Here is a 144,179-nt window from a genome sequence, read left to right as displayed (position 1 = left end):
TGGTATATATGATTCAGTTCAGTTGTTATAGATGAGATAAAAAGTATTTATTCAACATTGAATTGGGTTTTTTAATCTGTTTTAATTTTGAATCTACTCTGCTTCGCAACGTGTTATACTTGCGGAGAAGAAGCAGAAAGAACACTTGCAGAAAAATACATTATTTAGTTGTGGTATATATGATTCAGTTCAGTTGCTATAGATGAGATAAAAAGTATTTATTCAACATTTAATTGGGTTTTTTAATCTGTTTAATTTTTGACTCTACTCTGCTTCGCAATTTGTTATACTTGCGAAGAAGAAGCAGAAAGAACACTTGCAGAAAAATCACTTTATTTAGTTGTGGTATATATGATTCTGTTCAGTTGTTATAGATGAGATAAAATGTATTTATTGAACACTGAAGTGGATTTTTTAATATGTTTTATTTTTGACTCTACACTGCTTCACAAGGTGTTATACTTGAGGAGAAGAAGCAGAAAGAAACTCCAGTCGAACCTTTCGTATATTGTTATTTTTCTTATTTGTTTTACGAGTTTATATTTAATAACGCTCTATATTAACTGCATGACAATTCAAATGCATTCGCAGCAATCCACGTAGGCACGAGGCATCGACACGAGCGAGGCAATTTAAACTTTCGCGTGCATTTTTTTCGAATGAGTTTAACATACAAATATGTTTTTCCGTTATTTATGCTCTGCGCCCGCTCAGTTGCCAGGATTTTGATGAAAATGTAACTGGGAACGTTTTTGGCAATAAACTCAGCGATTAACCTTTCCATAAAACGGAGTAACGTCCACTCGGGGATGTTTTATACACTCGAAACTAACTTTTTTTTTTTCGCCGCAGTGACCCGGAGATGATGAAGCTTTGTGAGTGGACAGTAGTTTACTGGTTAATATATTAAAACTTTTTACAATAATTACTTTGATTTTATAAAAAATGTGTAAATATATATATATATATATACTAATAAAAATAAATTAAATCTATACTGAAGTTGTACAGCATGTAAAATGGAACTTATTAAATGTAGAATCCCCGAGTTCCCCGTCGGAATAGAACTCCAAAAACTGTTATGAGTATTATATATATAAGTGTGCATGTGTGCGTGTATGTGCATGCGTGGAGGTGTGTGTGTGAAAAATTAAAAAAAATACATAATTTTTGGAACAACTTTTAACACGTCTGTATTCAACGAGCTCCTGTGTCGATCTCGAAAAAAATCAAGAACCATTCATCCTGTCAAAATTTAAAAAGTAACAGTTGTTGTTAATTATATAATAAATAAATTAAGGACAAATGTTGACCAAGACAATACGAGCAGATATCTTTTATAAATATTTTAAAACTATATTATAGTATATTGCTACAGGATCTCTACAGATATGTGAAAGAGAGACCCTGGCTGGTAGACGCGGCGTCGGTAGCGCCCATTAGGTAGATGGACGACATAGTAAAGCTTGCGGGAGGTCCCTGCATGCAGGCAACGCAGGTCATCGTGGCGACCTTTGGGGAAGACCCTGCAGTGGGCGTCCATCGGCTGAAAAGATAAAGAAAAGAATGCTAGAAGAATTCGACATTGTCAATACAAACAATCAAATCAAGCTCCGTTACAATAACACTAAGCAACTTAAAATCAATTTACAATATTTCAAAATTCACCGTGGGCCTTCACAAATATTCGAAACCATTTTTGGTTTACGTCCCGCTTTAGGTTAAAATAAAAAAAAAATTGCCACATCAGCCTAAAACGTTGATGACGATCTAGAGTTATACTTGCCCCATTTTAGTCTTTGTAAAAAATTTTACGCGCCTCTCTTATAACATAATTTTTTTTAATTAAAGAGAAACAGCAAAAACGTTTCGAGTCACTTAAAACAATCGAATTGCCCTGCTGTGGGGCGTTGACCCCACGTTAGTAAAAACTGTTCTGAATGCATTATTGACAGAAATTTACACACAAGTTTTATAATATATTGGGAAACAACACTGAATCTCTTCAAATTGACTACACAACAAACATATTAAATTCAAAGGTAGTAAAGTATATTATATGTTACCTTTATCATTATAATAGTAAAAAAATTAAAATGAGTAGTGGTAGCACCGCGGTAGAGGACTGGAACACGCGATCGTAGGTGACGAGTTCGATTCCCAGGATTTAATCTTATAGCACACACGCGCATTAATTATATGGTATTGTTACTACTCACAAATAAGTTTCCAAGGGATGAACAGCAGCGACTTTTGCGTACCATAATATCACACTGCGATTACCAACTAGCTTGCCATGTTTAATGATTATAGTATATCCTCTCATAGATATCTTTGATAAAAAGAAGAGAAAAAGATAAAACGATTAAAGAGAGAAGTAAAGTAAAAATAATAATTGTACTTTTTGGTAATCGAATTACATTTCAAGGTTTCTATTTGGACAAACGTCTAATATCAACAAATCTCTTAAAACCAAAGAAAGCTTATCAGTAGACGCTTATTTCGGTCACTGGAAAACTGAGGTGTTGCCTGCAAAACCAACGTTGCTTGATTGCAGTTACAAATCGACATATTCATACATTTTACATCAACAAAACAGGGGACGAAGTCTTTATAATATTATATATTTATTGTATCGTTGCACATACAGATACATAGACTATGCCAATAATAAATACACACGCATTTCTTGGTTATTCCAAACGGAATGGTATCCATGCACGTGTGTTATGTTTCGTTTTATTTTTATGTGTGTGTGCGCACGATTGTGCTACATTTAATAAATAACTATATAGCATAGTAATAATCTACACAAGTTTAACCCTTTTGGTTTAATATAAAATCAATATGTTATATAGACGGACGTAAAAAAATTTAAAATTTTTTGAACGGGCATAGCACAAAAAAGTTTGGCAAACACTGTTAGATATACGAGTATAAAAGGTTTAAAGGTGTGAATGTAAACCTCAATAGCTGTCAATTATTATATAGGGATAATAAATAATGTATGATATAGTAGTACAGTTTTCAAAATAAAAATTAAAAGTTATTGACAATAGAAAAATTCATACATTTCAGAGTGATCAACATTTGATTTGAAATAGGTGTATCGGGCGAAAGGTTTTTGGATAGTGGCGCCCCACTAGTAGGACTGACGATATAGTTAAGATAGGTACGGGTAGTCATCGCGACGATATTTGGGGGAGGCCTAAGCCTTGCAGTGGGCGTCCTTCAGCTGAAAAGAAAGAGAAAGAGAAAAAACTTTCCAGTTATGACATTACTTAACTTAAACTATGATAGTTCCAAATGCTTCTACGTACTGAATTTTTAATTTAAATTTTTACCTCTTCACCACTCTATGTTGATGGTTTAGAATGATCATATATTCCTTAAAACCTTCTTTTTCTATATGGCCTCCGTCTTTTGGACCTCTCCTACTTACCGTCTTGGGTAAACAGGGACTATCTTTACAGTTATGTGTGTGTATATATATATATATATATAGTAATGAAAATGATGAAAATGACGTGAATAAATTACATTTGTTCATTCATTCATTAATGTCATTTTTTTCTTCTTCACAAATTTTTTCCCAGTCCTTTTATCCATCACCTCACTTTTGTCGCCTTCACACCAGAATACTAGAGATCTTTAAAGGTCTTCACCTATATTAAATTATTCTTTAAAGTACAAAACAGATACGAGTAGCTTGTCTGGACTTATTGCTCTGTGATAATATAATCATAATAAAAAGTCTTTTTTATGGTTTCATCAGCACTAAACGACGCAGCGAGAAGCCTTATTCGTATGACCTAGATCTAAATTTATTTTAACCGAAATTATAAAATGTGTACGAACGAAATATTTTCGAATTCAAGTCGAGTGTCACATATAATTTCTCAATAATCGAGCGATTGACGACGGAATATGAAATGAATGTATCTAAAAATTTTTCATGTACATTACAATAGTATTGTCTCCGTTTTTCTTAGAGGACGCTCTGAACTGATTCGTCACACCCTTTCGATTATCTACGGTTCACTATAAATTTAACCGTATTGTTTATAAAATACAGTTCAAAATTATACACTAATACTTGTAATCTATTACGTTACGGTTTAAATTCCACCTTGACTTATTGAAATAAAGTTTAAAATCACACGATAGTATATCGAAATTATGTTTTAAAGTAACTTTGACCCTGACGCGTCGTAATAGAGTTTAAAATGAAACGAAACTATCAAAAGTCCTCGGAATATCAAACAAAATTAGATCATAAACCAAAGTGATAAAGTTTAAAATTAAATCAAGGTATTTGAAGTCTAGAATATTTAGACGAGACGCGACGGCGCTTTCAGCCGAAGGAAATTTCAGCGCTTGGGTTAAAATATACTCCTTTATATATATCCCCCTCGTCACACATACTAATAGCTGATAAGAAGTAAATGCGCAAGGCTTCTTTCTATAGCATTTATTATTTACATGCTTATTATAATAATGCGTCTTGATAATAACAGTTTATTATTTATTTATTATTATTACACGTATCAAGCAGTGGTAGCCTTGCTGTAAAGGACTAAAACTTTAGAATTTAGTTCGCGGATTCAATTCCTGTGATACAATTTTAAATAATTCAAACTTTGTATATTATTTATATAGGATTGCCATTAGTCATAAATAAGCGTGGCAATTATGGTATATCTCTGGTATATGCCTTACGGTGGATGTCTACAGCCTGAAAGGACACGTGTTGGCGACATAATCAAGATTACGTGAAAAGAAGAAAGAAAGAGAAGTGTGAAAGATGAGAGACAGTGAGAGAAAATAGAAAAGTTTACAAAAAATTCATTGTTAAATATATTAGGGATATATCCCTGTCCCAAAAATAAGATCAAGATGTTTTGAGTATACAAGGGGCCATAAGAAGAAAAAGTATGCTGGAAGTCTCTGTACAAGACGAACCATCGCTTCACTAGTGAGCAATAAGGAAAGCTACTAGACCTTCCAAGACTTCTTTAGGAAGGTTCTATAGGAAGGAAGGTTCTACGATCATATAAACATCGAGATCGATATAATTGAAAGAGAAAGAGAAACTGAAAACAGAAAGAAAACTTAAATAAACTGTGATAACTTTAAAAGTTGACTAAAAATAAGCTGTGATATCGATAATTATAAACTAAGGCAAGTAAATCTAAAAAGTCAAAATAAAAGAAAATGTAGGATCCTGCATAGAAGTAGATGAATGTAAGGCGATGTATGAAAGGAATGCAATATACTGTGAAGGGAAAAAGAGACACGAATGGAAGATATTAAAAAGAATGAGAGAGAAGGGTGACAGTTATAATATTCAGTGAAAAATTATTATTAAGGTAGGGAATAATGAGAGATCCCTAAAAACCGCGACATTGAAAGAAAAAGCATCGCTACAAAAAAGTTGCTTTAGGAGAGACACGCTGGATCTTTTCTAAGTTATAGTTGATGATGATTCAGAGTAAAAATACAGCTATCATCATCACAGTGCCCACAGCTGGACATAGCCTTCCCCGATAGATTTACTGTACTAGTTGAATAGTGATCATCTACCTACCTTGGCTGACAATTGCGACCGGAAATTTAGTCAAAAATTTTGCCAAAACTAATTTAATTGTCCCAATAATTGAACGTTATCGTATATTACAAACAGATGGATAATTTACTAATTAAATAGATATTTCCAACACGTATCTGTTAGTTATTCCGACACCTGTCGCAGAGGAGTTGAAAACTTTTAAACCTGCTCCAGTATCTCTGCCAACTGAAAACTAACAATGCAGGTTACTTGCATTTTTGATTTGAGTTGTGCATATATTTGTTATTCATGAATACTTTCTATTAAATTTACTTAAATATGTAGGTGTGTGTATATTTAAGTACACACACACACACATATATACAATAGATGCACAAAGTGTGAATTATATACCATTGTCTCTCTTCATTGCACATTTTAATTTTTTTATTATTAATATAATAAAGATACGGTGCATTTATAACCATTAGGTTTTGTATTCTTCTTGAATATGTCGATTTGAGACTTGAAATTGTTTTCTAGTAAACTAAAAAAGTCGTTTATTTCTTTATCCGACCATAAATTTTATCTATTTTCATTACCTCCTTTATTACTGCTAAACATATTAATGCAGTCAAGCCAATGTTTCCAAAATTGAATTTATTTCATCAACTTTCTCCCGTCAATGTCCGAGCGTGAAGGATACGAGAAAGAAAATTTAAGTCAACCACTGCCTAGTTCACATGGAAAATTTTGTGGAAAATAGATTAAGTTAGCTATATATCACAGTACTAATAGTTAAACTGATCTATTTTATAAAGTTGTGTTAAGTCGCCGTGAATTTCAAGAATTCTTGAAACATTTAGTAGCTAAATGGGGCGACTCTGTTTTCGATGGAAAAATTCAAGCGAATTAATTTTTCTGGTTTGTTTACATTTTATATTAAAATGTTATTATTTTTATTTATTTATTTAACAATTGTTATACAATTCATATAACAGTAGCGAGTTTAATGCTGAAGGCATTCTCTACCAGTAAACCGCTAGGCGGTTTAGTAATATATAAATGAGGGTAGTAAAATATACTCATGTCTTGAAAGACAAACAAAAAGGTAAAATCAAATTGAGAACAAAAATAATCAATAAGACATAAAACACCTTATATAAATATATAAATGGCTACTACTTACCAAAATTATACATTTATACCATAATATACTTTACTACCTTTAAATTTAATGTTTTTTTAAATAGTAGATTTAAAAAAATATCAGTGATATATGATTTTTTTAATTTATTATAAAACTTGTGTGTAAATTTCTGACAATATTACATTTAGAACAGTGTTTCCCAACGTGGGGTCCACGCCCCACAGGGAGGCAATATGATTGTTTTTTGTGACTCGACACACTTTTTGCTCCTTCACTTTAATATAAAAATTATTTATGTTACAGAGGGAGGCGTAAGAATTTTACAAAGGTTTAGTGACACTGATTTAGAATATTTGTAAAGGCGATCAGAAAAAATCGTATAAGTTTATTGTGGTTTCAGATCGGGGTGATTTGATTGTTTTTATTGGCTATATTGAGTTCTTCTGATATTCTTGTTTTCTTCTTTTTAGCCGATGGACGCCCACTGTTGGGCATAGGCCTTCCCCAAAGACCATTACGACGATCAGTCCTTCGCTGCCTGCATCCAGCGACTTCCTGCAACCTTAAGTATGATGTCGGTCCAACCAGTGGAGCGCCTACTTATATATATATATATATATATATATATATATATATATATATATATATATATATATATATATATATATATATATATAGGCCTCTCCCAAAGATATATATGGATATATCATAATCGCCACGCTTAGCAGGCGGGTTGGAGCATTGCATGGTGTGATCTCAGTTGATACCTAGAAGACGATGCTTCCCATCTTCTGGAAACTTGTTTGTAAGGTTTGGCAATTCTACATAATTAATGCACAAAGTGTGAATTATATAAGGCTGTATCCCGGAAATGGAACTGATAACCTGCGATCGCAAGTTTCAGTCCTCTACTGTTCAGCTACCACTGCTCGTTTAATTTTTTTTATAGCTAGTATAGTAAAGGTATGTTGTTTTTTAAACAATAACATACACCAATACCTCCCTTTGCATCGTTTCGTTTTGCGTTTTTTTTCGAAGTTGCGTCGCTGCTTAATTAGTACTAATTTTCACTGTGCGTCGTTAGATTTTCGAGGTTGCGTTCTTTTGGGTTCGAGTCTTTATTTTTTGTAAAAAGTTTTTTTTTTTTTTTTCAAAAGATAGCAACACTTTTGTTTCTAATTGCGCCATGCCATCAAAACTCGGGGATTCCCTTTCTAACTAAAAATCAACGCAATTTGAATACAGTTTAATTTTCACTTTGTTTTGTTAATTTTAGAGTTTAGTTTCAATTATGTAGCGTTTTGTAATGTAGTGTGTTGTGCTTTTTTTAAAAAAGAATAATAAATTTATATAAATTTTTACGTATTGTTTCTGGTTACAAAAAAGGTAAATATTATTCCAATTTATTTATTGGCAGAGTTATATTAATTTTGTTTTCTAAATGTTTACTTTGTTCAATTTTGTTTTTAAAAAGTTGTATTTTCGTGACCCTGGAACCTGTCTTCGATCTTTACATGGTTTGTTATAGGAAATCTTAATTCACTTTGCGGCGTTTCAATTTGCGTCGTTGTTTTTGGAACGTAACCACGACGCAAAGTGAGGTATTGGTGTCGCTTTCTTAAGTTAAATTCACACGACTACATTTTAACAAGTTTTTATTTCTAATCAACTATATATTCACCTTCGTTATAAACAATCATCTAGTATGCTAATAAACGCAGCAGCGGTAACAAATCAATCGATTTTACTGTAAATTATTTTGACAGATGTGACATTACTTTCCGATCCCCAATATCACTAATAGATTATTTCTATGAACAAAATATCTCCGATTTCCTAACATAATACGCGGCACCCAAATAATATAACACAGTAATAATAATAACCTACACCAGTGATTCCCAAAGTAGTCTATATCGACCCCTAGAGGTCTATGACAACCTGCAAGGGGTCTACGTCAGCGAAAAAAAAATTGGGGGTCCATGAAATGAAAATGGGGGTCCACGATAGTGGATCTCAACACATACACTGATAGCACCTATTTACTCACATCATACTATCTTATAATATCAGAAGATTTACATTATTTATAAAAGTACTTATAAAGTAAAAAATTATTATATATGTTTATAAAATTGTGTAAGTTGTAGGATGTTAGTATTCGCCTTGCGGTCGCAATACATTTTGAACTTGTAAAAACCTGAGAGTCGCAGTCTCGTGTTTATTTAATGTTACGTATATTTTACATAACAGATACAAAATTTTATTATGAGTAGTTTTAATTTAAATTCAATCAATAAATGTATAAATTAACATGTGTTTTTATTTTAAGTTTTTAACACTAAACTTCACTACAGTTAGAAATTTACAGGAAATCAATATCAAGTAAGTAGGGGTCTACCCAAAACGGAAAAACATGGCAAGGGGTCTACGACACAAAAAGTTTGGGGAACTCTGACCTCGACAGTCTTCAGATATCTTTCTCTCTCTTAACTCTTCCGTCCTTATCTAACTCGTTAGTGGGGGATTCACTTGTGTTTTTTATTTCTGCATATTTACGCCTCTGATTGATTGTAGGAATGACAATAAGACTGTCTAAGCACCGCTAGATGGCGCTAATATCAATAAACATGCGACTACGCTTTTGTCTTTACGTATTTAGGTTATGTCAGTATTTCATAAGATTAAGTCAAGTGTTTTTTAGGATGTCGTAAGATTATATGTAAAGAATTGATTTATAATATTCTATAGTTGTTAGTATTGGGTTACCAGGAGTATTATTTGTTTTTTTTAGAACTTCTGCCTTCCGATTGGACCTTAAATTTAGATGCATGGTCTTCGACCTGGGCTTCCATTGCTCGACCAACTATGTACCGTCAAAATTTTCATTGTAGAAATATTCACTCATGAACTCTGATTCGTACGTTTAAAGACTGGTAATAAAAAAATATATGAAAAATTATATTTTTAATTCCGTATCAATATATTTAAATATCTAATAGATTCAGGCGTTACCTTGTGGAAATCCATACTAACTAAGAAAGGGACTAATATATAGCTACTTCCGCTATGCAGCAGTAGCCGTGCAATGAAGTGCACCGCCCACCAGCCCGCTGATAAATGCGCGTACGGCAAACAATGCGAAACACAACTACCACCGTTAATTCACTCAACACGTGTTTCACCTCTCCACGGGGCATCCCCAGGAGATGTTACACCGACCAGTGCCAAACACCGAGTCTCACCGAGACTGGCTGATGGGCGGTGCACTTCATTGCACGACTACTGCTGAATAGCGAAAGTAGCTATATATTAGTCCCTTTCTTAATCAATATATTAACTTTAATTTTTTTAGTAGTATTGTTAAAAAGTATTTGTTTGTATGATTAGTGTGTATGAATCTCTCTTTCTAAGATCTCCTCTTTTTTCTTCTATATGACTCTGTCTAAAAAAAGGTATATGATATAAATTATTAAAATTAATCAATATAGTTTAACGAACATAAGCTCGTTGCTTCAGCCCATATAAAAACCGTAAGACAAAGGTACCCCTAAAGACACCAATTGCGCCTTCAATTGTATTCCACAGAGGCGCTTTTAATTTAATATTTAGTGGTCTGTAGCATGATATGTGGTTAACTTGCGAAAGAAACTGAAAGAACACAGCTAAGAGACCCGTTTATAATATAATATATTTACATAAACCCAAACAACTTACTTAACATAAGTTTATATATAAACTAAAACTGATTAATACAAACTAACTACACTATATTACGAGGTACCGTATCTGAGAGAGGGTGCGCGTGGACATATGACCATACTTAAATCTACTCGGGCCTGCGCTGGTTGGAGAGATCGTCATCTGATTATTTCGGCAGATGTCTCAAGGCGTCCCACGTCCCATACCTCAAGAGCTGGAGTTAGAATGTACTCAACAGACATACTTTTTCTATCTTCAATCATGGTGTTAATTAATGTCACAATAGTACGACTCAGGGAAGAATGAAACATACTTAAAGAAGGAGATACAAAACCTAATAAATATCTGTTAAGGCTCGAGCTTGATGCGGACAAACAAGACAGATCATTGTTGCAATATTTATTGTATTTGATGTAATTGACATTATGGTGCTAGCCGATTAAGGCTTTGTGCAGCTTTATTGAAGTTGAACTCATGAAAGCAGAGGTCCCTGAGTTAAAAAATTTACTCTGTAAGTATCTATTTATAATCGGAACAGTATACATAAAATACGCAAAAGAACAATCATGTAGAGAAGTTTCTGTTTGTAATATTTAATATTCTAAGGAACAGATTCTTATTATACAAAATTCTTCACAGACAGTTAACAAGTTAATTGTATTAATTCCATAAACGAACTAGAATTTCTAAAGTATATATCGAGAAAGGGCTTTTGGAGATATGAACATACAAGTTCATCGATCACGGTTGCACCATCAGTGATTATATCCTTGTAGGTGTATAACATAGTGAAACGAGTATTTTGTAGATTTTCAAAGCGAGGACTACTCGGTGGTCGAGAGAGACACGGGTCTCTCCTGGCTAAGCAAGCGTCTCTCACTTTGGGCTTCATTAATGATCACACAGTCGTTCAATGATTCACGAAAGAGAATAGCTTCTTTCACCTTCTTCTTTAAATCTTGAGTTCTCTGTGACATTCGAATCAGGAATAATTATATATAGCCGGTAAGAATTAAGAAAAAAGATTTAACAAAAAAAAATAAGGTAAATGTTAGAACTAAAGAAGTGAAATAATAGAATTAGTAAATGCATATAAAAGAATGGGAGAGAATGAAAAGAGAACGGATGTCTTACATTAAGTCTTACTTAATTAAAATAAGAAAGATTCATCAGATACCTGCTCACACATGATAGAGGAGTACGTGATACCTCAAAAAAGGGGTCATATTACAAAATAAAATCATAAATATAGATATTTATGAAGTCCACAGACAGACATGGACCTCTTTCAACATCTTCTCACACCACTTATCAATGTTCCGCATGTTCAATATATAATTTTAGTAATAAATAATTTTAAATTGTTGTTAAAATCAAATTAAAACATTTCATCGTAAACTTGACGCAGTGAATATGATTGTCCGCTCTAAGACGCATTAAAAACGATCTCCGAGTTGACCATTGTGAAACTATTCCCGGACAATGTACGACACGCACTAGGGATGTCCCTTATAATTTTTCAGACGGCGCAATGTCTACCCATTAATATAGATTCGCTGGATGTGGCTCTCTTTCCATCCCCACATACTTAAACTAAAAAAAAATTAAAATTGTCCGTGTTATTTTTTAGCTTCACGTCACGTCGTATGCCCACCGAATAGCACGCCCCATTGCTAGGTGACCTTGTGCCGTTTTATGATGCCCGTGCATAATTATGATATTAAATTTAATATTCATATAAAACAATGATAAGATATAAAGCTAAGTAAATCGATATAGTAAATAGAAAACAAAGAACTAGAAGTAATGTCAAAATATGACGGGAAACCTGCGGGGCGAAGTAGTCTCGCTGAGCGAAGTGTTGCGGCGGCCAACGAACATTGTACGCTTTGCGTATCTAGGTCACAATCAACTCTAACGCACTCTGCGATTCCTAGCCTCATCAACACAACCACCCCGCCGAGTCAATCTCCATCCGTTTTCGCAATACACGGTTACTCTTTCACTTTCTATTCTAATATTTATTCAAAGCCTTTTCCTATGACTCATCTTATTATTACTAAATCTTTTTTTAAAAGGCTTCTCAATGACAACGTAACAATTCCCGCCACATGTGTGTATACACACAAACACACACACACCTTTATTTATATATACGTATGTATATATATTTATATATATATATGTATATATATATATGTTTATATATATATATATATATATATATATATATATATATATATATATATATTTCACACAATGTAAAACTTTAGTATAAATTTCGTCACATTTTCAATTTTGACTTTTTTGAGCAGTGAAAGCTCGGAACTGGAACTAAGGTGGGAGATTGAATCAGAAATGAGAAGATTTGATGAAGAACCTAGATCACCGACGAAGCTCGAAGAATTGTTCGTCTGAAGTGGCAGTGAACGGAGCACAGCAGCCATGGAACCGATGGTCGTTGGGGCCGAAGAGTTCTACAGTGGCAACCACGAGCCGGCAGACGCGACGAAGTAGGTCATCTACAAGATCGGCTTCTTAGCCAAGGTCGTGGCAAGTCACTCGATGTCGTGGTGATCATAGACGAAGGTCTAAGCCTTAAAGTGAGCGTCTATCAGCTGATATATTGATGACAACATCCCAACAAAAAAAAATTTGATTTTTTTTAATATAAACCTCTTCCGATAATTTTTTACATCCGCGTTGCAACTGGATTGCGGCCAATGAATACGCAAGTTGGGCCACAACTTTGATAAGTTGCATATAGTGCAGTGGTTTCATAGTCGCGGCCGGCACAAAAGAAACTCGGTAAAAAAGTCATTGATCTGACCTCCCGTGCATTGATGTTCTTGCATTATTGTAGCTTCGAACAGTTAAGTTAAGACTACAGTAAACTATATCCCTTTGTTTTACGCGGTGGGAATAACTGAGTCCTCATTAGAAAAAGAACGACTCTTTTTGAGGCAAAAATTATGACAATACGTCATTATCCTCATTATTTCAGCTGAACATAAGTCTCCCTCCAAGATTTGTAACATGACCAGTTCAAAACGGTCTACATCCAGCATCTTTCTTACCTTACCAAGCCTGTCTACCTTCAGGAAACTGGTAGAGTAACAGATTAACCATTCCACATATGATTAACAAGACTCTATCGTAACAATACGAGCATCAGACTTTGTAGCAGAAATGAATTGCCAGCAAGTATTTCATCGGGTCTAGGACATTCACTGCTAGATATATGTCTTCTCCCCAGATTTCTCATAAAACTAGTTGAAAGCCGCCGGTATCCAGCCTCTTCCGACAACATTACCAAGTCTGTCCACATCAAGGACACTGATAGCCTGATATAACAACAGCTCACGTATGATTAATATATTACCAGCAAGTGTTCACTTCCAACTGCTTGATATATGCCTTCCTCACAAATTTCCAGTAAAATTTTTGAAAGCTGCCGCCATCCCATCTTTTCCGACGACTAAGTTTTTTTCATCGCAACCACATTGGTAAACAAAGAGATTAATAGCTTTACATATGATTATTATTTAACCAGCTAGCATTCACATCCAAAACTGGATATACACCTACCCCACAGATTTTCAATAAGAATGGTTTTATGTCTCTTTTGACGATCTTACCAAGTCTGCCCATCTCAAGGACACTGGTAGACCGACTGGCTAACATCTTCACGTATGATGCAAGTATTCGCGCGCACTTCTAGATATAGATCTCCCCCCAGTTTTTTAAATAAATGGTTGTAAGCTGCCAGCATCCATCGTTTTGACTTTAACTTTAGCTTTAACCTTTACTTTGTGAATGGACATTCTATGCTGCACTCTCCGTTACTTCGTCTCCACTCCAGCATTTGTTCTATTACCTGCTGCTGCTACTTCAACCCGTTAACCCTGTGGGAAATGATGATTACTTGTTCTTCTACCGATCTAATTATCTCTGATTCAAACTCGTAGATAAATCTCGGGCTTAGTGATCACTATAGCTCGCTGTGTGGCTGTATGTTTGCAAGAATGCCCATGGTGATAGACAACGTTTTAATGTATATAAAAATAGTGACGAATAAAATCATATAACGTCAACCTTCGTCAACATCTGTAACAAGAGCGCATAAATTTTCATATGCACACCGCTTAATTTATGTCATATTGTTATTCACAAACAGATTATTCAAATTTATATTTAAATTATATACATTTATATATGACCAGGGATCTGCAATAAAGGAACATGAGTCAACGACATGGGTCATCCTACACGGGTAAAATTCCTCTTCGTGCAAACATCATAAGTAAAAGTAATACGATCGGAGAGCGTGCAATTTTTAGCTCGCGGACCTCCAATTCCGCGGACCTTTGATGAAACTGCACAAAGCCTAAACATCAGCATAACGTCAATCACATCAAATGAAATATAAACACTACCTTCTACCTTAGACTCCATGTTGTCGTTACCTACAAGATTTGATGAATCTAGGACGAATCCCACAGTTCCAAGGGATCTCTAAAGATTACTGCATAAAATAAGAACTATATTGCATTGTTTCTGTAGAAGTACTTACTGCTAACCAGGAGGCTTTAATAGCTTCATCTATACTAAGTTCACGGAATTTCCGTGAAGTTAGCAAAAAATCTTGGTCACTCGTAGTCCAGTTCCACGACGACGTTGGTACGTAGGTAGGCTGTACTCGTGTAGAGATATAATTGTTGTGTTTGCGGCTTTGGACGGAAGCGTGGACCACTCAGCAATCCCAGGGATGATCCGGATTTTTCCACGGATTGCCCACGCTGTTCATGATTTAGAAAGTTTGAGACTGCTCTCCAATACGAATGGTGCGGTGTTGTGAGTGATGTGTATTATGTACATACAGTGGCTGATGTAATGGGAGAAGCGCTTGCATTGTTCTGAGTGTCTGCAGTTTTGTGAGAAACCTGTGATGTGAGTGACTAGGAATTCTTTATGACGCCTCTTGGTTTTAAAGAAGATGTGGGGAAAATAGCTTGATGCAATCTCAATGAGAGGATTTAGGAGGGAGGAGGCTGACTCAAAGTAAGTTTCTGAGCAAGCCTAAAAGAATTCTTGGACCCTTGAGAATTTGACGTCGCTGTAAAGGTTGAGATTTCGCTGGGACCACTCCGTAAAGATAGCGATCCGTGTTGATATAACATGTAAGATTCATTTTATATTCTATCTATAGTACATATGGAAATTATGAAACCATATTACGATTATTTCAAAATAACTAACCGGTATATTAAGTATCGTTTATTTGTTGTAATTACAAATATAGACTAATCAATAGATTTTCACATAAAGTAAAATTTCCGAGACGCCATATTGAACAGTTCTTATTTACAAAAATCAGTCTATACTCTCACAGATATATGCCATTTAATTCTGCGACAGTGTAACTAAATGATAAATATTCTCAAAGCATGCACCATTTATAGCCAAATATAGATCATATGATTACAAATCTTCCCTTTTTTCTAAACAATCGATAGCCCATTTGGCTTAAAAATATCAAGCCTCGGCCAAATACTTTGATAACGGTTAAAAAAAATGTTAACCAAGGTTACATAGATCGAGAAAACTATCTCAGATGCCCTATTTTGTTGTTTTATAAAACCAGACACGCTTTTAGGATTGTAGATGAACATCGTCTGAGATATTTACCAATTCCATGCATTTTTAACTTAATTAAAATTGTGTGTGAAGTAAACAGAATGTTCCAGATCGAATACTCGCACATGTAAATCATATACAGCAATGCGTATAAACAGTTGCGGTATTTTTTCCAGAGCCGGTAGATCTTGGAGGTACTATGGACACGAAGTCCGATGTAGAAGTGTGTTTATTCTTTTTCTATTGTTTCGATGAAGTTATTGCTGCTAGCTATGGCTTTCACTGCTTCGACGGATATGAGTTCACGGAGCTGTAGAGTCCGTGAACAATATGAAAAACTAAAGCATTCATGTTTGAGAATCTACATTTGACACTCCGATGAAGGTTGAGGCAGGTAAGACGAGGATTACCTGGTCGTGTCAGTGTTCATTTTGGTCCCCGCTATTGAGGGCCTCTTTTACCCCTATCTTTAAGGACAGGGTCGTTTATCTTCTTTATTGATCTTTTTGCGCTCATTTTTTTTTTCTACTTCTTTCATTTCGCAATTTTCTCAGTCTTTCTCTTCCGTTCTATTCGCCCTACATATATCCCCAACTACTACATTCTAGGTATCTTTGTTTACAATTATCTTTAAGTCTTTTATAAAACTTTACATCCTATTATTTAAATGTGAAGTGAGGATTAGAGGGCAGCGTGGACTACTCTGCAATCTGAGAAAGGATACTGATCCTACCTCGGATCGCCCACGCTGTTCGCGACGATGCGATCGGACAGCCGACGCAGTTTGTGTATTGTACGGTGGAGTATATTCATCAAGCTTAGCCCATATTTTTACCAATTTATAACTAAGCTTTAGATACATTAGATTATTAGATACATTTTAACATACTACCGCAGTTACAATGGCATAGGTCTAGTGCCTCAACTCCTTACTTGCGGTGGATCACCCCGAATCCGTCGCCAAGGCAATGTTAAAGGGGTTGGAGAAAGGCATGATAATGGGGAGCTCAGATGTTCTCTCTCTCTCTCTCTCTCTCCGCAGGCTCCTGCATAGCCATCGCCCTTTGAGATCGTCTCAGGAATACGACATGTACGTTCCATATTTAACATCAACTTGACTTAACTGTTACGCGGCCCAAAAGCGCTGCATTATTGTGTCTTGAAAACCGCGACGCAGCGCTTTCGCGCTGTAAGTTTCATTGCGTGTTTGTTGCTCTGTATGTGTGAACTTAGTCTGGCCTCACACATACTTTATAACTTTTTATTTTTTACCACATAACTGCTTGAAACCATCGTACGAAAAAAAAATTAATATTGATTGACATTTGTCTAAGTGAGAGTGTTTTTTTACAACATCACGTCAAAACATGCCCCGCAGTTTTCGTGCGATCTTGCAAGAATTGTTTAGCAATCAAATGAAAATATATAGGGAAGACTTACTATACCACACACTTAATAAAATAACAACTAAATTCGCTGGCATAATATCTTAGACCAACACCTTTGCTTTTATTATATGCAGATTTTAAAAACCGAAACAAATTTTGCAAGCACCCGTGCGCCGGCACATTGTCAATGCTTCGTTGTTAATATTAGTTTTGTATTTAATTCATACGCTATCATATTAAATCTTTTGTCAAGTTTAAATAATTCTCTTCATTCTTCTGTGCGCCTTTCTTTACTATTATTTCCGTTAAGTTGCGTTGTAAATAAATAGTGATTTGCTTTGCAAGTAATTTAGATATTTCATTTTATTAGTACATGTGCAATATAGATACCTTTTGCAGGAAAATTGCAGAACAAGCAATCAGTAGAAATAAAAGTTAAAAATAAGGAAAAGTCTTAACAATAAAATAGCAAAAAGCAAAATAAAAATAAAAAGTGTTTAGAAGAAAATGTTTAAAATAAAATAAAGAAATGTAAAACTGATTAATGAGTGATATCGTGATATAAAAGAGAATTGCAGAAGACTAGTGGAAAGAAATATGGAGTATGAAAGATTATAAGAAGAATGCAAGAGCGCATTTATAATTAAATGAAATAAAACTACCTTGTTCTTCCCAAAGATAGGAGTACGAGTTGCCACCAATAGCGGGGGCCATAAAACATATGGACAACTTTATAGAAATTAAATATGTAAATAATAATATTGAAAAAAAGAGAAATAAAAGAATTGATATGTATAAGAAGAATATAATTGATAGGTATAAGATGCAAAATTAATTAAAAAAACTGTGATATATATATATGATATACTACACTATACTATATATATATGATATACTACACTATACTATATATATATGATATACTACACTATACTATATATATATATATTGTACCAATAAACTAAACTGCAGTAATTGAGGTACATCCTCAATTACTGCAGTTTATAGGATATTAGAGTGGAAGAGAAAAATAGACGGTATTGTGGAATGTGGAATAAAATGATAGAGATTGTGGAGAGCGGAAGAAGAGTATGAAAATATTAAAAGGAAGTGAAAAGTTTAATAAAGAAAGTAAATCCCTATTCTCGATAAAATAGGGGGTAGAACAAAAAAAAATATATAACTTCCGGCACGATTATCTCCAACAATAGACGTCTTGCAGCTGAAATAACAAAGGTCTTGAAATAAAACACAATCATACACTAAGATTATTTATTATAACTTAATTTAACATTTATTTGTTATTGCTTTATTATTTATTAGTTAATTTATTGTACTTATCACTAATTTATAGTCACATTGAAGGTTTCGTTCCTGTGATATGGACATGATTTATATGAAATTGTCGAACTAATTAATATACCGCTTGCTCGATGCTTTTACAAATAAGTATTTCTTTTAATTAATAGTAACTAAACATACATAAATTTATTTATATTATGTGTATTGCAAGATATTTAATATACATATAGACGACATAATATATATACGTACACATAACTCAAAACTTTCGCTTTCAAACATACAAATAAGTATACATTATTTCAATTGTATAAGGTGACGCAGAAGTAATGTCATAATGTGAAAGTGCCTCAATATTTACAAATGGCGCCATATATCACTGCGATTAGACGTTTATAATATAGATATATAAATAATTAGTTATATATAAGCGATGGAGTATATCTTTCTATTAATATATAAATATATTAATGTTAGATTTGAAAGCCAATTGAAAAAATTAAAGCACGTACACATTATGATATATTAGTTTTCAGCCACCTTTCACATAAATATACAAGGTTAATTTTAAAGTGTGAAAGCTTCCAAACACCCTATATAGTTAAAGCAAAATTTTTTCAAACATAACTTAGACACGAGATCATTACTAAATCATATTTTTAATCACACTATCTAAACTTTGATACATATTTGTTTGCCCGGCATTTGATATGGCACGTCGAACAAAAGAGGTAGTACAACAATCAACTAGGTTTCATTCGTGTAGTGTGTTATATTTCTCAGATATCGAATATCTCGTTTGCTGCTTGCCAAATCAAATGCCGTGTAATATAAAAGACTTGTAATTATATACATCGAACATGATACTGTTTAAATATATTGTTAATTTAACAATCACACATATCCAATGATGTTACATATTTCAGAATTAAACCGATGGATTTTCAACTCTGTCAAAATATGAAAACCTAATAAGGGTATGTAAGACAAAGTTTGGTATTGCGACATCTGAGCTCAATCTGCAAAAAATTTCTATTTCTGTTTAGTTCGACAGGACACATACTAAAACATATACATATATATGTTATATAATTATCAACTAGATATAACAACATCGGTGGAAACTATATATGTATACATATATACATGTAACGAGAGATCAAATATACGGATGCATATTAAAGATTATAGGAATCCGGAATCAGGAATGATTATAAAGAAATCTTGTTGGCACATTGTCTGGTAAATTCAGATTGCAATGGGTAGGTGATATAACACGAAGAACAGATTACAGAATTTTATTAATTATAAGATAAATATTGTTGATAAAATGACTATTAAATTTATTATTACGGTTATGTGTTGGCTACTATGGAAAGAGCTTTCAACGATTGATAAGTTAAATTTCATCTTTTTATCGACTATAGCCAAAGCATTTGCACTCTGTCTCGCATGTTAAGTGATGTCAAAGTCTACGATAGTATGCTTGCCTAGAATAAATTTTACTCTTGACTTAAAGCCTTCCAAGTTAAATATCTGGAAACAACATCTATAGTTTGTACCATACATCAGCTGTTCGCACTGTGAAGTTGTATCAAAACGAATACTGTAATGATAGATTTGCACCCGTATGGATATCGTGACTCTGAACTGAAAGAAGATGGTGGAATTATTTGGTGTGACTCCAACGGCAATTCCAAAATAAAGTCTATGGTGGTGTTCTACCAATAAACTGGTAGCTTTTCGCCGATGATCAAAGCTCTGAAGGTTCTTCAGGGGTCTTCTTGACTCATCTCTGTATGATGTCTAAAGGTTCGAGATGGTATTTCACCGAATAATTATATATATATATATATATATATATATATATATATATATATATATATATATATATATATATATATATAGGCATACCTGCAAAGTTGCAATATTTTAGTTTGAAAAAAATATTAAATTTTGAGCCTTTATTAAGCCAAGCCGTCTCCATATTTAGCTCACCGTTGTTTCGACTAATATACATCAGTAATCTGATCTCTGATTGTAAAAGCATCTATAACCGCGGTATTAGAACTATGCATGAATTACCAATGTATATTTTTGTAATGTAGCTTTAAACAGAATTCATGTTGTGATATAACAAATAGGTTCTATGTGTATGATCACGGTATGTTAATTATAATATTTGATTGTACATCGATAATTAATGCCGACATTTAGGTGCACAGATAACGGTGTGATACATAACTAAGTCGAGACGCCTATAAGTGGATACATTTCGTTTATAATCTAAAATACATTGATTTTGATACCTTACAAATAATTAATGTATAGTTTCATCTGAATCAGCTACAATACCTAAGTTATTTGTGACGCACTTATTATAATTCTTACTTAGCGGATTCACTTACACGGATTATAATACTATTACACAAAAGTCAACAAGAAGAATATAGTTCTATTAATTGTCTTTAGCGATTAAAATATCTTTAATTCCAATAACAATATCACAATTTAATAACTAGATAATAATTGATAGAATTATTTAACAACCAACAACCAGACGCGTCCGATGATATATCGTCAATGATAATAGAAAAAACTGGTAATTCGTATGGTAATATCGTGTGCGTTGTGTTTACAGCGAAAGCGATAAGCGATCATACATCTAAAAGTGATACCGCAATTTTGTCAAGAATAACTACAAAAATCATATATATATTACCGGTAACACGCAACTAAATATACATAACATAGGAATAACAATAAATTATACAACGTGTTTAAGAAAAAAATTAAGAATTAAAAAATATTTGTCTTTATACTAAAATATACATCTCAGAATATCGCCGTGAAATAAAGATGGTTAGAATTGATATGAAATTTACGATAAATAAAGAAAAAAACGTTTGCATTTAAATTCAATAACTAAATATTATGTTAACATTACTCAAAATATTTAAATATATATGATATGAAGGTGATTAGACAATGAAATAATAAAATTTCTGAGGTGTATAAACAAATATTTTATGGTCTTACTGAAAAATACATCCCAAAGTAGCACTTTATGATATAGAGTCGTTTAAACAAGAAATATTATGTTAACAATAAATAAAAAAAATTCCTTAATACCTCTCAGAATAGCACTGTATGATATAAAAGCGCTTGACATAAAATAAAATTAATTTATCGATAAATAGAAAGATAGCAAATGGTATTTTTAAATTATATGAAAATGTTTTTCTGAAGAAGAAAACAAAATTATTTTCAGTTTAATAATACATCTCAGAATAGGACTGTATGACACGAAAATGATTAGACAAGAAATATAATTGGTTTTATGGATAAATAATAAAATAGCAAATGGTTTTAATTATATGAAAATACTTTTCTGAAGATGAAACCAATAAAATAATACTTCTCAGAATAGCACTGTATAATACAAAAAATATAAGACAAGTAATAAAATTATATGACGATAAATAACAGAACAACAAATGGTTTTAATTATACGAAAATTAATTTTTTGGGAAAATAATTTTTTTCGTCTTCTACCCAATAATACATCTTAGAATAGCATTGTATAATACGAAAGTGATTAGACAAAAAATAAAATTAGTTTTACAATAGAAAACAAAATAATAGATGATTTTAATTATATGAAATAATTTTCCTGAAGAAGAAAACGATATAATTTATCTTTTTCCTAATAATATATCTCAAAATAGCACTGCATGATACGAAAGGAATTATATAAGAAATAAAATTGGTTTTCGATAAATAATAAAAATGCATAAGACAAAAGTAAAAATATTTTTATGTTCATATTTTACAAAACATCTCAGAATTTATGATATGGAAGTGAAAAGACAAGAAATAAAATAAGATTTTGTATAAGTAATAAAAAGCAAATGGGTTTAATAACAATATGTTTGTTACATCGAAATGAAAAAGAAAGGTACAGCAAGAAATATGTTAATCAAAATATATCAAATTACCAATTCACATCAAATCCTAATTCACCATCGCCTATGCATTTGTACGATATACATTTCACTTAAAATTACTTTAATGTAATGCAATACTTAATGATTATAATATAACAATAGATATTTTACTTATAAATAGGTTTCGTTAGCCCAAGAGACGGTATGAGCTGCAAACAAATGGTAGTGGGTTTTGGTTGGTGCTCTATTATAAAAATCATTTGACCCATAAACATAACCGAAGTGGTTAGGTTGAAATATTTTTAATTTTTTTCCACATCCAACTTAAACAGAAAAAGCTGTAATTGTAAAAATATAAGTAAGAAAAGGACCAATATTTAGCCACTTCCGCACATGCAGTGGTAGTCGTGCAACAAATGCACCGCCCGCCAGCCCGCTGATAAATGCGTATGCGGCAAACAATGCGAATCACACAACCGCCACCGCCAAATTACTCACACACAGAGTCAGTCAGTCTCTGTGTTTGGCACTAATCGGTGTAACATAACTCCTGAAGATGCCCCGTGGAGGGGTGAAATACGTATTGAGTAATTTGGCGGTGGCGGTTGTGTGATTCGATGACTACCACTGCATGTGCGGAAGTGGCTAAATATTGGTCCTTTCTTACAAAGTCACCGAAGTTAAGAATGAGAAAAGACCGGGCATTTTGTCAAAAATCAGTATACCATGGATCTAAGATCACTAATTTGATTGAAATACATCATGAAGGTAAGCAGAAACTGCATCCTCACTGTCTAAACCAGTAAGAAATGGAGATAGATGAAGAAGACCCTGAATCTAAGTATAGTTAAAGAAGGCTAAAAGAACAAGGGATTTATGATTATAATAATAACAAAATTTATCATCTAACTTTTATATTTTCAAGAAATCCTTTCGACCTGATTTATCTCCAAAAATTTCACATCATGCGTCGATCGATAAAATTTCAGTTGGCCAAATGACTTTTTTCCTTTGAGCAACAAGGATTAAATTCACACTATTTGTGTAAGGTGATAGCTGAATAAGCGACCTTGTAAAATCAAAAATCCACACACTTAGACTACCAATACAGGTTATAATAAATAGTTTTTTTTTATTATGAAATTTTCTCCACACAACACCGGAATATATAGAATTATCTAGTATTATATTATCAGACGCTACACACATACAAAGATATAAGTTACGTATATCAACTAGAAGAAGATAGCATGATAATCACTTAAAGCTATAGTATTTCTTTCTCGTTTAGTACCATCCCAATTATTAGAGGATGATCACGAAGCCCGTAGAGCGCAGCAATCTATGAAGACTTAAAAGTAGTCAACAGTTTAAAAGACCGCTATGAAATACATCTATAAACAACAAATAATTTTAATATCTAAAGGGTAAAACTATAACGAAACATCGGACTATAAACTTGTAAAAGGTATATCAAAAACTGTGACGTCACAGGCCCGCCGTACAAGACCGAAGTGAGATCCAGCTGAACACTCTCCCAAGTCAAATCACGAATCCTAAACCATCACCTAGACGCGAGATGAATACAAACGGAAACAAGCAATAAAACTTTATAACCGCAATGATAGCTAAAGATGATTAAAACCAAATATTTCTTTCAATAAACCAATGATAAACATGTTGGTTGGCAAATATAAAACAGTACCAAACTATTTGCAATTAAATTTCGTCCGCTACAATCATCCTTGATCTACTCCAGATTCAACCCCCCCCCCCCTCACACACACACACACATAAATATACCAAATATACCAAAGAATTTAGGTTTTTTTTGCCATATCATAACCAATCGGATAATTTCGAAAAACTATTGTATGGTGGATGACCATGTGAGCGATCTTCTAATAGATCTGTTGAAATATCAAACAGTAGTAGTTGAGTCAAATCAATTATTGGACTCAACTACTACTGTACTGAAAGCAGAGGATAAGATAGTATGGAAAGAGAATTCATCGATTCATTAAAGAACTTTCAATACGGACATGAACTTAAGAAGTTAATAAACAACTGAAAAGAAGAATTTATAATCATTGAAATATTTGTAAATGTTAAAGGGTGAAAACGAAAAAAAAAATATTATCTTATCTTCTATACACGGTGTAATCATAGAAATGTCTTTTATAAATCATTATGTTAATTATTCGATCAATTTAGATATTTATAATCTAAATCAAGTAATATTATAACTAAATTAAACAATTTAAATACAATAAAAGGAATAGATAAAACTAAAAAACATTTGGACAACGCTCCTAAGTAACGTAGCAACAACTTTGCCACAATATTGTCTATGTCCCTGTACATTGCGTGATACTAATAGATCGGAGACGGATTTCGTTGATCTAACTGCGTAGTGTACGTATAGCAGGGGCTAAAGATCGTTCAGACCCAATACCTACACGCGGACGGTATAATCTATAAGCGATAAATTATATTGAATAGGTTAGCGATCTAAGCAATGGAAAACTATTTTTAATTATAAATCAATCAAAATTTGATATCAAAGAGGAAATTTAATTTATTCAAGCAATGAGAAGTATTCTAGATGTTTCCTCAATGCCTTGATATAACAATCTAAAAGATGAGACAATGATGTGTTTAGTATGATCGATCCCGTACACCATTATCACAATTATCATACCAATATATCCTTTACGACCGTATTCACCAGTTGTTCCACAATAAAAACGTCACATAAGACAGTTAAGTACATCAAGCGATAGGTATATAAGAAATTTTTAAAATACACCACATTTAAATCAATTCTGGAACGTATATTTTCAATGTTACCAACCTTGAGAAACTGTACGATCGAAATGTCAAATGCAGACAGCGCCTCTATCGGCGTCTCTTAGAATTACAACATTGCCAACGCCATCTTGTGTCAAGTACAGACACTTGGAGAGTAAACATTATAATTGTGTAACAACACGGTTTTCATGAAAATATACGTTAGAATCGAGTTTATAGAAATCTGACGAAGCGAAGAATGAGATGTGAGTTAACAGTATTTACTCTATCGATAAATATTCAATCCAGAAATGCTTGAAGTATTCCTGACACATTCCAGGATCGTCGTATAGTAAATCCACCATTAACTCCAAAATCGACCTTAAATATACACGATTAAGTAAATAGTTATGTTTATATAGATCACATCGATAGCATATAAACTAATTTAAGACAGACATCGAATTTGCTTATACATTAAATTTAAACACTAACTAATAAATATATCTTAATCAGTTAATAATCAAATACTGTAATATTGTCTATATTATTTCAATTCACCGAATGCAAGTTACACTAGCAAAATACGAGACGAGATATATGAAAAATAACTATAGCATACTTGATCTATTCAATCATCCGATATGTGAGGCAGTAATGTTTCTAGGCCACATAATATACACGCTGTTGAACTTGAAAATATTAATACGAATTATAAACAAGATGTGACAATATCCAAAACAGTATACCTTTCAATAGAAAGATTAGAAACAGGACTGGCCAGGCAGACGAGCGAACTTTTTTTTTTCACATCTGAACGATTATTTATAAAATAAAAAAGTTAAATTAAATGAATAATGCGACGGAAAAGACGAAAGTGACATAAGGTGTGAACGGAACGAAGAATGAAAAGGAATGAGATAATGTGTGAGGAATAAAAAAAGAAAGAATAATTGACTTTACAATGGAAGAAAGATGAGAATGTAAACAATAATCATGTGAAGTAATTATTATTGATATAATATCCCTGTTTATTAAAGACGAGAAAAATAAAGAGGTCCCTGAAAACGGATCCATTACAAAGAAACCCTATATTCTCTACATCCAATGAGTCAGATCTATACGAAATATTTAGTCGAAAACTGTTATCGTATCGAGAAGTTGCCTTGTTCCATGTTGCCTCCTTGGAGTTCAGATATGATGCTATTGGAATTGTTTCTGAGGGTATCTCAACTGGCAGCGTTTACATCAACAACAAAAAACATTACAGAAACAATGATTGCTACCTCACGGGAAATTTAGATTTCTAGAACTTTCAGTCTAGATTCTAAGAGTGTGGTCCAGATGGCACACACCTCATTGACGTTATGTTTGTTTACTGTATTTTTACTTAATAGGCCATACCGTAGATAAAACAAGTAACGATAATACAGTTAATACCAATATGAGCGATATTGTAACAGAACATAGGATTAATAATGAAGCAAATAATGACAGATAATTTTCTGATGATATTTAAAGTAAAGGTAAGATAATCAAATATATACAACTTACCGGAAGATAAGGCGCAGAAAATAAATACGATGGAGATGTAAATACAAACAGAAGAGAAGAAACGCTAGTGCCTAAATAATCTGATAAGAAGATTCGTATGAATATTTTCACGGCCAACATCACAAGCAACGATACACTTGAATATTATTGCTTTAGTACTCCTTGCATCGAGGATATAGTAATCAAATCTAAAGATAAACATTTGTTATAAATTTTCGTCAACAATTGAATAGCTTCATCAAAATACGTCAGGTCAATTTACAACAATAACGATATATACAAATTCTCTCTATAAAATGTAATGAAGTAATCAAATCCAGAAATTTATTTCTATAGAATAACACTCGTTAGCAAAGCTGAATTATATCATCCACCTTAAACTTACACGACTTGGGTTAACACGAGAAATTGACAGCATTTTCAGTTGAACTATAGATAAGATAGCTTAGTTTAAAGAGCAAATTAACTTTAAATCTGAGGATTAGAATGGCAGTTATATTGGTAAGAAATGTCGTTGATTTATTTAAAATGCAAGCAATGGGCGACCAAATCGAACAAAATTTGATCATCCTTGATGGCAATCATTTCTATTCACAGTTAAAGATTCTGTAAGTTTTAACAAACAACATTTGAAATTTATAAAAAAATTATCAGTTTTTACATTGATAACATAATGATGCCTTCGAGTAAGTAATATACGAGGTAAATAGCAAAGTTAATAAAGTTGTAAACTCTGTTGAAATAACAAATGGGTTAAACTCAAATCTATTTGTAAATCTGCAATAACGTGAACATATCGGTCAAAATATATTTAATTTCATTGATGATAGAGAACGATTGGTCCTATATTTAACAGTGACACGTATTCTAAATATAAGCTTACACGAATAACACAACATATGTTAAAATTTCTAATTCAAAATAATTTATTGTATCTATTACAGTTTCGTCTATCACTTCATTGGCGTTTATTGTATTTTCGTTGATCACCTGTTCCGTTATTATAATCTTTATAAATATAATGAACTTTTACAAACATACAACATCAAGCGTTCACCTCGTGGGTTCTACTTTACCATCGGATATCTCGAAGTTTCCTTCCTCATCATCCTTTGATAAATTTCTTCCAAAGACAACAATCAGTAACAGAAACGGATATGGACATTTCAAAATGCAATCTGCCTTCAGATTTCCGAGCAAAGGTCGAAGTTGAATTTTGAAATGCACAACCCACATCACACCTTGGACCCCAGATTGATTTTCATTGTCGTTAGCAACATTAATAATAACTAAAATCATTCAAAAATAGATTCATTTCTCTGTTCTAAGTTTTAGGGCAACTTAACAATCTTATTCTATGGATAAACGGAAGTCCTTTAAAAGGATAACAAGCAATAACATTTGTCTTTTACGAGGTAACTTCAATACCAGCAACTAAACCGGTTTGTGCCGCCATTCGTTGTGCTGCCGGTGCGTTATATTATCACTAATAACGATTACTCTACAGATATCTCACGCCCACGACCCACGTGGCCCACGCGGCCCACGCGATACACGTGACCCATGGAGCTGAAGCGATCTTTGCGAAATGGGCGATCCACAACACCCATGAGGTTTATGAGACCACGTAACCCACGTAGCCCACGTGATTTACTCCATACACGTGATCCACGCGATTAACACATCCCTTGCAGTTCACGGGATCACGTAAACCGCTTACGCATAACACTCCACCCACGCGGTCACGTAACCCAGACAATCCACGCGACCCATGATTCTCAAGGCTTGTCCAACGTGATCCACGTGTCCCACGCCACCCACGCGAACCGTAACTTAATCTAAAGTTTACAAAATAGATACTTCGGCCCGCGTGGGCGTTTCCGTACGAAGATTATAAACCTAATGATAGACGTAGAGCGAAAATAAAACTTCGAAATTTTTACACAAATCGTGACGTCACACCTTACTAATAATCATATATACTTGTTCAAAGCCTAATAGTTCTAATACAATAGTTTCTATATTAAATAAGAGATAGTTACACAGTACAGAATAGATCAAAAACGTCAAAAATACTCACACACAGAGAGATTTGTTGAACACTTCCCACGCACCACTGTGAGTTCTCACAATAACTTCTTTCGTATATTTCACCAGTGAGCCGATGGTTAGGTGAAAAAATCTATTTGAAAATGACACGCGGAAGACGAACGAAATCATATTAGTCATAAACAAACAAACATGCTTCTTTAAATATAAACGTATACATACCTATCGTTTGGTTAAAAACCCATCCAAAAATATCTAAAGAGCGATAACATATACATAAATCTCATATAAACCGAATTATTTCTATGCGAAGCGTATTCGAATCTATTTTAGAAATAAATAGGTCTGAGGAAGATGAAGTGGTTTGAAGTCCGAGGCTGGTTGTCTCAGTATATAAATGCTGGATGCAGGGGTGGTGGTGGAACTCGCGGCTGCTTGTCTAGAGGAGCGCAGCATGAAGGTTCACAGCATGCAGCGCTGAATGGTGCTGGTACCAGGGCGTATTGAGTTGGCGGCCCGTAGATTGCAGGTGCAGCTGAAATGATACAGAACCTTAATTATTCTTAATTACTATATTCAAGATTTACTTTAATACTTTCAAACACTGCACCGTCTTCAGACCGAGACACGTATCTTCACCGGCAACACGCGCTAGCTAAAGACCATCACCTTCAGATATTGCGGTATCAACACTTATTTCTACTTTTCAACTTTGCAGTACATGATAAAAAATTTTCTAAATTTGAAATGACACGGCATATTGCGTTGTTAAAATCCCTTTGCGTCATTCGGGAAAAGGAGAAAGTGTCTCCATTTCAGGAAAAAGCAAGTAACAATTGACAAATTTTAAAGATTTCTTTCTAGCATTGTACGACTAGGTATCGTGACTTAGAAAATTTATTTCGCAGTATGTTACGTTATGTGATCTGGTCTTCAGAGATGTATATATATTACTTCGGATACTCTACCTTCGGACCAGTGCATTGAGCAGCGACTTGTCTTCGTGTATTTGCAAAATTTCAAAACCTACTGTGTCCATCAGTATATATTCATTGGTTCTACTATCAACGAAATTGGACATATTCGCCGATATTACCACATCCCAAATTCCCTAAAGGTTAATCGGGTCGCTTTTATTTAGGACCAATATAAAAGACTTACTTAGCAACTAAGTATTAATATAAAGTTCATACATCAAGCAATATAAATAATGAATTTTACTTTAAATTTAATCTTCGTAATTTGGCACGAGTTTAATGTAGAAGTGAATCTAATGGCATCTTGAAATATTATACAAGCTGATTGGAAATAGGTGTAAAACTAATAAAGCTTTTTGCTGACAAATGAAATACGTTGACTTCTTTAAAGTTTTTACAACTAAACCAATCATCCTGTATATTTATATCATCACTGTAAGTAAAATAAAACTGTTAATAATATGATAATGTCACTGTAATACGTACGGTAATACGTACTATCGAATGGTAGGGGGTAGACTGCGTATGGAGGTGGTGGCAGCTCGCAGGGGGCGCACGCAGGAAGGGGCGCTAGCGGGGGCGCACACACCAGCTGGTAGCAGAGTGGTGCCTGGAGCGGGGCAGCCTCCGGGCTAAGCACCGGTAACTGACTCGTCTGGAATATAAAGACCAAAATACAGGTATGTGATATAATGTAACTCAAATGTGATATAAAGTGTGTTAAAAATGTAAATGAAAGAAAAAAGATAAAATGTAACAAGTAATGAGGGAGGAATGAAAGGACACATAGCAAAAGTGAAAGAAAGCAGAATTGTGGCAAAGAATAGAATGAAAGATTATGTGAAGAATGAAAGTAGAGAATGAAAATAAAAATTATGTGAAAAAAATTAAATTGCCAATAAAGACCCTGTCTCACCTAAGATAGGGGTACGAGAGGCCCCCAATAGCGGGGGCCATAAAAAAAAATACAGGTATGTATGTGGTGGCATGTCTGACATACGATAGTATTTCTTTAAATTAGGTTGTATTATTAGTGGTATTGGTACTAATGGTAACATTATTGGTGGTAGTAGTAGTAAAGATAGTGGAAGTAGTAGTAATGGTGGTATTCCTAGTAGTAATGATAGTAGTGATAATAGTGGTGATGGTAAGTGTCAATAGTAGTACCTCTACTATAGTGGTAGTATTGGTGATGATAGTAGTAATAGTGGTGACAACAGTGGTCATTGTAGCGGTGATCTTAATGGTGATAGGAGTGGTGGTAGTAATGGTAATAACAAGAAAGAAGTTAAAGAAAAAGTAAATGTAAACTGTTTTATTTTTCATCCTGTTCGTGACCAGTTCGTAACTGCAAGATCCTTGTTATTTGAGGACTCAGAATTATAATTTTAATATACCATCAGGTTAGTGTATAACCACCTGATCTTTGGACGTGGTAAGAAAAGTACCAATATTTAGCCACTTCCGCACACGCAATATGTAGAACATGCGTATGCGGCAAAGTGCCAAACACAGAGTACTAATCGGTGTAACATAACTCCTGAAGATGCCCCGTGGAGGGGTGAAACACGTGTTGAGTGGTTTGGCGGTGGCAGTTGTGTAATTCGCATTGTTTGTCGCATACGCATTTATTAGCGGGCTGGCGGGCGGTGCACTTTGTTGTACGACTACTCATGCATGTGCGGAAGTGGCTAAATATTGGTCCTTTTCTTACTTAGGATGGACTTCCGCAAGGTAACGCCTGATTCCATTAAATCTTTTGACTTGACTTTGCCAACATAAAACCCAAATTTTCGAAATTTGACGGGAAATATCATGAAAGTGGAAAATATATATTTTGACAAATCTTGTACGAACTTATAACGGTTTAGATTTACCTGCTTTCTGACAGCCTGTGCTACACGAAGCCGACCCAATGGCGAGAACATAACGCCACCACTCTGTTGGACAAAAAGTACAAAGTTAAATATAAAGTTATAAATGCAAATCTGATCGTCGGTAGAGTATAGACTTGCGATCGTAGGTCGCGAGTAAAATTTCCCTGGATACAGTCTTATACATATATAATTCACATCATCGGATTGCCGCTGCTCACAAACATGTTTCCAGAGAAAGAACAGCACCATCCTCTGCATACTCCCAAGTGTGTCGATTATGGTATATCTCCCTGTATATCTTTAAGGGAGACCTATGCCTTGCAGAAAGCGTTTATGGGCCGACGCGACGTCGAAGAAGGCAATTTAAAGTGACATTACATATGTAACAAGTTTTCAAACCTAATTGATAGAACTGAATAGAATAATATGTATATATATTTATATATATATATATATATATATATATATATGTATGCGTTTCGGAAATTTTCTAAAATCTCTATGATTCTGATGTTGATTGATCACTACCTGAGGGAAGCATTACTAATGCACTTGTATTATTTTTACAAATATAATTTCACGTTTATAGTCCACGCGTGGGCGTCCGTAGGTCCTATCAACATATCTTTGACTATATTTTAACAAGCTCAGCGATTGTAATTTGTGATAACTTTGATATTCTATTTTCAAAAAAGGTTGTTAAAATCGTTAAAAGGTTCTCTGCTAAATTGATACATATTTCTTTTTTTATACAGAGAAGTTGTTGAGAACAATTTAAACTAAAGAGCATGCACGGGAATATGTTAAATGGGAAGCTTTAAAGCTAAAGCTCTAAAGATCTAGTCGGAACTTGACCCAGTTCATCACATGGATGTAGAACATGGGTGCGAAACATTTTTTATCAACAGTCCAATTTCAATTTTATATTCGTTTGGCTGGCCGCACATAGAGTAACATTTATTAATAATCTACAATTTTTTTTTATAATAAGCATTATAATAATAAAAAAAATTAATGTAAAATATATCATAAACAAATTATTTTGGTTTCGCATGTATTATAATAAATTTTATAACAATAAATTGTTAGTAAAAAGTCGATAAAATAAAATCAATTTTCGAAATACTCAGCGAGGCGCATAAATAATATAATATGCTTAAAGGGCCGCAAGGGGCCTGCGGGCCGCTTGTTGATCATCCCTGGTCTAATGCAATTTACATATGGCGTATATCACTCAGGTCAACAACTAAACAAAACGTCTTTTTCTTACAGCTTATATCACTCTACTACTGTACACCTCACAACGACCAATATAGCCTTTTGACTGTAAGTTGCAAGATGCAGGCAACACAGATATATACACGCACACCTTATCACGTATAGCCTAAATAAAAATAATCAGGCGACATCACTGCGAAGGATTCTTGTTATTTAAATGTTCGTTTATTAAATAATTAGCTTTTTTCGTCAATTTATTATTAATACGCGTTTTGAATTTTCTTAATGGTCACCTAATAGAGCAGAGTTCCCCAAACTTTTTCGTGTCGTAGACCCCTTGCCACGTTTTTCCGTGTTGGGTAGACCCCCTACTTACCTACCAATTCTAACTGTAGTGAAGTTTAGTGTTAAAAACTTAAAGTAAAAACACATGTTAATTTATACATTTATTAATTGAATTTAAATTTAAACTACTTAAAAATAAAATTTTGTATCTGTTATGTAAAATATAAAACAACATTAAATAAACATAAAATAAACTATAAATAAAGTAACATAAGCAATATGTCAATATTTTAGTGAGAAGGATGAACCTGATGCTTTAATAATAAATTATCAACATTTGGCGTCAATTTTGTAAGGGTTAATCTTAAATCTCCTCGGCTAATGATGTCTAGTCTGTTTCTTTATATTATTATTTATAAATAATGTAAATGTTTTGATATTATAAGATAGTATGATGTAAGTAAATAGGTACTATCAGTGTTCGTAATATTTATTTCATAGACCCCCAAAATTTTTTTCGCTGACAAAGACCCCTTGTAGGTTATCATAGACCCCTAGGGGTCGATATAGACCACTTTGGGAATCACTGTAATAGAGCGATAGAGTCGGTGGGAGACCGCCTGATATGATATAAGGATTAGCTTCCCGCAAAGATCGCCAAAACGACCGGCGCTACGTTGGATCCAGAGAACTTAACTATATCGTTGGACCTCCTAGTAGGAGACCAGCCCCCGTCGCGTCTACCGGTTTGCCGTCGCCACTCGAGAACCTTTTAACTCCAACGGGCATCGGTTGCACGTGTGTATCAGACAAGCAATTCCTCGCAGGGAGGAGACAATAGCCTCCCTGATAGGCGGCGATGACAAACAGGCGTTCATATCCCTTTGTAAAGAGATCGCCAAAAGGGCGATAGAAAGAAATAAAACAGAATATAAAAAGATAAATAAATTAAAAACGTAAATAGAAACAAAACTGTTATAGAAATAATTATAGAATAAGTAATAATGTGTAAAAAAAATGTAAAATAAAAATATAATTCAAAAAATGTAAAAAGAAAAAGGGAAGAATGATAGACGAACAGAGCAAAAGGGTAAGAAAGAAGAAATGTGGTATAAAAGAATGGAATGAAAGATTATGTGAAGAATGGAAGCAGAGAACGGAAATAAAAAAAAAACTAAGTGAAAAAAATAAATTGCCCAAAAAAGATCCTGTCCCTCCACAAGATAACGGTACTAAAGACCCCCAATAGCGGGGGTATATCAAAAAAAAATAAAAAAAATAGGCAATTCCTCGAACTATCTCACTTCTGAATTGATCTCGCAGCGAAACTTCTAGCATAGTCTTCTCAATTACTCTCTGCGTGACTTTTGTCTTCCTTTCTATACCTATATTGACAACAAATGAACTATACAATCACACTTTTAACCTTTAACACTAAAGATTCGTGTAAATAATAGCACATGTATGTAAAAAATAAATAAATAAATATATATATATACAGGGATATATTCGGAAGGTTCTAGAACCAAATATGTGTAACTTATACGTAAGCATTTCACGATCTTTGACCCTATCTATTAAAACATGCTTGCGTATGTAAATTTTTTGTATCCTAAGTGTCGAAGGGTGCTTGCTTGCACAATTTAGTTAATATACCCTATAGATATAAAATACATAATAAACAGTTTTTATAATACCAAAAATGAAGTATACATACACAGAGTTTTTAGTTATAGATGTAAATGCCTTAAATAGCTGTAATTATATACTATCCATAAATGGTTCAAGATATAAATAACGATATTATTAAGAAAAACTTAATATAGGAACTCTTTAATTACGTGCTCTTTCATTATTCTCTTCTTCATGTATATACGAGATAAATATGTTGAAACGCGTATAATAATATCAAGAAAAAAATATGTATAAATAAATAAAATTAGAATGTCTGTTTATAATATTAAAATAGCTCTTTATTACATGTACCGACATTATTTATTTTTAATTTTTCTGTCTGTCTGACTAATCTAACTATATCTATATATAAGATATATCTAAACTCTAAAATGGCTGGACTAATTTTGACGGAATACATACTGGCAGGTAGCTGATGAAAATAGTAACGAAGCCTACTTTTAAATAAAATTTGTATTAAATTCCACGCAGACAAAGCCGCGGGATCGGCTAGTTTTAAAATTATAACGTAATAGGCGTCAAATCAAGTCAATTCAAACGTTCAAGTCGAGTCTTCGAAAGTTTGTATTGGAATTACACACATACATCTCGCCATCAAGTGTCAAGCGTTTATAACTTTAACAAAAGTATCGGGACTTACTGGAGTATGAACAAAGTTTACGAAAGCTTTCATAAACTTACCGTTTGCACAAAGAAGCGAAAGCTTTCGTTTAACAAGTAGCACAACTCGATACGTGAGTGAAAAAAATTAAAATTCGAATAAGAGGTTTGAGGATTTCCGGCGCCGTTCTCACAAAGGCGAGCCCTTCCGGTAGGGGAGCTAGAGAAATTATAATGGGTCGCTTCAAAGTATCGTGAAGGCATTCAAGGCACTTTTCCGTTGCGCCCAAATTGAAAAGTATTCTTAGAATTTATGTATTTCAGACTTGAAATTTTAATAATGGATTAGTACTGTTGTGTAGTTTCTTCCTGCTTCTTTTTCACAACTAAAAACTGAACTCTTCTCTCTTCTCTTCTTCATTCCCTTTTCCCTTTATTTGAGGTCGGGTCTCCTTATCAATTTGCGTCAGGCCACTCTATCCTGGGTTGTTTTTGCATCAAGTTGAAGGGTTTCCAGTTCCTTTCCGATATTAGACCACCACGTAGCTTTTGGACGCCCTCTCCCTCTTGGGAATTCTGGGAGGCTTAAGGCAGTTTTTACCACGTGGTCATCTGGTTTTCGTTGAATGTGGCCATAACTTTGCAATCCATATTCCTGTAATTTGCTGGGGATCGGAGTTACCTTAAACGAACCTCTGATATATTCGTTCCGTATTCTGTCCATTCAAGTGACACCACTCGATCATCTAAGCATCTTCATCTCATTGACATGAAGTGTTTTCTCGTGTCTCTGACTTACAGTCCAGCATTCCGAGCCGTAGAGCATAGCTGGTATGACAACGGCTTTGTAGACTTTACCCTTGGCCTTAAAGGACATACGATTATCACATAGAACGCCTGACACTTTCCTCCACTTCATCCATAATGTCCACTTCCATCCACTTCGATCATAAAAACTGAACTAAAATAGATAAAAAAAATAAATAGTTGACGACCAAAAAGATTTCTGTTAAAAGTTCCAAAAGTGAATAAGATATATATATTTACATAGGTATATATTTATCGTATCTTATACAAGTATATATTTATAGTATCAAATTTTGACAAGACGATGTGCTGAAGGTAATTTTTGAATCATCTTACAGCAGTTTCCATAATGTCGTATGGCATCGTATATAATGCTGTACCGTATGGTGCCAATCTAATGTAACCTCGGACCTTTTTATTGATTCTTAATGACGAGAAAAATCAACTATGAAAGGGACTAATATATAGCTACTTCTGCTATGCAGCAGTAGTCGTGCAATGAAGTGCACCGCCCGCCAGCGTGCTGATAAGATGATATTAGATAACTCCTATCATCTTTCCAGATAACTATAGCATGGAAATAGCAGAACTATAAATAAAGTGTTAATGTGTACAAAACATATATATGTATATAGCGTATACACTTATAATAAACAATGCATAAGATATTACAGTATAATACATTTTATAAAAATAATATAATAATAAATGAAAACATCAAATTCACCTGGATCGCATTTTTCACAGAATAAAGAAAAACGAGAAAGAATAAAATTTATTGACGGAAATATAATCATAGGTCTAGTAAATAATTCTTAACTATTTTCTTAAAAATAAGTAGTGAGCTAGCACGTTTTATATTCAGCGGTAAATCATTCCACAATCGAATGGCCTGTGTGGTAAAAGATTTGGTTATGAACGAAGAAATATATATGTATTAAGTCTTTCATTCATTTGTTTTTCTTTCTAGGTTTCTTTATTCGGAAACAAATGCGTCCAGTCAGTTTGATGTTTTGTTTATTATTAAACGGTTTTATTTAGTTCGACCCGTACGGAATTTATTTGGATCAAAATTAGAAATTGAAATTTAAGCACCTTCCCGTTGTCAGATTGTTCTGAAATTTGGTACACACATTTAATTTAGATGACAATACAATATAATAAAATCAATAACATTATAAATCTAAGATGACCGCCGATACAAAATGGCGGATTACATATTTTTCCTAAACCCTCTCAATATGGGTATCAAATGAAAGGGCTACACTAGTAAAACATGATGATTATGTCAAAATTTAAAATTCAAGATGGACGCCGTTCCAATATGGCGGACTAGGTACATATTTTTCCACAACCACCACAATATGGGTATCAAAAAACCGTTTAACTTAAAAGTTTTTCAAATATATTTATTGTATTATATTTATAAAATGTAATATACCGTTATATAAATTATAAGTTACTTAAATTGTATGTGCTATATCCATATGTATATATTTTCATCATTATTTATACTTCTACTTTTTCTATGCTATGGTTGTCTGGAAAATATTGACTCGTATTATATATATATATATATATATATATATATATATATATATATATATATATATATATATATATATATATTTCCAGATTTCCAGACAACCATAGCATGCACACTCACTATTTTAAACGTACGTCGCAAAATTATGGTTTATCCGCTCTAATCGATCCGTTTATCTAATTTCGCCCCATCTTTTGTTTACTTCTCTTCTTATCTTCTCTTCTTTCTCTTATCTTTTGTGTACAATTTGTTTTGTCAATGACACAATGACACAAACATCAATTCTTTAAAATATGCTTTACTAAGCAATTTTAGACCTTAATTATAATGTTAAGACTTATATAATAAATTTGCAATGCAGCTAATTCCAAAAGGTATCAAATTTCACTTAAGAACATCAACCTAAGAGTCTCGAGACATATATATTTATATGTATATATACTTATACATATATATGTATACATATTATATAGATATCCTAGCCAAGTACAAATCACCGGCGACATACATAGCGGACGTATGATAGACCATATATCGTGCCAGATATGCCGACGCGGAATCACGCCTGGCATCGATCGGCCTCGAACCCCGGACCGTCTGTCACTGAGAGCTGACTCATCGAAAGCCTTAATTCTACTTACATAGACATAAATCTCAGACGCTCCACTGAATATTCATCTTATTTTTGATCAGCAATATTTTGGACTTTGTAAGCGTAATTTACTTTCTTTTTAAGTTAGATAGGCGTCAGGTAAGTTGAGCGAAGACATAGTCCTTGTTCGGAGAAGATAGAATCTTTGGATAGATAACACCTCCCCTAACATTAGGCGTCTATTGATTGATATATTATGATTTTTAATATACATTCATTTGATATATATTATTAATAAGGAGGTCCCAAACACAAGTCTAAATAAGTACCGAATAGAAGTCATAGCAGCGTAACAATCTTTTCACTGTTTAATTCTCGTGATATAACATCGACTTGACGGTTGAACGTCAAGACAAGAAAAGTGACATATAAGGTACATTTATAGTAATAAGTATATAAAATATGCCTTGTTTTTTAAAGGGCAGGTTACAACGCAACCAAGCGGCTTCATTTTGCGTCATGGTCATTAAGCCAAGCCAACTCCTCGAGAAATCCTAGCGTATATATATATGTGAGTGTGTATGTGTGTGTGTGTGTGGGTTCTCGCGCGCGTGTGTGTGCGTGTGCGTGTGTGTGTGTGTATTTATATATATTGCATAAAGCTAAAAGCTTCAACGAGTTGAACTTATAACTCGGTCAATAAAGAACTTTTTACAATCACACTATAAAGCGATTACTGTGAAATGTATACCGTACTTTTTTACTTTTTTATCGTAATGCGACAGGTCAACAATTTCTGACTGTACAGTCTGGGAGAACAGATTATATATAATAATAAATTTCAATATATAATCCTACTATATTATCATTACGTTACTTATTATGATCGAAATCATTGAATTTGGCTTCACATGGATGTCCAATGTTGGACACTGGACTCTCACGGAGATATCCAAAAAGACCGGTAAAAAGCTGCCTAAATCCAACATCTTCCAATCGCTTATTAAAGCGAAATATTGTAATATAATTCCATACACAAATTGTTTGAATATTTGTGTACATTTGATAAATAACCAAGCAACCGCAACCCTATCCGTCTTCGCCCGGCTTAGACATTTCTGACAGAGTATCGATCATTCTAAAGGAAAACTCGACTCATGTAATCAGCATTGACACAATAGATACGCTGTACTCGCAATAACAATAACAGGGCTTTACAAATGCACTCAGATTAGATAAATACGTAAATACAGTGTCCCATAAATCAACGTCAGTGTAAAAATTGTCTTCTACGTAACTTGGTCCAAAAAATGAGACGTAACTCATTATAGAAAATGAAACGTAACTTGTTCTTGAAAATTAGACGTAATTTGTTGCAGAAAATGAGATGAAACATGTTCGAGAACATAAGAGATTACTTCTTTCAGAAAATGAGAGGTAACTTGTTCTATAAAATTAGATGAAACATATCCCAGAACATGAGACGTTACTTGTTGCAGAAAATGAGACGTAATTTTAATCGAAAAGTAAGACATTACTTGGTCTAGAAATTGAGAGGTTATTTCTTCCAAAAAATGAATAGTAAGCTGTTCTAGAAAATGTAACGTAACTTGTTCCAGAAAATGAGACGTAATTTTAATCGAAAAGTAAGACATTACCTGTTCTAGAACATGACAGGTTATTTTTTCCAGAAAATGAGTCGTAAATTATTCTAGAAGATGTAACGTTACTTCTCAGTATTCATTAGAAGGGCCTGATACAGTGCTCGTGGCTGACATCCCACGTAGTACCACACTCCTCATACTACCTAACCATATTTTAAATAATCCTATCTGTGATTTTTAGACTCCCACTCCAGAAAAGAGCTGATGTTCGCTCTTAGTTCTATAACCTTTAGGAAGTTTTAGAAAGATTTTGCTGAAAATTTGAATTCGGTGGAGGTTTTAAAACAAACTGACAAGGATATTTTACATTTTTAAGTTAGATTGTAGTATAGATACCATCATCATTTAAGCTGTTGGATGTTCACTGCTGAAAGTATTTTTTTTTTAACTTCTACCGTGTTTGAGACAGGAAGGTAACATTATCGGGTCAATATTTTTTCAATATTTTAATTTTCATTTCTTTCATCCTTCTCAATTTCATTTATACTTTCCTTCTATCCTTCACAATCTCTTTCTTTTCTTCTCTTTCATATCTTCTTTCACACATCGCTTTCCTTTCCTCGTTCTCATTTCTAGATCACAGATATTATTTGACTCGTAAACAACTTTTATTTGCATTTCATTTTAATTTTTGTTTCTAATAATAACTTTTTATTCCAGTAATTTTTTTATACGTGTATTGCACCTGTTTCTGCTTGCAGACATAACTTACCGTGGATCTTATCCTACCCTTTTATCTCTGAGTCTTATTTTTGTTTTTCGTGCACTATACGTCATTTGTACAGAACTCTAGGAAGACAGGGGGACATTTATCGTCGCCCACGAGAGGGGCAACAATTTCTTCTTCTAGTCTCCTACTTATTGCAGCCTTGAGGTCAAGGAGGAGACTTCCAAATACAGGACAGTCGGTGATAAGGTCCACTTCTGACTCACAGATGCGCGAGAGACTCTCCTTGTGCCTAAACCTATGCTCTTCCTTCTCAGAGAATCCCCTGTGGCTGGGCTGGGTTGGTAGCGGCATGAACTCAGGGTCTTCCTACGAACTAGACGAGGTTGTCTGACCAACTGTTTGGAGGATGACCTACGCTGAACGCTGTTCTGGACATGTGATCAGCACATTGTCACTTCAACTTGTCTTGAGCTATGTCGGTTAATATCTTTCGTCTACAAATCTCGTCATTCCTGAAGACTCGTCACCTTACATTAGGGGGTCCGGAAAGTAATGTCGCCTTCTTAAATCAAATTCACACGACTATACTTTTTGACAAGTTTTTATTTGAAATCAACATATTCACCTTCGTTATCAATAACCTTTTGCCATCTGGTATACAAATCATCGGAGCGATAAAACTCCCTCGGTTTTTCTGTAAAACATGTCAACCGAAACTACATTACTTTCCGGTCCCCCTAATATATTAAGTTAACGAATATCATTATAGATATCTTAATTTGATTAGTTAAATAGTTCATCGAACGTATAAGAAACACTGCATTCAATATAGCTAGTCGATTGTCGCTAATGTATTTGGTTCTTTATTCTCTTCTGGCTTGTTCCTACTCTTCTTTGTTCTTTGCTTCTCTTGCTTCCTTTGGCTTCTTTAATTTGCGGTTATATCTACACGTCTTGCGTAGTACAACTCGTGGGTGAGTGAACATGCACGGGTCTGCGTTTAGGTATTGTGCGAGCGAGACAGCACTAGGGATTAATATTTGACGAACTATTGGTTGATTAGACGATCTCTGTTAGTTTCTAAAGTTACATCTGGTATTGTCTTACGTATTTAAATAATTAAAAATGGTTACTACGAATGATTGAAAATAAATTTTGTAATATTTCGTTGTCTATATGAGTGAAGGTGTTCATGACGGTCCGCAGCCGTTATCAAAGGACGTCAGATGTTGCGTATCTTATCTTTGTTATCAGTTTCGTAGGACTACACAAATATTGATACGCCCACTTTGCTTTATTTTCCAATCTCTAAAAACATAAGTAACGTTGATTTATGCCAATATCATAATGACAAAAAATATTCAAAACATGGCCAAAATAATATATAGATTGTTCGGTAAAATTGTCGTACTCTCTAGCCGAAAATATACTATATACCTATATAAGTAGAGATGCTACCTTCGTACAAAGTTTCGACTAGCCAGTAAATTTTTTGTAAATTCACAGACCCTTCGGTTCAAACAATACCGATGTAGCTGTAACAGCCTCCAAGCTAACAGCATTAAGTAAGAAAAGGACCAAAATTTAGCCACTTCCGCACATGCAGTGGCAGTCATGCAATAAAATGCACCGCCCGCCAACCCGCTGATAAATAAACAAACACTCTGTGTTTGGCACTAATCGGTGTAAGATAACTCCTGAAGATGCCCCGTGGAGGGGTGAAACACGTGTTGAGTGATTTAACGGTGGCAGTTGTGTGATTCGCATTGTTTGCCGCATACGCATTTATCAGCGGGCTGGCGGGCAGTGCATTTTATTGCATGACTGCCACTGCATGTGCGGAAGTGGCTAAATATTGGTCCTTATCTTACTTAGGATGGACTTCCGCGAGGTAACGCCTGATTCCATTAAATATCTAACAGCATTAACATCTACAATACTAGCCAATGGACATTGGGGCCAAAGGTTTCTCCAGTGGCAACCGTCTATGCGTAGTAAGTAACGCAATAGGTGGATGCCATAGTTAAGTCGCTTAAGTCATTGAATGTGGGTACATCAAGATTTGTGATCGTGCCGATCTTTTGCTTAGGTAAGATGTAAGAACTTTGATGAGGTGAAGGTATCGTTCTCTTAAATCTTTAAAGATACAACTATTTCTAATCACATTATACAAAGTGATACTCTAAAATATGTCGATTTAATTATTTCTCTCTATTAGGATGCTATAAACCAGTGTTTCTCAACATGGGAACGCATCCCATTAAGGATATCATGTGAGAGTCTGTTGTGACTTTACATTGTCGGATTCTTCTTGGAGGTAAGAACAGCATGAAATCAGAGATAAAAGTGCGTATATTCATTCCAGCTTCGCCCATATTTATATTGATGTAAATAAAGAATTATATTTCTGTGGAATTCCCCTTTTTGATGCACCGACGACGATGACGCAGGTCCTATATGATCAGGGAATGTTTGGAACCTTTGCATCTTTAAATGCATTGATACTATAACGGAATTTGATCTGATTTCAGTTTCTATCAAGTTGGTTTAAGTAGATAATATAAATAAATTATATTTAAAAGGAAAATCTGTTTTCGAATTGTTTACGAACTTTTGTTTGTAAAGTTTACATAAAAATGTAAAGAAATTACTTGCGTATCTTTCTTCGTAACGGCCTATTTACCAAGTTGGTTGCTATCCGGGTCAAGGAATTTGCTCCCATCTCCCTACCCCGTTACCCGGTAGTATTACATCGTATTTATAAGTTTATATTTAATATCATAATCGTGAGATTATATATATATATATATATATATATGACTAGCTGATCCCGCAAACGTTGTTTTGCAAAAAAAATTGATATTTTGATTTACAAATAAAAAAATAAGGGTTTATCGTAGAGGGGTGAAAATTTATGGTTGTATGTATTATTGTATGCTGTATAATAAAAAAAATAAAAACAAAAAATTTTGTTAAAAATTTTTTTTAAAGTGTGAACAACCTTTATCACTTAGGGGTAAAGAAAATAGATAGTAGCCGATTGTTAGACCTACTGAATACGCATATTAAATTTGGTAAAAATCAGTCAAGCCGTTTCAGAGGAGTTCAAGTTCAACACCGTGACACGAGAATTTTATATATTAGATATATATCAACTTATTATTCACTTCGGCCGCTTGTGTGCGTTTTGTGAAAAATAAAATGAGAGGATACACAACCCATACCCAAAATTACTGATAAAAGATGCTTAGCAGTGGGCATCTACAAGCCGAAACAATGATTCCAATAAAAAATACAACAGACAACAACAGTAACATATTTCACAATCTAAAATCTTTAAAGCCTTTCTGTTATGAGCTATATAATTACTCCTTATAATTTTAGACCTGAATTACCTGTAAAACAAATTCCTAAATTTGTAAGATGCAAAACTAAATAACGACTCTATGAATTCGACAATTTAATTCATATCAATTAAAAACGAAAATTTCTTTTAGCCATATATACCACAGAGTAAATTTAATATTCTTGTACTGCTGTCAAATGTCAAAAAGGCGAGTATATAAGAAGAAATACAAAATATTTTTATTTATTTTATTTTAAGGGAGTGTGATTTTTGAAATACGACGTCTCTTATAACAGATAATATATTATATATTAGAAGTAACCAAAATATATTGATGATCATTTTTAAAAATTTTAATGAAATAAACAAAGTGATATAGTAAATAAAAACATAGATAACCATATATAATGTGGCAGAGATTGAGCAACATCCAAGTCTGTGTACATGATATTATGAGAGAATGACAAAGCCATATGCCTTTGATAACAAAAGAATAAAACCCGAGCCGCTTATTGCTACAGACACAATAGAATAACATATTTCATGTATCCTTTCATTGACCGCAATAAAGGTTTTGTTGTTAAAATTTGACATTAACATCTTATATAGCTTTACATGGAAATTAAAAGTTTAAAAATGGTAACGTACACGATGTTCCTTTTTTTTAATTATTTTTGACCTCAGTCATTGCGGACCTCTAGTATGTATATAACTCTCATGTTTTGGCTACTCAATATGTACTCAATTATTATTATATTATTTTTTTCCTTTCTTACGTCACTTTCTTTGCTTCTCCTTCACGTCTATAGTACTACTTTATTTTATTTATTTTAGTTTTATTCATTTACTCTTGTTAATTATTTTTTTTACGATCCAATTTCGAAATTTAAATTTTTCTCCTTTATAGTTTTCCTTTTACATCACATACACACACATTGAGTACATATTCTCAATTATTATTATATTATTTTTTTCCTTTCTTACGTCACTTTCTTTGCTTCTCCTTCACGTCTATAGTACTACTTTATTTTATTTATTTTAGTTTTATTCATTTACTCTTGTTAATTATTTTTTTTACGATCCAATTTCGAAATTTAAATTTTTCTCCTTTATAGTTTTCCTTTTACATCACATACTATAACAATTTGTTATTAGCCAGGCGATAGCAACCGGCCAAGCCGAGGTTGCCTTACACAAGGCCCTGCCACTTCATACCTGCGGATTCTGCAGATGCCATTTGGGCTGCAGTGAGAGACCATTAAAAAATATTCTATAGATATCTTTAAGCGAGGTTTATACTTTCAAGTGGACGTGTGTGCGCTGAGATAAAAATGATAGAACCCATAAGAAGGTTTACTAACTGGTTAGTGTCGAGTCGTAGGTATACAAATTTCACTTTATCTCCTATCATATATTATATATTATAATTCATATATTAGTGATATTGATATATTCTCGTGCTCTCTTGTATCTTTTAAAAGACAATTTCGTTCGAAATTATTGGGTAAACACAATGCAATTTAAACCATAATATAAATATGTGATATAGATATATAAACAAACATAATATAGGTTAATAAACCATAATCTTTGATCCCTGTTAATAATGTTTTTACTTGCTCTGTCATTGTTTGACCATAAATCAATAAATGTTTTCAGTGAGATAGTTATAAGGTAGCAATTGCAACTAATTTTATATGTCTATGCTTCTAGATTGTACTTTCTTACTACTTCTTGTTACTATTTATCTCCAATAAAGTAAATAAGTAATAAGTATCAAAATCTACACCTGAACGTTTGAGCTACATTCAAGCAACGAAGGTTAGTCCACGACATTAAGGGATGATTGTATTAAAATCGAGTAACGGTAATCCTTGGGGTACTGTAGGTAAAGAGTAGTGATAAAAATAAACTGCGGACCCTCACGTGTTTAAACCTTTACGTTTGGACCGTTTACGTATTTATTATCACGACATTTCCTGCTTGAAAGTATACGGTTTTAATACCCAAATGTCTATGTAAATAAAAAATAATCTACTTGTTGCAATGCGCAAAACTCGACAACTCACGCTGTGAAAATATCTAAAACTGTTTTTCCTTGTGTAAGTAAGAATTTCTCTAGTGGAATTGTACCTTATTTCGCAGTTATTTGATTTCAGTTAACCCTCAATAAAATCTTGTTAATCTACCCTGAACTGATTCGATAAAACGAAGCCGTAAAGCGACCGGTTTAAACCGGAATTTACCGGTTTACACTGGACCGGGCGAGTCTGGATTTAACTAGTTGTTGCCCGTTACTTCGCTCGTAATCCTTTGTCGGACTCGTTATTTTTTTTTTTTAAAAAAGAATGGATACTTTTTTAATACATTGCACTGAGTGGTGATTTTATAGAACGTATTGACAAAAGAGTTCTTTGCAATAATACTATGATATACATATGTATGTCGTAGCACCGATAGATGGCGCTGATAGTGATTGGCTATTTGATGAGGGCAGCGGTAGGCACCGCTTGATTGTAGCAGTAATTATTATGAAAGAATTGACAATGTTCTGCCATACTGTGATCAAAAAGTAAGTTGAAAATGTTTATAAAATTTAAATTCTTCATTTATTCTTTTAAATGAACTTCATCCCCTTCAAAGTCATTCCCGTCCGATACATACTTTTGGCAAAGCTTTTTTCAGTCCTTGAAACAGTCGGAATAGCCTTTTTCCGGTACAGCCTTCAAGATCTTCGATTAATTTTCTATTTCCTCAATCGTGTCAAAACGTAGTCCCCGCATTGAACTTTTGAGGTTGCTAAATACCTAGAAGTCGCACGAATTCAAATCAGACGAAATCGATGGCTGTGAAAAGATATCAGTCGAGTTTCCGACGTTTCTTTTAAAAAAAAATTCATCGAATTTCACACCAATAAAGACTCGACGCGTTCGACAAAATTACAATTACAAGAACACGTGTAGCTCGGAGATTATTAAACTTTTTGACAAGCAGACGCGTGTCAAATATTATAGACAGTTCTACCAAAACAGGAAAAATATCACCCGCATTCCTAATGCCTGGAAGTTTTAAATGACATCTTACTTTTTGGTCACAATAGTTGCAGACGATGGTAGCCTGTTCTTCAAGGTCCAGGTATATATCAGAAATATATTTTTTGTGAAACATAATTATTGATTTTATAGAGCCCGTATACAGGCATACAGAGTGGTTTTAAAGAGAACAAAACGTCGGTAAATCAGTACTACGACTAGCGCCATCTAGTAAGTTTGTAGAGAAAATATGATAAAACAGTTCTATGTATTTACCAGTAGTATAGAAATAAATATATGTGACCTAAAGTGATTATGGAGGATTTACTTATGCTTTTTTTAGCCTGTTTTTTATAAGACTCGTACCCTACTACAAGAGAGTGGCTAAAACTGGCAAGACAGTTCAAAGGAAATAAGTAGAATATAATGATTAAAAATATTGATTTTGATTTAGCTCTTCGTCACTAACCTTATTCCTGTCTCTGTACAGATTAAATAAAATTTTTAAGGTACCTCGTAACAATAAAAAAGGTAACTCGATAACATTTTGCTGCAAACCACTCATAACTTCAAGAACAAAAGAAAATTGTAGGAGTGGTCGTGGTACGGTAGCTTCTTGTGCTTCGGTAGTTCGTCGGTTGTATCTCGTTCGTCGATTGCTTCTTGTTCGTCGGTTGCTTCTTGATCTTCAGTTGCTTCTTCCTGCGTTGACCGCACCTCCGCTAGCCCTTATAATGAGCGCGGAGACTCTCTACAGCGCGATGCAGATTTTCGTTGCGTCTACTGTGGCGCCATCTGTCATATATCTGTTTCACTGCCGCCGCCGCCATGCGATTGACGGTCACGTGGGTAAGAGCTTGGTGTTTGAGTGGCGCGCGATAAGCACGCCACATCACTCCCCCGCCCAGACCGTATCTATGGTCGATAACAATTTGGTAACCTTACTCTTCTGCCGCTCCGGGTCCTCTTGTCTCCGTCTGAGGTAGTAGCAGTTGAAGTGGTTGAAGTGGCTGTAGCGGTTGAAGTATTGGTAGTGGTTAAATTAGTCGACTTGGGGATTAGAGGGATGACCTGATTAGGGACTTGATCTTCCCTAGTCAGATAGGCAGGTTTCAGTCTGTCGACTGAGACAGTAGAGGGCTTGCCCCGTAATTCTATTGTGAAGAATTTTGGGTGTCTTTCTAAGACCTTGAAAGGACCGGCATATGGGGGTTCGAGAGCACCACGTACATGATCTTGACGGAGAAAGACGTGAGAAGTTGTATTAAGATCACGTGGTATGTAAAATGGCACTTTGGTGTGCCAAGACGAGGGTTTCGGGGACAAGTTCGCCATGTGTGCTCGAAGTCTTGTTGCGTACTGGGTAACGTCAGCTGTAGTGTAGTCGTCCACCGGAGCGAGGAACTGGCCAGGCAGTTGAAGTGGCTCGCCGTAGACGAGCTCTGCTGTAGACGTAGCCGCCGGGACGTGCTGTAGACGTAGCCGTAGACGGGCTGAGCCCAGCAGGGCTGGCTTGCAGATCTTCTTTCCAGGAACTCCGGATCCCCATGAGTACGAGTGGAAGTGATTCAGTCCAACTCGATGTGTCGTGGCACATTATGGCTGCCTTCAGCTGTCGGTGCAGGCGCTCCACCATGCCGTTAGCAGCTGGGTGATAAGCAGTGGTGTGAAGATGTCGGGCGCCAATCATGGTAGTAAGAGCCTTGAAGAGGTGGCCCTCAAATTGGCGACCACGGTCGGTAGTCACTCGCGCGGGACACCCAAATCGGGCTATCCATCCGGACACGAGTGCAGCTGCGCAGGTTTCTGCAGTGATGTCTTGTAGTGGAATTGCCTCAGGCCATCTTGTAAATCTGTCAATGACAGTGAGGCAATATCTGTAAGATGAAGATAGCGGTAAGGGTCCTACGAGGTCGATGTGGATGTGGGAGAACCTTGCAGATGGGGTAAGGAAGGAGGAGAGCGTAGCACGGGTGTGACGGGTAACTTTACTTGTTTGGCATTTCATGCATTGCCGAGACCACTCTCTACAGTCTTTGCGTATCCCTGGCCACACAAATTTTTGTGCGACCAGCCGTGCTGTAGCTGAAATTCCAGGATGATTCCAGTTGTGGACTATGTCGAAGGCTTGGCGTCTGAAGTTTGGCGTGATGTATGGTCGCGGTGGATGGACGGAAGTATCGCAGAAGATAGGTAAGTTGCTGTGTACTGTAGACCTTTTTTCGAGCTGCAAGGCCGAGCCACGCAGAAGCAGATTTTGCAGTTCTGGATCATCGTCCTGAGATATTGCAAGTTTGTCGTAGTCAAGTGCCACCGCGAGTTCCTCCACACGTGAAAGAGCGTCCGCTACTACGTTGTCTGGTCCGGGTATGTACTTAATGTCTGTCGTGAATTGGGATATAAAATCTAAGTATCGAAACTGTCTTGGCGAACAATGCTGTTTGCTGGTAGTAAAGGCAAAAGTTAGCGGTTTATGATCCGTATAGATGGTGAATGACGCGGTTTCCACCATGTGTCTGAAGTATTTTATGGCCTCGTAGACCGCTAGAAGATCGATAGTTTACGGTAGAAGAACGCTAGAGGCTGCCAGATGTTGTTTTTTAGTTGTTGTAACACTGCTCCAATAGCCGTGTCTGAAGCGTCGGTGACAATTGCTAACTTTGCCAAGTAATCTGGGTGAGCAAGAAGTGCAGCGTTGGAAAGCGAATTTTTGCAGTCTTCAAAAGCTTTTAGAAGCTCCGGTGTCATGTCTACTGGATGAGAGCCTTTAATTTTAGGTCCCTGTAGAACTGAATTGAGAGGCGCTTGGTGTTGGGCAGCCTTAGGGATAAATCTGCGGTAGAAATTTAGCATCCCTAGAAAACGACGCAGCTCTTTTACAGTTTGGGGAACGGGGAACTCTCTTATGGCTTGTATTTTCTCATCCAAAGGTTTACTTCCAGCACCAGATACCTCATAACCCAAAAATTTGACGACCTCCTGTCCAAATACGCATTTTGACGTGTTGATGAGTACGCCATATTGTTTAAGTCGATCGAAGAGCTGGCGTAGGTGCTGTTTGTGTGTTTCTCTGTCAGGAGAGAACAGGATAATGTCATCAACATATCCGTAGCAGAAATCCAGGCCTGATAGTACTTCGTCGATGAAGCGTTGGAATGTTTGAGCCGCGTTTCGAAGTCCGAAAGTCATGAACGGGAACTCAAACATTCCGAATGGCGTCGTGATCGCCGTTTTTGGAATATCCTCGGGATTTACAGCGATCTGATTGTACGCTTTCACGAGATCAACTGTAGAGAAGATGGAGCATTCTGACAGCTGGTGGGCAAAATCTTGAATATGTCGGATAGGGTATCGATCAGATATAGTCCTGGCGTTAAGTGCTCTGTAGTCACCGCAAGGTCTCCAGCTGTCATCTTTCTTTTTTACCAGGTGAAGAGCAGAAGACCATGGACTCTCTGAGCGTCGAGCTGTACCAGCTGCCAACATTTCCTCGAACTCCTTCTTGGCTGCCTGAGAACGAGCTGGATCTAGACGTCGTGGCTTACAAAAAACCGGCTGACCTGGAGTGGTTCTAATGTAGTGCATCGTGGAATGTTTCGAGGCACCACGCATGCCTGCAGGCCTCGTAATTTCGGGGAACTCGCGTAGAATCTCGTGGAACTCTGTATCTCCGCTAAAGGCTTTAACGGAAGAGATGTCGTCGATAGTTTCTGCGTTTTCTGAAATTGCGGCTACATGTAGAGTAGTGATACCATCAACCAGACGCTGGTTTCTGCAGTCGACTAGCAAGTAGTGTAGTAGCTAAGAAAATCTACGCCAATGATGGGCTTAGACACATCAGCTACCGTAAAACTCCATGAAAAATCGCGACGAAGACCGAGGTTGAGAAGCAGGTGAATAGGGCCGTAAGTGTGAATAATACTGCCGTTGGCTGCGATGAGATCGTACTTGGACTTAGTGCAGGGCGTCTTGACGGCTGAACGCGGAAAAACGCACAAGTCTGAGCCAGTGTCTACCAGGAACTGCATTTTTGACACACGATCGGTAATAAAAAGGCGGCCTGCGGATGGCGGGCAGTCGTTGGCCGCTACTTCCGACCGCCCTGTTCGTTTCCCGCCTGGAATGTGCAGGGTTGTCTGCATTTAATCGCTTTGGAGCCGTAAGTGTAGTGGTAAAAACAGTATGGGTGGTCTGGCGGTGGTTGTCGTGGCGTCGAACGACTTCGGAAGCGGTTCCTCTCGTATTTAGATTCTGAGCGAGCACTATTTCTGCCGTTTCGAGATGTAAGGGCGGCTACTTGTCTAGTTAGCTCACTGACTTGTCTGGTAAGCTCCTCCAGCGTTGAAGACGAAGCGCTGCCAGAAGAAGTAGTCGCCATGGAGATCTGCGGTGTGGTACACTTTGTCCGCCAACTCCCCCAGCTTTTCTAAAGAAAGGTCTGTCTGTGAAGCAATCACTGTTTGTATGTTTTGAGGTAGACCGTTAGACCATATTGATTTTACTATATGCGAAGGTACTGATGGGCCTGCTAAATCCTCCAAGTAGCGTAGGAATCGTGAGGGTGTCCTATCTCCGAGCTCTTCGAACATTAGTAATTGCTTCACGCGTTTCTCTTGTGAAGCTGACAGGCGTCGTATAAGTTCCGTTTTTAGTTTTTCATATTTTTCTCTGTCTGGAGGACGAATAATTACGTCTTTCACTTCGACGGCGACTTGGTGGTCTAGTTGTGGTACCAAGTAATTAAATTTGGTTTCGTCGGTACTGATGCCAGACAGGCTGAACTGGCACTCCAGCTGTGAAAACCATAGGGCCGGCTCTTCAGGCCAAAATGGGGGTACTCTTACGCCAACGCGTAACACTTCGGCGATTTTGCGGTCGTCGTTACTAGGCTGACTCATATTGTGGTTTATCTGCGCGTCTTCCGAGTGTGGTATCAGCTGGGTCCGGAAGGTGCTTCTCGTTGTCCTTACTCGGGGTCACCAGTGTAGGAGTGGTCGTGGTACGGTAGCTTCTTGTGCTTCGGTAGTTCGTCGGTTGTATCTCGTTCGTCGGTTGTATCTCGTTCGTCGATTGCTTCTTGTTCGTCGGTTGCTTCTTGTTCGTCGGTTGCTTCTTGATCTTCAGTTGCTTCTTCCTGCGTTGACCGCACCTCCGCTAGCCCTTATAATGAGCGCGGAGACTCTCAACAGCGCGATGCAGATTTTCGTTGCGTCTATTGTGGCGCCATCTGTCATGTATCTGTTTCACTGCCGCCGCCGCCATGCGATTGACGGTCACGTGGGTAAGAGCTTGGTGTTTGAGTGGCGCGCGATAAGCACGCCACAAAATAATCGGCAATGATCCTCTAAAAAAATTTATTATTCAAGTTCTAGAAATTATTTTTGTAAGATATATATATATATATATATATATACGGGATGCTCAATGGAATGACGCTCTAATTTACTTCTTTAACTCTTAAACAACTTCTAAACGTGTCCTAATCACAACAACAATCGTCACGTGTCAAAATTTACCAAACGTCATTAGATTTTTTTTACGTTGCTTTTAAAATTAACCCTTTCAGGACCATAAGGTTACGGTACATTATTTAATCAATTTAGGTAGATGTAATGAATTAATAGGCATCCTAAAAACATAATTTATACTAAAAATTCAAAAAACTTTTATATTTTTTTTGGAAATTTATGGGACAAATATGTCCCTGTGGTCGCTAAAGGTTACTTTCTACTTAAACATCTAAATTTTGGTTTACTTATTGATAAGTCTGTTTTGTTGTAAATAATGTACATTTGTTACTCAGTGTACTTTTTTTTACTTGTTTATGAATAATATAAATATAATAGCGCAAGTTATTTGTGGTACTCGGCGAAACAATTCCTGTTGTTAGATGATTGGTTAATGATTAGATGGATTGTTTTTTTGAGATATTGAAGATTCAGGTGATTCTTGCCGTTAAAGAGTCGTTGTTTCTTCAACCTCGACATCAAATACCCCTTGGTCATCATCCTGTACTAGAAGTCTTTGGTCTTCGTCATCAAGCACTAAGTCATCTTCCACATCGCTATTGTCACCCACAAAAATTTGAAGAATTTTATTTTTTCGAAGTTCAAAAACTCCACGTCCTTTACGAAACATATTCTGCGAAAAATATGAATAAGAAAATGATAGCATTTTGGTATATCATCAGGCCAAAAGTTAAGAAATTCCGTATAAAAAGTATCCCATTAAGCCGACAGGGACATCCGTGTCCCATAATCTTTATAACGATTTATCACAGAATACAACATAAATACATTACTACTGAATATTTAGAATAACAATTTACTTACCAGGTAACGATAATTTGACACTGTAATAACTTGAAAAGCACTTTTACAATATCAATTATTTATTCCAAACAGCAGATTATTCGCGCCAATGGAACTCTTACGTTCCAGTGACGATAGACAATAAACCGTGTTAGTTATCATGTATTTCCAGTAAAAAATAATAAAAAGGTACTTTCCGAAATATTAAAACAAAAAAATAATTTACAATGGTTACGTAAATATTTAATTAATCCATGATTTTTGCTTGGGACACTGGCGTCCCCGTGGTCGTGAAAGGGTTAAATATGGAAGAGTTTGTGTGGTTAATATTTATCGTCAATATGTGTATATGTGTTCTTGAAAATGCGGTAAAATTATAGAAAGCTTTATTCAAAAAATGAAAATTTAAATCGCTGACGGCTGCGAGCTTTGTAAAAAGTTGTACCATTTGCGTACGTCGCGAGCTTTTGAAGGAAATAAAACGATAGATCCGTAATGGCCGCCGGCGAGGGTTCTGCGTTTCTACTCAAATCGAGCGCGGAGGTAAATTTCCGTTCCGTAAATTACATCACGAGCTTTAAGTGTTTGTGAGACTTTTAATATAAAAGCATATTTTAAGCTCTCAGTGTCCTAACGCTTTAGGATACGCCGGAAGTAAGGTTGGCTGTGTACCATGTTATTTATATATTTATTTATTATTATACAAATGAAGTTATATATTATATAAGAGGTGTCTGGTCGATAAAACCAATGAACTGCAACTTGTTTCGATGAATCCGACACCCGCTTGGTGAATTCATAAAATACTTAAACGTAAATGTATTAAAGAAAAAAATACATATATACACACATTCCCTCACATATAAAATGAAATACAAAATATCTTTATTCATGTAGGCATTTACATGCGCTTTTGAATCGTCGATTATTTTAACATTATAAGCAGTAAGATACCACCGGTTTGGAACGCTGATCTGCTAAGAGGTGGCCAGAAACTTAACAGTTGCTCTTTTAAGATAATTTTAACAATTTTTAATGTATACATTAAAGATATATAAAGGCGACAAACCAAGTTTCACCCATTTCGATCAACTAAAAACTCTTGAATGCTATAATAAGATTTATTTAATAATATACTTTTAATTTTAGGTTTAATACTAAGGAAAGAAGGTCTAATACATCTAGTGGAACTTTATTATATTCGTACACTCAGACCCATGAAGATTTTATAATTTTTTGAACACGAAATTCAGGCGTTACAGATTACTTTGATTTTTTGTATTTAACGCATGTCTGTTTGAAGCCATGTTATTAAAATGTATTTCTAATCAACCGTTACGCGTACGCCAATCTCTTTAAAAACATTTCTAAGAGAATGTCTTGGTTTGAAGATATAAATAGCCTGTGTACACTCCCCGGCGATAAATATTGCAAATCGACCTCTGGAAAGAGACAATCGGTTAATTTCTGCTTCGTAGAGAGTTATTTCTGTCGCACGAAACACGACTGACAAAATGTCACGTAGGTAGTAAGCCCCCAATAGGGCCATAAAAAAACGTCATGCCAATGATTTAAGCCTGCACAGACAGACGAATAGTAAACAATAATTAAATTTAATATATTAATATTACGTTATTTACTATATCTGAAACCATTGATTATAAATCCATTGACAGCAAATGACCTAAAACCTAAACCTTCCATCTCTTTAAAGTTTACATCTATCGCAGATCATCCTGTTTAACCAAAAAAAAAGTACACATTGTTGAGCTTTTATGAAAAAAGAAAAGCTCGTGCATGCCTCGTCTAACTGAAAATGGCCGAAAGTCGTTTCAAACGTAAGGCAGGCAAATAGCTAAAGTGTTTTTTGCTCTTGAAACGGAGACGTCGCTGCACCCTCGAGCGACTCCGAGATGAGTGTGCTTTAAGCTTTATTTCTTTGGCTTGCACTTAAAGCCTCTTTTTAGGTTTTTGGTGCTTTTTTAAATGTTAGTTTTTACTGTAGACATGTTAACAACATCTCTGATATTACTACTTCTAGATATCTAAGGTATTTGTTTATTTTATCTATACGAGATGTTGGTTCATCACCAAAAGTTGATGGAAGTGTAATCAAGACGAAAACTTCCATGATAAATACATGTCTGGTATTACTACTTCTAGATATCTAAGTTATTTGTTTATTTTATCTATACGAGATGTTGGTTCATCACCAAAAGTTGATGGAAGTCTATGGTGAAATCAAGACAAAAATTTCCAAAATTTATATTCTTAACTATAATCATAATATTTTAAATTGCCGCCATTATATGAAAATATATAACGGACTAATGTATTCTATTTTTGAATTTAATTATATATTATTTTTGAACTATTCGCTATTGTTTTTAGCTTTTATTATAACTGTAGGAATTTTGAAAGATAATACAGGGTAGCATATAACTTATTGTGTTCTCGTCTATACCAAATATCGTAGGCCCCACCGAATAAAGTGAAAAGTCTGAAAATGAAAGTTTTCAGAAAACACGAAAAACTATATTTAAGTTATATAACTAAAAATTTGGCAACCTGAAGCAGTGAAAATGGTTCATAAGAACATAATCGTATCTATTCCTAACATGCCTCAGTAGGGTAAAGGTTTTACTTAGATCATTATTAACACTTGTTTGTACTTTAACTTGTTTATTTAGAGAAAAAATATAACTTTGCCTTTGTCCGCCATTATTAGCCACAAAATTATGTAAAAAATTAACAAGGTGTATTGTAACTCGTAGATTGCAAACATTATAAAACCCAATAACAATGACATCGGAGTTTATCATTGTCAGTCATTTTATTCGGTAAAAGAGGCGGTATGTTTACAAATATATATACAGTATATACAGTAATTACTTAGGCGAGGCACATCGCATATACAACCTACGGTTGTTGGAGCCGAAAGATTCTTGAGTAGTGACCACGAGTCGGTAAACGAGTCATGGGTAGGTTTCCTCCCCCCTCCCCACTGGATATAGTATATATATATTTATATACATAGTCAAAGTTGAAGAAAGTAGCTGTGTAAAATTAGCAGTATCCTATAATGTCCTTTATATATATTAATATATACATATATACATACATGTGTGTGTGCTCGCGTGTGTGTGTGTGTGCATTTGTGTGTGTAGTTAGATACATAAGTGTTAATTTGTTTACAACCAATATTTTGTAGTTTATAAAAAACGAGATCACCGACGTAGTTCTAAGAATTACTCGTTGGAAGTGGCAGCAGGCGGGGCGCATCGCTCGTGCAACCGATGAAGAACTGAGACTTGCGATCGCAGGGTCGCGGGTTCGATTCGGATTATATATAATAGCCACTGCTCACAAACAAGTTAGTAAAGAACCACACCATATCGCGATTGCCAACCCGCCTGCCAAGTGTAGCAATTATGGTAGACCCTCGCTCCGTCCATAGATATCTTTGCGAAGGTTTCTCAAGTGCCGACCACGAGCCGGTAGACGCGGCGTAAGTTACCCCCCAACCCTCCCCCCCCACTAGCTGGACCAATGACATACATAAGGTCGCGGGAAGACGCTGGATGAAGACAGCGCAAAGCTGGTCTTCGTGGCGATCTTTGGGAGAGGCCTATACCTAGCTACAAACTAGTTACAAATATCACAAGGTACTGGCGATTTACATTAAAAGATACAGTTATCGCCACGTGTTCAACATATAGCAATACCATCCGTTGTCTCAGATCGAAATTTATGTATTTCATCTTGCACGAACGAAGCAATATCATAAACAACTGTCAGCCTGAGATGTAGGGGAGTACGTTCCTTGCGGTTGAAGTTAAGGAAATATATGAATGTACGCATTCAAATTGATGTATTGGATATGTTTAAAATGAAACCTATGTAAGATAAGATTTATCACTGCACAGTGGGTAAAGTCATAAATGTAAGCATACAACAGTAAACGAATAAAGCCTTATAAAATACAATAAAAATTATAATAATTACTATGCAGAAGAAGAACGAGATGATTATGACCCTGTTAAAGAAGAAAAAGATGTCCTTGAAGAAGATAATGATGCTGTTGAAGTAATAGATGATTTTGAATATGATAATGGAGGTGTAGAAAAAGAAAAATGTTTTGTTAAATATAGTGATGGCAATATGGAAGAAGGAAAAGATGTTGTTGAAGAACATAATAGTGTTGTTGAAGTAACACATCACGTTGAATATGATAATGAAGATGTTAAAAAAGTAGTTGGTTAATCTTAATTATTGCGGTATGGAAGAAGAAAGAGATGTTGTTAAAGAGGATAATAGTGCTGTTAAAGTAATAGATGACGTTAGATATGATAATGTTGATGTCGCAACAAAAAAAGACTGTTAAATATAGTGATGGCGGTATGGAAAAAGAAAAAGATATTGTTCAAAAGCATAATAGTGCTGTTCAACTAATAGATGTCTTTGAATATGACAATGCGGGTGATAAAAATATAAAATATTTTGATGAATATAGTGATGGTGATATGAAAGAAGAAAAAGATGTTCTTCAAGAAGTTAACATTGCTGTTGGAGTAATAGATGAGGTGTTGTAAAAGAACTTAAGTAAATATAATAATGGCGGTATAGAAGAAAAAAGACGTGTTGAATATGATGATGGTGATGTCGAAGAACAAAAAGATGGACTTCTGGGTGCAGCTGAGCCTGAGATGTACACTCCTCGAGTGTATATTGAGCCGTGGAATACAGGAACGAGGAGATACGAAGGATAATATTAACTGATATAATTCAGCGGAATATCAAGTTGATCTAGCGACAGTGAGCAGGTTAGATAGTACGTCAAAGCGCAGCACAGATAGACGCTGATACCTGAAGGTTCTGGAGTGAAAACTTAGAATTGGCAAGCGTAGCGTAAGTCGAAAACCTACAGAGAAGGCCTTTGTCTAGTAATGGATGTCCTAAGGCTGTAATGTTGATAATGACACCACGAGAAATGTAGACTTGAACAATCAAACACTTAACTAAGAAAGGGACTAATATATTCTTCTACTTAATACTGCTACTTTCACTATGCAGCAGTAGTCGTGCAATGAAGAACAACAAAATATCCCTGAGTTACTTAATTATTTATTTATATCAAAAGCGAACTCCAGTCCATTTCTTAATCAGTCTTCTGAAGCAACAACGGTAGAGTCAATAAAACATTTGGTAAGTTGTCGAAAAGATTACATAGATTTTTTTAAACTTATAACGAGAGCCGTCAGCCCCGAGAACCACAATCGGTCCCTCTCTACGAAGGACCCGTCACCCGCACATTGAATCCATATAACGTTAAGAAGTTACGTCCTATTTCCACGAAAGTAGTTCAAACGGAAATGCTACGAGCGATAAGATCGCGTAACCAAGCTACGTCTACGAACATTGCTACAGCATATTGTACGTTTGAAATAGGAATGAAAATAAAATAATATAATTCAAATTTACCCCCGAAACGGGTTGGATGTAGGGTGTGACGTCAGCACCAAATAAAACGCATTTATCAAAGCCTTCGTGACAGCTTGAATGTAATACACTAGTATATTGTTTGCTTTGCAAGTGTTTTTGAGTTATTCAAATTGCAACATAGAGCGAATTGTTGCAATTTTGGAGTGGCGAATAGCCACTTTGCAATAAATTTAATGTATAGATGTAAATTTGTGCATGTTTTTTAATGTCTCCGTAACCTCGATTTTGGTGGTGTTTATGTATAAATTTAACAATAACTCTAGTGGGATATTGATTACTTGAATAAATCCGGAGTCTTTATTTACTCTGATCACTTCTTTAATGATGCGACTCTAGAGCAATATCAACTTTATAGTCCTAAAACAAGCGTATATAATATATATACGGGCAACATAGCCTTTTTTTTGTTTCGGTAGGGGAAATCTTCCGGTGTTTAAGATGCCCCGCTTCTAGGGGGAGGACAGGGGTATATGGGATTCCTACCCACTAACCCCCCCCCCGTGGTCCCCCTGTGCGCTATACGGGTGACCGCGGTATCTCCCGGTCAGGGATCGCCACACGGTCTTCCGTCGCGCCGTGCTATTTTTTCGATAGCCCGTCCCGGGAGGCAACATAGCCCTAAGTCAGCCAATTAGCACTCACGGAGTCGTGAGACTGTGACAGGTAGCTGCGTGAAAGAGAGAACCGACAACTCGCATGCCATGCGTCCAATACAGTCGATTAAAGTGTCGAGAATTTCATGCTCCGGTCATTTCCAGTGCTTCCGTTCCTCTCGCTAAGCGTCACCTTGTAGCTCGGTGTTAATGAAGTAAGATCATTCATTTACTGACTTATTAGTGTCATTTTTGATCATGTTTTTCCATCGCGTCCACGAAATCGCTTGCCTTCTTTTTCTTGCACCAAAATGAGTCCATTGAGTCATCACGAAATCGTATTTGCGTAGTTGACGATAGACTCGTAAGTAAGAAAAGGGCCAACATTTAGCCACTTCCGCACATGCAGTGGTAGTCGTGCAACAAAGTGCACCGCCCGCCAACCCGTTGATAAATGCATATGCGACAAACAATGCGAATTACACAACCGCCACCGTCAAATCACTCAACACATGTTTCGCCCCTCCACGGGGCATCCTCAGGAGCTATGCCACACCGATTAGTGCCAAACACAGAGTCACTCTGAAATGGCTAAATATTGGTCCTTTTCTTACTTAGGATGGACTTCCGCAAGGTAACGCCTGATTCCATTAGATAGCCTCGTATTTATGTTGAGTTTTTATTTATTTAACAATTATCATTTAATATGAAACATAATATTAAACAATGATTAGTTAAAAAAAAACTGTTATGTACGCTTAAAAACAATTAAACGTGTGTTTATTTTTATTAATAATATAATTATTAATAAATATTCGAAAGCTTAATAGCATTTTAACTACTAACCCAGTGTTTATGGGAATAAAAATATTTTATTTTACGGTATGTTCCTTAAAGAAAATAAAGCCGTTCTAGAGTTTTATGTTTAGAACACATTTTTATTAACATAGATTATATATTTGTAAAAATGAAGTTCACAACTGGCTGAATAACTAGGAGTTCTTTGCCTGTTTTGGAATGAATAACGTTGCATTGACTGAAATTATAATAAGACCTTTTCACTCACATTTTCATATTCACAAGGTATATAACGAAACGCCAAAGTTATTTTCATGGTGGCTTTATTGCAACAGAATCAATTTTTAAGACGAAACATGACAGCTGTCAAAGCATTGCCATCTGTCACAATCTTTTAATGGTTTCGTAATCAAGAAGGTTGGATTATTTTGCATTCATTTTTAGATCGAAATTTTGACTTAAGGTTACGTTTTTAATTCTCTTATATTTAAGTTAGTTATAAGCACACTTTATTAATTACTGCAACAAGTTTTGCCGCATTGTTTCACGTACTTAAACATCCGTTATATATAAATAAACTTTATAAGTGGTTAGTTTAATGTCAAGTCATAAAATAAACCATAATATTACCAACATATTTCGTTAAAAATGACAAAGTTGAAAGTCTTTAATATCATTGTAGCGTTCAGGTAAGATAGGTTATTGCAGGCCCCTGCGACCGCAATACTTTGTTTTAAATCATTCGTGACCCCGGGGCAACAATACTAACATCCTCGGAAACAATAGATTATAAAGATAAAGATATAAAATAAGATACGTTTATTCAACATTGGAACTTTTAACATAACTTTTATTGTCTATTTTATTTGACTCTACTCTGCTCCACAAGATGTTTTAGTTATAGAGAAGAAGTAAGAAGAAACAACACATCTTTTAATAAAGTTTAATACAAATTTTTACATATTTAATGGAATCAGGCGTTACCTCGCGGAAGTCCATTCTAAGTAAGAAAAGGACCAATATTTAGCCACTTCCGCACATGCAGTGGTAGTCGTGCAATGAAATGCACCGCCCGCCAGCCCGCTGATAAATGCGTATGCGGCAAACAATGCGAATCACACAACCGCCACCGCATAATTACTCAATACGTGTTTCATCCCTCCTCGGGGCATCTTCAGGAGTTATTTAATGGATTCAGGCGTTACATTGCGGAAGTCCATCCTAAATAAGAAAGGACCAATATATATATTAGTGACCGAGTGATTCACTCGGTGTTTGGCACTAATCGGTGTAACAACTCCTGGAGATGCCCCGTGGAGGGGTGGAACACGTGTTGAGTGAATTTACGGTGGCGGTTGTGTAGTTTGCATTGTCTGTCGCATGCGCATTTACGAGCGGCTGGCGGGCGGTGCACTTTCATGCACGACAACCACTGCATGTGCGGAAGTGGCTAGATATTGGTCCTTTCTTATTCAGGAGTTATGTTAAGTGTAACGGAAGCGGCTAAATATTGGTCCTTTTCTTACTTAAATTTTTACATACATAGTTTATCAGAAATGGCCAAAATTAAATCAAAATAATCAGTCGACATCACTGGCAAGGATTCATGTCATTTAAACATTCCTTTATTGAATAATAATATTTTCCGAAAATTTAAATATATGTTTGAAATTTTGTTAAATAAGGTTTTGCAGAATATTATTAAAAGAAACCTTATTCCTTTTATAACAATTGATTTAGAGACTTGCTCTCAAAACTTTGCTACAGTCAGTTTTTCACGGTGTCTTGTAAATACACTATGCACGTCCCCTGTTTATTATAATATAAATCAAAAAACAAGCAACATCTTTAATGAAACTAGAAACAATTAATAATAAAAAAAACTATAAAAAAGCACAAAGAGAGCTTTTTAAAGCAAACGCTCATTTGCAAGCTTCGGACATGCGCCGTGGTAGCTGGAACAATGGCCCAAGTTATACGGGCTCAGTTCGACCATACGCGTTTTCCGCTTTGTATGCACGCAAATTGATGTTTAATACACAATGGAGGCTTTAACAAAAGAATAAACAAACCATTCCGTTCGATTATTTATACCAGTGATTTCCAAAGTGGTCTATATCGACCCCTAGAGGTCTATGACAACCTGCAAGTGGCAAAATGTGCGGGTCCATGAAATGTAAATGGGGGTCCACGATATTGCATCACAACACATACACTGATAGTACCTATTTACTTACATCACACTATGTTATAATATCAAAACATTTACATTATTTATAAAAGTACCTATCAAGGAAAAAATTATTAATACTTTACGTATGTTGTACATAGCAGATACAAAATTTTATTTTGAGCAGTTTTAATTTAAATTCAATTAATAGTTTTAACTTTAAGTTTTTAACGCTAAACTTCACTACAGTTAGAAATTTACATGAAATCAATATCAGGTAAGTAGGGGGTCTACCCAACACGAAAAAACATGGCAAGGGGTCTACGACACAAAAAAGTTTGGGGAACTCTGATTTATACCAATAAACTGGTATTTAATCTAAAACAGATATTTAAGCCTTTTAACTGAAGTTATTAAAAGTATATATATATATATATATATATATATATATATATATATAAGAAGCGACATAGTTATTCTTTACAAGGTGGACCAAAGACATAGTTTAGGTCGCGAAAAATCATTGAATGAGAGCAGCGCAAGATTAGTCATCGTGACGATTTTTTGAGGAGACATATGCCTTGCTGTTGTCGTCTATCGACTGACACGACATTAAATATATTGTAATTGTAAAGCATTAAAACCGTTTTTAAAGAGAACCTGTTCGTGTTTATCTATAATACAAGATCTACAAACTCAAGAAAATTAGAAGAAATAGAATATGTTACTATGCCGATACAATAGTCATAGGTGTAACTTCAAAGAGGGGAATATGTCTCTCATTACTGTCAACATATGGTACATCTTATATAAATATCATTGGTTTCAGAAATAACAACTAAACTGATAAAATGGTCAAAAACTTATTCGAAATTCAAATTACATATTGATTACATGTCATTGCACTGCCAGATATAAAAATAATAAAATAAATATAAAAAGCTAAAGAACTGTAAAATGTTAAACAAATATAGAAAATAAAATCAATATGCTAAAGTTCGAAAGAATAGGTGAGGAAAAAGAGTATGAAAAGATAAAGGAATTAAGAAAAAGATATAAGAGTTTGAGGAAAAAAAGGACGGAAGAATATAAGAGAAGCTACCAACACTGGAATCACACATTAAAAAAGCCTGTACTGCCAGGTGGTCTGTCGTGTTTTATAAAATATATCATAACACATTTTAGATTGATCGATTTATACAGGTTGATTAAAAATAGGATTAGAAGCTTTAAGAGAGATGTATATCTCATTTGCTGACAGTTAATATACGGTATACCCGATAGAGAAATGATTAGTTTCAGAAATAAAGGTAATATAACAATAATAATGTAGTAAAACACGTCAACATTTCGTATTACTACATGTTCAAATTAATTATTATTTACCATCTGCCCCTGTAGACTTTGTACTGCTAGAAATTACTGACCTGTCGCATTATTTACAGCTGATAGTCTGCCAAAGACATGCATCGCCCTAAGATGACAATGCGCATGCGCCTTTGAACCGTCGATTATTTGTAACATAAGCAGCAAGCTACCACCGCCTCGGAACCCTGATCTGCTAACAGCCGGACAGAAAGGGCTGCTGATTTCTATGTAATTTAACAATATTTCATTTGTACATTACAATAAATGCATTTAAAAACCTTTTAAGTTAAACGGTTTTTTGATACCCATATTGTGGTGGTTGTGGAAAAATATGTACCTAGTCCGCCATATTGGAACGGCGTCCATCTTGAATTTTAAATTTTGACATAATCATCGTATTTTACAATGTAGCATTTGATACCCATATTGAGGGAGTTAAGGAAAAATATGTAATCCGCCATTTTGTATCGGCGGCCATCTTAGATTTATAATGTTATTGATTTTATTATATTGTATTGTCATCTAAATTAAATGTGTTTACTAAATTTCAGATCAATCTGACAACGGGAAGGTGCTTAAATTTCAATTTCTAATTTTCACCCAAATAAATGAACAAATAAATTCCGTACGGGTCGAAACTAAATAAAAACGTTTAAAAACAATCATGTAAATAAGTCGACATACTAAGTTTCACGCATTTCGATTATTTATTTAATAATGTACATTTAATTTTAGGTTTAAATCTAAGAAATGGAAGGTCTAAGGTATCTTGTGGAACTATATGCGTACACTAAGGCCCATGAATGTTTAGTTATTTTTCTGAAGACGAAATATATGCATTACGAGTTTTTTTATTTCTTGTATTTATTATGTTTGTCGCAATTATTTTATATAAGTTTTCAAATTATGGCGCATATATAATATAATATAAAAATGTTTTGTGAAGTAACAATTGGAATATCAATTTCTTTTAAAACATCTTTTAGTAAATCTCTATAATTTAAGTTATAAATAGCCTGTACAGCTGTGTTCTGATAAACAGAATCTTCTTTCCGCTTTCCAAAAGAAAAAATAAATCATTGTAACTATTATGGCTTTAAGAAGGATGGTTGTAAATATGTATTGTAACTTTATTTCACCCCCTTGAAAGCTTTCACGTCAACCAATTACCGTGTACACAAACTTGGTACGAAGTCATCGTGCCCAAGTCCATGGTAAATACAAAGTGCGTCGATAGCAGAACAAAGAGGGCGGGTATAAACCCACTTGTTGGCCGAGGGCTCCGGCACTCGACACAAGGGCGTGTGCCAACACTGCGAGCGGTTTCTCGATACAGAAGCCTTTTGTTTCAGCGCCTTTTATCTTATACGTTTGGAGTTTTCGATTTTTTTTTCTCGCTGAGAAAAGAGGTCGCGTTTCAAAAAGTTCTTAATATTTTTTTTTCACAATAACCGCGTTCGGTTTTCGAATGGATTTTTATTTTTTAATGGCCCACCCGAGTGGTTTGAGTGTATGCTTTTAATGAAATTACAGAAGAGTTTATTTCATCATTTCAGTTAGGTCCACAGCTGGACATACGCCTTGTATAAAGATTTACAATAACCTAACGTAAAGGTTAGGTTAGGTTAGGTTAGGTTAGATCATCTGTCCACCCGGTTACCCACTTTTACAGTATTTTAAACATTTTTCATTGACGATATTAAAACTTAAAACATTTTAAGTTTAAGCACTTAACTTATATCACACTATACATGACATTTTAGTAGCTCAACCGTAGAGGATTGAGACTTGCGATCGTAGGTCACGGTTTCAATTCCCGCGATACAATTCTATATAATTATATAGGATTGTCACTGTTCACAAAATATTTTCTAGTGTGGTAGCAGCGTCCTCTGTGTAACTTAATACCACACTGCGATCGCCAACTTGCCGGTCAAGTTGCGATTATGATATATACCTCCTTTATAATTAGGTATAAAAAAAGAGAGTATAAAAATTTACTATATTAAATAACCAAACAACGTCTTGAAAAATTAAAGGTTCCATGTACTGTCGGCGCACAGTTTCATTAAAAATTTGTAACACAATAATCTATTTACAATTACACTGTAAGAACTACATTACGTCATTGTTAGCGGCACATCGAAAAGGGGAATCCCACAGAAATATAATTGTTTATATACATCGTGCGAAAGAGAGCGCACTACAATACTCCTCGACGCGTGATTCGCTGAAGAAATATATTGGTCGAACATTTTTCGTTGTTTTCAATCGATATAAATATGGACTAAGCTTGATGAATATACATACTTTCGAAATTTATGTTGTCATTACCTACAAGAAATATTGACCCCAGGAAGAATCCCACAAAACAAAGAAAAAATATATCACATTGAATTTTAAGAGCTATATATGTTTTTTAAAGTATTAAAATTTTAATATTTATATTAAAAGCACAAATTAATAACACTTGAGTGAAAATACATTACCTCTGATTGTCGTCAAAGCTTCAGAAGGGCATCAAGAGACTTTCTAATATGAAAATATATTAAACCGAATTTATTACTCGTTTTATAACTGTCAAATATAAGACGTAGAGACAGATGATTAGGGATTTTATTTTATGGACGAATCCATTATTCTCTATGATAGATGTAAGTGCTTGTTTAAATAATACATTTTATTATTTTTATTGGCTTTATCTGTACTCTGTGCTCGATGCTCCGGTAACAACTAAAATTTAATTCATTTCAAGTCATTTTATTAATAAAATTTAAAAAAAAACTACTTAGAAACCTTCATGGGTTTATGCACAACAAATTTTCAAAAGATCATCATATGATCAAGTGCATAGTTTACGATTCTATAAAGAACATACAGACTAACATTCATATATATATATATATATATATATATATATATATATATATATATATATATATATAATGTAAATGATTTAAATACAGGTGTGATAATTAAAATGAAGTCTTCGGATTCAGGCAACGCAAATCCTTTCTTCTACGTCTACTGCTAGAGCCGAAAAGTCTAGACCAGAGTTTCCCAAACTTTTTTGTGTCGTAGACCCCTTGCCATGTTTTTCCGTGTTGGGTAGACCCCCTACTTACCTGATATTGATTTCCTGTAAATTTCTAACTGTAGTGAAGTTTAGTGTTAAAAACTTAAAGTTAAACATGTTAGTTTATACATTTTTTTTAAATATTTTCTTAGCACTTTCCTTTTCAAGATTCAGGAAACGAATAAACGTATTTGTCCCACATTCGTATTTATAGAGTGACGAATTGAACAAGTCAGTGCAAGGTAGCGAAGCTCTGAGACTGCGAGTCTCAGGTTTTTACAAGTTCAAAATGTATTGCGACCACAAAGCGAATACCAACATCCTACAACTTACACAATTTTATAAACATATATAATAACTTTTTTTACTTCATAGGTACTTTTATAAATAATGTAAATGTTTTGATATTATAAGATAGTATGATGTAAGTAAATAGGTACTAATAGTAAATAAGTAACTATATAAGTAAATAGGTAATAGGTACGGTAAATATCAGTGTATGTGTTGAGATCCACTATCGTGGACCCCCATTTTCATTTCATTGACCCCCAAAATTTTTTTCATGACGTAGACCTGTGGCAGGTTGTCATAGACCCCTAGGGGTCGATAGAGACCACTTTAAGAATCACTGGTCAGGAATGACAACGGCGAATCGATAAACGCGGCATGGGTCCACAGTTAAGGGCGCGGCAAGTGAATGAAAGCAGGTCTTTGAGGAAGGTTTATTTTTTTCAGTGGGCTTGATGGATGATATAATGATGAATATTACCAAAAAAAAAATTTTAAAACGCGAAGCGGATCGTGAAAGTTGGTACAGCATAAAACTAGAACAAAATTCTATTAAAATAAAGGTTGTTTGGTAGACATCGCCTCGAGCGATAAGACCGCCTCTTGTACCTTTATATAAACAGCTTCTTTTTTTAGGTTATTATTTATGTCATTTTGTTAAATTTCCTTTTTAATTATTTATATATTGAGATTTGGTGTACAGTAATATCCCGCTTTACGCGACCCCGTTATACGCGGTTTCACTATGACGCGAATTGCAAAATTCGCGCTCAAATGCCTCGAATTACGCGAAAGAGTGCATATAAATTAGCGTAGTCATCAACTTCTCTATGGTGTCTTGACCATCTGTCAAACAATTAAAAACAGTGTTGGGTGTTATGAACGTATTTTACAAGAACGTAAACAAAACGTTACCCAAAAGACAATAGATGTATTTTTCCGTAAAAAATAAGAGTATGTGTTGCATAAAGTGTTCCTAGAATTAAAGTGATTGATTAAAATGATTTGTATTTTTTGTAATAATTTTTGACTATATTTAATCATAAACCTCGTTATACGCGAATTTCAGCTAACGCAATTTTTTTTGGAACGTATCCCTCGCGTAATGCGGGGTATAACTGTACAATGAAGTGTAAATAAATAATTAAAAATTTGACGAATTTAAATTTACATACACTTAAAATGTAGAAAAATTTTAACCTTTGCTATTTTGTAACAAGACTCCAACTTCCACAAGTGGTTTGCAACTCTACAAAGGTGCATAACATTTCTATATTAAACGAAAGATCTAAGCCAGGGGTGCGAAACTTGCGGCCCGCGGTGACAATTTGCGGCCCGTCTATATATCCGAAAAGGAAATTTCCTCGAGATAAGACAGATAGTATCAGAGAGATGTCAAGTCGTTTCAGACTGCAGACGACAGGCACAGGCCTCCATAAAAGATATATAGAGAAAGCTGCTCACCATCCCCTGGAAACTTTTATATGAACAGTGGCAATCCTGTGTAATTATTGCACAAAGTGTGAATTGCCGTAATACCCCGCTTTACGCGAGGGATACGTTCCATAAAAAATCGCGTTAACTGAAATTCGCGTATAACGAGGTTTATAATTAAACATAGTCAAAAATTATTACAAAAAAATACAAATCATTTTAATTATTCACTTTAATTCTAGGAACACTTTATACAACACGTATTCTTATTTTTTACGGAAAAATACATCTATTGTCTTTTGGGTAACGTTTTGTTTACGTTCTTGTAAAATACGTTCATAACACCCAACACTGTTTTTAATTGTTTGACAGATGGTCAAGACACCATAGAGACTTTGATGACTACATTATATTTATACGCACTCTTTCGCGTAATTCGCGGCATTTGAGCGCGAAATTTGCAATTCGCGTTATAGTGAAACCGCGTATAACGGGGTCGCGTAAAGCGTGGTATTACTGTATTTAAAATTGTATCACAGCTATCGAACCCTCTACCGCCGGGGTACCACTGCTCAGATGACATGTGTCAAGATGTATCTAATAATTTAACTTTACAGTGGTCTAAATATATATATATATATATATATATATATATATATATATATAAATGTATCTGTGGACATTGATTTTTATACTACCTAAGTCTTTGAGTTTGACACCCCTGGTCTAAGCGTTTACGAATGCAAGCCGCACAGAGGGGGGTATGCACCTCCCTACCCTAGTCCCTCCCCTACCGCGCCACGGGATAGAGACGTGGGCGTAAAGTTCAAAGGTAAGCTCTCCGTTAATTAATTACGAATCTTTGAATGGTTCCACTGCTATATTGTGTTCTGTGGTATTAAGATAAACTTTGCTTTTTTATTCTGCTTTCAACAGCATTTCACGATTCACAATGCAGTTAAAAACGTGAATCCATTCAATTGGAGTTATATTTTTATATTAAGAAACGAATCGAAAGTTTATATCGATAAAAACTATACATACAGGATGTACTACTATCAAAATTATAATATCACTATCCAAGTAGGCATTATGAGCATACCAACTTAATGTAATGCAATCACAGCGATTCGATTCTCTTTATCACCCCACTACATTTTAATATCAATAAATATTTTACAACATATTGGCGCGAAAATATACACATAAAGATGACAGGTTCCAAATTCAAAAGTAGTGTTCACTTTTAATTATACCAGTATTTAAGGCCAGAATAAAAGTTTAAATAATAAATTAATAATAATATCTTGTACGTTTAGAATAATCATAATAAATTCAAAAAAATAGATGTCCACAATGTATTTACAAGGAACCATGAAAAACTCGTTGTACCAAAAGTTTCGACTGCAAAAAGTCTCTTTTTAATATAATACTGCAAAACATTATTGGACTACCATTTAAAAAATTCAAAACGCATATCAAAAGTAAATTGACGGAAAAGGCTTATCATTCAATAAACGAATATTTAAATGACAAGAATTCTTGGCAGTGATGTCGCCTGATTGTTTTGATTTCATTTAGGCTATATCTGATAAAATGTAAAAATTTATACATATATAAATCTGTATTAAACTTTATTAAAACATGTGTTGTTGGGGAGTTTCTACCTGCTTTTTCTTCACAACTGTAACACCTTGAGATGCAGAGTCAAAAATAAAATTGAATTAAAAAAATAATTTGTCGATCGATAAGAGTTATATTAAAAGATTTACCTTTATTTTCAAAAGATTTCTATGTAAAAAAATTATTTAATTTTTATATAAAAAATAATGTAATTGAAAATGTGCTCACATGCAACATTTTATGTGCCTCGCTATCTACAAATTTCAGGAGCCTGTTTGATTATAACTGCGAAAGTTTCCAGCCGCGAACGAGACAACTTTAAAATAGGTCGTGACTTTAATCAGAAGAGCACCGGAGGAACTGTGTGATAACGTGCACCGCGCTGATAACGTCACACTGTACGCGACGAGCACAGATTAAATCTAAAGATTTGATTAAACTTTACCAGATGCACGTGTATAATCATTTTTAAAATATACAGGGTTTTTATCTCTAACACGTAATTAGATTCAATTTAAAAATATTCTTTACCTAAAAAATACAAGAACTTTCGATTCATATCCCTACAGGAACTCGCTTACTCGAACCGGCAAGAAAACCAACAGTTGCTCTTTATAAATATCACTCTGTGTTCGGCACTAATCGGTGTAACATAACTCCCGAAGATGCCCCGTGGAGGAGTGAAACACGTGTTGAGTGATTTGACGGTGGCAGTTGTGTGTGGTGAAAGTGGTCTATATCGACCCCTAGGGGTCTATGACAACCTGCAAGTGGCAAAAAGTGGCACAATGTGGGGGTCCATGAAATGTAAATGGGGGTCCACGATAGTGGATCTCAACACATACACTGATAGTACCTATTTACTTATATCATACTATCTTATAATATCAAAACATTTAAATTATTTATAAAAGTACCTATGAAGTAAAAAATTATTAATATGTTACGTATATTGTACATAGCAGATACAAATTTTTATTTTGAGTAGTTTTAATTTAAATTCAATTAATAGTTTTTACTTTAAGTTTTTAACACTAAACTTCACTACAGTTAGAAATTTACAGGAAATCAATATCAGGTAAGTAGGGAGTCTACCCAACACGGTAAAACATGGCAAGGGGTCTACGACTCAAAAAAGTTTGGGGAACTCTGATTTAAACCATCCGGCAAGTGTTTTTCTTATATCAGATTATCTACTACGGGACGAAAGGCCTGTACCAAAAACCACCCTTTATTAACATCCTTTCTATCGCTGTTATTATAAATTAATTTAGATATTTTTGAAATATGTACCTAATCTAAACCTAGCTTGTGTGTTATATGCCAGAGAATTCCAGAGCATTATATATACTTGAATTATCTGTATTACATACTAATCAAGCTTAGGCCATATTTATACCGATTTAAAACAATTAAAACAATGTTCGACCAATAAAAATCGTCGGCCAATCACAAATCGAGAAATATCGTAGTGCGCTCTCTTTCGCACGATGTCAACAAACAATAATATTTCTGAGGGATTCCCCTTTTCGTTGCGCCGCTAACGATGGCGTCATGTAGCACCTACATGTTAATAGCTAGGAATAAGTTAAGTAAGTTAGCTAGCTATCATTAATTTTGAAATCGTTTTTATTAAGTGATATTCACTTTTGAATTTTAATTGACTCTTAGAAAAAAAATGGACCAATAAAGGCGGGTATCCGTGCATAAACCTAGTCCTGTGGTAACTAATTAGACATACAGTAATACCCCGTTTTACGCGAGGGATACGCTCCAAAAAAAATCGCGTTAACTGAAATTCGCGTATAACGAGGTTTATGATTAAACATGGTCAAAAATTATTACAAAAAAATACAAATCATTTTAATCAATCACTTTAATTCTAGGAACACTTTATGCAATACATACTCTTATTTTTTACGGAAAAATACATCTATTGTCTTTTGGGTAACGTTTTGTTTACGTTCTTGTAAAATACGTTCATAACACCCAACACCGTTTTTGTTTGACAATCATGACACCATAGAGAAGTTGATGACTCATTATATTTATACGCACTCTTTCGCGTGATTCGAGGCATTTGAGCGCGAAATTTGCAATTCGCGTTATAGTGAAACCGCGTATAACGGGGTCGCGTAAAGCGGGATATTACTGTACTTTATAACGCTCTACGAAGTGGAAATTAGCCGATTGTCTCTTTCCAAAGGTCGATGTGCAATATTAATCGCCGGGTTCTGTATATACGATAGATAAAGTATAGTATTTAACTCTACCATTATATAGAAGGCACGAACGCTCTCTTACACTCATAAATGCAACTTGTAGTACATAATGACAAAAGCTATTAATGACGGTAAAACTGTTAGCATCTCTTTTAAAGAATATTTCTAAAAGTATTTCTGCTACAAATAGACGAATATTAAATATATTGTGTCTACCTGCAATTCCTTTACGTGTATTTTATGTAGAAAGACCAACGGTGGCATTTGTATGCGGGCTTAATGAAATTTCTGTATTCCGAAATAATTGGTCGAGCGACGGGCAGACGGCACGTTCCCGGCTCGCAAATTGGCGGTCGTTAAAATTTTATAGAAACGCGCTGACGGGGCGAAGTGGCGCCCTTTGTTTGTGCGACAAATAAAAATTACATTTTTTTTTGTATCAAAGACCTATCGAAGTTATAGTTTTCCATTTTAAAAATAGATCATGATATATTGTCAAAATAAACTTACCATCACTTCTGTTTGTAAAACTGTTTATATCAATAAAAATAAATAACATTGGAGTGTCTGTTTGTATTGTATATGAATATATATGTAGTACAAAAAAAATGTACTAAATGTTTACTACATTTAATACATTTTTTTGTTATAATTTGTAAACGTAGTTTAAAATGATTTCTGAACGATGCCTGTATGAAAGAGACGGGTGAATGTGGAAGTATAGCTCTCTCTCTCACGACTACGCCGCCATGATGTAAGACGTTTTAAAATTTTCTCTTGATTAAAATTAGTTAATTATCGCATATATTTTAGACCCATTTCAACAAATATGTTTTTTATCATTTAAGAGCGAAGCATTTGATCTCTGTCTCGCCTGATCAAGGTCTACAATGCTACACGCTTGCCCAGAAGAAACCTATTCATTCTAGTCTTGAAGGATCCTAAGTTATAATTGTCTGGAAACAATGTCGCCGATGGGTGTCCTATTCCGTGTCTGTTCACGGTATAAAACTATTAGCAAAACGCTTAATGCAGGTGGAAGGTATTTCAACCGTGTACTGATGTCGTGAATCCGTGCGTCTTGTTGTCCGATGGAAGAAAGGAGATAGAGGAATTATTTGGTGTAATTCCGCTGTACATTCTTCATGCAGTCTGTAGAACACCTGTATATATGCAGATCAGTGATTCCCAACGTGCTCTATATCGACCCCTAGAGGTCTATGACAATCTACAAGGGGTCTACGTCAGCGAAAAAAATTTTTGGAGTCCATGAAATTATAATGGGGGTCCACGATAGTGGATCTCAACACATACACTGGTAATACCTATTTACTTACATCATACTATCTTATAATATCAACACATTTACATTATTTATAAAAGTACCTATGAAGTAAAAAAAATATTATATATGTTTATAAAATTAAGTAAGTTGTAGGATTAGTAGTTTTAATTTAAATTCAATTAATAAATGTATAAATTAACATATGTTTTAACTTTAAGTTTTTAAAACTACACTACAGTTAGAAATTTACAGGAAATCAATATCAGGTAAGTAGAGGGTCTACCCAACACGGAAAAACATGGCAAGGGGTTAAAGAGTTAGCGGCTTATTAAAAGATGTTTGTAACACTTCATCATCAATTTATTTAACACACGAACAAATTTTTATTAGCGCTTGAGTGCGAGCAGAAAGGACGTGCATTCGTCGTAGGACTCTGGGGCGCAATGTGCTCTGCGACCGAGTGAAAGCGGGCAATAGAACAAAGGCGCAAAAGAAATAAAAGAAACAAAAGAAACAAAAGTAACAAAAGGTCTGCGCCCGCGTCACCGGTGCGTGCATGTGCTCGCTGCACTAATTCGGCACACTAAGTTCGCCCGTCGGCTACGCTCGCCCACAAAATCTTACAACTATTATTCATTCAGACATCACATCAGTGTATATACGACTCCCACAGGGTCTACGACACAAAAAAGCTTGGGGAACTCTGATACAAATAAACTGGCAACTTTTCGTCGATGATCATATCTTCAAAAGATTAGTTCTCGCCATATACTAAAAATTACAGTGTTTAAAATGTTTGTCTGTTTGTTCCAGCTAATCTCTGAAATGGTTGAACTGATTTTGACAATACTTATACTGGCAGGATGTAAGAAGTTATTTAGGGTACTCCTATTTTAGAAAAAATATTTTATGAAAAAAGTATTTTTTTTTGTTTAAATTCCACACGAAAGTCGCGGACACGGCTAGAAATAAATAATTATAGCAATGTATTCGTAAAATAAACAATGTGGAGGTAAGTTGAAGTTTCTTCTTGCTTCTCTTATAACATCTTGCGAAAGAGAGTGGATTAAATTAAAAAAATATATAGATAATAATATGTTATATACGTATGAATGTATGTTTATGTATGTTTATGTATATTTATGTTCATTTATTTGTGAATATGTATTTTTTTTGTACACGTGAACTACCCTTTATAAGTACTTTTATCTTTTCCATACTATGGTTGTCTGTAAGAGATTGCCTTGTGTGATAAGACCGCCCATTGTACTTTTCTGTATATAATTGTAAAACTTATTAAATGTATCTTATCGTGTACAATAAAGAATATTAAATAAATAAGTAAAAAATAATAAGTTGTCGATCATTTAGAGTTCTATTAGTAAAATTCCAATGTTGATTAAATTAATTTAATTTTATATTATCTTAGAAATTAACCAACCAGCGGATTGTTATTTCGAAGAATCAGTAGCCAAGCCACAGAACGAGCTAAACAGATGTCATGGACTATAAATAATAAATACCATCATGATAACATAGTAATAAAATTCATCCCTGTAGAGTTTGTACAACCAGATTTTACTGGTGCATTAAAATAAAAAAAATTATCATTTTTTTTTGTGATCATTTTAAACAGAATGATTGGAAATGTACATTTATCTCTTTTAACCTTTTTTTTTATGGTCCCCGCTATTGGGGACCTCTCGTTCCCCTATCTCGTGTGGGACAGGGACTTTTTATTTCTAATAATTTATTCATATATTCTTTATTATTATCATTCTCCTCTTTCATGTATCATATTATCTATCGTACTGTTACTTTCGTTCTACAATTTTCCCAGTCTTTCTCTTTCATTCCATTAGCCATAGATCGATCCTCAACTATTACATTCTAGGTTTCCTTACTATTTTATTTTGCACCATTACATTTATTGTTCATACATTTAACCTTTTACACACTGTACAATAAAACTTCTTCTTTTCAGCTGATGGACCTGAATATCGCAACAAAGACCGATGCCGCGCTGCCAGCTGATCCTAGCTAGTGGGGGACCTACCCAAACTGCGTCTGCCGACCCGTGGTCGCAACTAGAACCTTTCGGCACCAAAGACCATCGGTTGCACGAGCGCCGTGCCCCGCCCACTTTTCACCCCCTTTACATTAAGAGGTAAGAAAAGGACCAATATTTAGCCACTTCCGCACATGCAGTGGTAGTTGTGCAACAAAGTGCACCGCCCGCCAGCCCGCTGATAAATGCGTATGAGGCCAACAATGCGAATCACACAACCGCCACCGCCAAATCACTCAACACGTGTTTCACCCCTCCACGGGGCATCTTCAGGAGTTATGTTACACAGATTAGTGCCAAACACAGAGTCTCTGATTGAGACTGATTTGTTGCACGACTACCACTGCATGTGCGGAAGTGGCTAAATATTGGTCCTTTTCTTGCTTAGGATGGACTTCCGCAAGGTAACGCCTGATTCCATTAAATACATTAAGAGTTATTATATTTCATTAGACCGTTCTAATAAAATACAAATCAAGTAATTTGCAGGCTTGAATTAATGTCGCCGTCAATTGAGGCTTTGATATTAAACATTCCTCAGTACACTGTCACGTTGCTAGTGTTCATTAAACTAAATGATCACTAAGGATACATTAATTTATATTAAGGAATTCGTCGTCACAGCCTATAGACTCCAACTTCTAAGATATCCTCAAAGATATCTATGGGTGATATACCATAATCTTCACATTTAGCAGACGAGTTAGCGATCATATTGTGTTATATTGTGTGCAAAGACCGTCATTTTTAAACGGTTTTATTTAGTTCGACCCGTACGGAATTTATTTGTTTGGTCAAAATTAGAAATTGAAATTTAAGCACCTTCCCGTTGTCAGATTGATCTGAAATTTGGTACACATATTTAATTTAGATGACAATACAATATAATAAAATCAATAACATTATAAATCTAAGATGGCCGCCGATACAAAATGGCGGATTACATATTTTTCCTTAACCCCCTCAATATGGGTATCAAATGAAAGGGCTACACTAGTAAAACACGATGATTATGTCAAAATTTAAAATTCAAGATGGACGCCGTTCCAATAAAATTTGACACCACAAAACCACCAAAATTTGGGTATCAAAAAACCGTTTAACTTAAAAGTTTTTTTAATGTATTTATTTATTTTGTTTAATGGCAGATATTTGACAGGAGAAAAGAATTTTCAAGGTTAACCAAAAAGTAATAGATAGGGTTATGCTTGTAAAATAAGGTCGCGGGGGATCTTTGGAGATATTTCAGGGAGGCTTATACTTTTCAGTAGGCGTCCATCGGCTGAAAAGAATAAGAAATGAGGGTATCCACAAAAAAATCAAAGTCACCGACGTAATATGAATAATTGAAGTTTATTTTGAGTTTGAGGATTGAAGTGGAGTTTCTATGTACTTCTTCTCCACAACTAAAACCTTGTGAAGCAGAGTACGATTACAGAGTTCTGTTGAAAGTTCCAATTTTGAATAAATTAATTTTAGCTTTATCATTAATAGCTCCTCTGAAGTGAGAGTGGGCAATACTTACGCAATGGATAGTCGCTTGGGCCGAAAGATTCTTTATTGGCGATCACAATTCAGTTAACTCGACTTTGACTGTGGTAGTGAGCGACCACGTCACCTATCCGTATGTCAATGAAGAAATATATAAATACTAGCTGATCCCGCAAACGTTGTTTTGCAAAAAAAATTAAAGTTTTTAATTAACAAATAAAAAATAAGGGTTAATCGTAGAGGGGTGAAAATTTAGGGTTGTATGTATTTTGGTATGCTGTATCATAATAAAAAAAAACCAAAAAATTTTTTAAAAAAAAAATTAGGGATGGACCACCCTTATCACTTAGGAGTATGGAAAATAGATAGTAGCCGATTTTCATACCTACTGAATACGCATATAAAATTTGGTAACAATCGGTCGAGCCGTTTCAAAAGAGTTCAATTTCGAACACCGTGACACGAGAATTTTATATATTAGATATAAAAAAAATATTTGAAACCATTTTTCACTTGAAAAACAGCACTTGAATTGAAGAATAAGACATCTAAATGAGATACTGGAGCTCTAAAATACCACCGAGATTGCGCCAGCGAAAGGTCAATGCACAACAACTGCGGCATTTTATCGTCACTCCATTATAATGCTTAAGAGTGCTTCTAGCGAGATAAAAAATGATCTCAAGTTGTGGATAACGCCTTTATGTACAACCTTACATAGTCCGACGTATCTAAATTTTTATACCTTTAACCTTTCGTTATAAAACATTAAGTAATTTTAAATTTTTTATTCAATTCCTGATATAAAAAGTGTTACCGTATTTACACGAACAAGAGCAGACTGTGAGAAAGAGTTAGGAAGAAGAGTGGAGAGTGGCACCATCGCCACCCTAATGAAAGAGAGTGATACCACATATTTTTAAGGTATTTCCAAAAAAATATAAAAGAGGTGATCAGTAAAAATGTATCGTAGATCAAGTAAAAACAAAAACAAAATAGCAAATTGTTAATGAGAATAAAGAAAACAATGAAATAATATAAAAGAAGTGTAAGTGTCCTGAAAATAAAATCAAATTTGAAACTGATACACCGAAAGGGTGTGGCGAAAGATAAGAGGTGAGGTGTGAATGGAATGTAAGTAAATTGTAGGAGAATGTAGAAAAATGTAGAAATGGAAGGAAAGTAAGAGATATTTAATAAAGGAAGAAGAGAGAGAGAAAAAGATTTAAAATAAAAAAGCTACAAAACGTGGCCGTAAAAACTCGTATAAGGCATAGCATAATAAAGTTTATTTTCACTTTATTCGATAAACAGAATAGTTTCTATGTTTTTATGGTTTCTTGAATGTTAGGAACAAATAAAGTCTAGTTTTATCGTCTGTCTAGACTTCACTGCCAATCAAACTGACTTCGTCGGCAAAATTATAGTCGATCTTTGGTTCCTTGACTTAATACATGAAAGCCTATAACCTTGAGAAAGCTTAGTGGAAAATGAATTTTACTTCTTAATATAAGTTGCAGATTCTTTCTCTAGCAAAACAAAACTTTTTACAGAAGACTTCACACCGACAAATCTCTACTGTACTCTGTGGTAGACCAGCGGTAGAGGTCTGAGACTTGCGATCATAGGTTCAATTCCCGGGACATAATCTTGCATAATTCAAACTTTGTGCTTTAATCATATAGGATTGCCACTGCTCACTAACAAGTTTCCAGAGGATGGACAACAGCATCTTCTGCGTACCATAATACCACACTGCGATCATCACCTAACCTGCCAAGCGTGGATATTATAGTATATCCCTCATAAATATCCTTAAGGGAGGCCTATGCCTGTATACTGAGAAGTAATCTTAGTATGCGCGAGAATGCTACTTAAATATCTAATAGATTCATACGTTACCTTGCGGTAGTCCATCCTAAGAAAGGGACTAATATATAGCTACTTCCGCTATGCAGCAGTAGTCGTGCAATAAAGTGCACCGCCAGCCCGCTGATAAATGCGTATACGGTAAACAATGCGAAACACAACTGCGACCGTTAATTCACTCTACATGTGTTTTACCCCTCCACGGGGCATACTAGATGTTACACCGACCAGTGCCAAATGCCGTGTCTCACCGAGACTGGCTGATGAATGTTGCAGTTCATTGCACGGCTACTGCTGCAAAGCGGAAGTAGCTATATATTAGTCCCTTACTTAGTGCTACTTAAGTTAAAGGTTTCACAAGTAGAAAAGATATAGTTGAGGTTGTCCTTATACATTGGATAAACAGGGCTCCAGAGACATATTATAAATGTATGGCAAAAGATATCCAACAGTGAACATTCTACGGTAGAAACAATCGTATGTTACAATTACGTGAACGAATTAAAATTAAAATATAATAAAAACTGAAAATTTAAAATAAAATTTTAGTTTCAATCGTAATCTTAAAATTAATTTTTATACTTGATTTATTTATTTATTTCTCACTTTATACATTGTGTAATACCGAACTTAAGGCATTTGAGGCATTTCCTACTAATCAACAAAGAGAAGAGATTCTTTAATGGAATCAGGCGTTACCTTGCGGAAGTCCATCCTAAGTGAGAAAAGGACCAATATTAAGCCACTTCCGCACATGGCACTAATCGAACTCGCATTGTCTAAACTGATTCGCATTGTTTGCCGCATGCACATTTATCAGCGGACTGGCGGGCGGTGCACTTTGTTGCACGACTACTACTGTATGTGCGAAAGTGGCTTGGTCCTTTTCTTAAAGAGAAGAGAGGTAGAAATTTAAATTCAATAATTCAGTAGGCTGACGCGTTTACAACCAACGTAGTATAAGTTTAAAAATGTCATAACTTGGGTATTTCCTATTCTTCTCTTTCTTCTTCTCAGCCGATGGACGCCCACTGCAAGGCATAGGTCTTCTCCGAAGATCGCCACGATCGGTTCTGAGCTGCTCGCATCCGCTGCCTTCCCTAGTCCCTGAGGAAGCACCCACGCCGCGTCAACCGGCTTGTGGTCGACACTCTACTTCAGACGAACAATCCTTCGAGCTACGTCGGAGATTGGTTCTTCTGAGGATCTCATTTCTCATGGGATCTCATCTCCTATATATTATATATATCTGGGTGACTTCAATGTATGTATTCACATCAAGGACTACTATTATTTACAATTCAAAATATCGATACGAATGCAATGACGACACTGACGGCTTCCAAATTCAAATCGATGTTCGTAATTTGAAATCGAACTCCCAAAATGACATAACCTAAAAATATTAGGTTCTTAGTGGCTAGCAATACGTAAAGCTAAGCAGCAAACAATAGCAACTCTATTTTAATGCAAGCATTTCTTTGTTCCGGGTTATAACGTATTTAGCCCGTGGAACAGAGGGACATAGTATGACCCGATATATTTTAATATCAAATATCAAATTTCCTTTTCGTAATAAAGTAAATATATGCCTTTCGCTGTGTTTATTATTTACTATTTGCTCCTGTAATTTCTGCCGCATGGAATTTAACAAAAAAAAATATTCACTTGTTTTTCATTTAAGAAGTTTGATATAAAAGTAGCCTAAGTTACTCCTTATTACATCAGCTACGTACCAGTATAAATGGCATCAAAATAAGTCCAACCATTTCAGAGATTAGCAAACCAAACAGAGAGACTGACACACAAAAAAAATTTCAAAAAATGAAAAAAAAAACTCTAGGTGTAAAAAGCAGTTATTTTAATATTATAAACAGACATTCATGTTTTATTTATTTGTATGTATTTTCGGTATTCATTTTAAATATTTAATATACGTAATATCCTAATAGGATATCCACAGCTGGATATAGACCCCATCTGAATTTTTGTTATAAAACTGATTCAAAATGACATGAAACAATGAGGTAATTAATAGTGACTTTTGAAACATATCTAAAACCCTTTAGGATTCTGAGTCTTACAACTAAGGACAAGCATCCAATTAACTGAATAACTTCAATTACAATAATTTCACGGTTCGTTGAGGTCAAAAAGTATGCCTTGAACCCATCTAGATGCCCATTTACATAATACTTCAACTAGGTTTTCCTTATTCCTTTTCATTTCTATTGTCTTCGCAATGATCTGGCAGTAACAGGATACATAATATGTTTATCAAACCGAATTTATCTTCTGACGCGAGAATTGGACGTCGTAATTTCGTCGAGACTAACTACTCGGTCTAGACCAGAGTTCTGCCCTCGTTTCGATCATGTCAGTCTCTTTGGATATTAATTTCTTAAAGCTATAAATATTAATATGAGTAATATGATAATTGTGACGACAAAGAAAACAAAGAAACGTATTACACGAACGAGCCAATCGGGGCTGATGGCAAGATATCAAAATGTAATTCGGTATCTATTGTGCATCCATCGATATGACATCTTTCACTGCAGCTGGCTGGTGGTGACATGAAATATATAACGGGCTACAATAAAGATTCGTTCTTCTGATGGCTTTATTGCATCTTTACCTAACCAACTCACCTAGGGTCGAACCATCTAGGTATCTAATAGATTCAGCCGTTACCTTGTGGAAGTCCATCCTTACTAAGGGACTAATATATAGCTACTTCCGCTATGCAACAGTAGTCGTGCAATGAAATGCACCGCCCGCCAGCCCGCTGATAAATGCGCGTGCGGCAAACAATACGAAATACAACTACCACCGTTAATCCACTCTACACGTGTTTCACCTCTCCATGAGGCATCCTCAGGAGATGTTAGTCCAACCAGTGCCAACAAGGAAGCCCTAGTCGGCATTTTACCGTGGGTTGAAGTGGATCTCGTGGTGTAAATACAGCATAGTGCCCACGCAATTTCAGTGTAATAGCTACGTCCGTGGTTTACTGATTTTACAATTGATATTTCGGTGCCATAAGTAAAAAAATCTTTTAAGTATTTTAATCCCCCCTCACCCCACTGGCACGTAACATAATAGCTAGGGAAAACAAACAAAATACACAATACAGTACAATTGAAACCGCAGTTTTACTTAGTCTGATCTTAGATCCTGAAATAGACCCTCTGTATTTATATACGAACAATCTGTTTCATATCAAGGCATAGAACTCCGCAAAGATAAATAGGGGTATATACTATAATCGCCACGCATGGCAGACAGATTTGATGATCATCCTCTAGAAATTTCTTTGCGAGCAGTAACAATCATACATAATTAATGCACATAGTAAAATATTAATAGTAAAAAAAATATTTTTACAGATAATAAAATGTGATTAGATATAATAAAATATCTCTTATTTTCTAATTCAATGACGTGTTAAAGCCGCCATTTTAAAAAAGTGGAAATAGGCAAAGATCATTACGCTGTTAGGCCACGAAAAAATCCTTATGTATTGTTATATTTTAATAAGAGATAACATTTATAAAAATATACTAAATATTACATCAGATATATTTTAAAATCTTTTCAATGAACTTCTTTAGTGTTTTTTGACACAGTATATTCATTATTCAGAGAAAAAATAGAGAGATAAATTTGAATCTGTAATAATTAAGTTTTTATTAACGGTTTTCGAATTTTCTGAAATCAAAAGTATTTTATTAAATCAATCATATTATATCATTCAGGAGTTTTTTGTTGATTGTAACGAGTGTCTCTCATTTGCATTGTTAATATTATAACGTGGGCGGCCAATCGGATCACTTGACAATTGATACGCGAATAAATACGTTTTTTTTAAATAAAGCTTGCAAAAATGTTAAAAATAACTAAGTTTATTTATTGACATCCTATAAATAAAAATAAAGAATATTTGTAAATAATTTAAATATTAAACATAATTATTTTATTTCTTTTAATAATCCATAAAATTTCGTGAATAACTCAAATTGCGGGATTCTTACGAGATACGTATATAACATGCGTGTAAATTTCTACTTGAATAAATAAGATACTCGCGGTAAATACCATAAACCATGGTTGCACAGACTTATTAAGACTAGGGGCCACTCGGGCAAATCATCAACTGATGGCGGGCCGGCCGCCAGAAATATAAGTAATTAAATTTTTTGGTTTTATTCTGGAATAGAATTCAATATTTTTCGAATGTACGAGATTATTATTTTTGCTGTCGGCGGGCCACCAGTATTCGGCCGGCGAGCCGCGGTCTGTGCATCCATGCCATAAATACTATCATAGCCCTATCTTACTCTATCTGAGAATATTAAATCACCAAAATACCTCATTAGAATAATTATTAGACATCAATATACTGTACATATTACAGCGTACTGAACAGTATGACTTTTCAGAGCATTTCTCATTCAAGCCACGTACACTGAACACCATCATCGTCGCAATTCGATAACCATCCGGTTTCATCAGAAACGAGGACAGATCATACTAGATAGAAGCGTTGCTGGAGTTTTTTCCTCTATTTCTTCCAGTTTCTATTTCTTCTTTCCGAAGTGTTAGTAGTGATATGAGCCAGGTCATAGCGACCTAGGATCCCAAGGACCTCTCGTGGAGGTCATTGAGTTAAGTGACACCATGGAGCGGTCACTGAAGCGATCTAAGAGCACTACCTTCCATTCTGGTAATACAGTAGTATGTGGCTGCCAAAGTCAAGGCTCTCTAGGAAGTTCCCGTGCTTTGCTTTATTGAAAGGAACAGGTTAAGCGCACTCTCCGCCGTATCAGTTTAAGCTCGAGGAATCTGCAAATGCCATTTGGGCAAAAAAGAGAAGTCCGGTCCAAAAAAATTTCTCATTTATTACCCATTTTGTTCATTTAATATTTGATTCCTTATAATTCTTAAGAGGTTTTATTCGAGAATTCTTAAAGAAATCGAATCATGATTGATCGCAGACAAAAGTCAAATTTGCAGATGGTAAGTCTGAACAGCTGGTTACTGGAGCATAGACAAGCGAGGCTTATTGGCAGAATCAAAACCTTTATAATCTGTGGATGATTGAGTAAACGAAATTTTTAAAAATAATTAAGACTCTTTTTGCAACTCTGAAATTTAAAAAAAAAATTTTTAAAACCGATTACTAAAAGTTTTCGTAATAATAAATAGTGATTATTGACATGTATCCAAAACCTTTAAGGATTCTGTCCTAAAGTAAAGAATAAAGCATAATGGTACGTAATTAACTGAATAACTTCAATCATAGTAATTTCACGGTTCGTTGATGTCAAAAAGTATGCCGGGAATTTTTGACGGAATTTACATAAGATATTTTTACTTTAACTAGGTTTTCTTTATTCCTTGTCAATTTTATTGTCTTCGCAATGATCTAGCAGTAACAGGATATCTAAAGTCCGGAGGCTTTAAGTTTTAAGTGGCGAAAACGGACCGGCAAACATGTGAAGCGACCTTTTAGTCGGTCTTATTGGAAATGTTTAAGAGAGGCTTAGTAACACAATAAAATATTTATAATCTGTGCATAATTGACTAAACGAAATTACTTTAAATATTTACAACTACGAATACTGCAAGAAAAACGCAATTAATATATTTAATGTATATATATATACAAGCAATAATCGCCATACTTAAAATATTTTGTCGTTTCATTACAACTGGTAAACGAATATATTTTTTCGTAAAAAAAATCACTGCTTTCTCTCTTGCCAATACACATACTGAGTTTGATAGAACAAAATATGTAATATGTAAAATTAATATCTATATATAAAATAAAAATGTATAAAAATTATTTTCTATCGGCCGCACCTTTATTTTTAATATTAAAAGAAAAAGATCACACACCTGTAAGTGAGATACAAAAAATCCTTAAGTATGAATATATGTTTTTAATTTTTACGTCGATAATTTTTATGATTTTTATTTAAGTTATGTATTTTTATTTACGCAAATATTAAGTAAAAAAAAATTAAACAACAATGAAAGACCTCAAAATACCGTGAGCTTATGCGTAGATGACAATAATTAAGAACACTGAAGGTATCTTGACATAGCTCTAATAGGTGGAGGTCCAACGTCATATCCCACCAGTTACAATAGGCACAAAGCAATCGAAATGTCGGGAATTTGAAAATACAAAAATAACTGCAACGTAATCTGTTAAAAAAATAGTTTTATATTATGTTATAAAAGCGGGTAGACAACTAACCTGTTTCACAATGAGTCTCGCGACCCTGGGACTGGCAAATGTCACGAACCCGTAGCATTTGGAGACTCCGGCCCTGTCGTAGATCACCCTGGCGGCTGTGACGGTGGCGAACCCGGAGAAAAACTTCCAAAGGTCTTCATCAGTTGTGGTCAGAGAGAAGCCGCCCACAAAAATTCTGTTATGGATCACCGTACCGAACTTAGGCGCATCGGAAGGGGGCAGGCTGTCATCTGTGTCTTCTTCGGGGGAGTTTAACAAAGCCTTCAGCTTCTCGTGAGGGTCGGAGCTTTTTCTATTGTTCGCCGTACTTTCTTCGACCATGTGAGCGCAGCTCGCCGACTCGCTTCGTATATACCTTTTAACGCTTCCTTCCATTTTGTCTTCTAAAACATGTTCCCTTGTTTACTAAAACTAAAACTTTTTTGATTTAACTAAACGAACACTAATGTTCACACGAAATAACAACTCGGACTGGCCCCGCGAGCGGAGCTATCGATTTTGGCGGTACTGTGGCGTTATAGATATGTTTTAAGTCTTGCGCTCTGGCCGCCTCCGCGCCTGACAGACTTGACGCTCCGAGACAACAATGCGAGAGATAACAGTGTGTGGTTTGGGATTATCGAAATACGCACTAAAAATAGTGTTTGAGCTATTGTCGCCCGCTATTTTTACTGGCCGAGGCAACTGGGTCGGCCGCTTATACGCACTGCATATCCCAAGTGCTTCTTATCTCTGTTGGTTAGTTATAACCCGTGACATATAGATGGCGCTATCAACTTTCCTTTGTCATATTTAACTAAATAGGATTTTTTAATTTAATAGTTGTGCATATTTAACATGTTAAATTAATATTTTTATAATAAGTAAAAGCTTGCTAACTATTACCAAAATAGTATATTATTTATTTAAAAATTAAATGTGACATAATCAAAAACAATAGAATATAGATGTACCTATTGAAACTGTTGTCTAGTTTGGTAAACAGAATGATGTCTTTATTTACTTAAACCACAAACTGTACTTCAATAATATGTTATTTTAATGCGTTATTGTTTCCAAAATTTTGTTTGGTACTTATTCTAATAAGATATATTGTTAGATTCACGGTAAGGAAAGTTATTTCTTAGCCGTAAGTTTTTGCTTACCTCACAAGATATTATGATTAATAATTTACTTGTGATAAAAGAGCTGTTTGAGTTTTTTTTAATTTATCAAACATATATTACAAAACTTCATAAAAAGTCTTTTAGTAAATGACAAACTTTATTATATATACAAAATGTTTTACATAGATTCATATAATATTATTTAAATTTTGGAACAAATTTTAACTAAAATATATTTTAACCAAACGCGTATATTTTGCGATTATGGTTTGTGGAAATATTATATTCGCATAGATTAACAAAATTTTATGTATTAATTTCAATACATATGTTATTCTTCTCTTTTTTCATTATAAGATAAAATGTAGAATAAAATTAATTGAATAATTAATTAAAAAGAATTATCATTACTCCTTAAATATCGATTTTTATAAAAAGTTTTTATAATGTTTATCGATTTAAAACCATTTTATTATATTTACTAGAGTAATAAAATACTTATTTAATACTTTTCTTTGTTCTATAGCAAAACGATTAAGGACAAGTAGAAAAGATTAAACTTTACTTTACTTATTATCATTTCATTAATTGATAGTATTCTTTGTAAATAACAAGTTACAGTTAAAATAAATATAAAGTATAACTTTTCTTGTACATTAATTCATTATTGACTAATGACACTATCAGCATCAACAGGTCAGCTAATAGACACCTAAAGGTCGCCACAATTATCGATCTTGCTTTGCCCGCAACCAGCAACTTGAGCAACTACTATACTGTTTGTTTATTGTTTGAAAGAAATTTTACTCATAAAATGAGCAGAGAATTATAATATTAGTCCAGGGGCAAAAGATTACTTTATGAGTAATTATTTAATTATTCCAAAATGCAATTTGAGAATTTCTATACTAGATTAAATTTTGGTTAATCAATAAAAATATACCATTAAAGAGACAATTCTGAAAAATCGTTTGTGTCAACCAAAAAGTTTTTTTGCAATTATTTTTTGCTCCGAAATTCAAACCCTGGCAGCACTGACAAACGTCAAATCTGTCTACCGAATGAAGTTTGTTTAATAATCTCGTGCGCTGTGCACTTGTGCGGTGTTCATTAAGTTTATTTTTATTTATTGTTATTGTAGTTTCAGCATCGATCGCTTTTTATGTTAACCTGTGCAAAGTGAAAGTTATATTACATTTAATTTAGTTAAATATGATCTCGTGTTGTTCTATACTGTGTAATTGTATTCGATAAGGAAAAACTTTGTTAACTGGATTACAATACAATTCTCCACTTCTGTCGGTAAGTATTGCTCTTTGGATTTCCAACTGTTGCATATTGCGTTCGTTATAGAACCACTGAATCGTTTCGCGCATTCATTTTCAAAACCTCGATTTATTGAAGCGCGACTTATCGGTCGACTTTATTTTTTTTCTACCGACAACTATAATAATACCTGGCATAAACAACATAAAAGGTTGCCTTGTTAATGTAAATGGCGTAATTAATGCAGTCGAGTAAGCTTCTGATATATAACTGTAGTATATCTGTTGTAGCTGTTTGGTTTTTGAAAGGGTTCTTTTTTTAAATCGTTATTTTGACAGTATTTTTAGTTTTAAAACACACGTAAAACTTAAACGTAAAAATCTCAGAAATTACAAGATACATTGCTAAGTAGGATTATTTAATAAAAACAAATATTAAATTTTATAATCTGATGGCAACTAAGTGAGCTACGGTTTTAAATTCTCTTGGTCACTGAATATAATGTTGCAAGTGGGACTCCATACCAATGTATTGTCTCACTTAAGAAAAGAAGCTACTGAAGAAGTTTAAGACTTTAAATTATCAAAGTTCTCAAAAATAACTTATAATAATAGTATAATAATAAATAGTTTAGCCTGCCCTGTTATAAGATGCATGAGTGACTCAGGCAATGCCACTTAAGATTATCAGCTTTCAAAACTATTATCTTAGACATTTTCTCAGTTATAGTTTTGTGTAAGCTTGAAACAAGTTACCATAGTTATTTGTAGTGTTAAATCAGAATACCAATATAGAAGAATATATTGAATACCAAAGCAGAATACAATAGATTCAACATCCTTTTTTTTAACACTCTTTCCCCCAACTTATTTTCAAGATAGGGACATACACCCTTCTAATTTCACCTTTTCTTTCTCATCTTCTATCATTCAGCATACATTTGTTTTGCCTAGTAACATCACCACCCTGCAACAAAATTGCAAGAAAGTGTGGCAGCTTTCCTTCTCTTTTGAAAGGGAAGGAATGTTGCTGCAGTAATTGCATGCACCACCGTCTGGTTCACCATTGGATCACAGATGTATGGAGAACTCCCTTTTGAGCTACCTATATAGTTACTCTGAGAATTCCCCGTGTCTCATGAGTGTTTTACCCAGGCACATATTCAGATCCACTGTGCGCAGTACACAGTAAACTTTCATGGGGTCCGGAAAGAACTTCCTTGTCAAATTTAACATCCCTGTCAATTTAAGAAAATTATTAAGACATCTATTGATTTGAAACATTTTATTCTTTATCTATGAGAGGCTTGTGCCCTCTAAAGAGGGCCTGTGCCTGAAATTTTACAGATAATGATTTTCATGTGTCATATTATCTTTTACATTGAATAGACATTGCTTTTTATTTTTAAACTTTCCTCACTCAATGTTTCATGTAATAATGACTAAGCTTGGATTGTGTTACATTACATAGGGAAGCATATTTTTAATCCTATTTAGTTAAACAACTTGACTCATATAGGTAGTAATAAAATCTATTGAATAGTTAAGGTACAAATTCTTCATAGTATAACTTTGGTAATTTTCTTTATAGCGCCATATGCCAGAGGTTGTTTTTATGCATGCTTAAAACACCTTCCATAATGCTGAAGAGACCACATACAATATGTTTAAATATGATATTTGCATTTAAAGATTACAAATTTAATTTCCTATTTGCTTTAGATATTGCTATACTGTATTCAATAAGTAAGGTGAATTTGGTTATGTAATGTAAATTCTTTATTTATTCTACCAAATCAATTCAATCCCCTTCCAAGTAATTCCTGTTCAATAAAACACAATTTTGCCAATGTTTTTTCAGTACAACCTTCAAGACCTTCTTCAATTTGGTTCTTATCTCCTCAGTCATGTCAAAATGGCATCCCTGTATTCGTCTAGTTTGCTGAATTACCAGAAGCCAGGCAAACATGGTGGTTGTGGAATTATAAGAGTCAAGTTTTTAGGAAAAAAAGTAGCAAAGAATCAATGTTTTATGATATCAACCAATTGTGACTTGATGTGTTTGAGACATAAAACATCCTTAAAAGTGGTTTGGACTGAGTCAAATGATTCTCTAGCTTTTGACAATCAGACACTTGGCAAATGTTATAGGTATAAACAGTCCTATCAACCTAGGAAATAAATTTACCTGCCTTCCGAATGCCTGGGAGCTTTAAATCACAATTTCACCTTATTTATTGATCACAGTAATATAATTGAATTATTATGAATCTTGTTACTTTTTTGTTTTAGGTATGGATTGGGTTTATAATGGTTTTTTTTGAGCATTACCATTTTCCTTACATTTGCACAATGGAAAGAATAAAAATGTGATTATGTTCCTTCTCAATTTGATTTTACTTTTTTATTTCATTTTTTATTTCATGATTATATCTAGTTACATCTACCTTTATTATTTTCCGCTGCACAGTGTAATGGTTAGCTGCTAGAGAATGCCTTCAACTTTAAGTTCGCTGTTGTACATTAAATGTGAAAAAAAAATTATATAAATAAATTAATTTTATGAATTTGTTATCTGTTCTTTCCTTACTTCACGCTATGCCCAGAAGTTCACTTAAAGGGTATTATGATCATTGATTGTGTAGCATTGAACATGGTGATGCTTGTCTTTACCTTGTCATGGTTTTAGGAATTATTGAATTTTCTTTCTATTTATTTTGTTAAAAATTTACTGTATAAGTCCAATTCTGTACTTTTTAACATAGAAGTAAATTGTATGTGAGATCTGAGTTTTAAAATATTTTAATTGCAAATCCTTAAGTGTGATAAATTAAAAAAGGTTATGTATACTAATGGTACTAAAATATGTAACTTGTCAGCATTCTGTGGGTTAACCATGAAGATGCCTGGTCTATCATGTGTGAAATTGATCAGGGTAAGGTGGGGTTTACAACCTATGTAGCAGGTTTGGGTGGCCTTCTTGCAATATATTGCCGCCTAGATTTCTCACCCTATATACACGAATTTGAAATGTTTCTTACAATACATTGGTAGTTTGATCTAGAAATTAACTGATCTTCAATCTTGATAGGCTTGTATCCTTCGGCAGGTCTTAAGAAATTTCCAACTTGTCTTATTGGAACTCTAAAGGTGGTCTATGCCCAGAAATGGACATCTTTTGCTGAAATCATGATTTATAAGTATACATTCAATCTTGTTAAACTCAAAATATATATACACAATACTATAATATCAGTTTAATAGTACAAAGACTTTAAATTAATATGATCATCAGGTCAGCCGATAAACACCTACTGTAAGGTATAAGCCTCCGCCAGAGATTGCCACGATGACTGGTCTTGCCTGCATCCAGCGACTACCTTAAATGGTGTTATATAACAACAAGGGGGGGGGGGGTATCTACGTTGAGTCTACCTGGTCGTGGTCACCACCAGAGAACCTTCCAGCCCAACAGCCGTCAGGCATATATATAATCTATTTCGATCTTTGACGTAGCATCATTGTTTCGGTATATGGTCATAGCCCGGAGGCTTTGTGTAGCTTCATACTGAGTTCCCGGAAAGGGAGGTGGAACTATATGCTGTAGCATTGCATAGTTCTCTGGTGTTCATATATAACATTGTCCTCCGAGTTTTCTTTCATCATGAGATAAGGGGATTAATTTTTTGGTGTTATTATTGTTAAATAATAATTTTTAAAGGTGAAAGTCTTTCACGAGAGTGTGTTGCCGGTGATGATATATATGAGTCTTATAAGAAGGCTTAAGTTTACCCAGAGAGCAACAGAGACGGCTATGTCTGGGATTTCGCTCCGAGATCAAATCAGACTTGAGAGTGATTTAGTTTGAAATTTTTTTTGTCTTGACCGACATTGTCAAGGTCGCGAGGAATTGGATGCGGGCAGCCTAAGACTGCCATTGGCGAGTAGGTAGTATGCCCATTGCATCTTGCATGAGCATCTATCAGTCATTGTACCGTTTCTGCTGTGGGTGGTGAAGGTAAAAGAAAACTGCGAACTCGGCAACAGAAGAAAAATATATTTAATTAAAAAGGGTAGTGTGCAGAAGGCCTGGTCTGATTTTGCACCGCAGCTCGGTACTCCCCTGATGGTGGTGGTAAGAAGCCGCACGATCTCCCAGACCTGATCAGGCGGCAGCAGGTCGAAACGAGGAGCGCCGGTAGTAGACAGGATGTGTTCGTGCCGGTGCGAGGTACGAATAGCTTCCACCTCAATGATCGAAGGTTATTTTAATAATAAAACTCGCACCTGTGAATAGATGTCACAGTTATAATATACATATATAAATATATGTGCAATTTGCTTCGCTGACAGTAAACGCTGTGATGGCTTGTGACGAAGGAATGGAAGAAGCCTAAAGCAAAATTTAAAGTATTGTATAACAAAAAACAGGATAAATAAACAAATTGAAAAATAATAAGGAATATATAATGATGGAACTATGAACACAGACCAAATGTTGAGCTCTGACTTATGGCTAGACGCTACTTAATATCAATGTTTCTATGATATTTGTTCAACACTTACTGTATTGGGATACGAGGTGATATTATGATTATGGCGTGATTTTCATGATGCTCCGAAGAGTGGAGTTGAAGAACGGATACGAGAATTTATAATGAAAGTTATAATTAGCCCCGGCGCGTGAAAAGTCACATAGCTAGTGAACGCGACCGAGACCAGGGTCCTTCTCCCGGGCAATGGATGTAATCTGCTGTGGCTGGTGCGCGGGCGCATTGGAATGTTTGCTATTAAAACAAAGGTCGGCTGAACCGATAGCACGCTTCCACGATCCCACGCCACTTGAGATGTACCGTTCCCCGCCAAGTGTTCAAATATTTTTTACTGTATTGCAATTAGTGATATTTCTCGTGTTTACATATTTTTTCATATTAGATATATGGAACGCTAACATGCAACTTTACATCATGTCGATGTTGACGACTCTCTAGCACACTTAACATCCAACGTTTCTAAACTATACTAAACTTGTCTGACGTCATCCTTTCGCGAACTTGTATAAACTCGACCCGCAATGGATATCGTGCTGTTCGATAGTATCGCGGATCTATGTGACATTATACAAGTCCACATTTACTATCCTAGTTTCACTAGTGCAGAAGACGATATACCATATTGATGATTAAAATTTTTTTGCTTCTATTTAATGTCTATGGCATGTTGTGCAATATATTCTGCTATATGGAATAGTGAGTCATGTTTGAGATATCAACTCGCACGGGGATTCCCCATTGTTAGAGCAGAATCTAGCGCAGTGTTGCCAAAGGTGCGGCCCACGTCGCACAGGGGAGCAAGTCGTAAATAGATTCGACATTAGAAGTTAAATATAGTAAGGAACAAACTAGATGTAAATAAAATAAAGTAAATATGATAAAATGAGTCAAATATGATAAGATGATCGTTTAAGAGCATGGTTGCACAGACCGCGGCCCGCCAGTCGAATACTGGTGGCCACATAAATACTATATTTATTATAATTACTCATATATACGAAGATACAACATACATATGATATATACATGATACGCTATTAGATATTTATGACGATTCTTCCTAACAAGTCTTGTACCTTCTTAAACATGTACCGATTTGCTGATAATGCTAAATGTAAAGTCAATTTTAGAGTAGAACTCTTTAGAAGATATCTAATGGATTCAGGCGTTACTTTGCGGAAGTCCATCCTAAGTAAGAAAAGGACTAATATATAGCTACTTCCGCTATGTAGCAGTAGTCGTGCGACCGCCCGCCAGCCCGCTGATAAATGCGCATGCGGCAAACAATGCGAATTACACAACTGCCACCGTTAAATGTGAAACAACACGTGTTTCACTCCTCCACGGGGCACCTGCCGATAAAGGAACTCGGTGTTTTGGCACTGATCGGTGTAACATTACTCCTGACTTTATTGCACGACTACTGCTACATAGCGGAAGTAGCTATATATTAGTCCTTTTCTTACTAAGGATGGAATTATTTGTGCAAAGGATGAAGCAGTAAAAGATTATTTTACGACCGTAAATTTTTCTTGTGTTTTGAGTCAAAGGATCTCACGTTCAACCTTTAGGAGGAACAGGGCCTTTTTTACAGTTAAATTTTGTTTTCAGAAATTTAGTTTAATATTTTTAATATACATAGTCTCATAATAGTAAACAAAAAGTACAATGAGCGGTATTACCTACAAGGCATTTTTTTACAGACAACCATAGTATGGAAACAGTACAGGGTTATATAAAGGGTAGTTAACGTGTATATATAGACAAAATATACATATACACTATCATATATGTATATAGAATGTATATATAATAAATACGGTATAATACATTTTATAAATACAAATATTAAATAAATAAAAACATCAAACCAACTTGGATCGCACTTGCTTCACAATAAAGAAACAGGGAAAGAAAAAGAAATGAAAGTATAAATAATCATAGGTCTAGTAAATATTTCTTAACAATTTTCCTAAAAATAGGTTGTGAGTAAGCACGTCTTATGTTAAGCGGTAAATCGTTCCACGTACAAACAGCAGGTGTGGTAGAAGATTTGGCCATGAAAGAAGAATGCGCCGGCATTTTTAAGTTGGAGAAATTTGTTATTACACACATAACCTTTCTCTCTTCTCCACTATTTCCTCATCAGCTACGTCTCTTATTCTAATTTCTTTGGTATGATTACCGTATAAATTATTACATTTAATTTATTTATCACATTTCTATCTTTTAATTACTGTTGGTATATATTATTATATAGTTTTGTATTTTTACATTATTTTGGCTAAATTTTCGACCGTATTTATTTATTTTTATAACCACCTGAATAATCGTACTACAACATCTAAGGAATGTAGGACGAATTTCTTTTTATCTCTGATATCTGGAAATTTTTATTTAAATTCGTTCTTCTATTCATGTTTGATTTTATTTTGAACTTAAATTTGTGTATGAAATCTTTACTTTATTATTTTAATAGTTACAGTTTGGTGAATTGTTAATTAATGTCACTTCGTGTGTGGTCCGCCAAAAGATTTTAATTGGCTCGATTAAAAAGGTTGCACACCTCTGGCCTAGTTTATTGAAATGTATACAATATTAAAGTGACAAGGAACTGAAGCCGTTCACCCTAGACCTATTTGTTATAATATACCTTACAGTTTGAATTCTCATAAAACAAATGTTAAGAAATATCTTCATTATCTTATCTGTGATAAAATTGTGTAACCTGATATAATTTTATATAAATGACAAGGTTAATATATAAGAATCGTATTCATGTGTTAAATTATATGAAACGATAGATGCCCATTGCATGATATAGGCTTAAGTATTTAATGGAATCAGGCGTTACCTCGCGGAAGTCCATCCTAAGTAAGAAAAGGACCAATATTTAGCCACTTCCGCACATGCAGTGGTAGTCGTGCAACAAAGGGCACCGCCCGCCAGCCCGCTGATAAATGCGTATGCGGCAAACAATGGCAATCACACAACCGCCACCGCCAAATTACTCCTATATAGATATAGGCTTCGCTCAGAGATCGCCACGATGACCTGTATTGCGTTATTCCCGTTCAGCGTTTCATATATAGTTAAGTTATAAATACTTAAATAAGTTGCCGCAGAAAATAATTACTTTCGATAACTTAAGAAAGACGCATGTTTTTATGCAAAGTTGCAAGTGCAAAATTGCATGGAAACCTGAAAATTTTTTTATGGTCGCGTTTTTTTATGGCCTCATGTACAACAACCCTATAGTGATGGACAGGGAAATGTTTTAACTATGATATTTTTTTACCTGACTACTTCCAAATGAACATTCAATATAAAATGTTAAAATTTTATCGATACCTCGATTTAAAAACCCCGAAATATATAAATGCAATCGTTGTACGGAACCAGTTATTTCGATCTGTAATTTGAATTCCTTCACACCGGCGCAGTGAATACGACTCGACCCACTGACATTGATTTATTAAAATTATTATTAAATTTTGATCATCAAACTAAAATCAAATATTAGACCTCAGCTATAGCGGTATATATGGGTTTCCAAAAGTTCCGTATTATGCTAAGAGCCAAAAATAAACACTGGTAGATTATTTTGATTTCATTTAGGCTATATCTGATAAGGTGTATATGTATAAATATGTGTTAAACTTTATTAATACATGTGTTGTTGTGGAGTTTCTTCCTGCTTTATCTGCACAACTATAACACCTTGCAAAGCGGAGTAGAGTCAAAAATAAAATAGATTAAAATAAATAAATAAATAATAAGTTGACAATCAATAAGAGTCCTTTTAAAAGTTCAAAAATTGAATAAATTGGTTTTATCTTTATCACTTGGAAGTGGACAGCTAGATTAGTTAGCATATTAGTTTAATTTGTAATTTATTTCTGAAATAAATAATCATAAGTAAATTGTTTTTTTTTCGATATTTCGGCTGTAACGAAAGTAACTCTCACATTGGGGTCGTCAATTGTTTTTAACATTATTAAGGTCCATGTAGACAGTCCGTTTGTTGATATTTTTTATGGGGGCTCCGTTTTTGGAGACCTCAATCCCCCTACCTTATAGCTTTAACGGACTTTTTGTGCAATAATTTTTCCGTTTAGTTTTTATTAGCATTCTCTACTCACGTCCTTTACAATTTCTTCCGTTCTATCCTTTTTCAAACATATTTTCTTACATTATCTTTTCTTTCATTAAAAATTCGTACAAATATCGCCTCTATTTCTTTGCTATTACCATTAGTTTTAAATTTTCTGCTTTTAATTCTACATTTTTGTTCTCATTTCTTTTTCTAATGATCTGCTGAGAGTCGGCCAGAAAGTGAATAGGTTCCCTTTTGAAATTCAACAATGTTTTATGTATTCATTATAACACAGAGGCGGGCAACCTGTGGCAAGTCATTTTAATTATCCTACCTCTTTATTTACAAAATCTCCGGGTATTCTCTTTGATATTATAAAAGTATTTTTTAAGAAAGGTTGGCAACCCTGAACTATTAATGCCTACGTACCAGCCCTTGACTTATAGATTTGATCCAGAGATACATACAATGTTAGCCCAGGCTATCAGTTATTCCAGCATACCTTGCCCCACTTGAACAGAACAAAGATAAGAAGAGAATAAACAAGGCTTCAATGTATGTTAAAAATTAATTATCGTTTACTTGGAACAGACGTCAGTACCTATTGTTCTGAATTCGATAACCCGGTGATGTTATTTCGAATTGAAATATTGTAGTGAAATGAAAGTGTAACAATTGTGATGAAGTTGTTAACGGAATGTCAATTAAATAAGGTATGGCAAATTAAACTTGTAGCCTACTGAATATAGGGCAGACATATAGACATTCAATATGATATTGGAAGCGAAGCTGAACACGGTTCTGAACCAAATGTTCACAGTGCACGGGGGATTCGTCAGGTACCTATATAGGTCCAAATTCAGGGAGATTCCCTCGTGCATCTGTGACCCAGCGGTGGACAAGACCGTGGTCCACGCTATAACGAGTTGTCTCGAACTCGAATCTCGAAAATATGAGTGTGAAGTGGAGCTGAATGAACTGGTGAAAAGTGGCACCATCGCCTTCTTAGTGGTAGATAAAGAACGAATAAAGAAATTTCTAGATTATTGCACGAAAATTGTCAATGAGGTTATGAACAAATATAAAGTTAAGTTTAAAAATATATGGTCGGGGTATATTAAAAATAAAAAACAGGAATAATGAATGTGGTGAAGAAAGAGAGACAAAAGAAAATGTGATGAATGAAAGAGGATGTAGCGATAGAAATTGTGACGAACGAGAGAGAATGAAAATAAAATAGTAACAATGAAAAAAGTTTTGCTAAATAAAGTATCTGTACCAAATAAGACAGAGGGAACGAGAGGTCTGTAGCAATGGGGGCCTTAAAAATCCGTGGTGCCCACTCTAGAATCTTAAACTTAAATCCATAATGACTTAAACGTGGTCTCAAATGGAAGAGTCATTTCAGCCGTAGAACGCAATTTGCTGAACATAAGCCATCACCATAGATTTACAACAGAACATGATTGGAAGCCGTCTGCATTTAGGTAATATTTTTTAATCTTCCCGGACGCCATCTCAGTCTACCGCTTGCTCCGCAGTGTCGAGGTGAACTCAGTCCAGCTCTTCAGGGGGCAAGAGGGGTTCTCTGAGTACCTTCACCAGTTTGAGTCCAAGGAGGACCGTGGGCCACCTGGTAGTCTATTGTCTCGCTTTCGGACTACTCCGAGTTGACTCCGAATGCCTGTTAGGCACGAAGATCTGCGAGGATACTATAGCCTCGCTAATTAATGACAGAGATGAGTCCAACATTCCTTTAATTTTGTAGAGAATTGCGCCAAAATATTAAATAGAATCAAAAGTTGACACGTGAAAATAAATGTAAACAGTAAAATAGGCAAATTAGGTAAAATAAAAACAAATGTAAGTAGAACAAAAAGTGTAAAAAAATGATAAAGATAAAGAAATGTAAAATTGAGCCACGAATGAGGTGAGGAATGAAAGAATCAAATAAAAGGGAAAGGTACAAGAAATGTAGAAAGAAAGGAAAAGTACGAAAGAACCTAAGATCAATGAAAGGAGAGCGGAAATAAAAGTATTATACGACAAACTTGTTAAAAGAAAATAAAAGTCCTTATTCCGAAAATAAGATATTTGGGATAGGGACTTTTGGGGTACGAAAGGCCGCTAATAGCGGAGACCATTAAAAAAAACCTTTTCAATCTTTTATATGCCATGAAAAAAATACACAAATATGTAACGTCGCTGAACAACACGTGGCAGAAGGAACGAGATGTCTTAAAAAACGGAGATCATTAAAAAAATAGTGTATGGAACATCCAGCAAGACAAAAATTTAGTAAATGAATGCAAACAAATAAAAGCATCGAGCTACGTTTCGTCTGATTGGAGATTTCATCTAATATTGACAACCAGTATAATCTACGCAGCTAAGTTTCGATGACTAAGCCTGATTGCGTATGTATGTGTTACGTAACGTATTGCGGTAATGAACCGTGTGAATGGCATGTAGGAACAAGATAAAGTATTTGCGGTCCTCAAAAATACGATTGGTTCGAATTTAATATAGGAAAAAGATATTATTAGTTATATAAAGTTAGACTCTTTGATGTACTCATAAAAAGCATTTCTGTTTTATTACACACAGCATCTAATTGAAAGTTCCAATATTCAGCGACTCCTTGTTCCTCGTCAACGCAACCACCCCGCCAAGTCAGTCTCCATCCATCCTTCGCACCAAACAGTTGTCCCTTTATTTCAAATTCTTTTATTTATACAAAGCCTTTTCTTAATATAACAATTCAATGGTTTACTTTGTTGCGGAAAGCATAGGATCCTCATATGGAAAAACCTCCAGTGCAAGGCTTTCTCGAGTCACCATCTTAACGACTACCACGACTTTTAAATTTCGTCGGTCCAGCTAGTATGGGGCCTACTCATGCAAAATAGCATCAACACATGCTAATTCTACACTGTCCTTTACGCCTATTTAGAATTTCAAAAATATATATGTAATCCTGTTCGGCCGGGTAAAGTTTGAGGAACAACGAAATATCTTGTCGTCTCATACCTCGCAGGGCCTACTACTTCAGGCCATAGTGGCTGAACAAAGCCATGAAAAGGTATACTGGTGACTTTTTTTACAAGATCGAAATATAAATTTTACTTAAAAACAAAGTGTAATCATATTTGGCTAGGCAGAGTTCGAGAAACAACGAAATATCTTCTCTGGGATATTCCTTTTAGCGCGTAATTTCAGGTCACATTGACAAGCTTATAGTGGCTCAACAAAGCTATGGAGAGGTGTTTTTTATTTTTATTATTATTAGGATCGATGTTACATCAGACAACAGACATTAGCACGTTTGTTTTACGTTTACGTTTATTATTTTCCAATTTGTTTGGTCATGTCAAGTCAAGTAAGTCTCTTAAGATTAGACTCTGTGTGTGGTACTAATCGGTGTTACATAACTCCTGAAGATGCCCCGTGGAGGGGTGAAACACGTGTTGAGTAATTTGGCGGTTGCGGTTGTGTGATTCGCATTGTTTGCCGCATGCGCATTTATCAGCGGGCTGGCGGGCGGTGCACTTTGTTGCACGACTACCACTGAATGTGCGGAAGTGGCTAAATATTGGTCCTTTTCTTACTTTCTTAAGATTACGTTGCTTGCAACCACTTCCTCATCTCTACTCCATATTGGCATCCTCAGGCTGTACGCCAATGTCTGTGCGACGGATTCGCCACGTCGGTGTACCTTGTGATCGAATCTTGAGCCTCGTCCGTGCAACACACGTGTAACGTGATATTGCTACCACTACGTGATGGACACTGTTATACAGCCTGTGTATCTGTTGTTCGACAGACAGCCATGGAAAAGTCTGTGCTGGGGATTTCCCTACGAGAGCGTCGTTTAAAACAGTTGTAAGAAGTAGAGGGCGTTAGTGTGTTCTTGTTCTCGAAATCGTAAACACATCTATAGATGTCAATTTGAAATAAGTTTTTCTTGTTTATTTTTTACACTGGACTATGGCTTTTGAAATCACGAAGTGTGTCAAGGGAGTTATTATACAAAAAAATGTGTTTTGCTCTAATTTTGAAAAGTATTCAGTACAAGCTGCGTCTTTAAGCTGAAGCATGTTAATGCCTTAATCTTCCATTGCGTTCCACTTTCGCTGGCCCGGTATTTGCGGTCTTGTAATTTGTGCCAATTGTTCCGCCGCGCTTGTTCGGCTTAAAGAGAGCAATTAGCTTCTCGTAAGGACCTTTCGTGTCTTTAAGAAAGTTGAAAACGATGCCGTACACATGATTGTATACAACTAAATTACCTTAATTTTACGTACGCCAGTGATACTGGAATTTTTAAAAAATATTTTAGAATTCTAAAATTAATTTTATTATTAATCATTCATAAATAATAAATATGATATAAGATTTATAAATTAATGTTAATCAAAACGACCCATGGAAATATGGCGTATGCTCGGGATTTCTCTACTAGATCAAATAAGGAACTGTCAGTAACCATATAGCGTTCAAAACAGATGCCCGCTGGAGTCTGGGTTTTGGAGTGAAGACCCTGGACTGAAAAGAGCATCCACGAGGTGGACAGGTGACATTAAGGTTGTCGGTGGTCGTTACGTTTCCTATCGTTCCTATTGGAAATATGGGATTGGCCTATATCCAACAGTGAAGTTATTTTAGCAGGATGATGGTGATGAATTATCTTTTCACGTATATTACATTATTCTGTCAAGTACTTTTATAAAGGATTCTATTTCAAAATTTGTTTCAATTTCATAATTTTAGTTTTCGTTGTTTACGATTCCTGTTGTGGTCGATTAGATTTCGGTGATGAAGCTCTATAGGTAGGTCCGACATGAGGTGAACTAACGACATAGTCAAAGTCGCGAGAAATCGCTGTATGTAGTGGGTAGCGCGAGACTGGCGATCGTGGGCACGTTTGGTTGAGGCTCATGCCCTGCAGTGGGCGCCCATGGGCTAAAAAGAAGTATTTCTCTAATATTTCACTAGTGTTACGGAGTAGTTTTACGTGGAGCGGGCATACGCGAAACCCCACCCTTGCGCCACACACAAGTAGAGTCTTCACCGAATGTGCTAATAGGAACTCTACCACGCGTCCCGCGCTTTTTGAGATTCGTCGAAATGACCAGATGTCAATCTCTCCCATCAACGCTCGAGTATAGATACAAGTAGGGATCCAAGTAACATGTCCAAGCGCATTCTCTGAGATACGGTACCTCATAACATAGTGTACTTAGTTTGTATAACTTAGTTTTTGTATTTAATAAACCTGTTTCTTTGCTGTGTCGTCCTACCAGTTTTCGCGAGACAACTCCTTGGGTCACGGTACAGTCCACTAAATTAGAAGTGAAAGCGGCAAGCAATACGGTCGACGGCGCAATAGTTAAAATCGAAGTAATAAATGAGTTCTCTCCCATTATCTCTTGCAAGGCTAAGTTCCGTTCAAAGATAACCTCAGGACAATAACACTGTTGATGTCAGTTGGTTTACGAGCAACCTTGTTTATGAAGCCTGATAACAGGTCCTCGGAAGCCGCATACCATCAACAGAAATAAAAATAAAAAATAAAGATTATTATAAAAGAAAACACAATAAAAGAAGCTCTCAAAACATATGTTATTGGTAATGAAGGCGAGGGAAAAAAGGTGATGTGTGAAAAAACATTAGAGAGGAATGAATTAATTAATAAGGTGAAGGCTGTAAAGAAAGTCAAAAAGAAATTGTGAAATAAAGAAAAGTAAAGAAGAAGGAATAAAAAAATGTATTGTAATAATTATTTTAGCCCGAAACTGTATCGCCCCTGCTACACACAGAGCGCGGGGGAGGGAGGGGGGGGGTAATAAGCCCTCAAAAATGGGGGCCTTCGAAATATATCCTCAGCTAGGATGATATGCATGTAATATTATATATATTATATTATAAGATATGCATATATATGCACGTATATTATATTATAAGAGTGGTATAAATAAAAAAGGGTAATAAAAATGTATAAAAATCACAAATATATATAAGCAAAAAAAATATGTTACCAATCCTGACATGGTCAGTTCAACATAGTACTTGGTGATAACTTAAACCAGCTAAGTCAAAACCATTGACGGGAACACACGGCACTGGGTCTACACAAGTAAACCGAAGTTGATGTAATTGTAATTAGTGTTTTTCGGTTTCATTCCAGGTTTTAATTTGGCATTAAATTTAGTAAATATTGTCGTACAAAATTTGAACTGTAATTGTGAAAGTTTTTAAAGGTCCCTTCCGAGTGATTGAAGGGGATTTTCATATTGATACTGCTATAGATTGATGCTTTGGGTTAAAGGTGCGGATATTGAAAATATATTTGTTTTGCAAAAGAGACCCATCCGAGCTATTTACGGCTTAGGCTCGCGAATCTTCTTGAGAAATCGGTTTAAACAGGTCAATACTCTTACAGCAGCCTTACAATATATTTACGATAATATTTTGTATGTTTACAATAATCATAATAAATTAAAAAAATATAGTACGTCCATAGTGTATTAACAAGGCACCATGAAAAACTAACTGTACCAAAGTTTCGACTGCAAGAAGTGTCTAATTCATTTGTAATAAACGGAATCAGATGTTATAATAAATTTCTGCAAAACATTATTGAACTACCATTTGCAATATTTAAAATGCATATTAAAAATGAATTGACGGAAAAGGCTTATTGTTCAATAAACGAATATTTACATTATAAGAATTCTTGGCAGTAAGGTCGCTTAAATAAATGTATATGTATATATCTGTGTAAAACTTTATTAAAATATGTGTTGTTGTGGAGTTTATTCCTGCTTCTCCACAAGTGTAACACCTCGCGAAGCAGAATAGATTCAAAAATAAAACAGATATTAAGTTTACGATTAATAAGACTTCTATTAAAAGATACAATTTTGAATAATAGAATTTTATCTCTACCTTAAAGTGGTGTTTTTTTTCTAAAAAATCCCTGAGTGTGGATGGGATATTGTACTAATTGGCTTATAACAGCCGTGCCTTCTGTCAAGCCTAGATAAACTACCAACTGACTTGATTTTTTCGCCTACAGATTTTAATAAATTATTCTTGGTTTTACGAAAGTTCGAGTGTTAAATAAAGGAGCCAAATTTGTGGTTAACTGCTAAATTAGTAAACGGTTCTAAAAATGACGATTTCGACAATGTACGACAAAGATTCTTAATATAAGAGAAAGTATAAAAATCAGAAAGAAAGTTGCGACAAGAACACATATGTTGTTATCGATACCTTCAGTGTTTCCTTATATTTTTAATTCAATACTCTTTATATGTACATACATTCTTGTATAAATCATAAATGTATGTTCATACAGAGTATCCTCAGCTTAACAATCTGACTAGGCCAAGGATAATGAGACCTAGCATCAAGACAAGACACTTAATTATATACAATGTCCTTTATTCTGGTTGTCCACAGGATAAACAAAAGATTTTGATTTTGGTTACATTTTTAAACAGTTTCAATAATATTAAAGAACTCGATTTGGAGAAAACGTGACATACCTTAAGTGCATCTGCACTTAAAATGCACTCGATGTTTACCGATTATGTCCTGAGAACGCACCCAATATCACAGTTGGTCGATATTTTGATTGCTCGGTGTATTATAAATAGTATTGTTGATTAATTGCTTCTTGAGAAATAAATTATATCAGAGGGTCACCCTTAAGTTCTTTCAAAAGATAACTTAGCTTCTAGAAAGGGAAGGCAGTGCGTAGACTAGTGATAAATTCCTAAGTAAATAAAAATATGTAATAAAACTGGAAAACTTATTTACCTGTAACGTAACGTTCCTGCCCCATATAGAACAGAAATTGAGAGGTCCCAAAACAGAGGCCTTATTTTAAACACACACACTCAGAATAGTCGTAAACTTTTGTTATTAGTCAACTCTGTTTTATTGTAAATGTAATTGTGGTCGGTTTATCTTTATTATAGGACAGTGTCTCTAAAATTAACTCTATATTTATATTACAGAAAAGAGCCGTGTGCTATTTATGACTTAAAAGCTAGAGATTCCCTGAGAGATTTTTTTTAACCCTTAAATGCATGACTTAATCTTGTAGATAAGTACACTAAAATGATAGCAAATATAAAAAAAAATGTGTATAATATTTTTTATACTTACTTTTTAAAAAAACCTTATATATATATATATATATATATATATCTATATATATATATATATATATATATATCTATATATATATATACATATATACAGATATACAGATATACAAAGCATTTATTTTTACGTGTAGTACTCATTTTAGGTTTATGTGGTAGAAATTGGAATCCCAACGGTCACATACCAAAACAGTTTAATAAAATATTATTTTAACGCAGTAATGTGATAAATACAAGAAATACAAATAAGCCCGTAGTGCCTTAATTTCATTCAAAATGATAAACCCTTCACGGGTTTAAGTGTACGCATATGCATTGTCAGTTGTTGTATTTTGTGCGACAGAGATAACGCTCTACGAAGCCGAAATTAGCCGATTGTCTCTTTCCGAAGGTCGATGTGCAATATTTATCTCCGGGTATTGTACTTGAATAAAGATATTTTGAATTTGAATTTGATTTAAATAAAAAGTTACCTTATAATCTCGCTTATAAATAGTGTTTTAATCAGTATATAATGAATTATTGTTATTATACGATAAATCATTGCTTGGTAAACAAAATACCGACTCACTGAAGATCGTTGTATCTTCGATATGTACATTTAATACAAGAATCGATAATTCAAACTTTTTTATTATTATTTAATGTAATAATAAATAATAAAGTACGAGATATCTTATATCTCCTGTTTGTTAGTTTTAAATCTAAAATTAATAGTACATTTGTAATTTTCGGAGGAAGACAGCTTGTCTTGAAAATGAAGACCGCACCGCGTCACAATAAATATAATATTTGTTGTAAATAAATAACACTTGAGCCTAAAAAATTAAGGCTAAGTTAGGTAGCTAGAACTATAACTTAGCTATAATGTTGTTACGAACGAACTGCCTTTGCTATTAGTATTGTTTCTGTGAAGTTTTTGCTGTTAGCCTTAAGGCTTTCACAGCTTCTTCGGTAAGGAGTTCACGGTACGGAAGAGTCCGCGAGCTATATTAAACTAAAGCATTCGGGTTTCCGAACCTGCATTAGACACTCAGATGAAGGATGAGGCAGTAAAGGCGAGGCTTTCCTGGTCGATTCAGTGTTGTTGTTCGTGTACTGAATGTGGAGTGAAAGTATGAACGGCAGCGTGGACCACTCTGCAATCTAAGGAATGATACTGATCCTACCTCGGATCGTCCACACTGTTATAAAGTAATAGGCACTCTGTGTTTGGCACTAATCGGTGTAACATAACTCCTGAAGATACCCGTGAAGGGGTGAAACACGTGTTGAGTGAATTAACGGTGGCAGTTGTGTAATTCGCATTGTTTGCCGCATACGCATTTATCAGCGGGCTGGCGGGCTGTGCACTTTGTTGCACGACTACTACATGTGCAGAAGTGGCTAAATATTGGTCCTTTACTTAGGATGGACTTCCGCAAGGTAACGTCTGATTCCATTCAATAAAAAGTAATATACATCGTCGATGTATTAGTTTTTAACTTGGATAACAATGAGTACTTGTATCAACTTTAATAGCATATAGATATAGTTTAATAGTTTTTAGTTGATCGAAATGTACGGAACTAGCTTTGTTGACTCATTTGCATAATCATCTGGCTCTTCTCGACAGATCAGCGTTCCGATCCGGCGATAGCTTGCTGATAATGATGTTAAAATAATCGACGTTTCTAAACCGCATGTCAATGACAACTCGAATAAAGATATTTTGAATTTTGTTGATTTTAGTATGTTATATAAATGCGTAAATAATAAATGTTATATAATTAGGTATTAATTCATATTGCCAAAAATAATACATGATAATAATACACGTAGTTTTGCTGCGAGAATCGAAAATGAGGAGATCCACAGGAGAAGCAAGATCACTGACGTAATTCTTGCCACCGATGTCTGTTGAGACCGCTCTGGATACGAGCAGCGCAGGACTGATCATCATGCCAGCCTTGGGGAGGCCTATATTTGTATAAACTTTTTTCGTGTCATACTTTGATCACCAAAGGCCTTCCGGAACATTTCAAACGTCCGCATAAGAATATTCGTTCCGTAAAAAAAAGTTGAAGCAAATTCATTGCTCAACAAATGTACGAAGTGTAAAAATCGAAAAATTCACTTTTGGTTTATAATAAATACATTTAAAAAACTTTTAAGTTAAACGGTTTTTTGATACCCATATTGTGGTGGTTGTGGAAAAATATGTACCTAGTCCGCCATATTAGAACGGCGTCCATCTTGAATTTTAAATTTTGACATAATCATCGTGTTTTACTGGTGTAGCCCTTTCATTTGATACCCATATTGAGGGGGTTAAGGAAAAATACGTAATCCGCCATTTTGTATCGGCGGCCTTCTTAGATTTATAATGTTATTGATTTTATTATATTGTATTGTCATCTAAATTAAATGTGTGTACCAAATTTCAGATCAATTTGACAACGGGAAGTTCGATTTCTAATTTTGACCCAAATAAATAAACAAATTCCGTACGGGTCGAACTAAATAAAACCGTTTAAAAAACACGTGTAATTCGGAGATAATTAAACCTTTTGACAAACAGATTCATGGTAAATATTATAGACAGTACTACTAATCTAAATAAATTACCTGCCTTCCTAAAGTCCGGGAGTTTTAATGACTTCACCTTACTTTCGGATCACAGAATATATGTATTTATGTAAAACCATAAAAATATGTTATGAAATATTTTTACCAAACTTTGAAGCTGATAAGAGTTTAGCGGAACATGATTGTATGATATAAATAGAATAATAATTAAAATTTTAATATTCGGTACGGTCATTTGACCACATCCTCCCCCGGATTTTCGGGTCGTCCTTGATACTGGCCGGTATTCCCCGAGAAGTGTCTATCGTGTTACACGTGATTCAGTTCGATAACCTGTAAAGACCTTTTTACAAGTGTTATTATATATATAGGTAGTAAGAAAATATAAATATATAGGTCCATTGACAAATGTATAGCTCCGTATTTCACTACAGACACAAAACTTGATATTATTTATACGCTCCCGAATTCAAATACGATCACCGATTTAAATTAAAACACAGATTTGAACTCGAACACAGGTTTAAATTCGAACACAGATTTGAACTCGAACACAGGTTTAAATTCGAACACAGATTTGAACTCGAACACAGGTTTAAATTCGAACACAGATTTGAACTCGAACACAGGTTTAAATTCGAACACAGATTTGAACTCGAACACAGGTTTAAATTCGAACACAGATTTAAACTCGAACACAGGTTTAAATTAGAACACAGATTTGAACTCGAACACAGGTTTAAATTCGAACACAGATTTGAACTCGAACACAGGTTTAAATTAGAACACACATTTTAACTCGAACACAGGTTTAAATTCGAACACAGATTTGAACTCGAACACAGGTTTAAATTCGAACACAGATTTGAACTCGAACACAGGTTTAAATTAGAACACAGATTTGAACTCGAACACAGGTTTAAATTCGAACACAGATTTGAACTCGAACACAGGTTTAAATTAGAACACACATTTTAACTCGAACACAGGTTTAAATTCGAACACAGATTTGAACTCGAACACAGGTTTAAATTCGAACACAGATTTGAACTCGAACACAGGTTTAAATTCGAACACAGATTTGAACTCGAACACAGGTTTAAATTCGAACACAGATTTGAACTCGAACACAGGTTTAAATTCGAACACAGATTTGAACTCGAACACAGGTTTAAATTCGAACACAGATTTGAACTCGAACACAGGTTTAAATTCGAACACAGATTTGAACTCGAACACAGGTTTAAATTCGAACACAGATTTGAACTCGAACACAGGTTTAAATTCGAACACAGATTTGAACTCGAACACAGGTTTAAATTAGAACACACATTTTAACTCGAACACAGGTTTAAATTCGAACACAGATTTGAACTCGAACACAGGTTTAAATTCGAACACAGATTTGAACTCGAACACAGGTTTAAATTAGAACACAGATTTGAACTCGAACACAGGTTTAAATTCGAACACAGATTTGAACTCGAACACAGGTTTAAATTAGAACACACATTTTAACTCGAACACAGGTTTAAATTCGAACACAGATTTGAACTCGAACACAGGTTTAAATTCGAACACAGATTTGAACTCGAACACAGGTTTAAATTAGAACACAGATTTGAACTCGAACACAGGTTTAAATTCGAACACAGATTTGAACTCGAACACAGGTTTAAATTCGAACACAGATTTGAACTCGAACACAGGTTTAAATTCGAACACAGATTTGAACTCGAACACAGGTTTAAATTCGAACACAGATTTGAACTCGAACACAGGTTTAAATTCGAACACAGATTTGAACTCGAACACAGGTTTAAATTCGAACACAGATTTGAACTCGAACACAGGTTTAAATTCGAACACAGATTTGAACTCGAACACAGGTTTAAATTCGAACACAGATTTGAACTCGAACACAGGTTTAAATTCGAACACAGATTTGAACTCGAACACAGGTTTAAATTCGAACACAGATTTGAACTCGAACACAGGTTTAAATTCGAACACAGATTTGAACTCGAACACAGGTTTAAATTCGAACACAGATTTGAACTCGAACACAGGTTTAAATTCGAACACAGATTTGAACTCGAACACAGGTTTAAATTCGAACACAGATTTGAACTCGAACACAGGTTTAAATTAGAACACAGATTTGAACTCGTACACTAATTTGATGAAATCGGACACCGAATTGGTTTGAAACGTCATCAGTAATGTGGGTGCTATTGCGTTAGGATCAGAAATGTATATTATAATTTGTCTCTGTACGAGGGCCAAACTGAAAGTTTTTAGAACTGGCAACTTAAAAGCATTATATTAAAAAAATAAGTTTAAATTTTGAAAATAGAACTCTTTACCAATAATATTGAGTATACATTTCATTCATTTGTCATTTGTTTTACGATTTGGCGGCAAATTGAAAATTGTCTGTGCACGTCAGAATGAATTTAAGCCGAGAAAATTTTCGTGCAATGATTTTTTATGACTTTCGATGTCATATAAGTCAACAAGAAAGTTATGATAGACTTCGATTGGCTTTTCACGATGAAGCCCCATCTCGTGCCACAGTTTACAACTGGTTTAATGAATTCAAACGTGTTCGAACTAATCTCACCGATGATTTGCGTGAGGGACGGCCTTCTACAGCGACGACTGAAGACAATATCAGTGTTGTGCGGCGTATGATAGAGACTGACAAAAGAGTGACCTATCAGCAGATTCGGACAAGTCTAGGCATAGGTATGAGTCAAGTGCACAAAATCCGCCATGAACATTTAGCGGTCAGGAAGCTTTGTGCCCGCTGGATACCGCATAATTTGACCGAGGCTCAAAAACTCCGCCGTGTTGATTGGTGCCGAGAAATGATCCAAAAATTTAACGGAGGTGACTCAAATGCTGTGTTCGACATACTAACGGGTGACGAAAGCTGGATTTACTGTTATGATCCGGAAACCAAAAGACAGTCTGCTCAGTGGGTGTTTCCTTCCGAAGAGTTGCCAACTAGAGTGAAGAGAGGTCGAAGTGTTGGAAAAAAGATGGTGGCCTCGTTCTTCTGAAAGACAGGTCATTACGCGACAGTTGTCTTAGAGGATCAGAAAACGGTTAATGCAGAGTGGTACACTAACAACTGTTTGCCACTTGTCTTGGAAAAAGTTCGAGAGAAACGACCTCGCAGCAGGATCCTCCTTCATCACGATAATGCCTCGTCGCACACCGCCAGGCAAACGATCGACTATTTGGCGACCTCAGACGTGGAATTACTGGGTCACCCGCCGTATAGCCCCGACCTCGCACCCTGCGATTTTTATTTATTCCCGAAAATAAAAGAAAAACTTCGAGGAAAACATTTTATGGACGCCGAAGAAGCAGTGGCTGCGTTTCAAAACGCCGTCGAAGAGACCCCTAAGGCCGAGTGGGCAAGGTGCTTTTCTCAATGGTTCCATCGAATGCAGCGATGTATTGATGTAAATGGACGCTATTTTGAAAAGTTATAATAAAACTAATAACTTGCTAGAATGCTTAGTTTTTGATTTTCTAAGAACTTTCAGTTTGACCCTCGTATATATGTAAACACACCTTCCTCACTCTTGGATAACATCTTCCTCGCCATAAAGAAGTTATTCGTCTCCGTTTGCTAATCGCTTACCTTCTTTTTATTGCGAGAGTTTGTTGGTCAGTAATTGTTGGGTTCTCAATTTAACTCTGTGCGTTCGTGTATATGGTAGGTGGTGGTGGATGGTGACGCGATGGCAGGCCCGTGGCGGCGTGCCGCGGCCCGGGCCCGACTCCTGCGCGGCCTGCTGCGAGACACTGAGAAGGCGCTGCACGACGTCGCCGATGTACTCTCCTACGGTAACTTATTTATTTATTTACTTAATATTCTTTATTGTACACGATAAGATACATAATATACAGATACAATAATATACAGAAAAGTACAATGGGCGGTCTTATCACACAAGGCAATCTCTTACAGACAACCATAGTAAGGAAAAAATAATAGTACTTATAAAGGGTAGTTCACGTGTACAAAAAAATACATATTCACAAACAAATGAACATAAATATACATAAACATACATAGACATACAAACTTAATCATACATACATACGTATATAACAAATATACTTATAATAAAAATGGTTTAATACATATTATAAATATAATATAAATAATCATAGATCTAGTAAATAATTATTTAATAATTATATATATATATATATATTAACTTATACACGTCCTTAATCCTTGATGGGCCTCCGGCAAGACCGGGAACTTATCCTTTAACAGGAAAAAATTATCTACTGATAGAAATAGATCCTAGTAGATTTTTATTATACTTGTAATCATATTCCAGTAAAAAATGTAGACTTTATTATTTAAAAAAAAAGAATAAAAAGATCACTCGGGCTTGATTTCACGCCCGCGGACCGCAACGTTCCTTATCCTCGGGCGTGATTTAACCACCGTGGACTGAGGAGGGTAAGTGTGGGCCAAATCACATGCCGCTTTTACAAGCAAACGACGTACATGTTAGTGACATTGAAAATTTAATAAGAGTTTTTTTTTGTTATTTTATTTGGAATAATTTATAGTTTTACGAGTAAATTAAGTAAATGACAACAATAATCCACTAATTAATATTTGAAAAAAGAAAGTAAGCAAGACAATGTTAAAAAATAATTTTGAAATTACAACTTAAATATTACTGGCTATTATTTATGTTAAGAACTATACATGTGTGCATAGATGACAATCAAAGTTTTTAAAACTGGTCAGTTTAAAAATAATTAAAAAAAATAAAGCTAATAGACTAATACGAATAATACAGGGTGATTGGAAATAAGCGTAAAAGCTTATCTACAAATTTCCAATCAATTGTATAAAAAAGTGAGTATCGAGTAGCTTGGTATTTCAGACCCAGAAATTGGCGCAATAGTACAAGAGATCAGGAATCTGTCTTCGAGACCCACGGCGCTCGTGATCCTGGGCACCACGCCCACGGCAAGAGCTCGACTGCTGCACTGTTTGCTGGGACGAAGGCTTCTGCCTGAACCCTTGCCGAGAGGATGCAGATGGGTGAGGTTCTTACATAACTCTTTGGCTTGCTGTTCAGTCAATGGCTTTTGAAATATATCTTCTTTTATTAATTTAAACACTTCCTAATGTAGGAGGCATTTTCTTACGCTCGGGCGGTACAAATATAAATTAAAGAAAGTGAAGAAAAAAATGACAAGGATGAAGTTTAAATAACGAAGAAAAGGACCAATATTTAGCTACTTCCGCACATGCAGTGGTAGTCATGCAATAAAATGCACCGCCCGCCAGCCCGCTGATAAATGCGCATGCGACAAACAATGCCAACCACACAACCGCCACCGCTAATTTACTCAACACGTGTTTCACCCCTCCACGGGGCATCTTCAGAAGTTGCTACATCGATTAGTGCCAAACACCGAGTCGAGACTCGCGGGCTGGCGGACGGTGCACTTTGTTGCACGACAACCACTGCATGTGCGGAAGTGGCTAAATATTGGTCCTTTTCTTACTTAGGATGGACTTCCGCAATGTAACGCCTGATTCCATTAAATATTTAAATAAGGAAGACAAAGCATCCCGATGTAAATATACTTACGTATAAAACTGTAATAGAATCATTTTATTTATAATATTTGCCTGCTAGATTTATATGAACTAATGTATGGTAGACGGAATCCATATAAATAATACGACAGAACAATACCATAATGAATTAGATTACCAGGATACAGTCGTATATAGTTCACAGTTTGTGCATTAATTATTTAGGATTGCCACTGCACGAAAAAAAGTCTCCAGGGGATGAGCAGCAGCGACGTCTGTGTACCATAATACCACACTGTGATCGCCAACCCGCCTGCAAAGCGTGATGATTACGGTACATCACCCATAGATATATTTGTGGAGGCCTATACCTTGCAGTCAGGTAGCCTTTTCACAGTTCCTTTCTATACGACAATCACGGAAACTGACTAGGAGAGTTAAGCTCATAATATTCTGGTCCAATGTGAAAACCGTGTTACTATATGGATGCAAGATGTGGAAGGTCACCAAAGATATCTCGCGTCGGCTCCAAGACTTCCTTAACAATTGTCTTCGACGTATTCTCGGTATATACTGGCCTGAAAAAGCCTCCAACGTAGATCTATGGAAACGCTGCAGTGAGATGCCGATCGACCAGCAGATCAAACGCCGCAACTGGATAGGCCATATGCTCTGATGGGACCCTGATCACATACCGAGGCAAGCCATAGAATGGAATACTCAAGGAAAGCGAAGACGTGGCCGCCCATAGCAAACCTGGCGGCGGATGATCACTGCAGAAGTGAAGGCAGTTGGAATGACGTGGAGCGAAGTAAAGCGCCAAGCTCAAGACCGCTAAGGATGGCGACGTATTGTGGACTTCCTTTGCCCCATCTTGGGGACAGAAATAAATAATGGTGATGACTTGCAGTGGCAAGTCGTATTCCACTAGAATTTCAGAGTGGTCAACATATATAATTGGAAATAGGTGTAACATGTTTTTGCTGACATATGAGATATGTTATATATTGAATATATCAGGGTCATACTTTTTAGTTTTGATTTAAGCGGTTAGTTTATGTATTTTATTTTGTGCTATATATATGTTCTCCACTCTTGTCCACTACTTCTCTATCTTGGCGTGATGATAAAAATTGTTTTTGTAACGCAGCTGCGGGTGCAGTACGGCACTAGTACTCAGGTACACCTGACCTTCGGCAACTCGGAGTTCGAGCTGGTAGAAGACCTGGAGTGCAATCAGAAGCCATGGGAGACGCTGCCGTTGCAGGTGAGTTTTTAAATTGTTTTATGGTTCTTCTTTTCAGCGGATGGATGTCCACTGTAAGGTATAGGCTTTTAGTTGAGGTCGGGGAAGTTTCTGGATGCGAGTAGTGCAGAACCGGTCATCGTGGTGATCTTTGGTGGAGGCTTTGCAGTGGGTGTCCATGGCCTGAAAAGAAGATAGACGAAGTTTCGTTGGAAATAATCTTTTTATTTATGAGAACCTTCTCTCTGGCTTTGGATTACAGTGTTCGATACGTCGCTGACGTCAATTTAGTTATTTATTTATTTACACTTAATTTTACACCATAGATAATACTTGAAAAAAAAAAACAGACAACCTTTGGATGGAGATGAGAGACATGATGAAGAGGGTAGACAATATATTGTAGCTCCTACAAAGTGATCATGAAGTGAAACCTTAGAGTTATAGGTTTTTGTTTGGAATAAATGATTTTAAGTAAATATTGATATCATTTAATCAATACAGTAATTTCTGCATGTCAAAAGAAAATTGGAGCCTTACTTGATATAAACTTAAAATCAAGTTTATACCCCGAGTGAGACACAGATTTGCTATCTTAGAGTCCGATTCCCGGGATACAACCTTATTTAATTCATACTTTGTGCATTAATTATACAGTAATACCCCGCTTTACGCGAGGGATACGTTCCAAAAAAAAATCGCGTAAACCGAAATTCGCGTATAACGAGGTTTATGATTAAACATAGTCAAAAATTATTACAAAAAAATACAAATCATTTTAATCAATCACTTTAATTCTAGGAACACTTTATGCAAGACATACTCTTATTTTTTACGGAAAAATACATCTATTGTCTTTTGGGTAACGTTTTGTTTACGTTCTTGTAAAATACGTTCATAACACCCAACACTGATGATAGAGAAGTTGATGACTACATTATATTTATACGCACTCTTTCGCGTAATTCGAGGCATTTGAGCGCGAAATTTGCAATTCGCGTTATAGTGAAACCGCGTATAACGGGGTCGCGTAAAGCGGGGTATTACTGTATAGGATTGTCACTGCTAACAAATAAGTTACCAGAGGATGTACAGCAGCGACCTGTGCTTAACATAATACCGCACTTCGATACCCAACCCTTCAGCCAGTTGTGGCAAATATAGTATATCTCCCCACAGATATCTTTGATGGAGGCCTATGTCTTGTCTGGTGTCTATAAACATTTGTTTCTTCGTTTTTCTTAACGTTTGAATAATAATATAATTTTTCACCAGGATCTTCTCCGTCAAGATCAGTCAGATCAGGTCACGATGCTGGAAATAGAGATAAACAACCCTCTTCTAAAAGACGGTCTAAGGATCATAGTCCCCCCTGACATCGCCACACCACCTGACGGCGCGAGCTACCTCCAACTGAAGCAAATGCATTCGGACCTCTTCAACAAAAGACATTCGATACTCCAGACATACGCCCCGATATACATGTACGCTATAGACCGGACAGGTCGGAACATATTCAGTGATAATATCAGTTCGACACGGATAGTAGCGCGTACGGAAGACGATTTCTGGTCGACCTTCAACTTGTACTACATGACCAGAACCGGTGGAGGTGGTGAACGAACCAATGTTGAAGATCATCGGTGTGCTGATGAGAATGAAGTCAAGGAGGGGAACGGTGAAGCAGCCGTCTTCACCCCGGAGGTAAGCTATTTGAGGCATCTCTTACGTGATAATAAGGTTTCCGGGTTCAAATCCCGGACGAAAACGAATGTAGCGGGTGATAAAATATTTCTTTTCTCGTGAAAATATTTTTATCTAAAACGTTTATTTTATTAAGTAGTTAAATAGACATTAAGTATATAAACTGATCTAGTTAAGGATGTTTTGTCAGCAAAGACGGCCATGATTAGCATGAAGGGAGAAAGGTAGATAAAGAATGAGTAAGACAGAGAAGTAGGGAAGAACATGAAAGCGACACTGTTGTCAGAGACATCAAGAGAGATTGAGAGAGATAGTTAGAAGTGATAGAGTGAGAGCGAGAATGAATTAGTTTTAATTTCACCAAGGAATTTTTTCTCGTAAAGAGAGATATGTTCTGAATTGTAACAATTGTTTAACTCCAACAGAATTGTCTAGACATCCATCAAATAAAAGAGCTGGACCCGAACTCGCAAGTCTTCTTTGTTCTCTTCTCGGACAGCGTGGACGTGCTCGCAGAAGAGAACAGAAGGAACCAAGAAGTTGATGAAAGGCTGCATCTCTGCGTCGAAGCCACAGAATCCACGGAGGATTGGTTTAACACCGAGGACCTTCCGGAGTCAGATCAGGGGTTGCTACAGGATGGAATTTTAAGGTAATAATTTGAAATTTATTTTAATTTTACAGGAGCAACGAGACAGAGGATAACGAGATTTCTCTACGAGATTGGATCAGAGATGAGGAGATCAGCATAGCTATCACTGCTAAAAAAACAATGTGATAGAAAAATAAAGTATAATAAAGAGAAAAATGAAAAACGATTATTTTTTTTGTGATTTCTAGAAGAGAAGAGATGTCCCCAGAACAAAATGGCGGCCTGAATAGAAGACTTCACGAGGCGCAGATAGCGTTCATGAACGAACTGATCGACCAGTGGGAGTTGATATGTGAGTTATTTTATTCATATACTGGCCGTTCCGATAGACTGTAGATAAAGAAGATAATGAATGACCTGTCGTATTTCAATATAAAAAGATAGTTAATATATATATATATATATATGTATATATATATATACATGTATATATACATATATATATACACATATATATATATGTATCGCTGATCCCGCAAACGTTGTTTTGAAAAAAAAATTAAAGTTTTTTATTAACAAATGTAAGATAAGGGTTGATCGTACAGGGGTGAAAATTTAGGGTTGTATGTATTTTTGTATGCTGTATCATAATAAAATAAAAACCAAAGAAATTGGCTAAAAAATAAAAGAAATAATTTAGGGGTGGACCACCCTTAACACTTAGGGGTACGGAAAATAAATAGTAGCCGATTCTCCAGACCTACTGAATACGCATATAAAATTTGGTAAAAGTCGGTCAAGCCGTTTCAAAGGAGTTCAAGTTCGTACACCGTAACACGAGAATTTTATATATATATATATATATATATACATATATATGTATGTATATATATATACATATATATGTATGTATATATATATATATACATATATATGTATACATATATATATATATATATATGTATATGTACATATCTCTCAATTACATCCAAAGGTTGTCTGGTAGACATAGCCTCGAGCGATAAAACCGCTTCTTATACCTCTATATAAATTGTTTCTTTTTTTTGTCTTGTTATTATCAATGGTGTACAGTAAAGTGTAAATAAAAAAATATAAAAATTACAAAATGTAAAGTTTCAAACGCGCGAAGTTCATGACGAACTTTCTTTTGTGCAATGTTCACAGAGAATTGTAAAATGCGCCTGGTTTAAAAGTTTATTGTACAATAAAATTTTCTATTAAAGTTTAAATATGGGAAGGAAGCCGAAAGAACAAGGGCATTATTCATATACACACAAATTATAGTCAGAAAGAAGTAGATATGAGTTAAACATTGGCTCGTAAAGACGTGACCTTGATACAATTGAAACGTGTATTGTTACTTATTTTAAAACATTAAAAAATAATGCTAATATATTTATTGCATATATCAGAGTTCATTTTCCAGTCAGACCACCTCCGAAGCACCAAGCGAAGAGCCAGTGGGCGATACTGGACGACTTGGAGATACTGCGTACAGCCGAGCAAAAAGCTAACGCAGCCAACTCCAGCGATGGGCACGGGGGTAGTGGTGAAACTTTAGGTCGCCGCCGCCGGGGGGAGAGTGACCGCGCTGTCAAGAACCGCCCCACCTTCCTCAACTCTGTGCTCAGGTTCGCCACGGACTGCGCACAATCTTATCTGTTGGACTACTGCACGAGACTGAGTGAGGTAAATCTTCCTTTTCTTCTTATTTCTGTTGTTCGTTTTTCTCTTAATCGCCTTGCCCTCGTCCGCTTACCTATTAATATTCCTCTCTTTCACTCTCCACTTATTCAGTGTAATCACATTCTTTCCTCTCATTTACTTTGCCCAAATTTACTTTTCTCTTATTAACTGCCTCTCATTTACTCACCCCTTATTCACTGGCCTTTCATTCACTTTCATCTCCATTATTTTATTCTCTTTTGCTTTCCTTTTGTTCATTTAATTCTCTCTTTTTATTAACTTCATTTTTCTCTAGTTCATTGTATTCTCTTTTGCTTTTATGTTACTCTCTTAATTTTCAATTTCTTTTTAGTCACTACTCAATTGGTCGCCTATATTTACTTTCCTTTCGTTCACTTTTTAATAGTTCTTATACGTTCACTTTCTTTTTATATCTCCTCGTTCTCTTTATTTTTCTCAACTGCTTCCTTCTCATTTACTCCTTCACAAGTGGCAGATGTTTCTTGGATTTGATGCACTAATAATATGCTAAATCTATATTGAAATGGTTTATTTAAATCACTGATTTGTCAATGTAAACTGAACGCCTGAATATAATACGTTCGGTTTAAGAATGCTGTGCATGCTATCTATATATCCATATATAAATCTAAAACAGGATTTTAAAAACTTAAAAATTATAAAACTGTATGTTGAGCTGATATGGTTTTTTTCATAGATGTTGAAAATTTCCATCAATGTAAACGCATCTTTATAGTTTTGTACTACTTATGTGATAATAGTTTAGAAAATAGAATATAATGTATTGGTTGAAATTTTAAATCGGAAACTTGGAAATAAAAATTAGTTCAGAGATATCTATAGCTGCCTATATTTGAAATTAAACTTAAGACGAGTTAATAAAACAAAATGATTATATTTTTAATTAAACGGAACGAATATATAGTAACGTTATCACCACCATAGGCATCGCAAGGTATAGGCCTCCCTCTCTTTTTAACTCTTTTTATTTTCTCTTCTGCTTTCTTCTCTTATTGTACCGTCTTTTCTCTAGTGTGATGCCGTGAAATAAACAATGAACAATGATCAATGATTATATCTTTTATTTGCAAAGTCAATACAAAATTTCCACCTTGACTATATGGTTGGTCGACCCAGTAGGGCAAAGTCGTGTACGGCTCTTGAACCAATAATAAACCTTAGGCCTTAGCTATAAGAGTTATTTTCGTGTAACTCGAGTGCATCGTACATTACAGGTGCACGTGAAGCTGCTCCAGCAGTTCATCCTGGCGTCGTTCGACATGGCGCGCGAGCTGCAGGTCGTGCCCAAGAAGATACAGTACGTGGCGAGACAGGAGCACCAGCTGTATGAAGTGAGTTGACATTTATATACACTTTTACTATAGTTATGTATACTTTAATGATATTTATATGTAATTTATAACAATTTTGTCAATATTTAAAAAGAATATGTTAAGTTGTATTACAGTATGTATACTTTTATTACACATATGTAATTTTGTAACATTTATGCCAACTTACATTGAATTTATATCAGCTTTTAATACAAATACGCATTTTTTGTATTTTATATATTTATGTCTTACTACTTTTTATACTTCTATATATTTTAAAACAAAAATGAAACAATCTTTTAGAAATTATGTTTACATTCGTAACATTTCATATGCGCCAATGTAATGTTGACTATTTATATAACATACAAATAAATAAAATTGGATTGTCTGTTTGTAATATTAAAATAACCGCTTTTTTACTAAATGCATATGAATATCTACGTAACATATATACGAAAATCACATTTTTGTCTGTCTGTGTGTCTGTTTGTTGCGGCTAATCTCTGGAATGGCTAGACCGATTTTAACAGAACTTATACTGACACTTAGCTGATATAACAAGGAATAACTTTATATATATATATATATATATATATATATATATATATATATATATATATATATATATATATATATTTATGTGTATATATACATAAAGAAGAAGTAGATATAAATAATGTACATGGAGCAATATAAAGCAATGTTCTTGTTATAGGTGATGAGCGCCAAATTCTCGGAGGGTGAGAAGAAGCAAGAGCTGGTACAGATAATGCAGGACGTGCTGCAAGAGATGCGCTGCGAGATAGATAACATGGATTGGAGCGTGGACGGTGAGCTGATGTTTAGACTTCATTTCTATTTATTCTTGCCAAGCCTTTTCATCTGCATCTTCTCTCTTAGAGAGTCCGATGTTACTTAATAAACAGATAGTTGACGTTCTAAGCCTTTGACATTTGAACGTAATTCAATTTCTAATGGATGGGTCATAAAAAAAAACCGGTCACACCGGTATTTTTTTATATAGTTCATTGACCCTTCCGATTCGTGAACTCATGTCAGATGAAGCTGTAAAAGCTTTAGAGCTAACAGCATTATTTATTTCTTATTTACGTATTTTTTTGTTTAGCATTAAAAAATTTAAAAAAAATGTATATATAATAATATTTATTTGTGTCGTTTCGTAATTGACACTTGGTTTTTGCTGCCTATAGACGCCCACAGCAACACAAGTCTTCCCCAAAGATATATGGGAAGTTATACCATAATCGCCACGCCTGGTAGGCATGTTGGGTATCACAGTGTACTATATAATTGTGAATTATATAAGATTGTATCGCATGAATTGAACCTGTGATCCTCGATCAAGTTATGCCGTGTCCAACAAAAGCGCCGGGCAATCTACAACTAGCGCCATCTATTGGCGTCATCTGAAGTAATAGTGTTCTGACATAGTTTTATTTGCCAGATTTACCGTGCCATCAAGATAAACGTTACATACTGTCGAACTCAATCTTCTACTCGTCGAGAAGTAGTCCAACTGTGTCGCTGGTGCTCAGCGATAGGAAAAGGGCAGAGCGGCCGGTGCCGACGGATCCTTCGCCCTCCGAGCCTGCGTCGCCCTCCGACGTGGAGGAGGCCGTGTCATACGACAGCTACAACTTCGACGATTATGAGATCATTCATTCAAACGACGAGAGTCTTGGCGTCAGCGAGTGTTATACTAGAATAAAGGTAAACAATTTATCTGTTTTAGTGTATGTCATAGGAGCCATTATGAGCGCTCCTCAGTCGTGCATTGGGCTGATAGAAGCATATGGGGGAAGCCTACGTGGTTGCCAGTTACCCTAAAAGTAATATAAAGCAATATAGTCTAAATAGGCTATATAGGTTAGCAGCAGACGCAACAAGCAGTGGAGAAGTTTATGTCGGGGATGTCTTTATGAGATCATAGAAGAGGGTGGGCAGGGTGGTGACCACTAAGGCTAAGGTAAGGCCTCCTGGAGTAGAGACCATGAAGCGGCAGCGTAAGACATTCATCCACCAGGTAGACTAATAACCTTGTTAAGGTCCGAACACACTGAATGAATCTATGAAGGCCACATACGTTCAGCAGTGAACATTCCATGGTTTATATGGTGATGATGCTCGTCAAACTAGTCTTTAACTTTTTTGGGATTTTCGTAGGAGATATGTCTTTCATTTGGTCTACCATGGGTGATGACAGGGACTTTTGACCTGCAGCGTTTAAAATTACCGTAGCCTGTACCAGAAAAAAAGCCTCCCTTTCTTCTCCCAAGTACAAGATCTTTTATCTACCTGCTTACAGCCACCTGACTTCCGTCTCCGACTGTAATTGAACTGTACATATCTCCTACAATCTCTACTATCACCATTAATCGTAAGAACTAATTTCTATTACAGGCCCGGCCGGATGATACAGCGTCTCTCATATCCCAGATCGGTATGATAAAAGTGGAGAATGAGTCGGAGGCATTCTCACTCTCGGGCAGCGGGCGCGGCTGGGGCACCACGCTGGACACGAACAGCACCACGGCGACCACTTGCACCAACAACGCAAACATGTCCATCAAGCAAGCCTCTCTAGATGTGCAGCAGACGGGTGAGCATCTTCCAGAATTGTGTGACTTCAAAGCTGAAGACATTATGTAAACGAAAAGCCGTTCACTGCAAGATATAGGCCTACCCAAAGATCACTACGTTGACTGCTATTGCACTGCTCGCATCAAATTCCCGTGACCTTCACTATGTCATCATTCCACCCAGTGAGGGGTTTTATCACCATGTCAGCCGATAGCCACCTTCTGCAAGACATAGGACTTTCCCAAAGATGTTTACGTTGACTGCTATTGCTGCTTGCATCGACTTCCCGCGATCTTGACTATCTGGTCGGTCTACGTGGGAGAATTTATCAGTATTGCGTTTATCGGCTCGTGGTATCCAGGAACCTTTCATCACGGCCCACTGCCACTTAAGATGAGCATCTTCAGTGGCTTTGGTGAAAGCGGGTGTTCCAGATTATAACCGGATATTGAATATGTCGGAGAAATAGCCTAACAGGTGTTTTGAGTAATATCAGCTTTGCAGATATTTCTAACAATTTTTGTAAATACAACTTTTCTAATGTTACAAAAGAATTTCGAAATTTTTATTGATTTTCGAGCAACAACGGAACAATTTTTTCATAGTTTTTGAAACATTTTAAACGATCGTCTTTTAAACATAGTCGAGAAATTACCGATACAAATCTTTTTACTGGATACACAAGTTAAGCAGGTGATAACTTTATGTTTTGAGTAAGATTCAAAGCATTCTAGTCATGAATAAAGTAATATAGGTTTAATAAATAAGAAAAGATATCACAAAAAAATCACAACAGATGGTAAAATGTAAATAAAATCCAAAAATTCAGTCGAAATTGTGATAATGTAACAAACTGTGATAATGAAACAAACTGTGATAAAGTAAAAAACTGTGATATTGTAACAAACTGATAATGTAATACGCTGTGATAATGTAAAAAATTGTCGTCTAAGAATGAAGTAGAAGGAAGGAAGGTGATGCGCGGGAGGTAATTTTAATGTGAAGAAAGATAGAATGTTAATGATGGAGGGAGGAAGTGAAATAAAAGAATTAATTAAGAAAAAATATTTACCCGTGTTGTAACGTTCCTGCCCCACACATAACAGGGTGGAACGAGAGAAAACTAAAAAGAGGACCTTAAAAAAGGGTCGTATTTCTTTGATTTCGGTTTAGATAGTAAGCTGTCTGAAATATTGTGTGAACATTCCATGTCCTGTCCAAAAACCACTCGCGTGACATCGGATCATGATTGCTTCAGTAAATCGGGATCCTGAGGAATCAGGAACCACTCGGCATTATAAATGGTGTTCTAAAAACGGCTTTAAAACTTTAAGACATTTTAAAGCACTAATAGAGTTATAATGAGACTTGACTACCTTATTTAATATTAATACATTGAATGTTTGTCTGCAGTCCTTTCGAAGTTAAGCCGGATGATAAGTTTGAAGTTGGTGGACTTTGTGGACTGCTTGAAGGATACATACTTCGGGACACTGCAAAGGTAATTATAGTTTACTGTATAAATATACATTCATGTTCCGTCTAAGTAAAATAATTTACGCTTATATATATAAATGTTGGAGCTTTGTACTTTCAGCGTCGACAGATGGCGCTAGTAGAACAGCACCGCGAGGTAGAATCGACATTAATAAAGAAGACTCGAGATCGACGCGACATATATTTATATACCTGCACACATATACACTTATACATATATATACATATATGTACACAACCAAACGGTACTCTATATCAAAAGACCAAACTACTAGAGCCATCTATCGTTGTCCAAAGTACTAATTCAATGTTGTACAATTTCTGGGACATTCGAAACGTTTCCACAGATGCCTTCAGTCTCTGGAGTCCTCGTGTAAACAGGAGCTGGGCGGGAGACCAGCGAGCGAGGCCATGCGGCAGCTGCTGTCGGTGGCGCGTCAGGTGGACCTGCAGCCCTGTGCCTCCTTCTCTTTACTCAGAAGTCTATTGGAGTCGCTACGTCGGTTCTTCTATAAGTAAGTTTGTATATCATCGCTATTGGAGTTTGAGGGGTTTTCCGGAATTTTCCGTGAACAAGTCTGAACCCTGATCACGGAAATACCTTTCTGATTTACTATTTCTATTATATTGATTTACTATTATATCATTGTGTCGATTTATGTGTCAATAGCTAGTCCGGCTTTGGATCGAGATAAAAGTCGTCGCAACTGCAAACGATAAGCCCTTATAGTTGTTACAGTATAAGTTTGATCATCATCATTTCATGAAAGCCATAGATCTTCACTGCTGGACAATGGGCATGCTTCATTTACATTTAATAAGTTCACAAGAAGAACAGACGAGCTTGTCAAGGTCATCGGAAAACCCTGGGTACAGGCCGCTTCAAACCTATTAAAAATCTGTCGACCCTTATATCCAAAAGTGGACATTCTGGCTAAATTATGAGATTTATTTAAGACATATTTCATTTACACAATAAACCGGTCTTCCATCCTGACTTAACATGAGCGCGCTTGGTTACGGAAACCAGCCCACAGAGATGAGACTAGACTAGACCAGTCTTCCCAGGTCCTGTTGGATATTTGTAGCAACTATGTCCAGCTGTGGACATTCTAGTTGAGATTATGATGCGTTTAAGACATATTTGAATCAAATACAAAACCGGTCTTTCGTTCATTCTTTAGTTTATAAATATATCACAGACCTTATGTGGAGGAAATTCTTATATGTATGACATTGCCCAGCTATGGATGATCTCCACTTGGGTGATAATGACGAGATTAAAATTCTAACTCTTCATCTTTCTCCAGGCTGCGAATCGTGGGTGGAGAGGGAGAAGATGCGTGCTGCGTGCTCAGTCCAGTGTGGCGGCGACAGGTGGCGCTGCATACGATACACTCACTCAGTCCACAGAGACTTGCGCGGATTATATCCGGACAGGTGCTCTCTTTCTCTGTCTCTATCTGCTTCTCTCTCTCTCGCGTTCCGCTCTTACTCCAGTCTTCCTTTAAACTTTAAAAAAATACCAACTATTGAACATTATGAAAGCATTCTGTAGACAGGGTGATTGGTTATAGTTGTAAAACCATTGAATATGTAGCTCATTTGTTATGTATTTAGAAATAATAAATAACGTATGATAAATATTTAAAAAGATTATTGTTTACTATCTGTCGCATTTCAATAAAAAAAAATATATTTAACTTATTTCTGAATGTTCACTTTATACAAGTTGAATATAAATAAGTGTAGACACGTTTAAACATTTTTATTGACTAATTCGTACACCCTACAAACAAACACCAATTGATATCAATTGTACATTATTTTTTAAAGCTTTCACTTGTATGAAATCACACTTTATATCTCCCCCAAGTTGATATAGTTGTCGTCATCATTATTCCAACCAAGCCAAGGCCTCTATAGTAGATTTACAATCGTTCACCCGTATCTAGGGTCGTTATAGACTATATATGTACTTTTATTTTATTTTCTTCAATCTATTTCAATATTTTTCTCTTTTTCCATGTCTTCCATCATTATCTCTTACATTTATCGTTCTTTTTATCATTTTTCATACATCATCTCTCTCTCTTCTTTATAGTCCGCTATCTCTTATTCTCTCTTATGTTATACATTTAATTTTAACATATATTTTGACAGGATCTACATCTTTGGTTCCGACCTGATGATTTGTTTCTCTTTTTTAATTTTCGAGGGTAGTTAACAATAAACCATTTCAGATTTTATTTTCGATTCGAGCGCATTGTATATGTATTGATATTTATGTTTTTAGATACTGGAGCGGTTAAGCGTGGCTCATGAGACGTATCAGTCCGCGCTTACGTCCCTGGAGACTGCTCTGGCCAATCGACTTCATCATACTGAAGATGTGAAATTGGCCATAAGAAAAAAGTAAGTTTATAATGACTATTTAATGTATTTAATGGTAATTAGCACTAATCAGTGTAACATAGCTCCTGATGATGTGGAGGGGTGAAACACGTGTTGAGTGATTTGGTGGTGGCGGTTGTGTGATTCGCATTGTTTGCCGCATGCGCATTTATCAGCGGGCTGGCGGGCGGTGCATTTCGTTGCACGACTACCACTGCATGTGCGGAGGTGGCTAAATATTGGTCCTTTTCTTATTTATAATGACGTCATAGATATATGTCAGTATATATATGCCTTCGATAATTGGGAATTTTAAAATAGAGTTTCGTGAAATCTGTGAGAGATGTCTATGTCCAGTAGAGGGCGTTGTAGTTCTAAGAAAACCTTTCAATCGTTGAATTAACGTATATGTGCATCGCTAGCCAAAAATATGTTTTAAACTTAATACTTTGTTCGCAATAAAGTCATTCACTATATATTATATTAATTCATGTGAAACTTTATTAGTGTTTTTATAAACGAATTTTGTCTATCTGTGGCTAGTACGAGAAAAGTAATGTATTAATTTTAACATGTAGCGTGTAGCTTTTGTAACGCAAAGATCGCACCCACCTTACGCGAGCGTTTATTTCCTGCGCCGGCGCATCGGTCAACCTCGGCTATCTTCGGCCGCCGCTCGCCATTTTTGGCTATATTCGGGCGCTCGACGCACGCTTCTCATACCGCGGTTTTTGCCAACTTATTTGCAACTTAATAAGCCTTGTATTAACTAAATTGTATGTAACTCCGATAACCTGAATTAAACCTTCACTTCGCAGGTACGCGCCGTCCTTTGCCCGCTTGTGCCTCGAGAGTACCTCCATGTGTGACCTACTCATGTATGGCACTCCTGAACTGGGACGAGAGATTGGTATGATAATTAAGTGTCAATTTAGACTACGATACTATGTTATCAAAATAATACTTTAAAATATTATTATTAAAGAAAATTAGTAGGTTCGTATAGCCATTGTATTATTTATTGTTAAGGACCCATAGTTCAAAGACCAATATTTGATAGAAGCCTTAGACAATAGAGTTTGCACAGCAGTAAATGAGTTTGCGATGTGAATAATTAAATGAACATAAGTAAAGTCCGCAATACGTGGGATTTCGGCGGAAGTAGAGGCTAGATCTGAAAGTGGAAAATTAGAGGAAACTAGAAGTTAGGAAAGAGATTGAAGATAGAAGATCGGCTGAAAAAAGAAATGCAAAGACAAGTAAGGTAATACCTGAAAGTGGATAAGGGAATAAATTGGAAATGAGAGGGATGGAAGTCGAGTGAGAGGGCTGGAAGTGAAAATGGGAACAGTGAAGAGAGGTATGAAAGTAGGAGAAATGGCGGAAAGTGAAAGAGAGAATATATTGGATATGAAGTAAGAAATTAAAGATGGAAAGGCCTATGAAAAAGCTGAAAAGACGGGAAGGGAGGAAATCATGTGTTAGTGTAATTAACTATTTTAAAAAGTTTGAGAGAAGAAGGCGGTACTGCATGACATCTATATCCATTATCCGCTGTCCTGGAGGACAATCTAGAGGATAGGGTTTCTTGGAAAGCAGTGAAGTGGAAAATAGGGATTAAACTGGAAATAATGAAAGCGATGGGAGTAAGGGAGAGTAAGATAATGAAAGTGTGGAGAGATTGATGGGAAAAGAGGTAGTAGTAGTATAAGAGAAGTGTTCCACAGGCAGGGGGCAGTACGGCGTGGTGTACGCGGCCCGCAGCTGGGCGGGCCACAGTCCCGTCGCGGTCAAGTCCGTGCTGCCGGCCGACGAGCGCCACTACCACGAGCTCGCCATGGAGTTCTTTTACACCAGGTAACGCTATATATACTTCTGGATGAACATTGAGGCCCAGTGGTAAATTGCAAGTGTAATAGACTCATAGATTCCTTGGGATCATCATCCTAGGTCTATGCCTTGTAGTGGGAGACATGAAGATGGTCTTCTGCCCGGCTTGATTGTATGATAGTATGGCACGAGGGTGTGTCGGTTCAGGAGCATCCCGGAGCACCCGCGCGTGGTCCGCCTGCTGGGCTCGCTGGTGCAGCGCGGAGCGGGCGCAGCGCCCGGTGTGCTGCTGGTGTCGTCGCGGCTGGCGCGGGACCTGTACGCCGCCGTCCGAGCGGGTCTCACCTTCGCGACCAGGATGAGGATTGCATGTGACATCGTTGACGGTAAGTGCTACACGGAGACAGCAGCATGATGAGACAAGGCCACCACACATAAGTCACATGGTGTTTGTTTGTGTAAGAAAATGTATAACAGTCATATGTGTGTATGACTCCATACACGATGTTTGGGTCTGTATTCCTCATTAAATCATTTATAGTGAGAATCTATGTAAAAGGTGAAAAGAAGAAATTCTTCGATATGATCACCATCGTCACCATATCAGTCAATAAGTGCCTTTAATTGGTTCACCTAGGTGGGGGGCATACCCACGCCGCGTGAACTAATAAACTAGTGAGTGAATTATGAAATTAACAGGTATCCGATACCTGCATTCCCTGGGGCTGGTTCACCGGGATGTGAAGATGAAGAACGTGCTGTTAGATCACCGGGAGAGGGCAGCACTCTCGGATCTGGGGTTCTGTGCAGCGGAGGCTCTTATCTCAGGGTCCGTGGTGGGAACGCCAGTACACATGGCGCCTGAACTCTTGAACGGGGAGTACGATGCAGCTGTCGACGTGTACGCCTTCGGAATACTCTTCTGGTGAGATATCGCACGCACGTAATTTCCTTTTGTTGGTCTGATTTCATAAAAACCCTTAGTAATTTTAGCGGAAATAAATGTCTGCAAAATATTATACCTATAAGAACTGTTCAAAAATTTCATTTTATAAAGAACATGCCCCCGTCATATTGCTGGTGGAATATCCTGATGTTTGCTCTTGTTTGACTTCTAGTTTTCAAAAATAATTGTCATAATCATATAAGACGATAAAGGCCTACTGCAGGTCAATCTCGCTATATTTATAATTTTCTAACCTGGTATTCGTTTTTGGGACCTCTCATCTCATGCCATGTGTAAGCAGGAACACTATTTGAAGTAATTTTCACGCTCTTCTTTTGTCGTTCTTAAGATCTTCTTCTGTTGTCCATCTCCTTCTTCTCTTCCTTCGCCGTCCCTCCAGAATAACGTAACATTTCTATACTTTAGGTTTAACTTTGTATCCATTATTATCCTTTTACTATTGTACATTTATATGTCACAATTTTTATTTTGATCTTTTACAGTTTCTTTGCAATATTTATCTCTCTATTGACTACCTTTTTACTTTTTTATTACTGTACCGATTGTTCTCTTACAGTACTCCAGAAACGTCTAAGTGTCTTCCTTGGTATACTTGCGAGACGATGTTACATTCCTCTAACCTTTTCTGCAACTGAAACTGGCAATCCGTTAGGTTTATTTTAGGACCTCCCCGAAGTCTCTCGTTGATTATCTTCTTCTCTTGTTGATCATGATGGTCTTACGCCACGGCCATCCATGTCGACCCGGTTACCATCTCTGATACGACAGGTTGCCAAGGAAACTGTCTGAACTCGTTCATCAGGTTCATGGCCTGTGATCAGGGTTTAAATCATTTCGTCTGGTTTACAGGTATGTGTGTGCGGGTAATATCAAGCTGCCGGCTGCATTCGAAGCCTTTCAGAACAAGGAACAGTTGTGGAGTAAAGTCAAGCGAGGTATCAATTATTTAAAAAAAATTGCACTTGATACAAGTTCGTTTATTTTCTTTTCGTTTACATTAATGTCATCTAGTAACGTCTTACACAATTTGTCGGAATGGCTTTCGAACTCTTATAATAGCGCCAAATTACATAATCTGTAGTGATAAAATTGTACACTAGTTGCAAGCGACGCAACTAGATGGCGTTGTCCTTAATAAGTAAGGAAACGATATTACTGACTGCGATCAAGTGAGGTGATATACGAAAGGAGAAGTAAGAAAAAGTATGCAAGATATTGTGAAGTGAAAAAAAGAGATGAATGGATGATATTAAGATTGATGAAATAGGAACATGACTAATAATATTCTGTGAAAAATTATTATTTGTATAAATATTTTTTTGTAATTTACCATGGTAGGGGAGAATAAGTCCCCAAAAATGGGGGCAAAAAAATTGTAAAACTTCTCTTGTGAATGAATGAACGAAGCCAATTATTTCCAAATTCTAAAAAAATATCTCAAATATTATTATGTTTATTGTTTTCAAGTGTATCCTTTTTAGAGGTAGGCTTCTAATGTTTGACATGCAATCAAGGTTTAAAACAGCCAGTTTTAATATTAAATTTCTCTTACGTGTTCTAGGTTTACGGCCTGAGCGACTACCGCATTTCTCGGACGAGTGCTGGGAGGTAATGGAGTCGTGCTGGGCCTCCGAGCCCTCTCAGAGGGCGTTACTAGGCGACGTACAACCGAAACTTGAGAGGATTCTTGAAAAAGCCTTAAAGGAGCAGGGAAATGAACTTTATGCTCCTAAGAATAGAGCCCGAAAAGTCTCCGAAGACGAGAGTCTCGATATGACTGGTATACATAACGATGCTTGAGTTTAAATATGAGCTTTATCATCTAAGCAGTAAGGGTTATGATCTCTTGTGTGTTATCAAAGCGTATTTGTATAAGGAATCTGAACTGTGATTTAATGTGTTAACGATTGTAATTGGAAATTATTTGTCTATTGAATACATAAGACTTCTATATCTTCGCTGGTCGCAAACTAAACTGAACCTTATGTCTTTTACTTATGAGCTATTTTGCATTGGAGTTGTTAACAGTTTTTTATGTCTATTTATTTTACCACCATGCTAAACGTTTTTATAATTCCCGGTTAAAGTAAACTGTATCTTATCGCATACGAAATAAGTATTAAAATTCTTTGCATCTATCAGGACATGATATAGTCTTTGTATGCAAATTTGTACCTTATTTTAATGCAGTTAAGAATTAATTTTGTAATTTATGGGAATTTTACTATATCATTTCCTCAAGCTTTTAAGATACAGGACTAATTAAATTTATCATATCAAGTTGATAGATCAGAAGTTGTAATTAAAAGCAAAATGTAACACTCATTATTAAGTGTACGCAAGTGGTTTGCTATAGATGTAAAAGCTTTAAAGGAGTGAATGTTAGAAAAATGTGTTCACCCTTATAATGTTTTTATATCTAAAACCAATCACTATGTGTTATCATATATATTTCTCGTAAAATATATATATTTAAAAACAGAACTGTATGTAGGTACAGTGTGTTTTCAAAATTTAACTTGTGGGTCCTGTAAAAATTCTAGTCCTGGCGTGTATTAAGTCTTTTATTGGAGTTAAACTCAAATGGGATTTTGTACTAAAATCCCACTATCTGAATTTCCTAAAGAAGCTTCTAGAAAGGTATCATTGTCATATCAGCCTTCCCTCAAATATAGCTATGTCGACCACTCTTGGCCTGTCCACATCCAGCGACATCTAGCGACACTTGGGGGGGGGGGGGGTAGCCTTGCGTCTACCGGTTCATAGTTGATACCCGAGAACCTGCCACTGCCACTTCAACCGAACAATTTTTAAAGCTTAAGGCACCATCCCAATATCGATTTTAATCTTGCTTTATGTCCTCGATTTATGTCTCCCTAAATAAAAACACACCTGGACCAACAAATCACTTAATATCGAGTGCTTTTTTGTATGTATGTAAAATAAACCGTAAAAATTATCTGTACATAAAAACTATTTTATTCGTTTATATTTATTAAAGTTTTTATTTTCGAAAATCGAACAAAACAAAATGTCAGTGTAAAACCAATCTTAACGTGTAAGCAATAAAGTTTATAATTATATGATCACAAAATAAATTATATTTTAACTGGAATGTGTGAGTAAGTTAACTATAAGGCAATGCTCTTGCTGGCAAGTTAAGTCATAAACTATTTTATACGTAAAGTTGTTTAATTTTTCTTTCTACCCTCATTTAATTTGTATCAGTATAAGTCAGTGTTTAACTTTATTAATGCAAAATGAAACTTACATTGTAAGTAATATGATTCACATTTGAATGGCCGCAAAATAATTTGAGCCACAAAATGAAGGTTTCGCTTTGTTAATGTAAAATTAAACCTATTTCCTACGTAATAAGGTTTATATCTAATAACCACAAAAAGCTTATTTTAAGTATGGCCGTAAGGAAGGTAGGTATTTTTTTCTTAGTTTACTGTAGATAACATTTGCCAAGCGTCTGTTTGTCATAAGTTGGAATATTATTCGGCTCAGTCCAAACCATTTTGAATTTGGTTTTATGTCTCAAACGCGTAGTCTCGATTGGTCGATGTTATACTGCATTAGCTCTTTCACTTTATTTGCCAAAAACTCTACTGATATCATTCCACAACCACCGCATTCAGCCTCCCTGCTAAGCGAAAAAGAGACCAAAAATTCTTTCATCACCCTCTTTAAAAAAATTATAAATAATGCTATAGAAAGAAATAAAAAGTAAATATTGCAAATAAATAAATAAAAAAGACAAAATAAAAGCAAAACAATATATAATACTGTGATATAAAATAATTTTAGAATTGTAATAATATTGCTATATAAAAAGCCGCCAGATGTGAAAGTTCCCGCGGACGTCGTCACAACGCTCAACCTTTTGTTTGTCTCGCCCACTCGTCTCGCTCACTCGCACGGCGTGCACGATACGCGCTCTTGCTTGCTCTTGGCAGGTAGCCAAGACGCGCAGCACGTGCGCCCGCGGCCGTTGGAGTTCCGAGAGTCGGATTTGAGCCATGGTTCGATGCGCAACCGCGCGTAGGCGAATTATTCATTTTCCGCGCACAAATTGTTTTAATAATTAAATAAACGTTTTTCCACGTCACACTGGCTCCCAACCCGTGGCCTACGCGCTAATTATCGACGAAATCGCGTATTCAACCGTTCGCCATCTTAGCGTCGTAGAAGAATCCCATCGAAAATTTAACAATTGTGCGTTATCGGAGTGAATTTCGTCAGTGGTTTGCATCTGTTGTTTGCGATGCCGCGTCGCAAGGCTCCAGGCGTCCGTAACAACGTCGAGGATGAGGACTCGGACAGGTTCATGACCGAGGGGCAGCTATCGTCGTTCATGGCGGCGTTCGCCAAGGCTCAAGCGGAGTCAAACCGCCAGCTAATAGAGAGTCTTTTGCTGCGATCGCCGGCCTTCACCACAGGAGCGCCCTCGCCATCACCATCGCCATCGTCGTCTTCGGCTCATCCGTCTCCGTCGGGAAACTTCGCCGGTTGCACGGCTCGTTTCAAATTAACACGAGAAAGTGTACAAAGCGATCAGCGAGCAGGGAGTGCGGGCTCGCGCGCGCGTGCTACGTGCAACGCCGCCGCCGCCGCCGCCGCCGCCGTCGCTGTACCTGCTGTAGTAAGCGCAGCGAATGCGCTGAATCGAGGTAAACGGTTTTGTGTTTATTGCAAGAAGAGTGGACATAATCGCGATGAGTGCTCAAGGCTTAGATCTAAAAGTGATCCGCATACAGTTTCGTGTTACGGTTGTGGTATGAAAGGTGTTATTCGTGCTAATTGTGTTAACTGTAATACAAAAAATACGGACACTAAGGATTCGCTCTTTGCATGCGATTTTATGTCAACAAATAGGCATTTATATTCCAAAACCGAGGCATCGCAATGTCAAGCTCATGTTTCTTTTGATTGTAATACTGTTTTTTTAAATTCTGTTTGTAATGTATATGATGTGTCTGATGCGCGGTCAGTGGATAACTCGCGTACCGAGCGCTTGCGTCCGGATGTTTGTACCAAAGGCCGTCCAATTTTGGACATAGAGATTTTTGGTTATCGCGGTACCGGTCTATTAGACACGGCGGCTAAACGTAGCGTTGCCGGATCCACGCTGTACTCCTTGTTGCTTAAGTTAGGGCAGCCGATGCGTAGTAGCGTCATGACTGTGAAACTTGCTGACGGTGTAGTGCGTGACGTGACAGTCAGACTGGTGGACGTTGTGGTGATGCTCGCGGGCGCATCAATACCTATCACATTTATTATTTTTCCAGATGCAGTTAACAATGAAACATTGCTAGGCATTGATTTTATACGTAAAGCTGGTTTGGTTATTGATATTTTTAATGAAACGTGGTTCACAGCTAATCAACCTCAGGTCATTCACCCCTTGCGTTGTGAGAAATCACGTAACTTCATCGGGTGCGCCTCTGCCGACATGTTGCGTTCGGACGAGGGTATGATGCTGTCACCACCTGAAAGAGCAAGCCTCGCGCAGACATTGCAGGAGTACGAGGACATTTTCCGAGAAGGGGGAGGACCGACGTCGTTCGCTAAACACCGCATTGACACCGGCATCCACCCGCCGATCGCCGACCCGCCGTACCGCCTGACGCCTGCGAAAAAAGAAGTTATGGAGGCTGAAATTAATAAGATGCTGACGGAGGGTGTCATCGAAGAGTGTGAGTCTCCGTGGGCAGCACCAGCGCTGTTGGTACCTAAAAAGGATGGGTCCTACAGATTTTGTGTGGATTATCGCAAATTGAATTCCGTCACGAAGGTTGACTCCTATCCGCTTCCGGTGATCGACGATCTACTGCAGTATACTGGCAAAAGCTGTTTCATGAGCACCATCGACCTCAAGGCAGGTTACTGGCAGGTTGCTGTCAAGGAAGAGGATCGCGACAAGACCGCCTTCGTGTCACCATTTGGCGTTTTCAGATTCAAGCGTATGCCTTTTGGCTTGCGCAACGCTCCAGCGACGTTCCAGCGTCTGATTGACAGGTTTCGTTCAGGGTCTGCTTTAAAAGGCGTGACTATTTTAGGTTACATAGATGACCTCATCGTGATCTCTGAAAACTTTGCTCAGCATCTACAGGATCTTCGAGCTGTTTTCGATCGCCTTCGTGTCTTCAGCCTGTGCGCCAATCGAGCTAAATGCGTGTTTGCTAGAGAAAGTGTTAAGTATCTAGGTCACGTGATTTCGTCTCAAGGGCTATCGCCGGACCCTGACAAAATCAGCGCCATTGTCGATATGAACGAGCCGACGAATGTGAAGCACTTGAAATCCTTCTTACAGACGTGCTCGTGGTTCCGCAAGTTCGTGCCGAACTTCGCAAAGGTTGCGCAACCGTTGACTATGCTGACGAAGAAAGATCAGTCTTGGTTGTGGGGCGAAGCTCAAGTCACCGCGTTCTTGTAACTTAAGAAATCACTTACCTCTCCTCCAATCCTCATCCAACCAGATTATAGTCTTCCTTTTGTGCTTAGGACTGACTCGAGCAGCTATGCTTTAGGTGCAGCTCTCTTACAGGGGGAGTCGCCGCGCGAGGAGCGTCCGATCGCGTACGCCAGCCGCCTTCTGACTTCGGCGGAACGAAACTACTCAACCACCGAGCGTGAAGCTCTTGCAGTTGTGTGGGCAGTCGAGAAGTTTCGCGGCTACATCGATGGTCATCCCGTGCGCGTCGCCAGCGACCACCAGCCCCTGAAGTGGTTACTAACCTTGAAGTCTCCTGCAGGTAGATTGGTCCGTTGGGCTATGAAGTTGCAGTCTTTCGATCTCCAAGTGGACTACACCCCAGGAAAGGCAAACGTCATCGCAGATTCTCTCAGTCGACCGCCATGCGTTGAGGAGGCTCGAGATGCTTGTGGCGTCTGTACGGTGGTGGTTGAAACGCCACGATGGGAGGCAACCGCTCTTCGTGAAGATCAGCTCGCAGATCCTGAAATCGCGAAGATTATCCTGGGCCTGGAGGGAAAGGAAGAAGTGGAGATTGGTAGGTGGACAGATAGAGGTTATCATATGTCAAAGGGGATACTTTACCGATATACAGAAGCAGAAACGGAAGAACCGCAGCTTGTTGTACCAGTCAACCGTCGGAAGCAAGTTATGGTTGAATGTCACGACGCTGCAACAGCTGGTCACGGTGGTGTTGATAGGACTTTGCATCGTATTACCCAGCGGTTCTATTTTCCTGGAATGCGTCGTTTTGTAGCGGAGTATCTCAAATCTTGTACTGAATGTCAGCGTTACAAGCCTTCGAATGAGAAGCCTTCAGGCTTGTTGCAGACTCCAGTACCCGCACAGCGCTTCGAAGTTGTAGCAGTAGATTTGTTCGGTCCACTTCCTAAGGGTCCCAAGGGTGAACGTTGGGTCCTTATCGTCGAAGACACCACCAGTAAGTGGGTAGAGCTGTTTGCGCTTACTGAAGCTACTGCTGAAGCTTGTGCTAAGATCTTGATAGAGGAGGTTTTCCTTCGTTTTGGTGTTCCTAGGCGACTAATTTCTGACAATGGTGTCCAATTCGTCGCCGATGTTATGCAGAAAGCCATGTTTGTTTTGGGTGTTAAGCAGAATCTGGTGCCCCTGTATCATCCAGAAGCGAATCCTGTGGAGAGGAAGAACAGGGACCTTGAGGTGCAAATGGCTATCCTCGTGGAAAATCACCATCAAAAATGGCCTGAAGCTCTGCCATTTATTCGTTTCGCTTTAAACACATCGTTGACAAAAGCAACCCAACAGACTCCTGCATACCTGACTTTTGCTCGCGAACTTCGCTCACCAATTGCAGCTCAGACGGACTTGCGTGCAGTTGTCGAAGCGGAAAACTACGTGCCGCAAATCACACCTTATCTGCTAAGACTCGCAGATACTCTCCAGTCCAGCAAAGAAAGTATTGAACACCAACAAGACCTCCGCAAAGCTGTTAAAGATAAAACTCGTAAAAGTGACAGTCTCGACGTCGGCGACCTCGTATTGATGAAAACGCACGTTCTCAGCAACTCTGCAAAAGGAGTCAGCGCTAAGTTCGTACCTAAACGAGACGGGCCTTACGTCGTTCAGAAGAAAGTTAGCCCAACTACGTACCTGTTAGCGTTTCCTGATAAGTCCGACATTACCATTGGGAAGTATCATGTCTCTGACTTAAGACGCTATCATTCGCGAGAGGGTGAATGCACTGAGATTCCTGAGCCTGTGGCTCCAAAACGTCCTCGCGGCCGACCGCGAAAGCTTGTGTCGGTTTGACCAGTTGTGAGGTCACTGGTCCTGGTCAAAAGGGGGAGTATGTAATAATATTGCTATATAAAAAGCCGCCAGATGTGAAAGTTCCCGCGGACGTCGTCACAACGCTCAACCTTTTGTTTGTCTCGCCCACTCGTCTCGCTCACTCGCACGGCGTGCACGATACGCGCTCTTGCTTGCTCTTGGCAGGTAGCCAAGACGCGCAGCACGTGCGCCCGCGGCCGTTGGAGTTCCGGGAGTCGGATTTGAGCCATGGTTCGATGCGCAACCGCGCGTAGGCGAATTATTCATTTTCCGCGCACAAATTGTGTTAATAATTAAATAAACGTGTTTCCACATCACAGAATCTAAATAATAAAAATGTGATATGAAATAACAATGTAATTTAAGAAAATGTAAAAAGAAATGAGGAATGAATGAAAGGTGATACAGAGCAAAAGGGAAAGACAGTAGAATTGTGGAATGAAAGAATAGACCGAAAGACAATGTGAAGTATGAAAGAAAAGAAAGAAAATTAATAAAAAAAATTCTGTGAAAAATTAAATAAACTTGCCCAAAAAGTCCCTGTCCCACAAAAGATAGGGAGTACGAGAGGCCCCCAATAGCGGGGGCCATAAAAAAAAACCACCGCATTCGCCTGATTTTTATCCGAGCGACTTCTGGCTATTTAAACTCAATAGGCCAATGCGGGGAAAATAGTTTGACACGATTGAGGAGCTAAAAACCCGAATCCAAGGATTTGAAGGCTATACCGGAAAAAAGATTATTCAGACTGTTTCGAGGACTTGAATAAGCGTTGGTGTGTTTTGTGACGAGAAATTACTTTGAATAAGATAAAATTGATTTGGAAGAATAAATAATGAATTTACATTTTATTAACAATATCATCTTCCTTATTGATCACAGTATTATATTGTAAATTAGCTGGGGTCTTGTAATCTAGTTCTGCAAGAATTTGTAGTTTTTTTGTAAAGGTGTCTATACACCTGTTTCAAGGACTGGAATAAGCGTTGGTAAGTGTGTTTTATCTGACGATGTATGAACAGGATAGAATTAATTTGGAAGAATAAATAAAGAATTTACATGAAATATGTACTTAATTCATCTTACTTATTGATCACAGTATTATATAGTAACTTAGCTGGGGTCTTGTAACTTAGTTCTGCAAGAATTTGTAATTTTTTTGTAAAGGTGTCTATACACTATACAATCATTCCGTATGCACTATTTATGTGGTTCACTTCAAATAACAACAAATGAAGCTTTTAAACATTTCGTCCAAATTACCACGATGGTTGAAACTGAAGTATATCACCAGTGTGTGTTGCTGGTGATGATAAGACGTGAACACTTACGATGGATCTTATAAGAAGGCTTATCGTCACAGAGAAGCAATAGCGAGCTGTGTTTGGGGTTTCGCTGCGATATCTAATCTTAAATCAGAAAATTCGCAAAAGAAAGGACTCTGACTTAATTAGAAGATTTGTTTGTATGAAGTGGCAGTGGCATAACGTTCGTGAACCTGAAGGCTGTAGAAGCCTAAAGTTTTTTGTGTGGTGACCACGAGTCGGAAAACGCGGCCTGGGTGGAACGGAGATTGTGGCGATCCTTGGAGAACCGACCAGCTGATATGATGATGAAACTCTTCTAGAACATTCTGGAGAAATTAAACTAATACGATATTAGTATAACCTCCCAGAGAACCTCTCTTTACTCATAAGGTCCTTATAGTTAAACTCTCTTTTCTTAAAACAACTTACCAATTTCACACCATCAATAAAACCTTCCTAAACTTTATAAAGAATTTCCCGGATGTTATTAGGTTAAAGAAAATCTCTTAGCTAATTCAATTTCACTTGTTAAATAACCACAAAGGGTTATAACAAATCCTTTCAGGACTCCTCACTGAAACGTCCGTTGCTACATTTTTATTTGCCCGATAAAACCCGCAAACAACATCACGCGAGACAAACAAAAGAAAATATTAAAGCCAAGAAAACAAACTCGGTAACGCGCGAGATCAACACGCCGCCCAAATCAGGCAAATCGTGTTCAAACAACCCCTCGCGCCCCGCAGAAGTCTTGCGGGACAGATTATATATATAACAGATGGTGTACTTTTTATAATTATCAATATAATTATAAGTAAGAATAGGACCAATATTTAGCCACTTCCGCACATGCAGTGGTATTCGTGAACGTTTCACCCTTCCACGGTGCATCTTCAGGAGTTATGTTACACCGATTAGTGCCAAACACAGAGTGAGGTCACTCTGAGCCACAGGGGTGAAACACGTGTTGAGTAATTTGGCGGTGGCAGTTGTGTGATTCGCATTGTTTGCCGCATGCGCATTTATCAGCGGGCTGGGGGCGGTGCACTTTGTTGCACGACTACTACTGCATGTGCGGAAGTGGCTAAATATTGGTCCTATTCTTACTTAGGATGGACTTCTGCGAGGTAACGCCTGATTCCATTAAAAAAATATATAAAATTAATAAACATCTAAATACATATTTATGTATGTGGGTATAGTAATGTACATCCTTAACTGCCCTCTCCTTCATATCTCTCATCTCCATCCAAAGGTTGTCTTGTAGAGAGCGATAAGACTACCTATTGTACCTCTAAATCAGTGATTCCCAAAGTGATCTATATACCCCTAGGGGTCTATGACAACCTGCAAGGAATCTACGTCAGCGAAAAAAAATTTGGGGTCCATGAAATGAAAATGGGGGTACCTATTTACTTACATCATACTATCTTATAATATCAAAACATTTACATTATTTATAAAAGTACCTATGAAGTATATATTTTATGTTATTTTATTTAATATTACGGATATTTTACATAACAGATACAAAATTTTATTTTGAGTAGTTTTAAATTCAATTAATAAATGTATAAATTAACATGTGTTTTTACTTTAAGTTTTTAACACTAAACTTCACTACAGTTAGAAATTTACAGGAAATCAATATCAGGTAAGTAGGGGGTCTACCCAACACGGAAAAACATGGCAAGGGGTCTACGACACAAAACAGTTTGGGGAACTCTGCTCTAAATATACAGTTTCGTTTTTTTAGTTTTTGTCTACGTTATTTTGTTACATTACCTTCAAGCTTTTTTTTACATAGAACTTTCGTATACAATAAAGGGTCTATAAATAGAAATTAAAAATACTTGTGTTTTTTAAAATCTCTAATAGATCTTCTAGCTTCATCTACATCTTATTTCTTGGAGCAGCAGCAGTCTTCTCTAAGCACTGCTGATATTTTTGGTAGCTCTTTCTTTCCGATGTCCGCTATTGGCCAAGAACTATCAGCACTACCAATTTAGACCAGCGTGTATAGTACTGTTTTATACAACTTTTATTTTTATTTTATTTACATTTAAAAATGATGACGTGGAAATTTAATGGTAATGCCATTGCTAATTTTGATCTAGTAAAGATAGAAATAGGTGGGTAAGCCCCCACTAGATAGACAACATAGACAAGGTTCCTGGAAGTTGCTGAATGTGGGCAGACGAAGACCAATCATCGTGAAGATCTTTGGTGAAGGCATACGCCTTGCAGAGGACGTCTATCGGCTGGATGGAGATAAGACAATGAAGATCGACTGGAGACTGAAAGACCAGGAATTGGGTTTAAAAGATATAATGTAGAGTCGATAGATAGTAGAGTTGCAAGGCTGCATACATCGATAAAGGTGTAATATAAATTGATTATGAGTTCAAAGTATTTATTTCGTATGTTTTTTGAATTAAACACGACTAACATAGTAAGTTCAATAAATCAGAATTTCTTTTATTCGAAGTATCGCGTCTGCGATAACATTCTTTGGATTCGAGCGAAAGAAAAATATTGACGGGTGCTCTTCAAGATTGTCGTGCGCAAATATTTTGGGGTCCGTTGGCCGGTCCGGACCGGGTGTGTCTGTATGTTTTTCTTTTGTCAGTCTCACAATTTGCCCCGCTGTTGGTTTAGGCAAGGCGTTCAAATTGCCTTCGAGCTGGATGACGCCTTAAAAACTTTTCCAAACATAAAAGCCTTATTTGTGCGAGAAATAAGATTGAATGGATTTTGAAGGTAACTTAGTAGTCTTTTATAAATAACGTAATGGAAAATCATATTACTGAAACTCTACAAAAATGCGTAAATTAGATATAATTATGGAAATTTGCTTTGCAGCTAAGTTATTTTTTTTAACGGCTCCCACTATTCGGAGCCTCTCGTACCCCCTATCTGGTGTAGGACAGGGACTAGCTTAACATTTAATTTCATGGATATTAATATTTTATTTCTCTTCTTTCATACATCACATGATCTTTCGTTCGTTTCATTCTTTCCACAATTCTTCTGTCTTTCTCTTTCGCTCTGTAACGCCTTTTATTTATCCTCATTACTCTTTTACAATATCTTTATTTTGTATTATCTATATTACATTATTATTTTATCGCTATTTTACATTATGGATCTTATTTATTTACAATTTTATGCGGTTTTATTTTTTTCTAACACAGCTATGTTATTGTTGATTGCTACTTGTAACAACTTGAATATAAATATTTACCTGAATATCGTCTCTGCCCCATACATCGTAGAGGGTAAAATAGGTCCTCAGAAACGAGGGCTGGTATAAAAAAAACCGTTAATCGTGGCAGTCTTTGGGGGAGTTGTATTTCCTGTATTAGCTTGTGGGTGATATAATGATGATGAATTGAAAGTGGTTTTATCACTCGGAGTGAAGTTACAATTTAAGACACCAGTGTCTATACTACAGACCTGTGAGCTTAGTACAAGATACTTAGATTACAAGTCGTTATTTCATCTCATTTCATTCATACGCCCATTACTGGACATAGGTCTTCTCTATAGATTTCCAATAACCTGTTGGAAGTGACTTGTACTCAGTATTATCAAGTGACCACAACAAGGAAGCCATTCAATAACCAACCGATCTCAGAAACAAGATCGGAACGTATGTCACAGGCGATTCCAACCCTCGATCATACTAGGTAAAAGTGTTGATGGAGTTCCTTCCGCCACTTCTAGAGCTAAACCTTTCCAAAGTTCTAGTAGTGAGATCAGCTAGCTAGCTAGCCGAAAGCAACAGGCCTAGATTCGGTACTCTCTGGCGCCCTTGTGTCAATGCTATGCTAAGCGATTATTATCGACGAATGACAGCTCAAGCCGAGGTCCCAAAGTGAAAGCCCCGTCACTCTGTGGAGTGTTCATCGAAGTGTTGTAAGAGCTCGGCCGCCTTCTAATCCGGCAAAAAGGTAACATGTAGAAGTCCAAGCAGATGCTCCTATGAGAGCCTTTAATCTTCTCTACTTCAGATAAAGATAAAGATGAAACTCATGTATTCAAGATTGGAATTTTTAACAGAACTCTTATCAATCGTCAACTTGTTGTCTATTTATTTTTAATCTATTTTATTTTTAACTCTACTTCGCTAGGTATTATAGCTGTAGAGATGAAGCAAGAAGAAACTCCACAACAACACATCTTTAAATAAAGTTCAACAATACAGATTTGCAGATATAAACTTTATCAGATATAGCCTGAATGAAATCAAAATAATCAGGCGACATCACTGCCAAGGATTCTTATCGTTTAGTTATCCGTTTATTCAATAATAAGCTTTATCTGTCAATTTAATTTTAATATGTGTTATATTTCGCAAATGGTAGTCCAATAATGTTTTGTGGTATTTTTATAAAAAATATCTGATTCCGTTCTTTACAAATGAACTAGAAACTTCTTGCAGTCGAAACTTTGGTACAGACAGTTTTTCACGGTGCCTTTTAAATACGCTATGGACGTCAGTGATTTTTAAAAGTTTGTTACAATTAGTGTAAATGTATAGAGCTTAAGCCGTACACATTCTGCACCCTGTTACTTCAAAACCGCGGAATCTGCAAACGCTTTTTGGGCAGCTGTGACAGTCCGGTCCAAAAATACAATAAGGTTGTCTGTACATCTTCTAGGCTTCTAGGTACCAGACTACCTTTCCGGTATGTGGTGTTCACTGCTGAACCTTAGGGTCTCAGCAGCCGTCTGTTCTGCGCGCTATGTAGTTTGCCCAGTTCAATTAAATTGGCCAACTCTTTTTTAGTCATTAATTTAATTACGATAATCTACGTTGATTTTTTTTTTGAGCAGTGGTAGCACGGCGGTATAAGACACAGTCTTGCGATCGTAGGTCGCGAGTTCGATACGATTATATAGGATTGCCAATGCTCACAAACTAATTCCCAGAGGATGGCAACACCCTCCTTTGCGTACTATACTGTTACACTGCGATCGCCAACCCGCTTGCCAAGCGTGTTAATAATGGTATATCCCCAATAGATATCTTTGGGAGGCCTGTATCTTGCAGTGGGCGTATATTGACTGAAACTACATTTGTTTAATAATTGTAATTAAATTATAAAAAAATAGATATATAAATAATCTTGTACCTTTTAAAAAAAGTAGCCGCATGTAAATACATGCTTACATTTAATAACAATCGTTGACGCCCACGATCATCTGTCCCTTTCACTCGCTTATACAAATGGGTTGCAACTGAATCATAAAAAAGGTAAAAACTTAATCTCAATCTATACTCGAATTAGTTGAGAATAATTGAAACAGACGCGCGAGTCGCACGCCCTCCTCTGTATTCCGCCCTCGGCCCTCCGAATAAATAATTCACCGCCGACCGGAATGTTTGTTGCGCATCCGCGCAGACGGTTCGTCTGTCGCTACGGGAGTGTAATGCTTAATGTCAAAGATACGACTATTGCCTCTCAATGCATATTATTAACAATATTTTTTTTATTTGTTCGCTTCGAGAGTGAAATTTTGGTATAGTATCTTTTCGGTAGAATGGTTCAAGTGAGATTTCTCTCATCACCGATAACTGCTAGATGA

The 144,179-nt window shown here is 35.8% G+C and overlaps 2 protein-coding genes across 2 annotated transcripts; one reads left to right on the top strand and one right to left on the bottom strand.

Annotated features, from left to right (window-relative positions):
* Positions 1-29,309: 29,309 nt before the first annotated feature.
* Positions 29,310-86,425, bottom strand: bol (boule homolog, RNA binding protein). Its single transcript, XM_068768637.1, has 4 exons — positions 85,743-86,425; positions 31,922-31,984; positions 30,531-30,699; positions 29,310-29,602 (listed from the first exon to the last, which is right to left on the bottom strand). The coding sequence occupies exons 1-4, from the start codon at positions 86,115-86,117 to the stop codon at positions 29,454-29,456; spliced, it is 756 nt and encodes a 251-aa protein (XP_068624738.1). The 5' UTR covers positions 86,118-86,425; the 3' UTR covers positions 29,310-29,453.
* A 1,534-nt stretch (positions 86,426-87,959) lies between these two features.
* On the top strand, positions 87,960-130,972 carry LOC137925196 (dual serine/threonine and tyrosine protein kinase-like). The gene is made up of 22 exons (XM_068768600.1): positions 87,960-88,150; positions 111,236-111,362; positions 112,430-112,590; positions 114,245-114,361; positions 115,616-116,044; positions 116,470-116,696; positions 116,885-116,988; positions 118,084-118,346; positions 119,600-119,716; positions 120,417-120,531; positions 121,167-121,432; positions 122,123-122,321; positions 123,716-123,803; positions 124,147-124,314; positions 125,110-125,239; positions 126,096-126,214; positions 127,012-127,103; positions 127,921-128,050; positions 128,231-128,409; positions 128,723-128,948; positions 129,840-129,925; positions 130,552-130,972. Exons 2-22 carry the CDS (start codon positions 111,257-111,259, stop codon positions 130,788-130,790), a joined length of 3,561 nt encoding a protein of 1,186 aa, XP_068624701.1. The 5' UTR covers positions 87,960-88,150; positions 111,236-111,256; the 3' UTR covers positions 130,791-130,972.
* The last annotated feature ends 13,207 nt before the right edge of the window (positions 130,973-144,179 follow it).

Source organism: Battus philenor, unplaced genomic scaffold, assembly GCF_028537555.1.
Source record: "Battus philenor isolate CCGP_79_NKW_IND1 unplaced genomic scaffold, ilBatPhil1.0.hap1 SCAF_26, whole genome shotgun sequence".
Taxonomy (NCBI): domain Eukaryota; kingdom Metazoa; phylum Arthropoda; class Insecta; order Lepidoptera; family Papilionidae; genus Battus; species Battus philenor.
The sequence above is the reverse complement of the archived record's forward strand: the minus strand, read 5'-3'. Positions and strand labels throughout refer to the sequence as shown.

Bases quoted from the DNA above. Each gene is read 5' to 3' on its own strand.
- bol (XM_068768637.1), bottom strand. From the start codon at position 86,117: ATGGAAGGAAGCGTTAAAAGGTATATACGAAGCGAGTCGGCGAGCTGC. The intron at 31,985-85,742 runs GTTAGTTGTCTA...TTTGTCCAACAG, and splicing joins CGAGACTCATTGTGAAACAG to AGTGGTGGCGTTATGTTCTC. The intron at 30,700-31,921 runs GTAAATCTAAAC...TTTATATTCCAG, and splicing joins CACAGGCTGTCAGAAAGCAG to ACGAGTCAGTTACCGGTGCT.
- LOC137925196 (XM_068768600.1), top strand. From the start codon at position 111,257: ATGGCAGGCCCGTGGCGGCGTGCCGCGGCCCGGGCCCGACTCCTGCGC. The intron at 116,045-116,469 runs GTAAGCTATTTG...TAACTCCAACAG, and splicing joins CAGCCGTCTTCACCCCGGAG to AATTGTCTAGACATCCATCA. The intron at 116,989-118,083 runs GTGAGTTATTTT...TTCATTTTCCAG, and splicing joins CGACCAGTGGGAGTTGATAT to TCAGACCACCTCCGAAGCAC.